The sequence below is a fragment of the Cornus florida genome, unplaced genomic scaffold, assembly GCF_030987335.1.
Source record: "Cornus florida cultivar Cherokee Brave unplaced genomic scaffold, ASM3098733v1 CherokeeBrave_3.0.0_Hap2_Chr11, whole genome shotgun sequence".
In the NCBI taxonomy this organism is placed as follows: domain Eukaryota; kingdom Viridiplantae; phylum Streptophyta; class Magnoliopsida; order Cornales; family Cornaceae; genus Cornus; species Cornus florida.
Genome location: NW_026775581.1, coordinates 117363091 through 117496552, shown reverse-complemented (window position 1 = coordinate 117496552; position 133462 = coordinate 117363091). Strand labels below are relative to the sequence as shown.

At 34.1% G+C, this 133462-nt stretch overlaps 11 protein-coding genes across 12 annotated transcripts; 7 read left to right on the top strand and 4 right to left on the bottom strand.

Annotated features, from left to right (window-relative positions):
- The first annotated feature begins 16575 nt into the window (after window positions 1-16575).
- Window positions 16576-27225, top strand: LOC132283233 (uncharacterized). Of its 2 annotated transcripts, XR_009471974.1 has the most exons (10): window positions 16576-16890; window positions 17024-17086; window positions 17222-17277; window positions 18717-18810; window positions 19011-19071; window positions 21378-21459; window positions 22280-22335; window positions 26584-26647; window positions 26810-26936; window positions 27068-27225. XR_009471974.1 is itself a non-coding variant. In XM_059785156.1 (9 exons), the coding sequence occupies exons 1-9, from the start codon at window positions 16768-16770 to the stop codon at window positions 26871-26873; spliced, it is 663 nt and encodes a 220-aa protein (XP_059641139.1). In that variant the 5' UTR covers window positions 16576-16767; the 3' UTR covers window positions 26874-27060. The 2 variants fall into 2 exon arrangements, 1 of the variants encoding a protein (XP_059641139.1); XM_059785156.1 differs by lacking the exon at window positions 27068-27225 and having other exon boundaries at window positions 26810-27060.
- A 10444-nt stretch (window positions 27226-37669) lies between these two features.
- On the top strand, window positions 37670-39572 carry LOC132281949 (protein DETOXIFICATION 53). The gene has a single exon (XM_059783595.1). The coding sequence runs from the start codon at window positions 37670-37672 to the stop codon at window positions 39077-39079; it is 1410 nt and encodes a 469-aa protein (XP_059639578.1). The 3' UTR covers window positions 39080-39572.
- Window positions 39573-41319: 1747 nt separating this feature from the next.
- On the top strand, window positions 41320-43966 carry LOC132286111 (pentatricopeptide repeat-containing protein At5g15300-like). Its single transcript, XM_059788375.1, has one exon. The coding sequence runs from the start codon at window positions 42073-42075 to the stop codon at window positions 43663-43665; it is 1593 nt and encodes a 530-aa protein (XP_059644358.1). The 5' UTR covers window positions 41320-42072; the 3' UTR covers window positions 43666-43966.
- A 1442-nt stretch (window positions 43967-45408) lies between these two features.
- Window positions 45409-57914, top strand: LOC132282377 (MACPF domain-containing protein CAD1-like). Its single transcript, XM_059784036.1, has 7 exons — window positions 45409-46014; window positions 51989-52227; window positions 52307-52481; window positions 52640-52723; window positions 55606-55789; window positions 55927-56090; window positions 56860-57914. Exons 1-7 carry the CDS (start codon window positions 45757-45759, stop codon window positions 57487-57489), a joined length of 1734 nt encoding a protein of 577 aa, XP_059640019.1. The 5' UTR covers window positions 45409-45756; the 3' UTR covers window positions 57490-57914.
- Window positions 57915-63436: 5522 nt separating this feature from the next.
- LOC132281948 (non-specific lipid-transfer protein 1-like) lies at window positions 63437-64098 on the top strand. The gene is made up of 2 exons (XM_059783594.1): window positions 63437-63788; window positions 64094-64098. Exons 1-2 carry the CDS (start codon window positions 63437-63439, stop codon window positions 64096-64098), a joined length of 357 nt encoding a protein of 118 aa, XP_059639577.1.
- Window positions 64099-71297: 7199 nt separating this feature from the next.
- Window positions 71298-75488, top strand: LOC132284468 (probable serine/threonine-protein kinase PBL1). The gene is made up of 5 exons (XM_059786577.1): window positions 71298-71503; window positions 72078-72742; window positions 73148-73405; window positions 73689-73805; window positions 74534-75488. Exons 2-5 carry the CDS (start codon window positions 72119-72121, stop codon window positions 75164-75166), a joined length of 1632 nt encoding a protein of 543 aa, XP_059642560.1. The 5' UTR covers window positions 71298-71503; window positions 72078-72118; the 3' UTR covers window positions 75167-75488.
- Window positions 75489-75961: 473 nt separating this feature from the next.
- LOC132281947 (pentatricopeptide repeat-containing protein At1g09900-like) lies at window positions 75962-77596 on the bottom strand. Its single transcript, XM_059783593.1, has one exon. The coding sequence runs from the start codon at window positions 77594-77596 to the stop codon at window positions 75962-75964; it is 1635 nt and encodes a 544-aa protein (XP_059639576.1).
- Window positions 77597-78839: 1243 nt separating this feature from the next.
- LOC132282786 (vacuolar-sorting receptor 1-like) lies at window positions 78840-88483 on the bottom strand. The gene is made up of 12 exons (XM_059784573.1): window positions 87786-88483; window positions 86229-86921; window positions 85073-85161; window positions 84886-84955; window positions 84718-84801; window positions 83819-83895; window positions 83638-83719; window positions 81482-81564; window positions 81265-81331; window positions 80165-80293; window positions 79756-79862; window positions 78840-79060 (listed from the first exon to the last, which is right to left on the bottom strand). The coding sequence occupies exons 1-12, from the start codon at window positions 88081-88083 to the stop codon at window positions 78980-78982; spliced, it is 1860 nt and encodes a 619-aa protein (XP_059640556.1). The 5' UTR covers window positions 88084-88483; the 3' UTR covers window positions 78840-78979.
- Window positions 88484-97347: 8864 nt separating this feature from the next.
- Window positions 97348-105240, bottom strand: LOC132283252 (uncharacterized). Its single transcript, XM_059785177.1, has 5 exons — window positions 104915-105240; window positions 99491-100424; window positions 98706-98801; window positions 98431-98567; window positions 97348-97788 (listed from the first exon to the last, which is right to left on the bottom strand). Exons 1-5 carry the CDS (start codon window positions 105142-105144, stop codon window positions 97605-97607), a joined length of 1581 nt encoding a protein of 526 aa, XP_059641160.1. The 5' UTR covers window positions 105145-105240; the 3' UTR covers window positions 97348-97604.
- A 2040-nt stretch (window positions 105241-107280) lies between these two features.
- On the top strand, window positions 107281-108312 carry LOC132286101 (uncharacterized). Its single transcript, XM_059788366.1, has 2 exons — window positions 107281-107498; window positions 107652-108312. Exons 1-2 carry the CDS (start codon window positions 107334-107336, stop codon window positions 108156-108158), a joined length of 672 nt encoding a protein of 223 aa, XP_059644349.1. The 5' UTR covers window positions 107281-107333; the 3' UTR covers window positions 108159-108312.
- Window positions 108313-117635: 9323 nt separating this feature from the next.
- Window positions 117636-119629, bottom strand: LOC132284269 (WRKY DNA-binding transcription factor 70-like). Its single transcript, XM_059786353.1, has 3 exons — window positions 119213-119629; window positions 118483-118587; window positions 117636-118328 (listed from the first exon to the last, which is right to left on the bottom strand). The coding sequence occupies exons 1-3, from the start codon at window positions 119551-119553 to the stop codon at window positions 117830-117832; spliced, it is 945 nt and encodes a 314-aa protein (XP_059642336.1). The 5' UTR covers window positions 119554-119629; the 3' UTR covers window positions 117636-117829.
- Between the last annotated feature and the right edge of the window lie 13833 nt (window positions 119630-133462).

The window sequence follows — 133462 nt, the reverse complement described above, 5'->3', positions numbered from 1 at the left end:
AGTAAAGGATGTTTAGATTCTTGAACGTTGCTCTTATAATCTCATTATAACCATCTATATATATATATATATTTATACTCTAATTTATAACAGAATGATTCTTTTTTCTTTTTCTTTTTTTTCTTTTTTTTTTTTTTTTTGAAGGGTAACAGATGACAAATTGAATGCTATGGTTTAACAGAATGATTCTTGTCAATAAAAAAGATGCAAACTTTTGTAGATGGATGTCATTTGATTAAATAGATTAGAGAATTCATCCATATTTGCTACAACTATTACAGATTTTTTTCCAAGTATAAATTCATTCTTAAATAATTTTATTTTATTATACAATTATTTACCATATTATGTAAATGGCATTATTGATAATGCTATCTTGGACTCCCATCTATTTAACTTATATTTAGAGTAATTAACACATTTTATTTCAGCTTTGGTATATGTCAAATTTTTTTTTCATAATTAACACTTGCTAAATTTAGCGCCTTAATATCACTTATTATTGAGCAATGTTATAGTTTTTTTTTTTTTTTTTTTTTTTTTTTTTTTAGTATTTTGGAAATATATGATTATTGATTATAAGAAGGTTATTTTGGTATTTTACAATAAGGGTTTGGAGGATATTTTGGGTCTGAATAATAATTTTTGATGCATTTGTAATTATTTTATTTGATTCAATTAAATTAAAAAATAAACTTTTAAAATAGACTATTTTGTTATTTAGGACTCCTAACTCTATTTATGTGTAGTTTTCCATATATATATATGTATATATATTTTATATTAATTGAGGCCAATTAACTAATAAAACATTATTCATTAATGATTTAGCGGTAATTAATTATATATATGAAAACTTAACCACATGTCACTTGTTGCAAATAAATACTCAGTAAAAAATATTAGATTTGAATCCGCACTCCCAAGTTCCAACCCTATTAAGGGATACCAACTTAATAATAAGTTTTTAAATTAATTTAATCATATAGTTAATCGCTTAATCAATCAATAACTGAGTAGGCATATAGCAAATTAGCAAACATGTGACATGATTTATTGTGGGGAAAAAAAAAATCAACGAACAAATTCATGTTACCTCGTTTGGAGCTAATCATTTCACCGTGCAAAGAATAATTATAATTTTCATGTGGGTCACACGGAGTTGGTACAATTGAATGAATTAAATGTGAGTCACCATCGTGTCTAGCATGTTTTGTAAGACCTAATATATATTTTTCACTGTGATATTAATTGAGGCGAATTAACTAACAGAACATTATTCATCAATGATTTAGTTAATCACATATATCAGAACTTAACCATATGCCACTTATTGCAAATAAATACTCCATAATAAATATTAGATTTGTAGCCAACCTAGCACTCCCAATGCTATACTTTTTCTTTTCTTTTCTTTATTTTTTTTCACAGCAAGAAATGTTCAAAGTTTGGAACTGATATGATACACTAATTCATTGGACTACAGAGACATATGCACTTCCATTATTATACAGTGATACCAATTTAGTAATAATTTTTAAATTAATCTAATCATATAATTAATCAAGCAATAAATGAGCAAGCACACTGCCAATTAGCAAACAAGTGACATGTTTTAACGTGAGAAAATAATAATAATAATAATAATAATAAATTCTAATGGAAAAATTCACGTGACCTCATTTGGAGATAACCATTAATTTTGACGTGGGTTGGACAACGAAATTGATAAATGCGAGTCATGATTATAGTTAGCATTTTTCTTGAAATCTAACCAAAGTCCTATATATATATGTTTTTCATTTTATTATTAATTGAGGCCAATTAACTAATAAAACATGCTTCATCGATGATTTAATTAATTATATCAAAACTTAACCATATGATACTTATTGCAAATATATACTCCGTAATAAATATTAGATTTGTATCCAATCTGGCGAAGCTTTTAAATTAATCTAATCATATAGTTAATCAAATAATAAATGAGCAAGCACGTGGTAAATTAGCAAACAGGTGACGTGATTTAATTTGAAAATTAAAATTCCAAAGAAAAAATTCAGGTGACTCCTTCTGGAGCTAACCATTCCAATATATAATAATAATTACAATATTTTTATTTGTTACGATTTTTCACAGAGACTTTGTGACTTAATATTATCTCCTCCTTAAATGAATTGTGAAGATTTGAATATCTAAAAGAATATAATAGGTGTGTGAGAGGGGAAAAAATTTTCACTCAATCTCCCTTTGTGATTTGTCTTTTCCATTATAATTGATATGTCCATAGCAAATATATGAAGTAATATGTTCTTTTGTTGCATCCCATCTTCTCCTCGCGCTAGACAAGGAAAGGCCTTGTGAGCCATAGGGATTTGTCAAGTTTCAACATAATAGTTTCACGGTTGATGTGTGTGAGGAGGGTGTAACTGTGTAAGGGTGAAATGATGGAAGCCTTATATGTAAAATGATGTAAAATTGATTGTCGAATTTTATATGGCTTGTTTAGACTATCGTTAATAGAGTCATTGAAGGCCTAAGGAGGCATGTGCCCCCTCAGCTGTCACTCAAGGTTGCGAGCAAAGAAAGTGATTTTAGAACTATAGCTGTTTACGAGCCAGGAAAGTATCCATATCTTGAATAGGAGTCAGTGTGCAAGGGAAGTCAAGGAAAGTCAACGTTGTGAGCCAGTCAAGCAAGCAAGTATCCGTCCCGTACTAATATATGTTGTAATTTTTTAAATTTTTTTCGTATAAGTGAAAAAAATTATACAGTGCCCCCTAAATTTTGTGATTTTTAAAATTATCTCTTTATTTTTATTTTTATTTTCTTTTACTCTTCAAATTCCTTAAATTTTCTTAATAGAAAAAGTCAAAATATTATTCCTCAATTGAAACTCTTTTAACTTTTTCGTATTAAAGTTATCTCATTTTTCTACTCATTAAAATTCTTCTTTTTAAAGTGTATATTTGAATAATTTTCTTCTTCTTGGTCTTTTGAAATTTACAATTGTGATATTATATATATATATACACACACACACACACATACTCCATACAATTATTTTTTGCACTGTGCCCCACCTCACTTGAAATCCTGGCTTTGTCCCTGACTGTCGAGCCAAATAAGTGTGTTGACACATTTTTTAGGATGGTTAAAGTGTGCGTTTTCGACTTGAAAGGGCAATTTTTCAAATGAACTTAAATTTTGCTAGCTCTATGTGACTTAGAGTGTATGAGGATGCGGCAAGTGGCATGGGCCGGATATGGGTCGCGGAAACAATATCGGGTCGAATGATTGAAGTAAGATCCATGCCAAAGCACCCTGGAATGGGCCGAACATGGGGGATCCACCGAGGAAGGTCAAGCCCATTACAAGACCCAGCCTAGAAGGAAGAGAGCTTTCGGATATAAGCCCAATGTAATTGGTTAACTGCAAAAGAGATCATGGCCTATAAATAGACCATGACAAGTAGAAAGTGAGAAGAGGCTAGAGAGAGAGAGAGAGAGAGAAGAAGTGAAATATTGTATCTTCAATTGGCGCCGTCTGTGGGAAACGAGGACGAAGGTCAATTCGAGCCCGATCAGTACCATATTAGTTCAATCGAGTTTGTGAATATGCAATGTGACTTCTGGAAGTTGAATCCAGATTAGTGAGATTGTAGTTTGTTCCGAGAGAATTCTTGCTTATTGTGGATTCTGAGGCATTTGCTTTGGAAGGACGCAATTGTGATTTGCTCAGTTGCAGTCAGATCCCACGAGTTTGAAGCTATAAAAGTTCAAATCTAACAAACAGCGATCACGATTCGGTAAAGTTAAGCCCAGATCTAGCGGAGTTTGCATCGGTAACGCTTAGATCTGTTTCGAAGTTCGTAATTCATGCCTTTGCTTCGATCCGGAATCATGATAGGGGGTGACAACTCTAATACGGTTGAGAACGTCCAGCAAGTGAAACTTGATGAGTTGATGAACATGATCGAAGCTCTCCGGAGAGAAAATGCAGATCTAAGGAATGAAATACAGCGTCAAGAAGCTCCAGTAATTCCACGACCACTTCCGGTAGGAGAAGAAGGTGCACGTACCGATGCGGCACATCACGGTGAAGAGGTTGAAAACAATCTAGTAGATCCTCACCGCGAGGAAATCCGGCGAGACGGTTTGCCGCCAAATCTTCGTCGTATGGATGATCGTGAAGGATCGATTCACATGGATCCACGGCGTGAGCAGATCCGGCGAAATGAAGCAATGACTTTTGATCCACATCAAGAAACGCTCAGTCGAGGTGAAGCAACAGAGTTGATTCGTCAGAAAGCTATGCCTTCATGGCGCAAGGACTTCGTTGAGGATAGATCGTTCGATCCGACCTATCGGCCTTCCATGACGACGTTCGACTATCACAGCTCAGAGAGGAGATCAGTAGACCCTAGAGCAGCCGCGGGGTTCCAGAGGGAAAATGAAGCACTCCGTTCAGCAACTCGAACGGTGGATTCACCGTTCACCGATGAGATTTTGAATGCTCCGAGTCCGAGGAAATTTTTCATGCCCGTTTTCATTCTATTCGACGGAACGACTGATCCGATCGATCATGTGTATCACATCCAGTTGAAAATGGCTCTAAACACTGAGAATGATTCTTTGATGTGCAAGTGCTTTCCTACGAGTCTGGCCGGACCAGCTCTGAATTGGTTCAAGAACCTGCCGAGGGGTTCGGTGGATAGTTTCCGAAACCTGTGCGATCGGTTCATAAGCCAATACTATGGAAACAAGCGTCCATCGAAAGATATTTCGAGCTTATTCACAATGAAGCAACATGCTGAAGAGTGTCTCTAGGCTTTCCTAACCAGGTTTAACCTTACCAAGAGCATGGTTATTGAATGTCACCCCTCAACGGCAGTTCAAGCATTCATTTTGGCTATGAATCGTGGCACCCCGTTCCACACTAGCTTGGTGGTCAACACGCCGAGGACTATGGATGAACTTAACGAAAGAGCCGATGGATTTGTGCGCTTGGAAGAAGAAGAGGCGGCAAACGCTCGGAAGACATCCGTAATATCCACGGACGAAAAGACCAAAGCAAAGATCAGGCAAAAACAGGTCCAACCGCAACGCTCCTCGTGGAAATCCGAGAAGAGGCCCAGAGAGGAAGAGCTGATCACTCCATTGAAAGTTACCCTAGCAAGACTGTACCAAGAAAATAAAGATAAGTTCCGACCTCCTTTACCAATCAGACAACCTCTCGAACAGAGGGATTAGTCTAAACACTGTGCATTTCATTCTGATTTTGGCCACCAGACTAACGAATGCAGGAACCTAAGGAGACAGGTAGAGATGCTGATAGCCAGAGGGGAGTTCGCAAGTTATATTCAAGGACCAGCGGTGGAGCAGAACCGGCCAATGGAGCATGTGAAGAAGAATCAGAAGTTGAATTCTCACAACACGCAACCAGTTCGAGTAATTAATGCAATTCACGGTCGGCCAGAACCTGCTGAGGAATCAGATGAATTGCTTCGAACACGCCTTCGTCAGGCACGGATGAAGAGAAGGATAGGCAGTGTAAACACTCTGCATCAGCAAAGCGCATCAACGCAGATAAAGTTTGACGCAGCAGACTTGTTGCGTGTTCAGATCCTTCATGAGGACCCGCTGGTCGTAAGTTTGACAGTGGCCAAATGCTTGGTGCGCAGAGTTCTAATTGACCCTGGAAGTAGTGCGAACATCATGCCAAGAGATACATTCGATCGGCTTGAGATCAAACAGGAACAGCTGAAATCCACCTGGAATCCACTAATAGGGTTTGATGGAAAGCGAGTGGAGCCCGTCGACACGGTGGAGGTAGCGGTACAAGCTGCCGAGAGGGTCTTGATGGAAACCTTTGTAGTTGTTGAAATTCATCCCTCTTACAATCTTCTGATGGGCAGAGGGTGGATCCACAGAGTTCGAGGTGTTCCTTCCACTCTGCATCAGGTAATGAAATGCCTGGCACCAGACAGAACCAAAGTGATTGACATTTATGGAGACCAAGTTGCAGCAAAAGAATGTTACTCTGTAACGATGAAACATGCCGAAAAGGGGAAAGCTCCTATTCGTTCAGTAAGTCCGAGATAGCAATTACAGGAGCCTCCCTCCAAGCAGAATGGAGAGGAGGAACTAGTAGGCCTGACTGAAGAACCCCTACTTGATGTGCAGATCGATCAGTTCCGACTAAAACGAACAACCAGAGTAGGGGAGCGACTCATTGAGGAGGAAAAACAGGGATTAGTTGATTTTTTGTCTCAAAACGCAGATGTGTTCGCATGGAGTCACCTAGACATGCCCGGGATCGATCCTTCGGTATCCTGTCATTCCTTGAATGTTAATCCCAATGCAAAACCTGTGAAACAGAAGCAGCGACGGTTTGCCCCCGAGCGCAACCAAATTATTGCCGAGGAAGTTAATAAGCTGCTTGACGCGGGGTTCGTAAGAGAAGTGCACTACCCCGACTGGCTATCGAATATGGTCGTTGTGCAAAAGAAAAATGGGAAATGGCGCATATGCATTGATTTTACCAATTTAAACAAAGCTTGTCCGAAAGATAGCTACCCGCTGCCAAAGATTAATCAGATGGTGGATGCAACTACTGGATATGAACGCTTGACCTTTTTAGATGCTTATTCGGGTTATAATCAGATCCCCACGGACCCCGCTGATGAAGAAAAAACTTCTTTCGTTACTGAACGCGGGAAGTATTGCTACAAAGTTATGCCGTTCGGACTGAAGAACGCCGGGGCAACTTACCAAAGACTTATTAGCAAGATTTTTAAGGAACAAATAGGGAAGACAGTGGAGGCTTACATTGATGATATGGTGGTCAAGAGTAAGAAGAAAGCTGATCATGTGCAGCATCTTCGAGGCGTGTTTGATGTTTTGCGGTGATATGGAATGAAGTTCAATCCGACCAAGTGCTCGTTCAGTGTAAGTTTAGGCCAATTCCTTGGGCACGTGGTTAATCTCAGAGGTATCAAGGCAAGCCCTGCCCAAGCAGATGCTCTGACTAAGAATGCCGAGCCGACGACAATCAAAGAAGTGCAAACACTTACGGGACGGATTGCTGCACTGAGCCGTTTCATTTCCAAATTGTCAGATCGATGCAAACCATTTTTTGACACAATACGGAACCACGGCAGGCAGATTTGGGGAGATGAACAACGCCTAGCGTTGACTGCTCTGAAAAAATATATGCAGAACCTTCCGGTACTGTCAGCTCCAGAGTCAAGCGAAAAGCTATTTTTGTATCTCGGAGTATCCAGCATCGCGACAAGTGGCGTTCTGATCCGCTACGCAGAAGGGAAGCAATATCCAGTGTTCTATGTTAGCAAAACAATGACTGAGGCCGAAATACGTTATTCAAAGGCAGAGCGGGTGATACTCTCGCTAGTGCATGCGAAAAGAAAGCTCAGGCATTATTTTGAATCCCATCCTATCATCGTTCTAACCACTTTCCCTATCAGAATAATCCTGCACAAATCAAATCTCTCCGGAAGAATGACGAAATGGGCCATAGAGTTAAGCTCATTTGATATCACATACGAACCTAGAACAGCAGTTAAAGGGCAGGCGGTGGTAGATTTTTTACTTGAATGTGATTCAGAAGACGTGGAGGAGGATCTTTGTAAGTGGTTATGGAAACTTTTCGTTGATAGATTCTCAAATCAGATGGGTGCTGGCATTGGGATCAAACTGCAGACGCCAGAAGGTATAGCCTTAAGCCAAGCGCTTCGGCTTGAATTCGCAGCCACGAACAATGAAGCAGAATATGAAGCGTTGCTGGCATGAATAAAGCTTGCCAAAGAACTTAAGGTCAGGAATTTGAATGTTTTCAGTGACTCACAGTTAGTCGTTCGGCAAGTGAGGGGTGAGTATGAAACCAAGGATGAAACGATAGAAGCATATCGTTCTGCTGTTATGCGGGAAGCACAGAACTTTGAAAAAATTGAATTCATTCAAATTCCGAGGGAGTATAACGAAAATGCCGACAGGCTAGCATGTAGTGCCTCGGGTTCTGGAGAAACATTGGCAAGGGTGGTTCCAGTGGGAATATTGAACCAGCCATCCATTTTCGAAGAACCTTCAGGCTCGGATCCTTGGCAAGTGAATGTTATTCCATATGAGCCAAGTTGGATTGATCCGATCATAACTTACATCCGAAATGGTACTCTGCCTGAACAAAGAAATGAGGCTAGAAAAATCAAAGCGAATGCTGCAAAGTACGCCGTAGTGTATAACCAGTTATACAGAAGATCCTTTTCCGGACCATACTTAAAGTGCGTTACCCCCACAAAGGCTCGGCAAATATTACGAGCTATTCATGAAGGTGTATGTGGAAACCACTTAGGGGGGAGATCATTAGCACACAAAGCAATGGCTCAAGGGTACTTCTGTCCAAACATGTCGCGAGATTCGGAAGAACTGTCCAGAAGGTGCGATAAGTGCCAAAGGTTCGGACCACTGATTCACCAACCGCCTGAAGACTTGCATGTAATGGCCACACCATGGTCTTTCGCACAATGGGGGATGGATGTAGTTGGTCCTCTACCAACTGCCAGAGCTCAGAACAAGTACGTGTTACTGGCTACAGACTACTTTACTAAGTGGGTGGAAGTAGAGCCGTACCCGAGCGTTACTCAAACTCATATGAGACGATTCATTTGGAGTAATATTATTTGCCGGTTTGGTGTTCCGAGGTCAATCGTTATGGATAATGGTACCAACCTTGACAGTAAGCAAGTAAGAGAGCTGTTGGAGGAGTATGGAATTAATCAAAAGCCGGAAGCAGTAAGTCACCCTCAGGCCAATGGACAAGCGAAAATTACAAACAGAACAATTTTTACTTGAATCAAGAAGAAACTAGAAGAAAGGAAAGGAAGGTGGTTAGATGAACTGCCGAACGTCCTATGGGCCTACAGAACGACCCCTAGAAGACCGACCGGAGAAAGTCCATTCACCATGGCGTATGGAACCGAGGCAGTTATACCAGTCGAGCACTTAGTTCCGACTGTACGAAGCTTAGCATGGATCTTCAGTATATAATCGTAAATTTTAATAAATATATGGATAAACCTTAAACCAAAAAAAAAAAAAAAAAAGTTGACACAAAAAATTCGATCAGGAGTGGGCCATCTCATTAATAAGCTTCAGAGGGTTACAAAAAATGAGGTGGCACATATGCCAAAGTCAGTAAATTTAAAAAAAAAAAAAAGAAAAAAAAAGAGAAAGAGGTTCTAACTAAGAGACGTTTGCCTCGTCGGCCTCTTGATGATGTTGGGCTACCTCCTCATTGTTGGTGGTGTCGCCATCCTCACGAGGTGGAGAGTCGAGGTGAATGACAGAATCGTTCTGTTGAATCCTACCCTCAACAGCGTTGGAAGAATCATTCTGCTGAGGGTTATCTTCAGCAGTAACGATAGATAGAGTCAAAGTGGACACAGGAAGAATGTCCAAAGTCAGAGCGGCAGGAGGAGCAGGAGTGATCCGAGAAGACGCAATCTCCTGACATTCATCAAATATCCCCTCGGTAGCGGTGGAGTCTGGATCGATATAAACACCAGGAGGGTCAATATCCAGATCCTTATCAACATCATCAGGAGTAGAGCCAGTCTGACCCTTATCCGGGACGCGATCAGCGTAACCCTCTCGGAACCCCTGAGCATATCTGAGGGCTCCAACTCAGAGAATCGAGCATACAGAGCTAGCATACCACCATTTACCCTGCTGATGGTATCAAGTAAAGCGTTGCGCTCGTCCAGGGCCCTCTTCTCAAAGGCCATCCGAGCGGATTGCTCGTCATTCAAAAGGCGCAGCAGTTCTTCCTTATCGGCCCTAAGGAATTCCCGTTCGGTCTGCCAGACGCTCTTTTCAAGTTGCAGAACATTCCTCTCATCCTGAAGAGAGTCAGTCTCCCACCTCAGTGAATCCCTCTATTTTTCAGTTTTACCAAGTTGAACCATCAACCCGGTCTTCTGAGTAGCTAAGCTATCGTTCTCCTTGTTCGCTGCGCTAAGGCTGTCAGAAAGCGCGCGGACCTTGGCATTCACCTGCTCAACTTGCTTTTGCATAGCCATCATCCCGTACAAGGTCTGTAGAGATATACAGGACAACTGGTTAAGCCGAGCAGATGGTTAGAAGAAAATAAGTGGCAAGAGTATGTAAAGATTTATTGACTAAGGGGTAGAAGGTACCTCCATGGCGGACAAGGGGAATCGGCTGAACACCTCCCTCTGAGATAGACCTTTGGCTACCTCGATGTCCTTGGGAGTCCACATACTTCTGTAGTAGGCCATTGCGGTCTGACCATCTTTGAACATGGTCTCGGTTGGTTTCACAGATGATCCGTCTGTTCGGATGAAGCGAGGGCTCCATAGCGCCGTTCCTGAAGCGGAGGCATGCCCAGAAGGGGTGGGGGGCCTAGCTTGAGGAGGTCTCGCCAGGGAAATCACATTCAGCCCAGAGGGCCTAACCCTCTGAGACAAGGGAACGTCATCTATGCTGAGAGCACTGTTAGGTTGATGCCTTTTTCCTCTGGCCTTTTCCCGTGCGGAAGCAGCAGTAGAGCCAGGAGGATTGTTGACAGAGGGGGCAACGTTCGGGCTGGCAGTCGCCGTGTTGGCGACCGGGTCAGCAGCCATCACGGATGGATCGGTGGAAGGAGTGGTATCAGAAAGGGTAGCAGAGGAAGATGCTGAAGCCGGTGAGGAATTTGATGCAGGGGTGGTAACAGGCCTGGGGGCAATTTTCTTCCTGCCGAAGGAAGGGATCTGAAGTTGGCTCATTGTCTTGCCGAGGACTGAGATATCGAGGAGATTGTCTGAGGTGAAAAGGTCCGAGCAAGAGGGAACGTTGGTCAGAACGTACCGCTTCAAGTAGTTATCCCTATCCCTGCACACACTGTAGCTCAAGTTATCACAAGGAATGCCTAAGGAATGGCACAAGAAAGAACAAAAACGAGGAATGCAAATCTCGCAAGGACAGTCACTCTTATGGTTTTTATATTTCTTGTAAAAAGAGACAGAGCACTCTCCGAAAGCGCTCGGGATAGGGAAATCCTCCGCAGCTGGAGAGAACCAGGCTCCCCTAACCCCAATAATGTTTTTCCTCCAACCCTTCTCAGATTTGATCTTATCCGTGCAGATGGACCTCTTCTCAATGGGGAAAAGTGGTAAAACGGTTCGTCAGTTCTGATCTTGTTGACCTTGTAACAGAGGAGGAGATCTACGAGGTCCAGATCCAGACCTCTGTCACGAATCAGGAGTAGCATAACGGATAAAATCCTAAGGAAATTGGGGTTTACTTGTAAAGGGGAAAGATTAAGCTTGTTAAAAACATAACAAAAGAAATGATGCAAAGGAAATCTAAGGAGATTGAGGTGGAGGAGTGAAAACAAGGCCTCGCCGGGAAGAAGGCCAGCACCGGTCCTAATATTCACTTCCCGGGGGCAGTTTCTAATTTCCACATCGTCAGGAAGTTGAAGTTTCATGCGAAGAACGTCTAGATCTACTGTCATGGTGAGAGTGGATGAGGATTCCGGGGAGAAAAAAGAAGTCTTCCAAAAGAAAAATGCAAATGAAACTAACCTTAGAGAGTGAAAACGGCAGAGAGTATTGCAAAGCCACTGGAAGGAAGATCTTTCGCAAAAGATCGCCGGAGAGGATTCAGTCAGCAAAAGGTGAGATGGAGACGGTAAAGAGGATCGATGGAGAATCAATGGAGCTTATAAAGACGAGATGAGCCTAAGAGCCGAGGAGTCAGGAAAGCAATGGGTTGTCTTTTTGAATCTTGAAGCGCCGACCCCTAGATCTAGCCGTCCATTCTCTCACACGATCTCCTCGAGCCGTCAAGTCATCATTAGCAGCCTCTAATAATTACCCCCTAATCAATAAGGGGTAATTAAGGGGGCAGTTGAGGATGCGGCAAGTGGCATGGGCCAGATATGGGTCGCGGAAACAATATCGGGTCGAATGATTGAAGTAGGATCCATGCCAAAGCACCCTGGAATGGGCCGAACGTGGGGGATCCACCGAGGAAGGTCAAGCCCATTGTAAGACCCAGCCCAGAAGGAAGAGAGCTTTCGGATATAAGCCCAATGTAATTGGTTAACTGCAAAAGAGGTCATGGCCTATAAATAGACCATGACGGGTAGAAAGTGAGAGGAGGCTAGAGAGAGAGAGAGGAAGTGAAATCTTGTATCTTCAGTGTAACTTTAATATGTAAGTATTTTAACATATTCCCTCACTAGTCACTTGACTCACTTGTGGTATTTTTATTTATTTTTTTTCCAACGTGTGTTCTAATTTTAATTATCAGAGTCATAAGACGATGGTGGGCTTTGAACTCAAAATTTTACGTTCTAAAAAAAAACATCATCACCACCTTATTAGCCTGATATTTAAAATTGAAACACGTGTTGAACAAAAAAAAATAATAATAAAAATAAAAATGGCCACACCTGAAAGGTAGAAGACTTACGTATCAAAGTTACACGCTAGGTCACATAGAGCCGGAGTGGAAGAATAATTTATTTTTCAGCCAAATTCCATCTTTTAGGACCTCAAAACATCATTTTTCTCTACGAGCCCTATCAAATATATCAGAATTTTTGTTTGCGGCCTAAAAGGACTTGGAATGTTCTAAATTTTAATATTTACTAGTTTTTAGTGATTAGGTTTCTCAATTTATTTTTTTTGGTAATTTTTGGAAAAGTTGATAAGCCTTTTTTTTTTAATGTTAGTTTCATCTTTATATTATGTTTCTAATGTGGTTAGTTGCCTTATAATTTAGAGTTTTATTTTCATTATAAATGTATATAGGGCACGGAACATAATAAAATATCAAAATTTTAAGCAAAAAATTGTTAACTTTGTGAATTTAAAGTTGTTAATTGTTCATTTGTATACATTCATATCTTTCGCTCCATCGTATTATTATGTGTAATTACTTTTATTTAATCTAGCAAATTAGACTAATAGATTTAGATGTTTGGCGAGTGCTGAGTGCATGAGCAACGCACCATACTTCCACGTACATGCACGATCTCTGAATTATCTTACATAAAATTTTGGTGTATTCATATATCAGAAAATTTCTCAATTCACATTTATCACTTAAAATAATTAGAGGTTTGGAAACTCATGCATCTCTTAAAAAGGTTGTGGTAGTAGTCTGGTGGTACTTTTTCACTTCTAAAATAAACAATTGAGGCTTTGATAACGTATATTACATATTTCAGAAACATTGAAATAAATCCGGAGTGGAAGAATAATTTATTTTTCAGCCAAATTCCATCTTTTAGGACCTCAAAACATCATTTTTCTCTACGAGCCCTATCAAATATATCAGAATTTTTGTTTGTGGCCTAAAAGGACTTGGAATGTTCTAAATTTTAATATTTACTAGTTTTTAGTGATTAGGTTTCTCAATTTATTTTTTTTGGTAATTTTTGGAAAAGTTGATAAGCCTTTTTTTTTTTAATGTTAGTTTCATCTTTATATTATGTTTCTAATGTGGTTAGTTGCCTTATAATTTAGAGTTTTCTTTTCATTATAAATGTATATAGGGCACGGAACATAATAAAATATCAAAATTTTAAGCAAAAAATTGTTAACTTTGTGAATTTAAAGTTGTTAATTGTTCATTTGTATACATTCATATCTTTCGCTCCATCGTATTATTATGTGTAATTACTTTTATTTAATCTAGCAAATTAGAGTAATAGATTTAGATGTTTGGCGAGTGCTGAGTGCATGAGCAACGCACCATACTTCCACGTACATGCACGATCTCTGAATTATCTTACATAAAATTTTGGTGTATTCATATATCAGAAAATTTCTCAATTCACATTTATCACTTAAAATAATTAGAGGTTTGGAAACTCATGCATCTCTTAAAAAGGTTGTGGTAGTAGTCTGGTGGTACTTTTTCACTTCTAAAATAAAAAATTGAGGCTTTGATAACGTATATTACATATTTCAGAAACATTGAAATAAATATTTTACTAAAAAACAATTAAACTAGCTATTATTTTTTGGACAAAATGGTCTAAAAATTAAAATTTACATAAAAATTTGTGTGAATGTATGAATGTTGAGACATGTGGAATAAAACATATTATATGAATAGAATTAATCCAAATAAAAGGGGCACATTACTGAAAAGATTGAAGCACTGCCAATTGGAGATAAAATGAAAGTAATTAAATCAATCAATATAGTTTACTAGCACCACCAAATGTATTTCTATTCCAAAAGTTTAAATAATAGAGATGGTAACTTAGAAATTTAAATGTTGGAATAGACAAAAGATTGTTGTTAATAGTTAGGTTGGGTTAAGCTCAGGTTGGGTTGATTCTTTTACGTTTTTACTTTGGGTAATTAAAAAATAAATAACTTAAGTGGTTTTCTCAAGTGGCCCGGTATGTCACTTGATTTTGGTGCTTGTTGAAGCATAAACATAAAGTTTAACTCTTAGGCTCCGTTTATTTGTTTGGACGTAAAATATTTTTTAGAAAATATTTTTTTATTTTTTGGTGTTTGGTTGTCGTAAAATATTTACGAAGAAAAAATATATTAAAATTTAACAAAAATAATTTATCTATCAATTTTCGACAAATTATTTTACATACCTTGCCGATGAACTCGACCTCGACCTCGACCTCGACCTCAACTTCAACTTAGATCTTTGCCAAACACCGTTAAAGTAAAAAGAAAATAATATTTTACCTGAAAAATAAAACATTTTACGTTGAAACAAACAGAGCCTTATTTGAAAACAATTTCATAGGGTGGCGTATGAGTATTGACTAATGCTGTATTTGGTAGGAATGAATGAAGAGGAGGTGGAGGGAAGATATGAAGGAAGAAACAATCTTCATTGGTTTGGCAGTGAGGATGTAAGGAGAGAAGAGAAAAGATGATGGATAAGTCATCATTCATCGTTTACAAATTTTCATTCATCCAAATATGGACGGAATACACAAAAGAAAAAAGGCAAAGCCATTACAAAAATATTTAAATTACAAAATTTTCCTTATAAATTGGCTCTCTCTTCTGTCATAACAAACAAAATAAATGATTATCTCATTATCTTCTTTTTTATCTTACCAAACAAAAATATGAAATGATACAATTTTTTTCATAAGAATGTCTCATTCATGTATTAACTTATCTATTCAGTTCAATTTTCTTCTTTCCTACTAAATAGAGCATAACAGAAAAAAAGAGTGAAAAATAAATCAATTTTTGCCACAAATTAGCGTGTTTTTATTTTTATTTTATTTTATTTTGAATGCATTTTAGGTATTCCCGTATCTAAAATGATGTTTCTATTTTTTAAAATAATATTTTTATTTTGAATACTTTTTTATTTTTATTATTTTTTAATTTTTAGAGCACATGTATAGAGCGGGAGCGGGAGCGAGAGCGGCATATCCCAAAAAATCTTAGAGCAGAGCGCCGCATTATAAATATATAAAATATTAATTTATAATAGTAAATATATGTTTTAAATAAATTTCAAGCAAATAAAAAGACAAAATAGTGAATCAAATATAAGTCCATTACAACCAATATAACCTGCTTTATAAAAATGCAAAAATTAACAAACATGACAATCAAACAAGTTGCTTTATAAAAATAAAAACATAACAGTGAACATGGCATAATAAAAAAATCAATGTTCAAAAATATTGTCTTTTATACATTTAACTGCTTTAAACTCTCAAGATAACAATTATTGTCTTTGAAATAGCAATGTACAAAAACATATGAAAAGTACATGAAATAGCAGAGAGAATATGAAATGATGGAACGAGAATAAGACTATAAGAGTGAATCAAAAGTCAATTACTAGTGAAAGAAGTTCAAGAATCACGAACCCAACACTTAATAGCTGAAAAGTTATTCATTCTTTTTTTTTTTTTTTTTTTTTTTTCCTAGTTGGTACTCATACACACATACCTCAACTGAGGTTCGAACCCTGACCTCTCTTTGAGAAATAGGAATTTGGTACTGCTAGACCACTGCCTGTTGGTCATTTATTTCTTTACTAATAAACAAGTATTATTAAATATTAACTATATTGTTATATTATTTGATTTTTACCTATAAAGGACAGAGTTTACTTAATTAAATTAAATTGATTATTTTTTTGACATAATTAACCTTATTTGGTCTATTTAAGTTAGGGGTAAAATCGAAATTTATCAAGATTCACACTAAATTCGTGAATTTATTGTCAAAAGTCATCGAATTCTTGAACAAAATAGGCGATTTTACCTTACACAATTCGTCGAATTGAACTTTAAAAATTAGCGAATTATTAAATTGAATTCGCGAATTCAAAAATATGAGAGCGTGAATATTTGGTGAATTTCCTCTCAAAACGCTAATTCGCACGGGGAGCGATAAACCGCCAAGAATTTGAACGAATTATGTGACTTAATATGGGGTCTATGGACCCGTAACATACACCTTGCTATTTGCGAATTCTTAATTTAATAGAGTATAAGAATTATTTATTTATTTATTATTATTTTTTAACGGTTTGCAACCCCTTCTGTGTTAACAAAATAGTCAAAACTACAGAGAAAGGTAGGAGCGAGCTCTGGTGTCACGGCCGAGTTTGCAAAGCATTAAACCAATAAAAACTACAGTTGTCGAATTGAGCGAGAGATTCTCTCATCGGAAGAACACATCCGAAGGCTGTCGTTAGGTATCATTATTTGGTGAAAAATCGCAGAATGGGCACAAATCGGCGAACAATCATCTCAGTGCTGTTGCTGCTGCTTTCACTGTCACCCAATTCTCTCGCTTACAGGCCCGGAGACCTCGTCCCCATGAGCAAAATGGGTCAATACCACTCTGTATGTACTCTCCATAGAACCCTTCAATTCCTCTCTCTCACTCTCTTATATATATACACACACATATTTGTACAAACCCATTTAATTATAATATTGATTTGTTGGTTTTTTGTAATTTTTCTTTCGCATCCAGTCGAGAACTGTTTGGCATGACATGATCGGTCGTCACTGCCCAATCTTTGCCGTGAATCGCGAGGTACCTTCTATGAATTTGTCAATTAGGGTTCAAATATATGGTTATTTGTTGTCTTGGATCAGACACATTTTCAAATTTATTTATTTATTAGTTTATTCTGTAATTGTTTTTGAACTTTATTGGAATGTTGTGTAGGTGTTGATTCCTATCCCGAAACCCACTGGTTTCACTGGTGCTGATCCGTATAAATTGTGAGATTCTCTGACCTCTTAATTGTTACTAGTATTATTATTATTTTTGAATAGACAAAAATTGAATTTCCCATCTAGTAAAATGAGATGCTGTCTTTGGAGTACTTAAACCTTAATGGAAAGGGTTTGATAAAAAAAATTGATCTTTTAGGGGGGTTCAATTATCAAATAAATATATAGATATCATGAGTCTCCAGTTGGGGGCAAAATATTCTGCAAATAGCTCTTATCATGTATTCGTAGGAATCAAAATTACATAGAATACATATTTTGAGGTTGTTGAACCCATGGATAAAGTTGGTCTTTTAAAATCCAAATGACCCTTGGCATATGTAGGTCTATATGTTGAGTTTTCCAAACTCATTCTTGTATAAATACAAGACACTAGGGAACATTGGATGCGATTCATTAAGTTGAAGGTGATATCCACGCCCCCCTCTAGTAAATTGCCAAAGGATTTCCTAACATAATTGGGGTGAATTGCTTCTAAAAACTGTCCGAGTTGGGGCCTTTTGTGTGAGCATGAGCTTTTTTGTTTATGATTGTTTCTCTATTTATCTCCAGTATCAAAGTCACAAATAATCCACAAGGAGACAGTGATACAGAACATATGTAGCAGTTCATATAAACCAGTTAGACAGTATTTTTATCTGATGTGAAATATGGGTTTCGAGCAGAGATAATTTTATTAATTGTTATGTATAAGTTTCATCTTAGTGTAGGTGTTAGTCATTATGTTACAAGTTATGAAGACCTCAATTTTGTTCCTGAGATTCTTTATTTATTTATTATTATTATTTTTTGGATAAAGGGATCTGGTGGTTCAAAATTTATTGCAAGCCTACAAACTGATTAAAAGAAACAAAGAAATGTACCATTGAATTTACTTGTATAGTACTTTGAAATATGATTTTATTGCTTATAGAGTGAAGGGCCATTATGGAATGCTGGTCCTTCCACTGTCAGAGGAAAGGGGGTTGGTTTGGGGAGGGTGCCAACAAATACGAGATTATTTGGCCAAAGTTGTTGTTTTCAAGCTCGAATATGTCTTCAAATATTTGACAGCTTGATTGTTATCATTTATGAAGTTATACAAATGCTTCTGTTTTTTATATTTTGTCTGTATTTATTATATATCCTACTCAATCACAATTTGCTTCAAATACTAGTATAATCATGGAATCAATGCTTTCAGTGATTGTATTTGAATCATCACACGTTCTATCTGGATTTGATCATTATGGCCAGATTAGTTATTTTTAATAATTCATTAGCTTGATTCTCTCTCATACAATTGGACACAGCCTGATTCCTTTCTCATACAAATGGATGCATAGTGGAGAATCTAAATATGTGTTATTAAAACTTGGATACATAGTGGAGCTATTCCTTAAGCTGCACAGGAAATCCATATTTAATTAAGAAAGATTCGCATGCAGATCCTTTCAGGTGGGAAGAGAAAAGTTTCTGATTCCATGGCTTCTTGTGATAAATCGAAAGAGTTCTGAGGTTCCATTGATTGATGTTCATTTGGTAAGGATTGCATTTAAGTAAAGATGTTGTTGGCTTGTTAGCACTTCCATATTTTGAACAGTTTTCAGGTTGCAACGTCGAAGCAAGACCTGCTTAATGGAATTACAAAACATTTATTGCATTACTTTTGATTGTGCTTGTGTTTAAGTACATTACACCTCTTATGTGATGGAAGTTCTCTTAATTTCCATGCGATACAGAGATACTCAGGGAGCGACTTGCATGGTGTCACTGCCAAAGTTATAGATATGCCACACCACTGTACGCATTTCTTTTTTAAGTTAACTACTTACTTTTTACTAGCATGCTAAGCAATTGGTACATTAAGTCATGCATATGGATGCTTTTATTTTTCCTCCATTTCCTTTCTACACAGTTTCAAATTTTAGGAATCACTATTAGAAATTTAAAACATGTGATGAACTATTTCATACTGTAATGATTAGAAATCATGACTTTTTCAGTGTTAAACAATGGGTCAATAGCACAAGTGGCAATGGGGCGGGTTTGGAACGGGTTACCGTAAACTCTACCCTGTCCCGTTTGCTAATACCCCGTCCTGAATCTGGGACGGGTTTAAACTTCTTTTCCTATCCCCGTTTATCACTTGCAGCAGTTAATCCGTCTTCGCTTGTTATGTCCCACTTATCAATCAGTAGTTGACAAAACCCATATATATGTATATATTTTGTAAATAAATATTGTTGTTTACCATAAAGTTGAAAACTCTAGATATATATATAGAGGAAAGAGGGGTTTGCCTAATCCTAGTACCAAATTACTGGCGCCTTCTACGGAGACATGGTCTTAGATTGGTGCTGACAATGGTATTTTGAAGTGCATGACAAGATACCGACAATTGTATCGTGAGAGAGAGAGAGATTGGGGGGGCGAGGAATAATTTTTGCACAGAGAGAGAGAGGTTCTTCTGAAATAAACAGATAATTGCATTACAAAAAGAAGGAAGAAAAAGCAAAAGATTGTAAAGCTCTGCCTTGCAAGTTGCGACTGCTGCAATGATACCCTCTTAAGCTAGATTCTCCAACATAATTGAACAAAGTTCTCCCTAAAGGCTAAATCTAAGTTACATAGGCTTAAAGTAGTATTTCTATGTTTTTTTTGCCTTATTCTCTGATTATTTTGAGGATACTTTTCTTTAGAAAGTTAGTTTGAGTTATTTTTCTGCTAGTTTTGTAGAACCTCACAATCCTCGATCCAATCTTACGATCCCAATCCTATGGATCCCTGTTGATCCTATGTGGAATCCTGATTGTGACAACCTTGATTGAGAATGCATCCAAATAACCTAATGAAATCTCAGAAAAATCATCTATTTTTCCCAAGATCTCAGCCAAGCATTTCCCCTTTATCAGAACATCAGAAAACATGTCAATAAACTTATGGTACAGTCTCTTCTCAACGAATCAGTCAAAAGTGAACATTGATGGTAGATTTGTCATGGGTCCTGTAACAGTGTCTGCCAGTGGTGTCATAGGGGCTAAGAGAGGCTTATAAATTAAAAGTTCCATGGTATACTTAGGCAAATGCTCAAGACTTGAACCAAGACCTTGAATTATCTTGTGTGCTTAGAATTCCAAAAATCATTGGCAACTGTGACTGCAAAAATCCTTGGCAATTGTGACTGCACGGGTTTGAGTCTCAAAGTTGTCACCTCATGCAAAAAAAATAACAAAGATTAGGTCTGCTTCTAACCTCCCCCTATCAGCACCTTGCATAGGTGGGATATACACACTGGGTAATGCTAAAAGGCTGGAGTTTAAATTGTCTTCTCTCTTATTGGAGAGGCTAAAGTATGCCAACTACCCCTTGGAGGTCTCATTGAAGAGGCAGAATTCTTCACAGGAAGCCTTGGGAATGCAGAAGTCAGCACACATTTAGAGAGGGAATAAATATGATGATTGCCTTACTAATGATAACAAGCAACCCAGGGAAAAAAAATGATGACCATAGTATCACTGATCGTGTCTAAGTTCTTGATGGATCTTCTGGTGGTCTTTGTCACCTCCCTACAACAGATGTGATGGAGCTACATATCCTTGCTTTTATATTTTTTGTTTATCCAATGATCTGTAAGAAGGATCCCCCTGCCCCCCTCCCAATGAATTGTAAGAAGGAAATTGAGACTAGGAGAATGTTGTTTTTAGTTTTCATTCTGACTTGTATGCCATTTGCATTTATTAACTATTGTTTAATTTGTTGTGCTTGGTGCAGAGGACCACTTTTGTTCTTTTTCATGTTCCTAAATTTTTCTTTTTGACTGGATTTATGCTATTGGAAATGTTACAGGCAAAAGAGCATTTAAAAATAAATAAAAAAAATTATTCTGAATAAACTTGAGACTGAAGTTATTGAGGAAATTTAATGTTTTAATTTTTGATAAGTAAGTTGTTGAGGAACTTTAAAGAGATATCATCATCAATTTTGCTGAATATCGCCTGAAACTTTGAAATGGTGGTGACTTTGATTTTGGTCTTCCCAAATGAATTTCTGTTTACTGATTGGACTAACAATTTGATGGGTCTGGTAAATATCTTTGTCTTGAGCAGATATTGAGATTCATCAAGACATTAGTAAACATTTTTGGGATCCACAACATTGGCCAAAACACGTGCTTGTTAGATACACATGGTTAGTGTCAACACACTGATGATACTTGAAAATATATTTTTACCATTTTTCTGATTATTAGTTGATGGGTTTGTTGGATTGTTTTTATTTTTATTTGAATATGATTATAATAAAATGATTGTATGGATTTTAGTGAATTAAAAGTCTCCATATTCTAACTGTATTTGTATTTCAGTAACAACTATATTAGTAGTTGCTGTTTATTGAGTTTTTGATTCGTAGTGTACTGCATTGACTTTGTCTCTATTTAGTTATGCTTCAGTTATCTGTAGTTCTGGATCTCTGAATCGTTGTTCATTAACTGTGATATCTATTGATTCTAACTTGGAATGTGTACTCATTTTTTGAATTTGAGACTCGGGTTGAATGTTTTGTACATTGATTTTATGTTTCCTGGACCGCTCCAATCTATTTTGTGTATAGATCATGAACCCTACGAGTTGGCAAACAACCTGGCCAAACCATCCAGAGCAGCTTTGTTCTGGATTATGATCATTTTTAGTAATATGAACATTTACTGAAAAATCTCAACCCTATATGTGGAAGGTGTAATCTGAACTTCTGCTTTCCTTCTGCATCTGCATGCATTCAAGTGGTATTTTGGAGCATTAATTAGTTACATACCTGAAATTAATAAATGCAGAACGATACCTCTTAATAACTGATGGAATTGTAATAATGAAGGGGGAGCTTGTTCTGGTCACAGTAATTTTTCATGATTTGTGCAAGTCATGATGTCTATGTTACCTTTAATAAAATTCAATTTCTAGTTCCTGTAAATACTGGACTTTACTTGACTTTTTGTTCTGTTGCGTGACAGGGAGGAGCAGTCAGATATAGATGTTGCTTCCGGATTTTATGTTTTGTTTGGATCAGGTAAAAATGTTCAGTTACAAAATAGATCAGTTATCTGTAGCAGTAGCATATATGATTTTTATGAAAATAACTAGAATCGATCATTTCAATGCATTGTGATCAAAATACTATTATTCTCATCACGTTGGATTCTAAGAGTTGTGCACACAAATGCCTGGTAGATGCACTCTTGTACGTAGTAGATTAGATCTTGAGGAGTGAATAGGTCTTCTCTTTTTGCTTTTGGTTGAGTAGGACTAAATTAATTACCAAGTTCAATTGTAGTCTAACTAGACATGCAATTGACCAAGAAAACAAACTAAAAAAATTCAAAGCAACAGTTGGTCTTTTTATAGTTCATAGTGGATTCATAAGTTCTAGATTAAATCCGATAGTTCATACTACTTTTTTTAATATCTATCGTGGTCTACCATTAATTTATTTGCATTCCCATATAATTCTCATCACTCCGTAAATTTATATCAACAAAAACTAATTAATAATGGGCTTTTCGCTTTACAAACATGCTTTCATCCACATTAATTATAATCTAACTGGGAAACCAATATAAACTATTTAATTTATATAAATTTTTTTAATGAATAATAAATAACCACATGTGACAATTCATATTCCTATTCAAATTGGAAACTATATTTATTATCCTGGAATTACAAGCCTGCCGAATTACCACAGACAATGGCGTTCTTGCCGGTTTAGGCTCCTATCTTTTAATCACTGGCAATTTCTCTCTTGTCAAACGCAATCACTACCCACGTTCTGCTTTCTTTCCAGAGTGATTATCAGCACCCTAGTTTGCTAAGGGCATGTTTGGCAACCGTTGCGGTTGCCTGTTTCATGTTGCGGGCCTGGTACTGTAGCAATAAGTTGGCCCACAACATGTTTGGTAATGCATTGCATGTTTTCTACATTAACCCATTTTGTGTCAAAAAAAGGGGCACAAAAACGAAGCAGAAAATTGGTGTCCTGTTACAAACTTTTTGACCCAGGTAATAAAAGCTCTTTCTTAAATGTTTCGGCCTATTTTCTTCCACATTTTCTCTCATCTCATCGAACCCTAGGGTCTAGCGATTTGGCCAGTCTCCATTGCTGATCGTGAAACTGCAACACTGAAGGTAATCTTGGTGGCGATGACCTCCAAACACACACAACCTCCGGTAAGTCTTCTCCCTTCGATTTGAGCTCTATTTTGTTCGGATCTATAAACCCTTTTAGAGTTTTGTATTTATAGAGCTCGAAGATGCGAAAGAGATCCATGCTTGTAGATGTTGAAACCAAGCCTCCGGGAAACAGATAGACAGATCTGTTTTGCAACCTTAGGGTCTATAAACCCTAGGATCGTGAAACTGAGATCCAAGAATGAAATCATTTTAGGGTTTACTTTGATTTCTAGATCTAATCATTTTAGTCTATAAACCCTAGAAAATTGATGTTTCTAGTTATCTGTTTTCTGTTACTTCGATTTCTAGATCTAATCAATTTTCTATTCTTTTGTTTGCAAGAACGAAATAAGACACTTCACGACTTCGATTTCTCTTGATCTTGTTCTTCTCCGGTGGAACTCTAGTCTATACTTGCCTCTCAGGTTGTTCTTTGACTCAGGTAAGGCTTGCCTCTCAGATTCTTCTTCGACCCAGTAAGGTAGCAGCTCCACTTGCCCCTCAGGTTGTTCTTCGACTCAGGTAAGGCAACCTGAGGGGCAAGTAAAGCTGCTAACTTAATGGGTCGAAGAAGAATCTGAGAGGCAAGCCTTACCTGAGCCGAAGAACAACCTGAGAGGCAAGTAGACACTGGAGTTCCATTGGAGAAGAACAAGATCAAGCGAAATTGAAGTAGTGAAGTGTCTGATTTTGTTCTTGGAAACAAAAAAGGTAGATAAATGATTAGATCTAGAAATCCAAGTTTCAGAAGGTTTATAGACTAAAGTGATTAGATCACCTAAATGATTTTGATCTTGGACCTTAGTTTTACGATCCTGGGTTGCAAAGCACATCTGTCGATATTTTTCTGGAGGTTAGTTCCACTATCTTGAAGAAAAACGACGGAAAGGACAAGTTCGAGCTTAGTTTCAAAATCTACAAGCATGGAACTCTTTCATATCTTCGAGCTCTATAAACCATAGGGTTGCAAAACACTTCTAGGATTATAGATCTAAATAAAATAGAGGTTAAATTGAAGGGAGAAGACTTACCAGGGTGTCATGTGTGTTTGGAGGTCGTCGCCGGCAAGAGTGTAAAAGCAAATGGGCCGCAACATTTCAGAAAGAGCTTTTATACCTGGTTCAGAAAGTTTTCAACAGGTCTGCTACTGTGCCAAAACAAATAGAAACATCCTTTCTGCTTCTTTTTTGGGTCACTTTTTGGACACAAATTGGGTTACTGTAGAAAACATCCAGACAGTAACCATTCAATGCATTACCAACTTGTTGCGGGCCAGCTTAACACTGCAGTACCTGGCCCGCAACATGAAACAGGCAACTGCTGCGGTTACCAACAGGCCAAAAGTATGTGTGTGTATGGAAGCTGATGACAATTTCCCATAAAAATGCGAAAGAGCTTCAAACTTATTTTTCTCTCCTATATCTCATGTAATACCTCTCTTCTATATCTTGCATTATGTTTTTGAAATCCTAAACTTTAATTTATATAGTTTTAGAAATCTGCTTTTTTGCATAAAACAAATCTCTTTAGAAATTGGAAACTGACAATTCTTGCCATAAGCCTTATGCATCTTGCATATTTTTTTGCATCAAATTCTCTACTAAGTTATGCATTGGGGTGTAAACTCTCTGTCATGTTTTGCATCCATACTTAATTTTCTTTTTTGCATAAATTTTTTGAAAGTACTTTTTAATGTGCTAATTTGAAACAAAATGTGCCTAGAGACCTAAGGCCTTTTAAAACACAAGGTTTTAGCAAAATAAAAAGTTTGCAAAAACTTAGCAGCAAAGTTAAATTCAAATCATATAAAATTTCAAATTTGGTCAATTTTTTTTAAAAATATACCTTATCCTATTTAGGGCTCGAAATGGAGCTGATCTGGAGTGGATTCATGTTATTCTAGACCTTGATTCATATATTGATGTCAGGATCCACATCCGAATCTGAATTTGAGACCGATCATATGGACATGAGCCATATCCAACATATAATTTAAACAAGATCAAAATATACTTGATCTGGACCAGGTCTCAGGTGAAACTCGATCCATTTAATCACCTAGATTAATATCCAACCCAAAACTGCGATGGATCTTTCAATGGAGATCCATATATTTCCCGTTTTGAATTCGGTTTCAAAATTAAAATCCAAAGCTGTCAAACTGGGCTTCGGATCAGATCGGATCAAATCTCGGGTCAAATCCAGTCCATTTCAAGCCCTAATCCTAATTTGTATGTAGAGTTGAAGTCATACTCAATCTTTGATTGAAGAATACTTGCTATCACCATCCAATAAACATCTGATTTGCTTCAAAATTTGTCAATCTTCGATCAGCACAACCTTGAGCATCTTCAAAGGTTATAATCATGATTTTTTACCAATGATGACTCAAAATAAAAGAATTTGACATGAAATTTGAGAACAAAAGGACACTAAGCCTAACAGGCAATTAAACAGTTATCAGACAAGCAAATCAGTCTTTAATTGACAATTTTCTGCTGTGTAGCCACTTGTTTCTTTATGATCAAAACCTAACTATTTGCTAAGATGGTTGAGTCGTTTGGTTTTTACCTTAAACTAGGGGTAAGACCTGGCTTTGACTTGCATGCTACTGCACCAACCACAAAATATGCCTTCCAAGCAGGGAAAGGGTTGATGTAGTATCTGTTTCAACAATGTTTTAACTATTACAATTTATGGTAAAAAGTAATTTGTGTGTGTATTTTGTATACTTACAAAATTAGCTCAGTAGCAGGTTCATGTCAACTTCACTGAAGGGGCTTGGGTTCCAATACCCCATAGCTGGCCCATAGGGATGGCAGGGTGTTTGAAAATAAAATAAAAAAGGTTGAATTGCAAGCATGCCTGTCCACAAGCTCACCGTTGTTGCTTTGTTGTATTGGAGCAGTAATGACTTAGGAGTCCTTAATCAAAATTGCTTTAATTTGGTCTTCTAGGCTGGGGCAGACTAGATTCCAAGTTTCTTTAGTTCTTCCACAAACCTCATGAGTTCATGATCAAACAATATACATCTTACAATCTAAGCTTTCGTCCTCAACTCTCTGATATTATTCATGCATGTATACAGGGCTTGTTTTGTCTTTTGTTCTCTCAATCTACATCTTGCAATCATCTCGGGATAAATTAGCAAGGTATAGTCTCTTCGTCTATTAGATGGTGGCTCTCTTTTGTCCTTTTACTTACTATAAGTTAAAACCAAAGAGCCAAAGATTACAAGCTACTAAATAGCTTGATACAAATGATTTTTGCACCATTTAATTTATCTAAACGTAGAATGTTGCAACTCTTTTCAGATTTATGAGGGAGACTATTGCGGAAAGCAGCATCCCTGCTGGAGGAGTAGCCAAAGTTGAATGATGGACCTATATGCAGTTACAAAATACCATCTTTTGCACAAGGCTATCAAGTTTTAAAGAAATGGTGAGATTCTTTGGAGAAACTTTGTACACAAGTAGTAAAAATTTTGTTTGTTCAAGAGGATCACAGTTCTCGGTTTTCCTTCTCTCTCTCTCTCTCTCTTTTTTTTCTTTTTTTTTTTTTTTTTGATGAAGGGACTAGGGAGTGAGAATTTGTTTTCTACATTGAATGTGAAAGGAAGATTGTATGCATTATTGTGGGACCTTTCAAAGAAGATATACCTCAAGGGTCAGGTTTCTGTAATGATCAAATATACTTATAAATGAAGACTTATATTTATATACATTAGAAATTTAGAACAAATAAATTACGAATCATTTAACAGTCTGCTAGAATCAAGGAGATGCAATAGCATGGTTATTTGTTGCTTTGAGGTTTCATGTTGAAGGACACAACCTCAAAGTCACCTAGTTTAGGTCCCCAAGCCACACATCCGAGACCCTAAGTTGATATCCTGAAAAGGTTCAATTGCCCACTCTTTTTAGTCAGGGAATTTCTGGAATAGTTGATGAGGAATAAGATTCCACTCCACCTGTGAATGTATCTATCATCTTTGTAATTTCTGACTCAATTTCTGACAGAAATCACGATTTTAAATGGCAGAGAGAGAGATGATGGTTGATCTTCTTGACCTTTATGTGTTGGTGTATTCAGGTTGGGATGCTGTGAGCCTGTGAGTATAGTTTTTTTTTTTTTTCACCCACTATGTATATATATATATGTCTACGAAGGTATGGACACGTAAAATGAGTTTTATTTATTTCTCAATTCATTTAATTCATTATTACTCAATCCATTCAATTCTTCAAAATGAAGTTGAAATTGCACGAGAGAGGATTTGGTATTGTGCACAACACAATACTTAGGTATGAGTAACGGATCGAGATCACTTTACACAGATTGTGATTCTCATAGTTAGTATGCACTTTACCGTTTTCACCTTTCCGTTCACTACATTGTGTTCGGTGCATAAAAGAGGATCCGAATTCTTAACACATACGTAGTAATTCAGGTATATCATATTTGCAAACACAATTTCAAATAATAGGTTGTGTGTCTTACCTATCAAATCAAAAAAAAGAAAAAAAAGAAAAGAAAATCCTATTGGTGTTCATAGTTCTCGCCGCACTCACATTGTAAAAAACTCGTAAAGTATGTGATCAATCAACCGATCACGAATTATAATTTTTTTTTTTTTAGTGTACCTAAATCATGCTTCAATTACAGACAAGACTCAGACTCGTAAATTTCTATAATGTACCTAAACAGTACTTTTATAGGGTGTTGAGTGTTGACTACATGACTTAGAATAGAAAGTGTTGGAGGTGGTATTAGTCCAGCGGTAAGGCATGTATTATTTGGGGCCTTTGGTTCGTGTTCAAAACCCACCAGCATCATTTTTCCTCCCCCTTTAATATCAAACTCCCTAATAGGTGTTGCCTTTGTTGAGTTGTGGTCCAAGTTCTTTTACGGTTCGGGTCAAGCTGTTATTCGATTATGACCCGAACCGGATATACAAAGGTGTTAGAGCATTTTTTTCTTTTCATATTTTTGTGCCACATTAATAATTCTGAAATAAAGATTCATAAACGATAATTGTGATTAGGGTTTGTGAGACTTGTACATCTCATTTCTTTTTTGTATACTAATATCTCTTCGTTAATCTTTATAATTACGTCAAATGTCGAAATATTAGGATTCTCTAATCAAAGTAGAACACAGATGCAGTAATAGCGACACTGGTGGGTACTGGGTAGTTGTGTTGCGCCGTAAACAAAAGAAGGTCTAGTAACGGGATGACAAGGCCTGATGCGTGACTCTGTCCAAATTAAGTTAGATTTTGGCTCAATCTTAAGTAGCAACGAAGCTAAAATTTTATTTAAACCAACTTAAAATGACAAGACCTGACTTTGGCTCAATCTTAAGTAGCAGACGGGGCTAAAATTTTATTTAAGCCAACTTAAAATGGAGAAGTCGATTAAATGAGCAACTCTTCCACTTTAAGTTTCAACATTTGTATTACAATCTTAAATAAAATATCAATTCTAATCCTAACTTGTAAATAAATATTACTTTTTGAATGATATAATTGTCCTTTTAGATTTACTCCATACTAATAATCTTTAATATTTTAAGTCTCTTTTGACAGGACAAAAAATAAAATAAAATAATTTTTTAAATAATTTTTTTTTATGAGACCAAAAAAAAATTATGTCGACCGGACCAAAAAAATAAAAAAAAGTACTAAAAGAAGAGAATTAATAAAAAAAAATTTGCTATTGAATAAATTATCTATTTTGATAAGACCCCCCTAAAAAAAGGCTTTCTTTTGACATGACCCAAAAAAAAGTTACCTCTTGAAAAAAAGTTAAATTTGTTGAATAAATATGTCTTTCCATTATACTAAAAAAAACTTTTTTGATAACCAGAAATAAAATTATTCTTTTGACATGACCCAAAAAAAAGTTACCTCTTGAAAAAAAGTTAAATTTGTTGAATAAATATGTCTTTCCATTATACTAAAAAAAAACTTTTTTGATAACCAGAAATAAAATTATTAGTATGGAATAAATTATTTTCTTTGAGGGACTTCCGAAAAAACAAAAAGAAGGGAAAAAAAATAGTAAAGAAAGTAAAGAAGGAAAAAAAAAAGTTAAGATTGTATAAAGGATAATTATAACATTATAAATTAAGGGATAGTTTATTAATGAATTCAAGGGCCTTCTCATCATTTATTTTATAAAAAAAAAAGTAAATGGAGTGAAATTGGAGAATATCGTCTCCCTATATTTAAACCATCTTACTAATTTAAAAAGAAAATAATATCTTAATTACATGTTTTCTTAAAAAGTTATAATTATAAAAGTAGACAACTAATATAAGATGAAAGGAATACTAAATATATGAGAAATGGGAGGGAGTTCTACTAATTTTAAGTAAGAGGGGGCTGACTCTGGGATATTAATGACATCCCCATTTACATAAACTAGTCAAGTTATCCGAATTTAAAATCATTATGTAATATTATATTATACACAAAATAAAAGGAAAAAGCGAGGGTAGCTTATCAATTATCATAGGGGGATAGAATAAGTAGTTTGTTTTTTTGAGATCACACTTCACGAAATATAGCAATTTTTGGTCCTGTTATATAAATTGCAATACATGTTTTTTTTGGGCAAAGGAGGGGGAGGGGGTGTATACAACATCACCAAGTATTGTATAAATTGCCATACGGCTTCATTAAATTAAAAAAATATCTCATTTCTTTGTTTTTTTCTACCTACTCAAAATGGGGGGACGAGGAGAGAGGGAGAGAAGAAATAATTAGTAATTTTCATTTTTAATCTTTCAAAAAATTTAGAATGAATATTTAATTTTTATAATTTTATATAATGAGGGTATATTGATAAAATAATGTAAAACACTCTTTTCCTTCCTTCTAACCGAAAAAAAAGAAAAAAAAAAATGTCACCCATCCATCATTTTTACTATTCATTCCATCAAATCAAACAAAAATTAAATAAAACATCTTTCCTTCGGCGTCTCCAATGCTCTCTCAAGTCCTCTCAAACTTAAAATATAAGAAATTTTGTTTTCTGATACATTATGATGTGCTATATAGTCTCTCAAAATATGAGATTTTCAAAACTTTTATCAAGTTGCTATAAGTTGAGAACTTGAGATGTTAAGTCTTTTTTTGAATTTTTGTGCAAATATGGGTTGTAAAGTCACATAGAAAAGCAATAATAATGTATTGATTAAAATAAGAAAAGTAATGATTAAAGTGTTAGTACAATTGAAGCAGAATTACTAAAATATAACATTTTAAATAAAATGTAAAATTGTTAAAATATAGCCTTTTGACACTGTAGTTCTTAAAATATAACTTTATCATGGAGAAATATCATTTTGCATTGGAGATGCTTTTAGGAAGATACCTCATCCATTCATTCTCATCTCTCATCTGTTCCATCCATTTTTATACACAAAATAAAATCATTATCTAATATTATATTATACACAAAATAAAAGGAAAAAAATGAGGGTAGCTTATCAATTATCCTAGGGGATAGAATTAATAAGTAGTTTTTTTTTTTTTTTTTTAACATCACACTTCATGAAATATAGCAATTTTTGGTAATGTTGTATAAATTGCTATACAATTTTTTGTTTTTGGCAAAGGAGGGGGAGGGGGGGTATATTAAAAAAATTACTATACCTCATTTCTTTGTATTTTTCTACCTGCTCAAAATTGGAAAAAGAGGAGAGAGAAAAAAGAAATAATTAGTAATTTTCATTTTTAACCTTCCAAAAAATTTAGAATGGATATCTAATTTTTATAATTTTTTATAATGAGGGTATATTGGTAAAATAATATAAAACCCTCTTTTCCTTCCTTTTGACAAAAAAAAAAAAAAATATATATATATATATATATATTGTCACCCATCCACTTTTTTTTTTACTATTCATTCTATCCAATCAAAATAAAAATTGAGTGAAACATCTCCCCTTCCTTATAAAAATATGGCTCATCTGTCCATCCTCATCTCATATTCGTTCCGTCCAACACATTAGGTTCTGTTAGTTTGACAAGATGTTTCCGTACTAACTCGCACATGATAAAGTTTGGGACCATGCACGTGCTCATTTTGGATGGATTCATATCTCCCAAGAATTAGAATACCTTCTGATTGGGTGAGAGGAAAAGAAAAAAAAATCATAGTTATGTTATCTTGAAAGAAAACTAACAATGTCAAATGGAACATTAATTCTCAATTCTAAAGAAGACAAAGCGTTGAAAAACCAAAACCTAACCGACCCTTCAAAATGTGTTATTTAATTAATGTGATAATATAGTTTAATATATAATTTAAATGAAACTAATCCTCGAGCAGCACAATTAAGCAGCCTAATGCTAGGGAAAATTAGTGGGAACCCATTACACATTTGTCATTTAATTATAATATTTTTACTTAAGTCACACAATTTTTTTTAATAGGTGTGGCTCTCATGTTCTGAACACGCTCTCGCTCTTACGCTCCGATCGCCCTCTCGTTCAAATTCTCACTGTTCATGACTTAATTTTGCCACTCTCCCGCTCACGTTTCCATTCTCGAATTTACTTTCGCTCCCGTTCTCGCTTTATGTGACTTAAGCCTTTACGTGAATATGTAAATTACATATTTTTATACAACTTAATATTTAGATATATATATGTTTGTGTATATATATAATAGCTATAAATTACTGCGGCTCCTGCATGTGTAGAGACAATAATTGGCCTAGTCTGGCATCTTGCATTGCTGATGCAGAGCCATAATTCATGTCTCAGGGAATATAGAATGAGATGCAAGCATTTCAAAAAGTTGACTTTATTTTTATTTTTTTATTTTTATTTTTTTATAACAAAGGGTTGACTTTTTTATTTTATTTTATTGGAATTACTTTTATTAGTATTAGTTTCGGTAAATAAAGAGTTGACTTCTTATTTTGATTTTCCTCGCACTCCCTAATCCTCCTCATTCTTTATAACCCCTAATTCATGGTAATTTATTATTATTATTATTATTTTAATTACCCTTAATTCATGGCAATTTTTTTATTATTATTATTTTTTTTTAATTTTGACTTTTATAGCAACAAACGTTTTAGAACAAATGCCTTGGACCCTCCTAAAAGTTATGAAAACCAAAAACTCGAATTGATGTTTCTTAAAGTACTTTCACTGCTTCATGACAATTGTGAATCTTTTTACTAGCTAGCTCATTGAAAGGACAATTTTAATTAATTTAATTTTGCTCCACAAAATGGTGTCTTTGTTAAAATGATAATTTAAAGTCGTGATATAATGGACGTGAGAATTAGAATCTCTTTCATATGTGTGTGTGTGTGTGTATATATATATATATCATTTCATATAATTACATGTTATATCTAAACCCACTGAAGCCTGATGTGATATAAAATACACCAATGAAGCCTTGAATTAGAGACTGTTGCAGGCAATAAAATTATAATATATATAGTCTCTTATTAGGTGTTGATAAATTTTGTATCTACCCATTTTAAGTTGCAATATTGACGAGATCCATGTACATAGCCGACAATGTGGTGAAAAATTCACAATTTGACAATGCAATTAATCTGTACGTAGTTCATTTCATTTTGTGATCAGATACTGATGAAGCAAGGACCATTTCAGATATAAAAATAATTCCTCTCTCTGTATGTGCGCGTGTGTGTATATATATATATAGACACATTAAAGTGCTATGAAGAAACCATTATTAATTATATAATGATAGTTTTTGTTGTAAGGTATAAATAATGGTCAGCTTCCAATTAATTATATATAATTTTTGTCCCAAGGTTTGAAAATTTGGATTTTCCCATGTATTGAAGTGTCATGGAGAAATCAACACGTTATATATATATATATATATATATATATATTATTCCGTTATGATGGGTAATTTTATAAAAAAAATGTATTGATATATCCATCGAATTCGGGTAAGTGAGTGAGGGTGTAAGGTCTCATTATATTATCTCATCATGAAATTACATAGCCCCATATCTCATATGTCACTCACATATTTTCTAGTATTTTGAATTCGGAAGATATATATAATAAATAAATAAAAATAACTACAAAACGGGGAAACTGGTCACAACATATATCACAAACTAGATCGATATCCACCCTACACAACATTCCAAACCATCAAATACAAGAACCCCACTTAGCATTTACCCTCCTTGGACAAGGTGTCCATCAGGTGGTTATTAAACGGGTATCTTAAAGTACATTTCTTAAAAGTTGGCAATAGAAAAAATTATTTTAGACTTTGGATTAAATGGTTTTGTTTAATTATAATGACATTGAAAAGAGTTCATTTACCAATCTACTTGAAAACTAAGGTTGATGGAAGCTAGTTTTCTTTGCAGAAAGAAAACAAAAACTCACTAATCTGTCGTCGTAATCAAAATTGGTCAGCATAAACATGAAAGGTATATATATACCGGATCATTTTCCATTTTTGGAAGTTGAAAAAAACATAGTTGATTTTTCAGGAGGGAAAAATTTACGGCTTTCTCAAGCCAAGACAAATGCTTACTTATAAGAAAGCACTGAATTAGTGGGCACATAATATATGTCATTATACTTGATGGAAAAAAGTTATTATGGAGACCTCTCATTGCAAGTTTGCCCCTTCAACTGTTGGATTTAGACGACTTTTAATTAATCTAACGGCCGAAAAAATACACTCGCCGTGAGAATACTTCGTGAACTATATATATATATGCTTTCCTCCTCGTGACTATGACACCGCATTATCAAGCTACTTTCAATAATTATTGTTAATTTTTTTTCTTTCTTTTTCATATATAAGGTAAAACAAACATGCATTTAATGGGATATATATGAACTCTCAACCTTCTTTTTTGGGAGGAGAGATTCAAATAGAGGTCAAGTAATAATTTGAAAACAAACATGCTCTTCATGGAGTACACCTTCAGAAACTGACAATTAGTTTACACCGATATTGGTCCGAATCTGTGAACCATCGCAGTACTAGTGACCCATTAGTAGAGGCATCTAGGGACGGATCTAGTAGTCTGAATTTTAAATTTTTTACTAATATACCATTTTTTTTTTCTTCTCAATATATACCCTTAAATTATTGCTAATGCTCCCTTGAAATTATTACAAAATTTCAACCTTCCCCCCCCCCCCCCCCCCCACCTAAAGTTCTAGGTCTGCCCCACAAGGCATATATTGTAGTAATTAGATGAAAAATGAATGAAAAAAAATAATGGTAATACAATGAGAAATGATATTATTGACGACTTTAATACCCTGACTTAAAACTGACAGAGATAAAGATATAGAGGTATTATAAATTTTCAACTTAAATACACATCATTATTACTCCTGTTTGTTTCCATAACTTTCCTTATCTTTTCAATTTTCCATAACCGTATCATCTTCTTTTTCGTTTTCACAGCAACTTTCATGTTACTCATATATAAGAATTTGATTGGTACAAAAATCTAAAATAAAAACTGCAATATTTTTCAATTTTTCAATGCTTTGCCATTTTTCTTTAAATTTCTCCCTTTATTTTTGTTTATGGAGTCACATAAATCATTAGTTTTGATCATTATAGTAATGAACAAATGCCTATCTAATTATATATAGGAGATGCAATCTTAAGTATCTATTCCTTAGAGAGATGCAACGTATATATAAAACACATATACAATTTGATATATATGTTGATTGGAACTTTAATCGCCAACAAAGATATTATATTTAGATAAACTTAAAAAATAAATTAGAACTTTCTAAATAATTAATTACCTTATATTTAAAATGGGTTATATTATATTTGATACATAGATAGCTACTTAGACTCAATGAATTAATAAATTTTTATTTATCCGGATAAATAGGAGTACTCCTAATACAATATATGCCCATACTTTAATATTTTAGCTTACTATATATATAAATCAAGGCCTTGGGATGTGTTATTTCATCACATTGTCTCAATGTACCAATCAAGTGTTCATATATATGGCATTTTTTTTTTGTCTTAATTGGCCAAGGAGTGTGTAGACCGCCTTCCCCATGATGACGGTAGACTTCAAACAGTAATGACATAGCTTTGAAGATATTAAGGTTTGCTTTTTTTATTCATTTGAATCTGTTATTGTATACACAATACTAATATATACACACACACATAAGTAACAACATCCTCAGATTTCATTATTGTAACTTTTTTGTATTTTTCCCTCTCTTTCTAGTTGTTCATCTCATCCCCATTCAACAACCCTCCTCTGTTTTGGTGTTTTTTGTCATCCTTCTTAGGCCCCCCTGTGTGTGTGTGTTTGTAAGAGACAACCATGTGCAGAACGAAGAAATCTCGAGTTCTCCATAGTAGTGAGTCTAATGATCATGTCTCAAAGAATGGAGCATATACTGAAGATGAATTCTTCCATAGGCTTCTCCAACGATTGCCACTGAATGAGGTCTCTCTCTATACACATACACATATATTTATTTATGTGTTTGTTATATATATATATATATATATATATATATCAATGTGTTTACTGCTAATTTCTCGGTTTACTTCACTTTTCGTTACCTAGATTCCCACATAAGTAATTTGCGATTGATTCATTTTCCAAAAAGAAATTTAATGAGTTGACTTAATCCTATACTCCTATGCAAGAAAAATTAATAATTTCTGGCATTTCATTCATCATTTTATTGTGAAGAATTAATAATTTTGGGGTTGAAAATTGTTCTTTTCATTCTTTTGAAACAAATGCATCTCATAATAGTAGTATTATTCTCTCTTTATGTCATCTTCCGTCTTTTTAAGGAAAATGGTTGGTAGGATACAGCTCTACATAAAAATGATTCTCTCTTTCACTTGTTCCTTTGATTTTTTTTTTTTTTTGGGAAAACTCTATTACTAGTATGTGATAATCACCAATATATTTAGAGCTCCATTTGATGGAAAAATATGTAGCAGTCACTATATATACTCTCTGTCAATGACAACACCTCATTTATCTTGATAATAGAAAATGGAGTGTTGTGATTAGTTGGACCGCTACTCCCGTACTCCCGTAATACTCAATAACTTCTTGATACCAACATATATATTGTATTGACTTGGGCCTAATCATGCCTTAGTACCCGATTTTCATGGCTTTTATTATTTATTTTTGGTGATATTATATATTGAGTAATGATATCAATTCGTGTATTCTTTTTAAGTGATAATATATACTCTCTCCTTACCAATTTAATTGTTTCTCTTCTGGTTCGTCCTAAAATAATTGTTCCATTTGAAAAGTTAAAAAGAAGGTAAGTAATAATTTTTTTTCAACTTTATAACATTGTTCATTCAAACTTAAAGGATAATATAGTAATTTTAAAAAGAAACAATATATTAGTTGCATGTCCTTTTAAAAAGGTTCTGCATATTACTTTTGTGCTCCCTTGTAGCCACTCACTTGACGAGGGAGTCAAACAATTGAAGCACTTGAAGCTGACGTCATGAGGACTCGCCATATAATGGGATAATAGTCATAAGTCATTCATCCCGAGTCTTTGCATGGAATCTACTAATATTGAAGTCACATTAGAAAAATATTCATATTTTTCCACTCGATCAATTCTTCCTCACAAACGAAGCTTTTATGTTTATTCTCAATTCTTTCTATTCAAGGAAAATGTAAATTCTTCACAAAAATCACCAACTTTTGAAAATGCAAATGAGACAATAGAGGATGGCGTTTGATTGGCAACATTGATTGATCAGCAATGCCTTAATTAAATCACTCTAATAAAAGCTTGCTCAATTTGTGGACTTGACAAGAATCTCAACATGCTAATTAAAAAAAGGAGTGGGTTTCTTGGAGTACTAGCTGTGGAGATATTTGGACCACTTCTTTTTGTAGCAAAAGATTCTATAGAGTTTTGCATCGACAAATTTAAATGAAATTATATTAATGCTGAATATATTAAAAAGACCAATTATGAGGTAGATCACTAACCAACTTGCAAGTCATCCAGGATTTCTGATCTTACCACATGCATAAATCATACTATATGTGATGTGACTATTTGGTTATTGACTATTTTGGTTGTATAAGTGGATTTCAAATAGTTGGAAAAAGACTTTGTCGAGTTGAGTTTGACAGATATGTTGACTTTCTGTACGGTGCAGGTAGCAGAAGAGTTAGTGTCAGTTGGGAAGATTGCATGCCCTTTGCTAATGACTTCACTGCTCATGTTTTCGAAATCAATCATTTCGATGCTGTTCTTAGGCCGAATGGGGAAAATTGAGCTAGCTGGAGGCTCTCTTGCAATTGGTTTCGCAAACATTACAGGATTCTCAGTCATGAAAGGCCTATCTGTTGGGATGGAACCAATCTGTTGCCAAGCCTATGGAGCCAAGAGATGGTCAGTTCTCAGCCAGACATACCTCAAAACTTTCCTCCTCCTCTTATTTGCATCCATTCCCATTTCAATTCTATGGCTAAACATCGAACCAGTGTTCCTATGGTTAGGTCAGGACCTCGTTATCACAAAGGTCGCGAAGGATTACCTTGTTTTTTCCATTCCTGAATTGCTAGCCCATGCTCACCTCCATCCACTGAGGACATTTCTGAGGACTCAGAGCTTAAATTCACCAGGTTCAATAGTTGCCACTTGTGCTACAATTCTCCACCTTCCCTTAAATTACCTTCTAGTGAAGTGGTTGAATTTAGGGGTGAAAGGAACCGCATTGGCTTCTTTGTGCTACGCGTTGAACATGAACATTGGCTTGTTGGCTTATCTAGTTCTGTCAAAAATAGCACTAAAACCCTGGGTTGGCACGACAATCGCCTCCACTTTTCAAGGCTGGCAGCCATTGCTAAGTCTAGCATTGCCTAGTGTGTGCTCTGTGTGCTTGGAATGGTGGTGGTACGAAATTGTGCTGTTTCTAAGTGGCTTGTTGAGCAACCCCGAGTCTTGCGTGGCAGCGACAGGCATTCTGATTCAAGCAACAGGGTTAATGTATGTGTTTCCCTATTCTCTGAGCTTAAGCATATCACAGCGCGTTGGGCACGAGTTGGGGGCTGGGCAACCGGCTCGTGCTCAATTGGCATCGTTAGTTGGGCTAATGGTAGGAGTTGGTTATGGACTTGCGGCATTTGGTTTGAGTAATGCTGTGAGAACTGTGTGGGGCAAGATGTATACTGATGACCCACAGATTAGTACCTTGATTTCATTAGCCCTTCCAATATTGGGACTTGCTGAACTCGGAAACTCCCCTCAGACAGCTGCTTGTGGTGTCCTTACAGGCTCTGCACAGCCTAAATTGGGCGTCTGTATAAATATTGCTGCCTTTTACCTCATTGGATTGCCAGTTGCTGTTCTAATGGCGTTCACGTTCAAGATTGGTTACCGGGGACTATGGTTGGGGCTAGTAGCGTCGCAGGGTTCGTGTGCGTCCATGATGGTGTACACATTGATTCAGATGGATTGGATGCACCAAGTTAAGAGGGCAGAGGACCTGACTCTGGCTGCCGGAGACAATGATGATGTGGAAACCAATCTAGTCCCCTGATCTCCATCTCCCTATATTAAGTCAGTTTTAGGGAAAAGTATACTACTTAATTGAGTGTAAATCATCATTTTTGTCAAGAAATTGCAATGTAATTTTTCACAAATGTAAGAGAAGAAAAAAAATGAAAAGAAAAAAAAAGAGAGCAGTAGTACTACTGATAAGGCTCATTAGAAGTTTTCTAAACTCACGGGAAGCAAAAGCAATCTTCTTCTTTGCACTATTAGACAGATAAATGAGTATTACAAAAAAAAAAAAAAAAGATGTATTAGAAAATAAATGGCTGCCTAATAGTGTCAAAGCAGCAAGATTAGATTATTTAGAGAAGTTTCATTAATTTAAATATATTTATACAAATTACTTTCAAAGTTTGATTTGGATTGCTTTTACGTGGCTTTGATGATTATTGACTTGCATACATTTGTTGAATCATTGAGGAACTAGGGTGCAGACAGAACTAGAAATCTGATGTTTTTATTGTACTACAAGTGAATTGCAGGTGCTTCTTTTGACTCCACTAATAAATTTCATAGCAGAAGCAGATCAAAATCCGAATCTAGTTTCCACTCTTTTGCCTGGAATCATTCAGTGAACAAGACTAGCACTGGAAGTATTCATGTGAAACTGTTCAAAATATAACCATTGTCGTGAACCAGACCGAACCAGAAAATTATGTTGGTTAGTAATTGTATTAAATGTTCATGTAGAAAAATACAGATTTTTGTTCAATATACATAGACCAAAAGTCATCTTGGTAAGTAATTGTATTAAATGTTGGAATATATGTAGATGGTTCGTTCTTGTTTTTTAAAGCCTACAGAATTAGCAAGTGATTCTCCATTTCTCCCTCTCCATTTATCTTCCTGAAGTAATTTGTGATTTTAGTCCTCTAATCTCTAATAGAATCGGGAAAAAAGAGTTGACAATTTGAAACTTTTTTTTTTTTTAAACCTCGTTTACATCCTTTAATATAATTTATCCAACAGGAAATTTATTTTTTTGGTATTTATTTATTTATTTTTATTGCGTCTCATCAAAAGAGGCTTTTTTTTTTTTTTTTGGGTCTCATCAAAAGGATAATTTATGCAAAAGTAATATATTAATTTGTGAAGATATAAATGATACGGAAAAATATATTAATTATATGGAATTTAAATGGCCATGTTGAATTTTAGTTTTTTGTTAGGTAATATAGAACAATTACGACAATAAGAACAAATATATATATATATATATATATATATGTTAATTTCTGAAGACTTAAATGGTAGTATGTAAAAATTTGTTAATTATATGAATATTAAATGGCAGAAAATATATCTAATAGTTAAGCACCTAACCGAATTTTAGTTCTTATTTTTTTTTAAATGGAATTTTTTTTTTTTTTTTTTTCATTTTTACAAAAGCATTTCAAATATGTAGATCAAGCTGGAGAAATTGTGTTTTCATCTTTTGATAAATTCATCAAAACAAATACATAACATTTATTCTGATATTAGGCATAAATTTGTAACGTTTAATATGAAGAATTTTATACTGATGTGTAAAGATTTTTGAAAAAAAACTTAATCTAAAATGCACAACATTTATTCACCATCTCCGTTCTTCAAATTCTTATAATTTTCTTTATTTTATTTTTATTTTTTTCTTAGTTGGTAAACACACACATACCTCTACTAAGTAGGGTCTAATACTGCTAGGTCACCGGCCTGTTGGTAATTTTCTTTATTTTTAAGATTTATTTATTTGAGATTCAAAAATACCAAAATTCAAAAGTAACTGCCAGTACCTTCAAGACATTAGTGCCAAAGATCCCACCTCAATTTATAAGCTAAGAATAGCACTTTATGGTTAAAATTAAAAAAAAAAAAAAAAAATAATAATTCTAATGTGTGGTATTTACTTTATTTTATGAAAATATGAGTCTTAAAGGTATATTATTATGAGCATGAAATTGAAAATCACGAAGAAATTTTCACTACATTGTGTTATTGTAATTATTATATTAAGAGGTTGATATTTACAGCCTTGCTGCTCAACGATTATAGTGCGCAAACTTTGTGAGAAACTTTTTCCTAAGTTGTCCAGTGTTGAATAACTCCTTTTTCTCTCTTGAATTCAAATGTAATGTTGATATAATGTAGTAGTTATGGATTATTTTTTCTTTCACTAAATTTGATTTTTAAAAGCAATAATAAATAAAAAGGTATTAATGAACTTTGGAGGACATGTAAGCTTTTTAAAGTCAACATTGATAGTTATTAAGATACCATAAGATATTTCAAAAAATTTAAAATTGGACTGGCAAATGTAAAGTTTTTTTTTATTTTTTTTTCAAACTCACTATTAATAGTGTGATTAAGACTGTCCTTTTTTTTATAAAAAAAAAAAAAAAAAAAACCTGGGAGGAGGAGGACATGCCCATATTTGGCTCTGTATGTGAAATATGTGACATGCTGCTTTGTTTCGAAAAAATTAAAATTTCGTGGCCAAAACTAACAAATTTATTTTAACCTTAAAAAAATATACTTACTATATAGTTTACTCAGCTTAAAAAGTTAATTATTTGATTTTTTTTTTTTTGCATGATAATTATTTGATTAGTTATCATTTAAAATTCTATCTCCTAATTTAGGAAAAGAAAAAAAAAAAAAAGAAAACAAAAAAGACTCTTATCTCCTAAATACCCTCCTCTCAATAAAAGACAATAAATTATTTTACATTGAGACTAGTCTACACTAGTTAAATGTTAAACATGAAGATGCATTAAACGGGCAGAGCATTTAGTTTATAAGAAACATTCTCTCCAAGTTGCTTCCTTTGGCACTCTGCTTGAGCACTGCGACAAAAATGGCTTTAAAGCTACTAGTATTATAGATGCATGACAATGGTTTGTTCATATTCATTGGTTTTAAGATAAAGTTATACCATCTTTGAAAGCTATAGCAATAGTTTTCTTTCAGCATTGCTATCTGAAAGCTTTCAAGACATGGAAGATGTTGAAAGTCACTGTTCCATTCATCATCTCCAAAATCCAACATCTTTCTTCTATGAATCAACTCAAACAAACCCATGCTTTAATCACCAAACTGGGTTTCTACAATCACCCTCTTGTACTCGCAAAGCTCATCACATTCTTGTCCCTATCGCCATTGGGCAGCCTCGTCTATGCTCAAGCCATGTTCGAAGAAAGTCGTATGGACAATCCTTTTATATGTAACACCATGATTAGAGCTTATACCAAGAGTGTTTTTCCAATCAGAGCTATTTATATCTACAATCACATGCACTGTTTGAACCTCGAGTTTGATCATTTTACCTATACTTTTGTGCTCAAAGCCTGTGCCAGAGTCCTGTATTGCATTGAAGAAGATAAGAAACGGGTTGGGTTTGATATTGCCTGTAAGGGGACTGAAATTCATTGCAGGGTTGTTAAGTCAGGGTTTGATAGTGACCACTTTATACAAAATTCATTGGTGTATGTGTATTCTCGATGTGGGTTATTGGATCACGCCCGTCAAGTGTTTGATGAAATGACTGACAAGTCTACCATTTCGTGGAATACCATGATATCTGCGTATGATCAGGTTGGTGATTTTTCTTCAGCAGATTTACTCCTTGAATCAATGCCCGGTAAAAATGTGGTTTCTTGGAATACATTGATAGCCCGCTATGTTAGGTTGAATAACATTGAAGCTGCAAGGAGTATATTTGAAGAAATGCCTGTTAGAGACGCGGTTTCTTGGAATTCTATGATTGCTGGTTATGTTCAGATTAAAGATTATGCTAGGGCGTTGGAGCTCTTCGGTGAAATGCAAATTAAGAATGTGGAAGCAACTGAAATAACACTGATATCTGTTTTAGGAGCATGTGCAGAAACAGGGGCACTGGAAATGGGTAGAAAGATCCACGAGTCACTGGAAGCGAAAGAATATAAAATTGAAGGGTTTTTGGGCAATGCGCTTGTAGATATGTATGCTAAGTGTGGGAATTTGAATTGGGCTTGGGAGGTGTTTAATGTGCTGAAAATGAAACCTGTAAGTTGCTGGAATGCAATGGTTGTGGGTTTGGCTATCCATGGTTACTGTGACGAAGCTTTAGAGTTGTTTTCAACAATGGAAACAAGGCGTGATGAGGTGAGGCCTAACGGCATTACATTCATTGGTGTTCTGATTGCTTGTAGACATAAGGGTTTAGTAGAAGAGGGTCGTAGTTTTTTTGGACGTATGATGGACGTGTATAATATCATGCCTAATGTAAAGCATTACGGTTGCATGGTTGATCTTTTTAGCAGATGGGGTTTTTTGAATGAAGCACATGAGCTCATCAAGACAATGCCTTTCAATCCAAACTGTGTGTTGTGGAGGACTTTGTTGGGCGCCTGTAGGATACATGGCAATGTGGAACTAGCTGAGGATTCCTTCCAACAGCTTGCCATGTTGGAGCCTGTTACAGATGGGGATTATGTACTATTGTCGAACACCTATGCCGATGCAGAGAGATGGGAAGATGTGGAACGACTGAGGAATGAAATGATTGGCGCGAGGGTTCCAAAGAAGCCTGGCTCTAGCAATATTGAGATGAAATGATCAACTAAATTGGTCTGGTCTGTAATTGATAGATAGTTTTGGTAATAATTGTTTTTTCATTTTGTGGGTAAGGTAATAATTATTGTTTTAGACTTTTTTTCTTTTTCCTTTTTCCACTGATTTGATCCAGATTCCTGTAGTTTAGTTCCCAGAATTAGGTTAACTTATCATCAGAAAACATGTACATACCATTTATGTTGAAAAATTGGTCATTGGTCATTAACTTTCAAGGAAGTCACCCAAATAGTAATATAGTTCTTGAATTTATTATATATATCGATCTAACTCAACAGCATTTTGCTTATTTATCCTCTCAAATATCTTGGCAACTGTTGAATACCTGAATATATATTTATTTATATATATATATATATATATATATATATATATATATATATATATATATAAAAGAAAGTCTCAAGGTATACTAGTGCTTGATAATTACGTGCAATCTAAACCAGGTTTCAACCAAATAGCAATATTGTTCATGTTTTTTATGTTACTGTTGTTATTGTTATTATTGTTGTGTTACAAATGTTTCTCAAGGTCTGAAATTTTTTTTTAAAAAATAAATGTTTCTCAAGGTATGTATGGCTTATTATTGCTGTCATATAATCCCAAGCAAAATAGGTGATTACTTATGCTTCTAAGGGTCTGTTTGGTTAAACACAAATTTATGATGGAAAGTAAAAGTGAAAAAAGTGAAGTGATGGAAAATAAAATCAAGTTTCTAATACATATTTTGTTAGGAGGAAAATTTTACAAGAAAAGTGTGAGAAAATATTATTTTATTAGTTTGAGAAGTATGAAATATAAAAGAAAATGATTGTACTTACCAAAATTATCCTTGTGATTTTAAATAATAAAAATAAAATAAATTTGTGTTACTCCCCTTACCCAATTAGTTATATTCATTTTAAAATACAAATAAATAAATAATGATAATAATGAAAAAATATTTAATTATTAAGAATTATAATATAAATATTTATATTAATTTTTAAATTATTTATATGTGAGAAAAGTTTTAACAGTTAATTTTAGAGGCTTACTTCAAAAGTACATGATAACATAAATATTTAAAAAGTTTTTTCCATAATTGATGTTCTAAGTTATTGTCATATACAAATATATTAGAAGTCGATATATACAAATCATCAATTGTCAAGAGGTATAATAGAAAGTCAAAATATAGAGTCACAATTTTCACGAGAAATCATTTTTCAGTGTTTTATATGAGAAATATTTGGAGAAAAATCAACAACTTGCAAAAGGAAAAAAAAAAAAAAAAAAAAAATTACTTTCTTTCTAATTTTGGGCTTCCCTGACCAAATTTTTAAAAAATTTAAAAATTTTTCTTTTCTTTTTATTTCCTTTCCTTTCCTTTCCTTTCCTAGTACTTCCATCTAACTAAAAGACACACCCAACCCAAGGAAATTGAACAAGTAACGATATTTTTGGTGATAGTAATTTGTCCTAACTCATAATAGTTAGTTACTCCGTAAATACATTGACGAGAGAATTGAATGACAAAAGCGCAAAATCAACGCATGCTTTGCTGGTCCAAGCAAACTCCCGGTGGAATAAGCAATTCTCAAAAGTCTACTAACGAGTACATCTCCGCATCGTCACCGTTGGACGATAGTGAGAGGTGTAAATACAGAATAAATCAACGGCAAATATTTCAGTCAAACGTACACCGTGTGATATCATATCACCACAACATTTCCTAGAAAAGAAGAGTAACTAATGACCCAAGAGTCAATGACCCTGTAGACAACAAACACAGTAGACTGGCAGTATAGAGAGATAGAGTGCGTACGGTAGAGAGATCTGGAGGATATGCAGAGTAGGTGGACACTTCATCGTTGAGAGAGAGAGAGTGTGTGTGATGGATTTAGGGATTTGAGATTGGTTTTCAAACTACTATGCAAGTTTGGAGTTCGTCAATGATCAAATAGTATTCAACTTTCTTTTTCGTCCAATCTGATTAACCCTAACAGGCAATCGTATCTGTGTCTTGATTATTGGGTCTGCTTTGGATAAAATCGGGATTGTAGGGCTTCAGTAGTTGTCAATTGGGCTGATGAAATGGAAGAAAATGCATCGGCATTTCATACAGCGATTAGTTCAGTAGAGTCACTGGGTAGGGGCTTCGATGTGAACTTCGATACCAGATTGCTATATTGTAAAGGAGTATCAGGGTCTAGGGTTGTTGAAATTGATGAAGAACAAACTAAGGATCTATGGCTCTATGATGGTATGGTTGTGCCCAATATTTCCAAGGACATTAGGAATTCGCAGGAACCGATTGGCCGTGATAGTTCAGGGGTCTGCAGTTTTCATGAGGTATGTCATTGTTTCCCTCTCTTCCAATCTTATTATGTAACCCTTTTTGAGTGTGTATTGAATACAGGGTTATACAGTATGTTATTTGCTCATGTGTGTGTCTTTTTCTTATGCAATCATATCCACTTGTATGAATTATTTGATGCGGCAAAGTTGATGAAATAGTTGAATTAATGTTTTTTTTTTCTTTTCAAAACTTAGTACTAAATTCAGCCGTTGTCTCATCCAAGCAACTTTACTGGCTTACGAAATCCAGCTGTAAGTCCACATGTGCAAGCTTGTTGCTGGCTAGTCAGGCTTGAACTGCACCAAGTTGGCTTGAATAGTCACACAATTCGTCCAAAGAGGCCCCGCTCTCAAGTTACGCATGCAAATTTGCGATTTGGGAGCGAATTCGCATAAAATTCGCGAATTCAATTTTTGCAATCGCGATTTTCATACTAGTTTACTTTATATAGCTAAATTTGTTAGTCACAGTGATATGGAACACCTATATTACCATATATGCATTTATTACTTACACTATTTCTCAATATAGACATTAATTACTTAAATTTCAGTATGCCGATGTATGTTGTTGCTATACTACCATATATATATATATATATTAATTATACATGTTTGAAAATATACTATTAAAAAACTTTCCAATTAGAGAATGTTACAAATAAATCACGCATCTATTAGTGACAAAAGTTAGCTTATTTATTACATATATCATTAATGGAATAAATAATCATAAATATATTTGCATATGGATTTAAATAAATAAAAATATATATGTTATGACCTAATATAATTTTATTTAAACTTAATATACAGACGCTCTCAAGACGCTCTTGCTCTCAAAAAGTTTAGACTTTGACGCTTTCTCTTTCACTCTAGCTTTTGCTCCCACACTCGCTCCCGCTTTGTGTGAGTTAGGGCTTGATAGGCTCTTAAAATGTTATGCCATTACGGTTTGGCAATTTATAGGTGTGAGCATTGAGTTTTGAGTCTATAGACATGTGTAATGGTCAAATTTGGTTGATGAACAAGCATAGTTAGGCTGGTCAATTGACCGTTGAGTAAGCTTGGCTCTTTCTTTGTTTTGAGTGTTTTTCTGGAAAAGTACAGCTAAATAAGCTCACACAACCTTATGGTTGGGTAAGGCTTGTCTCATTTAATTGCAAACAATTTTTCAATGTAAAGTTAAATATTGAAACTTAAGTTCCCAATAGGTGCATGTTTGGGATTAGTTAAATAAATAGCTTTATGGGATTTTGATCTCTCTTAACAAAATTCAGGAATAGATGTGGGAGTTGATGGAAAAATAAAGTAAGATGAATAAATCTTCAGCAGAACTCTATCTTAATTGTGTCTCCTCAATCTTCCTGGCCTTCTCTTGACTGAATGCAGCTTAATGACTTTGCAAAAACGGAAGTGCACAGAGAGACGATGTACATATATATTTTTTTATGCATGTTTGGGTTGTAATGGTTTTCTTCACCAAAAAACGGGTTTTTTGCATTAGTGTCTATATCTCTTTTGAGAACTGACAACTCATGCATATATATGTGTGTGTAAGAATATGGGGGTGGTTTGACACATCCATATCAGCTAACCACTTCCTCCACTACAGTAGTTTTTATTCCAATGGCCACTAAAACCTTTTTCAACCACATTTCTCTCATCCACGCGACTCCATCTCATTCTAAGTGGTATTGGGATGAGAAGTTCTACAATACATCGGGGATACCGTACCTCCCGGGGTCTCCCAGCTGTTGGATCATTCATCAAGTGGGCCCCACCACCACATCCAACAGTTGGGACACCCGGGGGTATAGTACCCCCGTGGAATGATTGCAGTCTAGAATTTTCCGTAATTAGGAGAAGTTCTACAATACCCCCGGGAAAAGGAATTTGACCAAATCAAGTTTGTCAACCAACTTGATTTATTGCACATCTGTAATTCCTTTCTTCACACGAATACATGTACACAAAGATAAATGTTAGTAAATAAGCAAAATAATTATAAGATTACCATAAAAAAATAACAAACAAATATAGATTTATATACATGGGGTTCAAAATTTTGACCGCCCAAAAATAAATAAAGTAAATTTGAGGGTTGTTTGACCTCTCAATAAACGAGGAATGAATTTAGGGAGGGACTGCGGGAGCAAGGAATTGCTTGTTCTAAGGAGGTTCAAAGATTTGAAGTGTGATAGAATCTGCTTATGTATTTTTTAAATTACTAATTTAGATTAATCATTGTATCACCATGGATATATTGATGAAAAATTGAAAAAGGAATTATGTTTATAATATCATTTCTCAGTGACGGAGCTAGGAATTCAATTGAGGGAGAGCAATGTTGAAGAACAATAAGATCAAATATATATATATATATTTACCCCGGGCTTAAGTTAGTTTGTATTAGCATTTAATATATCCTTATTTGAAGAAGTAAAACATATATCATATGTAAAGCATTTAAAAGTATGAACAATAAGCATATTTTCTTAAGATACCTATAGGTTAGGGTTATATTTTCATAGCTAACCAGATACTTTGAAGAGGAAATATATTGACTCAAACAAATTCACCTCGATATTGCTACTCGAAGAAAGTATTTATATAAGAATGGTATTCGAGGAACGCCAAGTTCGTGGTGTAAAGCTCTACAAAATATCAGAAGGGTAAGCTCAGGGTAATAATCAGCATAATACTCTTCCGCTAACTTGGCTCTTTAATTTAGTTTGTATTAGCATTTAGTATATCCTTATTTGTAGTTGATCTTGCAAATGGCACCGTTCATCCAATAGTCAGGCATGATGGCACATCATTTACATAGCAGATTTGGTTAGATTCGATTCTCATTGGAAACCGCAAAAAGCCTTTTTGTCAGTCCGTCAAGAACAATAAAGAGCAGAAAAGATTAGAAATCCGGATAAAGAAAACTTTTATACTAATTTAGTAACACCTCAAATTATGACGTATAGAAGAACTACAACTTCATCTATCATTTCCTCCACGCTAAATATTTATCCGGATTTCTAATCTTTACTACTCTTTATTGTTGTCGATAGACTGACAAAAAGACTTTTTGCGATTTCCAATGAGAATCGAAACTAACCAAATTTGCTATGTGAATGATGCGCCATCATGCCTGACTGTTGGATGGACTGGGCAACTGCAAAGAAGGATATATTAAATGCTAATACAAACTAAATTAAAGAGCAAAGTTAGTGGAAGATATGCTGATTATTACCCTAAGCTTACTATTATCATATTATGATATTTTGTAGAGCTTTACACCACGAACTTGGCTTTCCTCGAATACCATTCTTATATAAATACTTTCCTCGAGTTGCAATATCGAGGTGAGCTTGTTTGAGTCAGAAAATATTTCCTCTTTAGAGTATCTGGTTAGCCATGAAAACATAATCCTAACCTACTAGTATCTTAAGAAAATATGCTTATTATTCATACATTTTAAATGCTTTACATGTGATATATGTTTTACTTCTTCCCTCACACACTGTGCACAAGCATTGTGCTTAACGTGTCCCAATATTACCCTTTAGGTAAATAGGGGAAGTATTAGGCCTAGTTCGCTCAAAGAATGAGTGAACAATGAGTGGCGAAGCCGAACCAACCCCGCTCGAATCACCAACCGGTTGAAGGGTACTCTTTCCTAGGGGAGAGAGAGAGTACCTGGAGGTTTGAACATTCAAATTTCACGTCCGCCCCTACTCTATTTTGGTTAAACAATAATGAATTTAGGGAGGGACTGCGGGAGCAAGGAATTGCTTGTGCTAAGGAGGTTCAAAGATTTGGAGTGTGATAGCATCTGCTTATGTATTTTTTAAATTACTAATTTAGATATATTGATGAAAAATTGAAAAAGAAATATGTTTATAATATCATTTCTCAGTGACGGAGCCAGGAATTCAATTGAGGGAGGGCAATGTTGAAGAACAATAAGATAAAAAAATATTTTTTTTATTTTTTATTTTAATTTGAAGGTAGAATTTTTTGAACAAAATTATAAATATAAAGACATAATATTGATCAGTAATATTTTTGTTTATTACATTTAGTATTGGTTCTCTATGAGTTTTTATATTGAAGAAAATTTTAATACGTGTTAAAGAGAAAAACTATGTATATTTTAGTAGCACAACTAATTATACAAAACAAATTCAAATGTGTGCATGTGTTCTAGTGTATTTCTCATTTCCTTTTACAGTGAATACTATAAACAATTTTCCAACAAGTCTTTGTATTGGGAACTTGAAATATTTTCAGATGATTAGATTAAACCAAATAAATAAGAAAATTGTGCGCTTGCTTAACAATTTTATAACGGCATGATTTCCATGTATCATGTACAATAAGGAGAAGTAGACAAGGATTTATTTATTTTATTTTACCTTCTCAGAGGTTGTGATGGTTCATTAAAAAAAAAAAAACAAAAAAAAACTGACATATAGTCGTGTAGCATTGGAAAAGAGATGATTAAGTATGGTGATATGGAGTGTCTAGTTATCAAAGAGATTAAATTGGATGCTAAAGATTAAAAGTTGGGATAATTATTAGAATTCTAAAAGTTTATTTACACAAAATGAAACTATAATTTTTTTAAGAGGGGGCGGTTTTAGAATTTCAAAGTTCTATGTATACATAAAGAAAAAATTTAAAATTTGAGGGGGGCACTTGCCCGTCCTAGGCATGCTATCAAGGGAGGTTCAATACAAGTGGAGGCCTAAGGCAAAACTTCTGGAAGAGGATATTAATGTAGTAATATAATAATATTAATTATTTGTCCATATTAAAAAAAAATTGTTTATAAACAACAATTCTTGTTTCTTGAGATACAAAATTATTTATTTTGTTGAAAAACTTGATTGTATATTTCCTAAATTTTCATGTAATTTTTTTTTTTTGGTAATATTTTGTTTATAATTTAAGAGATTCTTATTTTTTAAAAATGGAATTATTTACCTAATCCCTTATTATATCTTCTCAGAAATTTTTATCCAAATTCACATCTTGCAAGTAAACATGTTTATAGATAAACTATAGTAAGTTTAAAATAAAAAAAATGTAAATTAAAGAAAAGTAGAACCAGGCTAATTTCTAGTGCTATTGAAAGTGTTTGAATTTATTAAATTCCTCACCTCTTTTATAACTTTAAGGAAATTTATGAATTTTTAAATGCAAGATTTTCTCACATAGGAAAGATAAAGATAATTATCAAATCCGTTTAATCACATCAAAAACATGAAGAGAAATTTAGAAGAATATGGAAAATCATGAAATTGATAGATATAATTGAACTGTAATGTAGAACAATAGAAAACGTGTGAGAATATAAAAAGTTGTGGTGGGGCCTAAGTAAAGACACCATAGATTGAGGGCCTTAGGCTACCGTCTAATTGGCCAAGTGGTTGAGCCGGCACTACCTGCTATAGTTCCGTCCCTGGTTTTTCTCTTTGGCTATAAATTGGCTAGAATCAAGTAGTTGGAAATTGGGCATCCTTTCAATCACCGCAACCATACCCCTCTCTCCACCTAAGAAATCTCAAATTGGTTTTAAGTGAGTTTGAGCTTTCTGTGGTGATGGAGCTTTGGTTTTGTCAGAAGAGTAATGTGAGTCTTAGAAGTTTCTAACTAAGGAGCATTGAATCTCTGTTTTGAGCTGTGAATATCACCTGCTATACCTGATATAGAAGATTTCAACTCAAGTTGGTCATGATTACCAATAATTGGTGAGGTTATTGCATAGGTTGTTAGACACTATATATATATTTTAAAAAAATCGAGAGATTGCAGAATAAATAAATTACTTGCCTGAAGGATGAAATGAGGACTAATCCTTGCATAGCCTTTTCTTTGCCATTTTTAAATTAAGTAGCATGTAGGGCACGCTTGATTTTTTCTAATGCACTAATTGTTCTAATATACTTTTCACTTTAAATGACCACAGATGGTGGAGTATTTCAATACAAAAGCTAATCTATCAGGCCATATTCCTATTGGTAGCTTCAATGCTGCATTCAGCTTTTCCGGTTCTAAGCATATTGATGCTGCAGCAGTAAAGACCCTTTCCATGGATGGTTTTTTCATCCCACTTGCTAAAATTCAGCTCATAAAATCTCAGTTAGTGTTGCAAGGAAATGTCAGAAGAGCAGTCCCAACATCGTGGGACCCACCTGCTTTAGCAAGGTATCAAAATATTTATAGAAAATGTTTGCTATTATAGCTTTTAATTATCTCTAATAAAAGTCTTTTTCCCCCATGACAGCTTTATTGAAAACTTCGGTACACATGTTATTACATCTGTAACTATTGGTGGCAAGGATGTGATTTACGTTAAACAGCACCGGTCATCGCCTTTGTCAGCCATGGAGTTAAAAAATTATGTTCAAGATATTGGAAATCAGAGGTTCTCCAGCATTGATAGTCATACAAGTTTTCAGGTCTATTGAAATACAGGGATAAGGCTAGTTCCATAATGTTTCTTTTTCTAATTCTTGAAAGGGAATCTTTTATGGTTTTTACTCTCTCTTATATCTTTCTTCACCCCATGATCATTTACCATCCTCTCTCTCTCTCTCTCTTCCTTGTATTTTTGCAGGGTGTTGATGCTTCTTTATTCAACAGCCAAGGGATATATCCTCAACCCACTAGTGCACCTTATCTGGCCGGGAATGGAAAAGAAGTATGTAGAAGTCTTTATCTTGTATTTTTTAAGTTCTTGGAGTTGATAGGCTTATGTCCTGGTTATATTGTCTATTTGATGAATTGTTGCTCGATACTTTTTTGGGGATTTATCAATAATCTTTTTTAATGAAATTTCAATAATAATAAAAAAGTAGAATTTTTACTTTTGTGCTTTCCTGCCCTAGTTAGAGTATAAAATCTGTGTATGGCTTACTTTAATTATCTCAACTTATGGATCTACTAAAATTCATTGTCTATGTGCAATATTTTTTGGGCACAATCATAGATTTTTTTCCCTCTACATTTAAGTATAAAAAATAAGTATAAGGGCGAGAGCTGAGGATTTGATATTCTCTCAAATATTCATGTTGAGAATCTGGAGGGCTTCCTTGTCGCAGTTCATTTAATTTGAACTACAAGAGGCAGAATGTATGGTTGGCATGTCCACTTTGTAGTTACTGGTACAGGTAATGGATTCCTGTTAGAATAATAATTCTATGTTGGCTACTTATCAAAAAAAGAAAAGAAAAAATCTATGTTGACAAATTCCAAAAGTTAAGTTTTACAGTAGGGTGTGTGAATAAAATGTAGTGGGATCTAGTTGGTGATTGGTCATGAATGCTTACTGGTGACCTTCTTAATGAAGTTGAAGGTTAAAATGAGTATTGAAAAGAATGGACTATGGAGATGAAAGCTACATCGGATTATCTTAACAAAGTGCTTCATGAGGTTCAATCACAGTAGGAAAAGTTAAGTGAGAATTTAGGAAATAGGTTGATAAAGACATAGATATGTTGGATCACCTTTGACCTAGGTTTTGGAGATGAATAAAATTCGTATATAGACCTAGGATGATTTGCACTTTTTGAAAAATGTTTTAAAGTCTTTTCAAAATAATAAATATGTTTTGAAAACCTTGGAACATGATCTGAGAGAGCTTTGAAGCAATATTTAAATAGGGGTTTTGTTCAATCAAATTCTTACTTATGTCTTATTTTATATTTCATTCCATACTTGTAGTTTTGAGATAATCTTTATATAGTCAGAAAGTAGATTCAATAAGTTTTCCAACGATATATTATTAATTTAATTTCGAGTTTGGTTGTCCACTCAATGAACCCCCGGAAAGTTAAGTCTTCTGTGCAGACTCAGAAAAATTTCCAGAATGAAAGTTGTACTGGTAGAATGTTTTATTCTACAGTTGAACTTGGTTCAGAATGGTCTTGTACTGATTGATCTTCCACTCTTATTTGTAGAACTTGCCCAGAGTCAGTTTTAACACGCTTTTTATATGATTCAAGTCCGAAGTGGATTTGAACTCAACCAAAACATGTCCAATACTTGCCTAATTGATTTCTAATCATTCTTGGACTTGAATAAGGGTTTAAAGCTTATTTAAAGAGTCTAGGGTTCACATAAATTAGAGAGAAAACACACACATAAGAGCAGAGAAGAGAAATTTTAGAAAATCCCTAGTTTTCGTTGTAGGTATCTTTAGATTTTCTTCATTACATAGTTGGGATTTGATTAGAGATCATTCATTCAACTTTGTGATTGATCTGAGAGCATGGAGCCTGATTGATTTCAATATATCAACTGAAATCATCTTCAAATTCATTCAATTTGGATTTAACGTCAAAGGAGCATTGGAACAGTAGATTGTGGAAGTGAGTCTGAGGCGTGCAGCCACTCTACTTGTGCATGTTTGAGTTGGTGACTAGGAGTAAGTCTGAGACGGTGAGCAACCTGGTCTTTGCAAAGGTGATTTGAGCATAAGTTTGAGTCAAAGTTGGTCTAACTTTTTTTCGACATAGTTGATTGCTTTGCTCTAGATTATGGTCTCATAATTTTCCCTCACTAAGGTTGTCTATCTTACTCTTTACTTTGTTTCTTTTATTGCATGTGTGTGATTAACTGGTTGATTAATTGGACTAACTTATCATTTTGGTCATTTTCAAAGTTAAAATCAATCAAAAGAACAAATAGACCTATTCACATTCCTCTAGGTTTCATAAGCTTCCGCTGGTATTACACTCAAGTGTTATCATAATTTAGCATTTGGTATCATTATTGCCTTCAATTCCATGTGATCAAAGGCAGTTTGGGGAAACCTTTAGACATTTCCAAGGGGATTTTTAGAAAGGTTTATGTTGTGCTTGGTGTTGAAAAATGTTGTGAGGGCCTATGTACAAGCTTGTTGGGCAAGTTCATGGTGACTTTAGTGTTAGCTCAAGGTTGCCTATCTCCTTGTTTTACTAGGTGAGAAAAGAGACGTTGCAACACCTAAAGATGACTGAGGCTTGGTGATGGAGATCAAGATATGACCAGCTTGCATTCACGTGTATGCTGGGAGTAGGAGAATTAGGGTTATCATTTAGTTATATTTCAGTAATCACAATTTGGGTTATCATCTATTTATATTTTCAGTATTTGCTTTCTGGTGTCAAATTTCAGGGTTTGTTTCTAATTTAGTTACTTTGTAGTGTCAAAATTTAAGTATTATTTCTATTTGTTTAGAATTTAAGGTTTTCTAATTTATTGCAATTAGGGTTCACTTTGGTTTCCTACATAAAGGTTGCATCTTGGACATTGATTAGGGCTTCACTGTGAGTGTTAGCTCCTTGCAGAGGCAGCTATTGTGTCTCAAGGAAGTTGAGCATTTTTTGCTCAATCTCTCTAACTTTTGATGCATGCGGCATTGTGTTTTTGGAGGCTGGATGGATGTATTTGCATGGGTGGTATACAAAAGAATTTGTTCATTGTCAGGATTTTGATGCCACAGGCTTGCTTGATTTTCTATTGCAAACTCACTATACATGGGTTTGTTGAACTATTATGAAGCCTTTCACTCAGAACAACTTTGAATTATTTTGGATGTAGGATGTTACAGTCATTTTCAGACGGCGGGGAGGAGATGATCTGGAACAAAGTCACATCCAGTGGGCAAGGACTGTTCGGTCCTCTCCAGATGTCATCGAGATGTCATTTTCTCCACTCACACTTCTTCTTGATGGAATCTCTGGAAAGGAGCATCTGACTCGTGCTATAGGCCTCTATCTTGAATGTAAAACATTTAACTTCATCACGTGTGACTTGGAAGCCTTATTTGTTTTTACCCCCTTTTATGCAACAGTAGCAACTACAATAACAATGGTAATTCTCGGGGCTAACTTGAAAATTATTTTGGATAAATGTGCACAGACAAACCTCAGATTGAAGAGCTGAGATATTTCCTAGAGTTCCAGATCCCTCGGATATGGGCTCCTGTACAGGGAAAGCTTCCTGGCCAGCAAAGAAAAGAACCTGTTTGCCCATCTTTGCAGTTCAGCATTATGGGGCAAAAGCTTTACATCAGCCAAGAGCAAGTATGTTTTTGTGTGTCGCAACCTATTAAATTCTGTCTATTTTATCCTGTTCAATAACTTGTGCTTTTGAAAGATGGATTTCACAATTATTTTACTTGATTCTTCTGCATAACACTGAGCTATTTTCATTTTACTGAGTTGTACAACTCAATGCATGTGTTTAGGCTTGCAGCTCTTTGTTGCAACCTTTGACGTTCAGAAAATAAAATTAGTTGGGAAAAATAGCTATACTGGGACTGCATATCATGCCAGGCACCATCAGGTGGATAGGGGTTGGCCATGGATGTGAACCATTTGAATTGGATGAGCAGTATAGCTTTAATGAAGTTAGATGTGTTTTCCTCGAGACTTGATAAAAATTTGACCATTTCAAAAAGCAGCATGTAACATCATTTTTATAATCGTGACAATGATTGATAATCATCATCCACCAGCTTGTGTGTTCAATGACATCTGTTACAAACCAAAATTACATCATGTCCGTAGGATTCACAAAAGGTCCTCTTATGAATTTGATTGGCTGAAAGGAACCTCATCATTAGGCTAAACATCTTTATTTTACATTTTTTTTGTTGCTGCCGATATTATATCACAGGGAAACTGTAATGGGTTTGGTTGGTTATTTATATTTGTGAGTGGGTTCACAATTCCACAGATGTGAGCTCAAGTTGGTTTAGGTTTTTCAAAGAAATCCATATTGGGTCAGTAAATAGTATTTTGTTATTTCCTTTATCTTACTATCTTTTGGCTTAACATGACATGAGTGCAGATATCTGTTGGACGTAAGCCTGTTACTGGTCTGCGGTTATGTCTAGAAGGATCCAAGCATAATCGGCTCTGTATTCATCTTGAACACTTATCGTCCCTTCCAAAAATCCTCCAACCATACTGGGACTCTCATGTAGCAATTGGTGCTCCCAAATGGCATGGCCCTGAAGAACAAGATAGCCGCTGGTTTGAGCCAGTGAAATGGAAGAACTTCTCTCATGTGAGCACTGCGCCAATTGAGTCTCCTGAAACCTTCATAGATGATTTCTCTGGCGTGTACATAGTCACAGGTGCTCAGCTTGGGGTCTGGGATTTTGGGTCGAGAAATGTATTGTATATGAAGCTCTTGTACTACAGGCTACCGGGCTGCACAGTAAGAAGAACGTTATGGGACCATTCCCCGAATGAGAAGTCGAGAAAGCTAATCACTACTGGAAATAATGCTGGTGACTCAAGTTCAGGATTGAGGGAAAACAATGTAGCCAACAAGTTGGCAAAGTTTGTTGATATGTCCGAGATGACTAAGGGGCCGCAAGATCCTCCAGGTCATTGGTTGGTAACGGGTGGAAAGCTTGGTGTGGAGAAAGGGAAAATTGTTTTGAGAGTGAAATACTCCTTGCTAAATTATTGAGTTTACTGGTAGGGTTTCTGATGTGCACGGCCTTGGATTTGTCAGGTAGAAGTGCTGTTTTGGATTTATATTGGGTTCTTGTTCATCTACCATGTGAACTGTTGCAGTGTGATGAACTGAGTTGAATGAGATGAGGACATGTCCTTGGTGGCCTTGGATGTATGGAATTCTTTCCAATTTTGTTGGCAATTTCTGTTTCCTTGGGAAATCTTGTGAATTTTGTAGAAATGTCATCTTCTACTTTTACCTCTTAAACTGTATATATGTCCACAGAGAATGGTACTCTGCATTTTATAATTTACCCTTTTTTTTTTTTTTTGGGACTTTAGAAGTGGTGGCTTGTAGCACAATTGTGATGTATTTTAATGATAAACGTAATAATAATAATAATAAGAATGTACTTGTAGGTTGGTGTAGACCAATAATTTGTGCTGTCAACCTTCGGTAGCACCTCTTATCTCATTCAAACCTGTAAACATAGCATTATATTTATTTAATAATTTTGTTATTATTTGTGCGAACAACATCAAGAGTGGCAGTGTTTATTCCATGTGCTCAAACTTATATCTGAATTACTTTGGGCAGGGCATCTAATTTTGCAACCATGCAAAATCTGACGTGAAGTCATGGGGTCATTTCTCTCCTGGTTACACTTTCTCAAATATGCATATTGTTGGGAATATGTATATATATATATATTGTTTTTATTAATATTAGGAGTGCATACCGACCGGTTTGGATCGGATTGGAAGTTTTTTTGAACCAAATTATTTATAACGGTTTCACTATTTTTAAAATTAGACCGAACCATAATGCCCATAGAACCAAATCGCAAAAAACTGATTTGGTTCGTTTAAGTTGATATCCTTTTCTTTTTTTTTAAAAAAAAAAAGCAAAATCTCTTATTTTTCCCTATATATAATACAAGCGTTCCCTGTTTACCATTTACGAGGTATTGGAAAAAGAAATAAAAAAATTAACTCAAAATTTCAAAAAACAAGAGAGATCAAGTACGAAATAGTTAATGTTTGAAGTCATCAATTATCATAATTATTTCTTGTCATGGCTAAAAGTATATAGACTTAGTTCACTAATCACAATGAAGTTGAAAAGAATATATATATATATATATATATATATAATATAAGTTATATAACTATTCGGTCCGAGCCGGGACGGTCTAGCAGAACCTCAAATCAGGACCGAATCGAAAAATTATGGTTTCATAATTTTATGCCCAGGACCGGACCAAACCGTAATACAATTAGCCCAAACCACCCTGTTCAGTTTGGTCCGGTTCGATTTTTTGATTTATCAAATTTTTTGAACACCCATAATTAATATCTAGGTATTTCGTAGCCCATTTGTTACAAACCCATCTCCTCAAAAGGGACTTAGAATTCTAACCAAATTTGGGCATATATCCATAGGTGTTTCCTAATTGATAAGGTTATCATTTGGTAAAACCCATCTCCTCAAAGCGACTGAGAGTTTTAACCAAATTAAAGCATATATCCATAGGTGTGTCCTAATTGGTAAGGTTATTTTTGAATTTTAACTCGTGTAAATGTAGTTTTTCTGGGAAAAAATAAAAAATAATTACAAACACCGACCGCTAAGAGAGGAGGACGATTGCGCTTAGTCGAGTGTGAACTCAAATACATGTAAAATTTATTTATTTATTTATTAGGATTAATTACATTCATATCTACTGAAGTTTGCTATATTGACAGTCATATGATAGTTAGTTCATTTTCGAACAATGACACCCCTTGTCATATTTTGAAGCCAAAAAGAACCTTAAAAGAGGTGAAATGTCTACTTTACCCTTTAATATTTTATTCATATTTTGATCTAAAATATCCAAACCATTACGTGACCAAAATACCCTTGTTGGAAAAAAATAATAATAAATAAATTAACCCATACATCGTACTTTCTCTCTCTAACCTCTCAATCTCCTCAATCGCCGCCACCACCTCCATCACCGTCTACCCAGTCCCTCTCCACTCACCGCCACCACCGCTCACCCTATATATGATTCACCTTGCTCCTGCAAATAAAGCAAAAACGGCTTCTATTATATGTATGCACATATATATATACTCACACACACATATACCCACCATCACCATGGCCACTCCCACTTCCTCCCACCGTGCCCACCTTCTATCCACCCTTACACTATCCATCATCGCCACAACCCAATCCTTCTCTCTCATCCACCACTAAAATCCACCCTATATCGATGTCGCCGGCTTTGCGCAGCACCACTGCCTCCATCCTCCTCCTCCTCGGTGTCACCGGCCGATTGCGAATTTTGTTGTCAATTCCAACAGATCTTATAGTTTTTTTACTTGGGTTGATTTCGTGTTTTCTTAGAGATCGCTACTATTTTGGGAGTCGCAGAGAAATATTGCTAATAAAAAATTTTGGGTAAGTATTGGTGGCCCAAGGCGGTACTGGTGGTGGCGGTGGAGTAATAAAGCGTATCCTATGGAATTGAAGATCACGGATGAATGTTTGTCTCCAATTTTCAGCCGTTATTATTGGATTGGGTTTTCCAATTGAGTGCTAAGATTATTGATTTCCCCGGCAACTCCGCCGTTGCCATCTTCGGCGTTCATATGCAGTACGTTCCTGGCCACGAAAGATTTTCTCACCCTTCTTCGGTTTGAAGCCCCTCTGTTGCACATGAATTAACCAAAAATAAATAAATAAAAAATAAAAAATCCAAAATCAGAACTGAAATTTAAGTTAATAAATATTTGGGATCCAATACAAAAGCAGTAGTTGATCGTTAATTAAGGTTCGGAGACAAAGTAAATGATGTTCAGTGTCTATGCAGAAATGGAAGATAATTTGACGAAAGCATAATTTGACAGTAACACTGTTGCTACTGGAATTCTAAGATAAAAAGGGTGGCTGATTTTTTTTTTTGGATTTTCTTTCTGTATCTATTATATATTTAAGTATCATTTTCTTTTTGTAGCTATATATATATATATAATGCAATTGTATGGTTTATATGTATATATAAGAGTGATATGTATACCCCCAAATGCCACTCACCATCGATTCCTTCACCTTCTTCATGTAGGGCATTTTATTATTATTATTTTTTAATCAATGGGCTTTGGATTTTGCAGAGATGATGATGTCGAAAGTTGGTGATAAGAGTCTATTGTTGGTCTTCAGATTTAATTACAGTTAATGGTTTCACTTGATATGTTTTATCTCTCTCTCTCTTTCTCTCTCTCACACGCGTATATATATTGCTTCTGGTTCTTTATTTTTGCGGGTTCTTTGAACCTAAATCAAGTTGATTTTCGGACACACAGTGTGTATATATAGAAAGAGAGTATAGAGGGTTAGTTTTGTCCATTAAAATAATTAGGAAGGTTAAAGTGGTAATTTTATTATTCAAATTAGTCAATTCAAAAATCAAAAGGTAATAGGGTCAATTTACTTTGTATAAGAGGTTATTAGGGTGGTATTGTTAACTTTATCAAATTTAAAGGATGTCATTGTTTAAAAATGGACCAATTTATATATAATTGTCATTATATTAAACCTCAGAAAATGTCATTGTAATTAATCCTATTTTTTAACTTGACAAAGAAACTGTCCAACGGCACTTACAAAAAACACCATAACACATGCAACTACAGAGTATCACCAGATGCAAGCAAATATTATATACAATTTCTTGAAGTTTCTCTTGGTCCTCTTGGACCTTATCATTTTGCAAGTGGGTCCCATTGATGGGTTGAGCGTTAATCCCTGTTGTTCAATTTGTTAAAAAATAATATAATAAAATAATATAAGGAATAAATGGCATTTCTGATGTGTTATTTAAAGAAAAGAGTAATATTGCGGCCGAAAATCAGAGCAAATTATTTGCTATGTCTTTAAACGTTGGTCCTATTAAAATTTTACTTTAATGTATCTAAAGGATATAAGATGTTGTTGAGCCTAATCATATTAATTTTGAAAATAATTTCTTTTATAGTTAAAGTATAATTAATGGATTTGGAGTGCAGTGGAGTGAGGAAGTTGGAGATCAATTCGGAGTAAGTAGAGTCCACTTTACCTGTAGTTATACTCCCATTAATCGATCTTCATCCTTTTATATTCCTATTAATCGATCTTCATCCTTTCTCTCTTGTACAAAAATATTCAATTTCTTAATGAATTGAGATATTTTCCTATACAAAGTTTTGTAGAAAAGTAATGACACAAAAAGTGATCCACTTTTGTTGTAATTTTAGTGAATAGCATATAATAAGGACTCTTTGTGGATAAATAATAAAAATGTACTTTTTGATTTGCAATAAATAGGTTCAAAATCTGGATCCATATTTATTATTATTATTATTATTTGTAGAATATTGAAATTAACCGGATCAGGAAAGAACTAGTTCAGACCAAGAAATCCTGATTTGCATAAGGATGATTTTCTATAGTCATTTCAAAATTTATAGTCGGACTTTAGAGTAATGCTACAACGGGGTCGCTCTCACAGCAGTACCCACGAGCTCTCCTCTCACAGTTGCAGATAAGAATTTTCTTGAGATTCGCAAAAGGCAAACAAACGCCGTTTGCGCTATTCCTCTCTTCCTCTGCGCTCAAACCCAGATCCAAAAGCCAGCACCATGTCTATCATTATTTCTCTCTCTATCCATTAATCTCTCTCTCTAAAACCCATCAAAGACAACAAGGAAATCACCCGTGTCCATCACCGGCGTACACAAGCATGTCGCCGAGCAAAAAGCTCGCCATGCTCACAACTTGCCTGAATGACATAGTTATATCTTATATTGCTTGCTTATTAAATCAGAACCGTTGTAAAACAACCGTTGTAGAACCGTTGATTTAAATCGGGAAAATCGTGCAATTTTATAAAACAACCATTGTAAAGCTGTGAAACCATGATTTTCAGGCGGCCCCAAATATTCCCAATTCACACAATATACAGTAAGACAACAAAAGTAATTGGGAAAGGCAAGCACAATGAATAAGAGAAGATTGTCCTCAAGAATGAAACTCCACTGACACTTTGAAGCCCTCTTTCCCTGATTCATTCACATTTTCTTTCACTGCTCAGAAATTACACGAGTACTTTTTTGCTCGGCGAGGATGGCAGTGGTTCAGTGCTCCGGTGAGCACAGAGAACGTTACGGCGACATGTTTGTTGGCCTTTTGCGAATCTCAAGAAAATCCTTATCTGACGGCTGTAAGAGGAGAGCTAGTGGGTACTGCTATGAGAGCGCCCCCCTGTAGCATTACTCTAATTAATACTCCCTCCACCCTTAAAAAACTCCCTCAACAACCTAGTAATTTTCACACCGCATTAAAATTTGAAAGTCTGATTTAAGAAACCCAGCGCAAAATGAAACGACGTAGTTTACACTGGTCTGTTTTTTTTGGCCTCTTCACAGAGATCCGCGCCCCTCCATGCGGGCAGAGGACAGCAGCGGATGGGGCTCCCCAACGTAGAGGATGCCGATGCAGATCTCCTAATGTAGGACAAACAATGGTATGTTGGGTTTTTACTGCAAAGGGCCCCAAAAAAAAAATAAAAATAAAAATAAAAATAAATGGTTGGATATTAAAATAATGATCCCTATCTTTTCAAGACACAATTTAATTCTCTAGCAGAGGTGCCATCTCTATATTAAAACCTGGCTCGCAAATCGGAATAAATTTTAAAAATCTCAATAAAATAAGGCATTAATTGAATTATAGCTCAACCACCACCTAACCCCCCACTCCTCCCTCACAAGAGTCAAAAACTTCATTTTGTGTACACGTACAAACCTCCTCTTCTCCTTCCCTATATAAACACTAGTACAATACTCCAACCTCACTACTCATACTACAAACATATATATCTATACATATTGTATTTGGCAAATAAAAAAGAGAAATATATAATCAAGCATATATGGCAATGGTAAAGGTTGGAAATGTGGTGGTGATGTGCATGGTGGTGGTTGCAGTTGCAACTTCCCTACATGCAGAAGCATCCCTATCGTGCGGTCAGGTGGAAGGGAGCATGTCCAATTGCCTTGGCTACCTCAAGAATGGTGGTACGGTTTCTCCGGCGTGCTGCGGCGGGGTCAAGTCTCTCTTGAGGATGGCTAAGTCCACAACCGACCGCCAGGACGCTTGCAGGTGCTTGCAAGATGCTGCTAAAAAAATCCCCGGTATCAATCCCGGCTTCGCTTCTTCCCTCCCCGGAAAATGTCGTGTCAACATTCCTTACAAGATCAGTCCCTCCACTGACTGCTCCAGGTACATATATATATATATATATATATATATTCTAAGCCAAAAACCCTAACTCTAGGTATAACCCTACAGAATGGAGTTTACCGTGTATATTTTTTGATAATTTCAGCATTGTCATAAAAATAGGTCTCATTTTCGACTGATGAAAATCAGGACATGCAATAAAAGGAGTTCATTTGGTTAATAGTATTTTTTAACTGTTTCATATTTCAAAAATTGCTTTCTGTTTGAATTATTGAAAAATATTTCAACAATCTAAATAAAACATAAATTATTGATAATATCTAACTTGGTTGATATTGTATTGCAGGGTGAAGTGAGGTTGATGGAAGAGCTAGTGGTTTTCCGCAGCAGGATATATATATATATATATATTACAGTGAGAATAAGATGGTTGTGGACTCTGCTGGGGTCCCACCTGTGAGAGTCTCTTGTTATTACTACTACTGCCTACTTATTAGTGTTTTTGGTGCCAATAATGTAAACGGGTATAGTCCCTTTTGATGTTTGTGTACTGATGGCTTTGTGCCTTAGTTTCTTTCAATAAAAGATTGAACCTTTTGGTGGGAAAATGAAAAAAGTTTTGTGTCTTTATGCCACATAAATTATCATAATAAAATACTACTTGCTATTCAGTATTATTATGACACGCGTTCATCTTTAATCTCATTTTATGGTTAGTGCAACACAGACATTGTAACACAACATTTAAATCTAGACTCAAAGAATAAAAAAGAGACTAAACACCCGAGAGTTCAAAATATATATATCACATTAGACGCACTCCTATGCTAGGTATAATATCATAATAATTTTTATGTGGTGAGATATAATAAGAATATATAATATGGGTGATGATGTTGACACTCCAAAATAGTATTATGCTGCTTCACCACTGTTTTTAATTCCATTAGTTTTTACCATCGTAGGTAAATCATGATTGATTACAACCACTCTCAAGAGTTTAAACACTAAACCCTAAATCCAACAATTGTAGAACTCTATAGCCTTTCAAATGTGTCATTATAATGATTCTGATAGAATTTCCATTAAACTTTCAAGCTCATAATAACTAATTGTCAAAAAAAAAAGCAAAAGTCAATAGCCAATAGAGTTAATTAACAGTTCGAAGATCGTTCAATTTTTTTACCTTCTTCCTTCCAAACAAGGCATTAACTAAGGTTCGGATCTGTAATCCTATGGACTTAAAGAAGTAATAGCATGCATCTATGTAAGATTAAAAGCATAGGAGAAAAGGCATCTATGTTGTTACGTGGTTGCGGTTTGGTCCAATTGCCCTGCCTCCTCAATTGGACCAAAATAATTTATGTTTCTGTAGTGACAAAGTGAATATTGTCATTTAAAAAATAAAAAAATAAAAACAAAAAAATTGAACATCATTAGAGTTTGGGCTATATATGATGTTAAATATGCTGCCCCATTGGCCCAGCCCAAGCCTAAGTTTCATACGGCCTATATTTCTTTTTTTCAGCCCAGCCCAAGCCTAAGTTCATATTTTTATTTATTTATTTGTAGTGGAAACAAACACACACACACTCAATCCCCCACATGTTTATGGTGGGAGGGCTTTTAGCCCAATGTTTGATCTCTTCTCTTGAGAAATAACCAAATACTATAGGAAAATGATATTATTGATGACTTTAATATTTTGATTTAAAATCGACAACGATAAAATATGACTAAAATTATTCTAAAATTTCGACTTAAATATGTATTTCTTATTTGCTTTCATAAAATACGTCTATTTTTCCTTCCATATTTTAGTTTTTCATAACTCCTTTATTTATCATTTTGGTTTTCCATTTGTGGTTGAATCAAAATTTTTTTTTTTTTCCGTTTTCACATCAAATTTCATGGTACTCAAATATAAGAATTTGATTTGTACAAAATCTATAACAAAAATTACAATGTTTTTTTTTTACAATTTTTCAATACTTAGCAATTTTTTAATTTTTTAAATTCCTCTCTTTATTTTTTATTATGAGAGTCAGATAGATTATTAGTTTTGATCATTATAACAATTAACAAATGCCTATCAAAGTAATTGATGTATATTAATAATCAAAGACACAATGTTTTACATCAAGAGTTCTTAAGCGATGCAATGTGATGTATATATACAATAGATACATAATTTGATATATAGGATGATTAAAACTTAAATTGCCAACAAAAATACTAGATTAAAATGAAATCTAAAAAGAATTACGACTTTCTAAATAATTAATTACCTTATATTTTAATATGGTACCATTATATTTTAATACGGTCATACAAACTCAGTGAAATAGTTGGTTTTTATTTGTAGGGCTAAATAGCATGACTCCATACTATAATACTTTTTTTTCCCTACTGGTTAAGTAACCGACATAAATGAATAGTAATTATAATGCGGGCCTTTGGCAAGACAGCTCACAAAAAGAAAGCCCTAAAAAAGAGCAGACGAGGGACAAGGCCCAGTACAATTAACAAAACAAATAACCGCAATTATCAACTTACAAAACTATAATACTTGATCTAAGGTTAAGGTGGTAAGTTTTTTACATCTCCCCCCATATGCCCAAAATAACTAAAATTGTAATCATTTTATACTTACTCTTATATTTTCATCCTCAAATTTTTTCTAATATTGATTTCATTCACTTAAACACAAGAAGAATGCCCAAAAAAAAAAAAAAGAGCAGACTAGGGACAAGGCCCAGTACAGCTAACAAAACAAATAATGGCAATTAACTACTTACAAAACTATAATACTTGATCTAACGTTAAGGGTTTTCTTGCATCTCCCCCCATTTGGCCAAAATACCTAAAATTGTAATCATTTTAGACTTACTCTTACATTTTCATTCTCAAAAATTTTCTAATATTGATTTCATTCACTTAAACATAATGATATTTTCTAAAGGGATAAGTGCAAAAAACCCCCTTCTACGATCAATATAGTGCAAAACAGTTCATGTGTGATATAAAACCCCCTTATATTATCAATTTAGTGCAATTACTCCCCTATTCGCATAAAAATACATTAATACTCTCTCTAATATAATTTTCTGAATTAAGTGCAAAAAACTCCCTTGATACATAGGGTTTGTGCAGAAATAGTTCATACTTTTTAAAAATGTGCATTTCAGTCCATAAAATTCAAAAAAAATATGCAAATAAGCCCATCTGACCACTTTTTGGTCAAAATTGACATAAAATAAATTTAAAAATCCTATTTTACCCTTTTATTTTCCTATTCTACCTTTCTTTTCTACGCTCCACCACCACCACTACTATGTTTATTCTGGCCATTCAATTCAACCCCATAGCCAAAGTTCAACATCGATTTGTTAAGTTAACTCCGTGTGTCATCAAACAAAGCCACATCACAAACCCAGTTGTTGGTGGCTGTTGGCGACGGTGAAGGACGGTGAGCTCGGGGACGCCGTTAATGTGTCATTGGTGATGGCAATTGATGAGAAGGGTCTGAATTTAATGATATTTGTCGTTCGATAAGGATGAGAGCTTGCCACCGGAGTGGTTGACAGTGAAAGGTTGAGGTCTCATTTTACGATGATGAGACGGCAGCCACCTCTGCCCCTTCTTCCCCCTTTATCACCTCTTCCTCCAATACATCTTCCGTAGTCGCCTTTGTCCTTTCCTCTCCCTCCATCACCTTTATTGCCACCACAACTTTTAAAGCCGTCGCCGCCTCTAGGGCCTCCGAGGCTTCTTCATTCTCCGAAGCCCCTTCCTCCTCTCCCTCCATCACCTCAGCCGCCTCTGAACCTTCTACCACCACGACCTACAAATCAATCAACCAAATACAAAGGGAAAAAAAAAAAAAAAAAAAAAAAACTAAAATGGTAATTTTAAATTGTTTAATTTTTTTAATATTATTTCCTATTGGTGAGGGTATTAATGTCTTTTTAATGTGAACATGGGGGTAATTGCACCAAGTTGATAGTATATAGAGGTTTTATACCACACAGTGACTATTTTGCACTATATTGATAGTAGATGAGGGTTTTTTTGCACTTAACCCAAGGGCAAAATAGAGTTTTTGAATTTATCTTATGTCAATTTTAACCAAAAAGTGGTCAGAGGAACTTATTTGCACCTTTTTTGAATTTTATGGATTAAAATGTACGTTTTCAAAAAATATGAACTATTTCTATATAAACTCAATTTTTTTTGCACTTAATCCTTTTCTAAATTTTATTTTGCTATGATTTCATATTTGTTTAATTTTGAAACAGAACTGATCCAAACTGTTTTTAGGTTTGGTTCCATGGATTCGATTTTGTTCTAATATTTCGAAAATCATTAGAATGGGATTGATTCAACAATTATTAAGGAACGATTGAGTTAGATTTGTAGCTACGATTGCCACATATAGGTCTGAGTATACTTTGGACCCTTGAACGAGAATGTCAAAAAAGACAAACTTGAAATTGTTAAATTCTTGGTCGTGCCAACGAAACATTCTTTCTTTGTTTTTTCTCCTTCGTAGTTGGTTTGCTCATAAGTTTCAAAACGCCTAAAGTTCCAAGATTGCAAACGAATTGGGCGGAGTCTTGATTAAGAGTATGTAGACATGATTTGACTACAGCTTACTTTGAATTTTTTTTAATTTTATTATTATTATTATTATTATTATCATTGGGTTTTAGTAGCTCACTTTGAATATGTTGATGGGTCCAATAACTAAAATGTTTTGCTATTTTTTAATCATATTTTATTAATTTTTATTAATAAATGAACATGTAACAATTTTTTTACAATACCCTTTATAAAATATGTATTCTCAAGTATTAGGGTAATTACGGTTAATATCACTCTGGGATTTCATTATCACTAGTGTACTGTCAATTACCAATATAATGATGAGAATATAAATTTATGTTACTAAAAACCGTTATTTAGTTATATTTTATCACCTTTCAAAATAGAATTTGAAAAGTTTAATCATAGAGATTTGGAGTGTGTGAGTTTCTTATTAAAAAATAATAATAATAATAATAATAATGTTTTTGTTCTTATGTATGCGCACTTAGATGTGTTGCACCTTGTATTTTTATTTTACTTTCACTCACTTAACAATTAATTGTATGATTAAGGTCCAAACTCATGTTATTGATTTAGTTGAGTAAAATTATGGTTCAGACTCATTTTACAATTAATTTTCTTAATTAAAGTTCAAATTTATTTTATCAATTTAGTTAACTAAACAGTTAGAACTGCCAAACCTTTAGTGAAAGAATAGGAATTAAATCTCCGAAATGAAAAAAAAAAAAAAAAATATGAGTGTAGATCTTTAACAAGTCATGTTCAAACTTTTGACATAAATTCAAATAAATTATTCTATGAGAGAATAACTTGAACTTTAAATCTTAACTTGAATTCAATCTCGCCTTTGAATAAATTTGAATAACTTTTTATTGATCAAATTGATATTGAAATGAATTTTTTTAATTGAATCTCATTTCAGGTTCGAGTCAAATGCTGAATGAAAATTTTCAAATTGGATCTAAATTCTAAAATGTCAGGGTCAAATAGTGGATTAAAATTAGAGTTGCATTCTCAAAATAAATAACTATTGCATTTTACTGGTACAATAAAAAAAATAATAAATAACGCTATTTTGGTAAAGTCTATGTGAGTGGGCCGAGAGTGGAGCCTGTGAAAAACCGTTAGACGACAAATGATGGTTGTGGGTCCCACAAATAATAGTCACGTGAAGTCCGTTGTTCTAACCGCCCACGCAAAAATGTTGACCGGAATATAAGAGTCAAAGATCCTTTTCAATGGGTCTCTTTGAAGTTTGACGTCGCTGGAATTATGTTGTTGTTCTTGTTAAACATTAAAGACTAGGTTAATTATTCCAACTTTGACTATGTTGGAAAAGTCAAGGTCCTCTTGTAACGAACTAGATTTACCATATTTAACCCAAAAAAAAAAAAAAAAAACTAGATTTACCATAAATTCATTGAAACTTTAAGAAAAAAGTATTTAAATTAACATATTTTATTTCAAAATAAATAAGAAAGTGTATAAATTTATAAAATAATATATTTTAATATTTATCACACAATACAATTTTTATTTAAAAAAATGTATTCCATATATAATGAAGAAAAATAAAATTTAAAGCTTGAATCTCACAAATTCAATAATTTTTTTCTTGTATATATATATATTTTTGGTTGTCACAAACAAGAATTTAAGGAAACAAAAGACAAAGATTTGAGGATTGATAGCTGCTCCTATGGGTCTTAGCAGCCTCCGCCCCAGAATATTTGTACAGATTAGTAGAATTCCTTTGTATTTGTTGCGTTTTGTTGCCGAATAGCTCCATTATGATTTATGAACTCCAAGTTAACAATGTTAAAATAAACAAAGCTTTTTACAAGTACAAAGGATACTAATTTACTAGTAAAATAATCAAATCATTATAAATTAAGTCACATAAAGCGGGAGTGGAAGCGGGAACGAATTTGAGAATGGGAGCGTGAGCGTGAGAACGACAGAATTATAAACAGGGAGAATTTGAATAAGAGAGTCAGCGGAGCATGAGATCGAGAGCGTATTCGGAATGTGAAAGCGACGCATATTAAAAAGAATTGTGTAACTTAGATTACTCTCATAAAGAATAATTTTAGTTGAGTTGCTTGCGATATATAAGTAACTTAAACATTACTTCTAGAAAAAATAAAATAACAAATATGAATAAGAAGACCATATACATAATTACGTGTACATTAAAATCCTTACATCATACAGTCATAAGTTGAACATATATAATACAGTAATGTGTTTACAACAATAAAGTTAAATGTAGGTATTACTTTTAGTTACTACCTCCTCTTATTACTTTTAGTTACTACCTCTACCACAAATTTTTTTTTTTTTTTTTTTTCCTTAATTATTAAGGAATTAGATTGTTCTCCATTTTGAAAAGAGGCCATGTACTTTTAAGTGCATCAAGACTTTTGATGCACATGTAATACCTTATTTATATATATATATATATATATATATAACACATTATATTAAAACATAACATACACAACATCAATATATCGAGAATATAATATATAACACCATATTATACATATCATGTATTATTGATGTAGAATTTTTTTGCATCTTTGAATAAAAAATTTTAAATGTAAGAATATCATACGTGTTGAATTTTGAGGTAAGGAATGAAGTGTCTCATTCAATTTATATTATATATTTTTTATAACAAATAATAATTTGTAATTTTGTATTTTTAATTGAAAATTTCTCAAATGAAAGAGTGTCATATGTGTAGAATTTTCTTATAACGAATATTACGTATCATCTAAATTATCATTTAAAAAAAATCTAATTTACGTTGTTAATTAATTAGTGATTTTGTATTTTTGATAGGAAATACGGTGGGTGTTTCGGTTGGGTTTGACCAATTTTTAATGGGGTCCGTTACTCTGAGCTCCTCTCTCTCTAGAATATTTCACCTACTTTTCCTCTTTAAAAGCTTCTCGGTACCTTTTCCTTCGCTTTCATTTAACTTCTTTGAAGGGTTCTTTGTTCATTATATCAAAATTCAACTACTACAACAGATTTCAAATTCAGAGCTTGGTGTTGGGTAATTGTTACATGCCATCAAAGTTCAAAGCTTGTCCGCAAAGAGCTCGATAACAGCTGAAGTTGCAGAGACCATTGTTGTCAGGTTTGATTGAGATAATGCTTTACCTCTTTATTGTTTGAATTCATAAATTTTGTGGGAACTTGGAATTGGGTTTTCCCTGAGATGTTCTACTTTTTCTGAAACTGTACTATTGTTTATTAAATTTTGTTGTTTGTTTTGTTTTTATCAAGTGAATTTGAGTATATAACAATCGTTATCTTCTGGATTTTTGGTGTACTTTAGGGTTTTTTTTTTTTTGGTTTTGAATTTGGGCTGATCTCTTGTCCGGATCATTGTATGATGATTCATGGTTCACTTGTCCTCCTCCTTTAGTCCTGCATTTTGGATATGTTGTTGGCCAAAAAATTAAGCTGCTATTTGAATTCTGTTTCTCTTTTGGAAGCTCTTGTTGAATTTTGAAATTTCTTTAAAAGAGAATTGCTTCAGAAATGTTATTGTGGGGTCTGAATTCGACTCTCTGAACACTCAAATGGCCCTGTGAGTTCGAATTCAGACCCTCTGAAGACTCGTATGCATTCCACTGTTCCTATGACCTAGCTTAGTTTTATGGTTTCATATGTATTGATATGCCCTTTTGCAATTTATCATTTGGCAGGAAAAGACAAAGCCTGTTTGCAGCTTAATTTTCAACATAAAATGGGTTGTTTCACAGTTCTCAAGAGTAAGAAGAAAAAATCCGAGCAGGCTAATTATATCAAACCTGTCAACCATCATGAACATACATCTGCTACACTGCCTGAACCGAAACATACCCGAACTTTGCATTCTGCACCCCCAAGTTTTATAATCAGGGAGAGATCTGTTCAGCCAATTAATAGTGTAAAGAACAGAATGCGGTTGTTGTCTGCCCCATCGAGCTTCAATTCCCCAGGACAGGATGATCTCTTATCAGTTGAATGTGAGGAACAGGAAGAGTCTAAAGGTCGCGTTGGATCAATGAAGGAACACCGAACCCCGAGTCCACAACCCCTTCCCCTTCCTTCACCACAGAGTGCTGCTGTTCTGAAGCCTATGGGAAGCTTTAATTTGGGGAATGCTAATGGCCCTCTTAAGGCTTACGGACCACAGCCGCTGCCATCTTTGGGAGCACACAGGAACTTCTCATGTGAAGAAATCACTACTGCCTGCCACAATTTCTCTCCTAAACAATGTGTGTCAGAAGGTCATTATTCCGCAATGTATAGAGCTTCCTTTGGGGACGATGCTTCTGGCTCAAAAAGGCTTGAGGCTACTGTTACTCGCCTTCAACCCTCTACCCAGGTAATATTCGATTGTTTAATTTCATTTAAATTACATGACCAAGGCTGTGTTCATTATGTTGTCCTCTGCCTGACAAGGATAGTTGACACGTTCACTCATCTAGTCTAGTTTTGATAATTGATACTATTATTTTGTTGGAGAAATGAAGTAATCTTTCTATGCATTCTCTTTGTAATGTATAATTTAATGTTGTTCTAATGCAATACAGTAAATTGAAACGTAGACCCTGCAGGACCTGCATCATAGAGTGTGCCAATTTTGATATAAAATCAACACAGCAACTTGGTTTTTTTTATTTATTTATTATTATTAGGTTGGGATTTTTGAATATTCTAAGAACTATCAGAGAAAATTCCATAACTTCTGCTGTATAATAATCTTACCATTTTTTTTTATTTCTTCCAGGGTTTGAGGGAATTCATAAATGAGGTGAATACTCTTGCATCATTGCAAAATCCCTACCTCTGTAAATTGCTTGGTTTTCATGCTTGTGAGGGATCAAAGCAAAGGATGTTGGCTTACGAAAGGCTTTTCCATGGAAGCTTAGACCAGCTTTTGTGTGGGAGTTCAGATGGCCCCTTCATTGATTGGAATGCCAGAATGAAAGTTGCTTTATGTGCAGCGCAAGGTCTCACTTTCTTGCATGAGGAAGGGCCATTCCAGGTAAAAGGACTTTATCTACTGTAATATAGTTCACATTAATGAAATTGAATTCCACAATGCAGTATGGTCCATAGTATATGTCAATCATAATTTGTTTAGCATCATAATTTGTGTTTAACATAAATTCCAACTGTCAATTTTGTGATGGGAACTTGCCCCGAAAGGGCTGAGAAATTTGAGTGGATGATCACTTGATGTTAATTTTCAACTGATGTGTTCACTAGTGAGTACATCCGTTTATATACAACAGCTGTGTTCACAAATGATTTCCTTGTATTTACAGGTGATGTTCAGTGATTTTTCAACTGCCAATATACAGATCGACAGAGATTTTAGCGCAAAGCTTTCAGGATATGGTTGCATTAACCACATTCCAGAAACAGAGATATCAAATAGTTTGGTAAGCATGGTTAAAACGATCATGTTAATATTCATTTTCATATTTCTGACTGAAATATGCTCTCTTTTCTGTTTTGGGGTATGGAAGAGCCATCGCGATTATGACTCTTTAAACTTACCTTTTGATTTGTTAATTGAGAGAACAAGAGGAGAAACTATGGATGAAAAAGGAAGAGAAAATCTAAATCAACCATAGTCAACTGATTTATGAGGTGATGGTTTTTCTTGTGTAGAGAGAAATCTCTCTCCTAAATTCCTTTTCATCTTACATTCTTTTCTTTTCTCCTCCTCATGAAGTCAGATTCTTAAAAATTTCTCCTGTTCCATGGCTCCCCTAACCAGTGTGTTAAAATGCTTCACATATGACATTTTATCGCTTAAATCTGTGATTAAATCCAAAACTTGATAAAACACTAGTCATTAACTCTCCGACTCTATTAGGTTAATTGTATTGAGATTACAAGACTATCATCTTACAATACCATCCATTTTAAGTTCAACTGTGATTATAAATTCAACCGTGATTGTTTTTTACCCTTTGCCCACAATCATTTATTCTAATATGCCTCCTATTTTTTGTTTTTAATGATCTTTTCAAGTCCTCAACACATGGTAGCACTTCGTTTGACCTAGATAATTGCCTTAGAGCGGAATGATGAAAAGCAAAAATGAGCGGACCCAAATTGTTGAGAAAAAGCTTTGCTGATTTTAGTTTATTCTTTTGTTCAGGCATTGGAAAATCAGTCATTGGAGACACTGGGGAGAGGGTTGCTCACTCCCAAGAGCAATGTTTGGAGTTTTGGGATTGTGCTTCTTGAACTGCTCACTGGCAGGAAGAATCTCGACAGCCACCATCCAAAGGAAGAAAGGAACCTAGTTAAATGGAGCCGACCTTTCCTAGCTGATGATTGTAGACTGTGGCTAATCATGGATCCTCAGCTAAAAGGCCGAATCCCACCCAAAGCAGCCCGGACAGTGGCTGACATTGCTCAAAGATGTCTTCAGCAGGATCCATCAGAAAGGCCCACAATGAGAAATGTTGTTAAGCATCTCAAAACCATACAGGACATGAAGTATTCCTGCTTGTTTCCACTGCAAGAGCCAGGAGCAGTTGCCCGGAAATATATGTCAAGATCACCGAGCCTAAATGGTGTTGTTGGTACCCTGGAGTCCAGGTCAAGTTTCTCTCCACCTACTCCAGCAACCAGACGATTGATTTATCCATCTAGGCCACTTGCAAGACCCTTGTCTCTTCCCCCTCAAACTTGTTCCTCCGCCCTTTCTTTGGTGGAAATGGATCGACAGAAAATTCGAAAATCATCATTATCAACTGTTCAAAGGGCTACTATTGAAGGATTTTAATTGTTAATAGAGAGAAATTTTTTCATTTATTATTATTTTTTAAAATTATGTTTTTTTTTGTTTTTTGTTTTTGTTCTAAATGATGTAAAGTTTAGCTGATGCAATTTTCCCACCTTCCATTCGCGAGGAATTTAATTCGTGGGATGATGTTTTTGTAGATAAATTGTTTCCTTGTGTTAGTTCCCGCAATGATCCAGTCGTATATTACTGCTGAGGAGACACTCTCTCTGTGATGAGTAATTATAGCAATTTGAGGAACAATAAAGAGAGTAATGTTGGATGTATAAAATGTGTGCATTGCTTATCCTTTTTCTTTCTTTCATTTTCTTATTTTCTTTTGTTTTTTTATCTTCCCTCCCTTTTCCTTCTTGGTCCAAAGAGGAATGACTTCCTATTCTTTTATCTTCCCTACCTTACATTTTTAAGTCTACCATTGTTCATTGAAAAAGGAACAAGTATTGGTGTATACCAGAATTGGGCAAAAACATGAGCCTATGTCAACTCAAATGCAAGAATTGTCTGTCAGGATTTGGATTTTAAAGGCTTGAAAACCTCTTCTTTTTTTCTTTTTCTTTTTTTTTTTTTGGCTTAAAATAGTTTTTCTTTTTATTTTTTTGGCTTCAACTAGTTGATCAAGTGAAATTTTCTATTAAGCCATTTCTTGCATGGTTATACCAGCAAAGCGACTGGAAATTTCATTTCTCATAAAACTTTGTATCCCCCAGCTCACAACATTTATACAAACAATAATCATGCAAGTTTTCGGATAGCAAAATTGGAATCTAAATAAACATATCAACTTTGAGCTTTTATTTCAACTGAACATTTTCTAGGCTTGTTCTGTGGAATCACACCTTGTTTCAGTGCTGCTCCATATAAATTACAAGCACCCCACAACCTTCCATGTCCATTGAAATGATCAATCAAAATGTCGAAAGAAACTCTATTGGGGATTCTTCCCCCTTCGTACATGAGAACTAAAACTGACAAAGCCTCGTTGACTTTTCCCTCCACGCATAGTGCTCGAATAACATTGTTGAAGGTGATCATTCTTGGCGCATACCCAACTCTTACCATCTCATGTAGATTGAATAGAGCCTTGTCTACCTCCTTCCTGATGCAAAAGGCTTCAATCACTAGGCCATAGGTACTAGCATAAACAACAGAAGCATCATTCCTCATTCTTTCAAGCACTTGATAAACATTCCTTGACAGATCCTCCTCTGTCCGAAATCTCCTGCATAACCCTCTCAATAGAGTGTTCATCATCCTCTCATCCACTTCAAAACCAGCTTCCACCATCTCCTCATAAACCCTCAACGCTGCCCGAGTTTCGCCCCACTTCATCAACCCATGCAACAAAGTGCTATAGCTGATATAGTCAGGCAAACAATCTCTATCCTTCATTTGCTTCAACAAAGCAGTACCCTCCAGTGGCCTCCCCTCCTTGAAGTACCCATTAAACAGAGTATTGAAAGTGACCACATTTGGTGTCAGTCCCATCTCTAGAGCTTCATCAAGCAATTCCAACGCCTCGTTTGATCGGCCCACCTTGCAGAAACCATCCATTACCGTGGTGTACGTGTAAATGTCCGGTTTCATGGTAGATTTCTTGATATTCATCAACACTTCATAAGCTTCCTCTACCCTCCCCACATAACACAACCCCTTTAGCAAACAATTGTATGTCTCAACCGTTGGTTCGCAGCAAATTTCACCCATGACTCCAAGAACATCAAAAGCATCCTGCACTCTCCCTCTTCTGCAGAATGTATTGATCAGAATAGTGAATGTTGCAACATTTGGTTGGAACCCATTATCAAACATGTGGTCTACAACCCTTTTGGCCTCAATGGGGTCATTTTTCTTGCAGTAACACCAGACCATAGTGGAATGTGTCAAACAATTTGGCACCAACTTATAGGATGATAAATTGGAGTACACATTCAAGGCAAGGTCAGGCTCATCTGCTTTGACTAAAGCCATGAGCAGATCATTGAAGTCAGATATGGTTTGAAAACCACCATCTCTGTGAATAATTTCCATAATTCTGATTCTTTGAGAGGGTGACGCTTTAATTCTTGAAACCAAATATTGGATTCGTAATCTACTGTTTTCCTTGCCAAAATTAAGGTTGTCTGGTTCTTTGATGGGCAAAGTATTGTTTTGGTGAACCAAGTTGGTCCCATTTTTATTGATCCAATTAGAAACTTTTTGGGTGCATGACCTAGCAGTCTTGTTCACAGGATTGTGAGGCCTTGATGGTGTGTTTTGTGAAGAGTTTCTAGTAGAGATTGGAAGTGTCACATGTGGAACCAACATTCGTTGATGGGTTTCACAGAAGCAAAGGCTTTTTGGTAATGGACATGGAAGTGAAGAGGTGGGAAGAGAGGAAGGTGAAGGACATGGAGATGGAGATGAAAAAGACATGAGAGGGTAGTGGAACAATGGACCACAAAGTTTTGCAGATGCATGCATGTGTGTGTGTGTGTGTGTGTGTGTGTGTGTGTATTTGAATAACTATAAGAAGAAAAAAGACGAATGATAATCACTCATTTTACTCAAAAACATATTGTAGAGAATATTGATCGGAAATTGAATGCACCAACTCTGTAACACAAAAACATATATTGTAGAGATAATTGATCCCTCTCCCTGAAAATCCCTACGTTCATGCAACATCTGACAAGCTAATTTAGAAGCATTTTTAACTGTAAAATTTTTCAGATGCTGTCAAGCCCCATACCTTTGGATCAGAATTGCTGCACTCTTGAATGGGAATTTTTGTAGAAAAAGGTTTGCATCTAGCGTTGAAAATGGAATGCACCCAACTCTGTTTTCCTCGAGTGGGTGTGGCGTTGTATTAAATTTGCCACTTTAGAAATTTGAGAGTTAATTGCCTCGAGACACGAGGTTGAATATTTTGTCAATGACTAAAATACTTAAAATATTCTCAAGATAAAATATAAATAAAAAAAATATTGATTTTTGTTTTAATGATATATTAGGAATATTTTGAGAGGGTTTTGTTTAAAAAATAAAAATAAAAATAAAAAAATTGTCAAAATAGACAATTTGCACATATTTTTAAACATTGGAATTTTATGCGCATATACTAAAAAAAAAAAAATGAGTGTTATTTTTCACATTTTTATACTGAATGGATTTTGTGCACACTGTTTCACATTTTTGGCAAGGGATTTTGTGGACACTCTAATGGTATGAATGTTGATACATTTGAAAGCACGAATAGATACAAAAACATAAAAGTAATAATTGATCAAGATACAAAAGTTTGAGATATTGAAGAAGATTAAAAAAAATGTTTGACCAGATCTCTAAACATGAATATATCTATTTTTCTTTTCTTCAATTTCTGAAAAGTTTTATCAAAAAAAAATGCATACTCTTCACTCATTCCTGTATTGCTATGGACTCAAATAAAATAAAGATATAATCTTACTCTGTTGTACCTTTTTTTAATACAACTAAAAGATTTGGCAGTTTGGTATAGGGAAGAAGTCGGGTTCACAATCAAACCTACAGATAGATCATTATCAATCGCTTGGAATGTACTTTGTTCACTCATTAGCAATTTGATTCGAAAGCAATAATAGGTAAAAAAAAAAAAAAAAAGTTATAGTTGATGTATGTTAAATTTTGAGATATTGGAGAAAGACCAACAAAAAAAAGAGAATTATTAAAGAAAATTTCCTGGGATTATTCTATACATAAATATGAGCCAAAGACTCCCATGAAACAAACACAGTTAAAATGCCAATGCAACAATGCTCAACTCATCATGTCTGGATTTTACGCGTGATTAGGATCTCCTTGATTATCCAATGGCATGTACTGCGCCATGATAGCCCGAATCTCTGAATCCATGTACCTCTGTAAAATTTGAAGCATGAGGATCAGTTTCGAAATTGAGTTCGTTAGGATGATAGAAGGATGTCAGCTATTTTAAAACTTATTTCGTCTTCTTAGTTCATTTTATATCTCACTATTTTTTCATTTTTGTGGTGGAAAGTTGGAATGAAGATAATGATCCTTTCTAGTGAAAAGTTAGCATACAAGACTATAGCAGTAGTGTTGAAGTATCTTTCTACTCCTACGCAAGAAGGTTGTTCTTTTCCATCCCACTTCAAAACAATAAGAACTCTCCCAATCCCCTTTCCGTTTCCCCTTTACTCGCAACATATTCCTTAAACCAAATGAGGTCTAAGCGGTGCTTCAATTAAATTCAAAACCCGTGTTAAATTGAGTTCATTCGGACTGCGTTTGTTATATTATTAGCATCCTCTTCTGCATCAATTAAAGAACCTTTTCATCTGTCCCTTTGATCATTGTGACAACTATAGGATGTCTCGCCTTTTTTTGTTTGTGATTTTTAGTCCCTCATTCCCTGTAACACTCTTGGCTCACATAACTTCCTTTTACATTTAACTGAAACATGACGGGATTAAAGATGATCCACAAACATATCAATTTTGACACACCTTAATTAGATAAATCAATTCCATTCCGAAGTTCTGCTATGAAAGGAACATCAAGGTGTATGATACAATAAAGCAATAAAGACATACCCGTATTCTGTACTTGTATACTGCATAACCCCCAACACTGACAGCAGCCAAACCGAGAATAATAATCCAAACAAAGCTCCAGCTTACCTTTGTACTGCCATCTTTACCTGCACCTCACCAATAGGAAATTGTAAGACGCAGAAACAAATGAAGATGACCAGTGAGGTGCAATATGAAATTCTCATAGCTACTGGTTATAGAGAAGCTCTGGAACCAAAAAAATATCACTCCAAATGTGTCAATGTGGTCCGAAATATAACTGAGACTACAACCAAGCCTTTTTTAATACAACTAAAACTTGGCAGTTGATAAATGGAAAAGTCCCAAGGAGTCCACATTTGATGGATGGGATAATTTTTCATTTCTGACCGAAGTTTTAACAAAGAAGGAAAGAAACGCTCAAACTCACCTATACATGTGTCATGTTCTCGCATGTACAATAGATTGCCACTGCAGCTGCACTCGTAACTGCCCCAGGTATTCTTGCATTTGCAGTCTGGGCATTTGCAAGCTAACTTTTCTTTGCATTCATCAATATCTACAACACAATGTAACAAGGAAAAAAGGTATGGGATACACAACAAATAAGCAATTAGTACAAGCAACATAATGTTTATCATCTACAAAGAAGCCAAAATATTAGAAAGATTCCACAGCTAATTGCTAAATTAATTATAAACACAAGTTTCATCAACAGACAAAAGCCCCATCGACCACCATATGACCATGTAAAGGTAAAGAAAAAATATGCACAAATATTTAAACAAGTTAAAAGAGAAATTCTATAGGATGGTTATTAAACCATCTATGCTATATGGAGAAAAATGTTTGCCAATGAAAAAGAAAAAAGAACAACATGCTTTTTTCTTTTTTTCTTTTTTTTCCCTGTAATTAAGAGAAACACGTTCTTGTTGTCGAGATGAGAATATTGAGATGATTTTAGTAATCAACATGTTAGGGAAATAAAAGGAGTGGCACCTATTAGTGATCAAATAAGAGAAAATAGACTAAAATGATCTAGATATAAAACATGTAAGAAAAAAGATGCACCAATAAGAAAATTAACATTAGTTAGAACTTAAATAGAGCGTCGGAGACAAAGAGGCGGATCAAAACTAACTTGGGAAGAAGTAATAAAAAAAGACTTAAAAGAATTAATTAGATATAATAGGAGACATGGCATATAATAGAAAATAATGGAAAAAGAAATTTAATTTGGAGAACCTTGTTTACATGGGAGCAAGATGATGATGATGATTTAAACAAGAAATTTTATTATTATTATCATTGTTTTTTCCTAAGTGTTTTTTCTATTTATTCAGAAAGCCCCTAAGCATTGTACCACTTAATATCCCAAAAAGTGCATCCTGCATAAATTCTTTGTGAAGGGCAGACTAACTGTCCAATGACCAGTTAGCAGCTGATGACACGGTAATATTAGGGTCCATAATCCCTGTAAAAACCCTATGATGTTTCATGGCAGAGAAACCAAGAATCTGAATAGAGTACCTTCACAAGTCTTGACTCCGTCACCCTTGAATCCTGGCGGGCACTTGCAACCTTTCGAATGCTCATCCTGGAAAGTGCAGTCAAAAACCACTTATTATTACCATTCTTTGGTGAATGGAAACTTAAACAAGATACACGAAAATATCATCATGAGAATCAATATTCTGAAGGAGAGTGGGAAAGAAGTATCTAGCACACGTAGAAGTCGGACACTTACAATGCAAGCAGAATAGGTCTTGCCATCCTGAGTCTTCCTCCAACAGCCTCCATTATTTATCTCACATCGTAAAGCTCCTGAAGCTGTTAAATAAAACGTACAGAAACATGATATATACAAAACAAAATGCTGCGTGATGTAGAAGTCATCATGTTTCTCAATTCATCAAACACACTTTAAAATACACACACACACACACACACACAAAAAAAAAAAAAAAAAAACAAAAAAACAAAAAACAACATTGGTGCCAAGCATCACATGATCAGAGGTACAGCTGCATGACACTAGTTGGACACACTTACCTGAAAACATGGGAGAATATGTGAAATATTTGATGCTTCAATTTAGTATTTATAAGAAGACAAAATAAACATTCAAGAACTCAACCATGTCTACCGCAACCCCACCACCCCCAAAGAAAAAGAAACCCAATCTTTTGATAAGCAAGAATTCATTAATGTCCTTGTATCATCATCATCATCCTTGCCTTTATTCCATATGGATGGGGTTAGCCACATGAATTATCTTTTTCCATTCTTTCCTATTATGTAACGTGTCTTCTCTTAAATTTAAGTGTTTTAAGTTGTTTTTAATTACTTCATCCCAGGTAAGCTTTGGTTGATACGTGCATCATTGGGTCTACGTTGAATATGACCATACCACCTAAGTCTACTTTCCCTAATTATAGGCCTTATACCCAATGTTCCCCTCACACGTTCATTATCTATCTTATCTCAATTCCTATCATCCTCATTTCTATACATGAATGCATTGTATTTGTGTCTTTTTCAAAAAAGCCCAACACTCCACTCTTTACAATATTATCCGACCTAATAATTGTTCTATAAAATTTTCCTTTTAATATATTTGGTATTCGTTTCTCACAAAGGATACCACCACTAGCTTGCCTCTATTTTGTCCACCCGGCTCCAATCCTACTCGCTACGTCACCATCTATCTCCCCATCTTTTTGCAATATAGATCCTAGGTAACAGAAGAGTTCTTTGGAGTAATATTGTCATCGTTTTCTACTTTATCAAATTTACATGTCATATATGTAGTTTTTGTTTTACTAATTCTTAGGCCCCTTGATTCTAATGCCTTTCTTCATATTTCTAATTTTTTTGCGAAGGCTTCCTTAGAGGTATTTATTAATACTATGTCATCCGCAAAACATACACCATGGGACGTTTTCTTGAATATCTTTTGTTATTTCGTCTAATATTATCGCAAATAGGTATGTAGTCCCACCTTTATAGGGAAGTCACTAGTTTCCCCTCATGCAGTGTAAATTCTAATCAATGTCTCACTATACATATCCTGAATAAGATTTTTAAGTCTTTTAGGTACTTGTTTTCTTTGTAAAGCCCACCAAATTATCTCCCTTGGCACTTTATCATATGCCTTCTCTAGATCTATGAAAAATATATGCAAGTCTTTTTGTTTACTCCTATATTCTCCTATAAGTTGTCTCAACTTCCCTTGCCTAGACACACCTGCACCCACATGCTACAGTGTACATGCTTTAACTTAAAGCAAGTAACATAGGTTAAGAATTAAACAGAAAAAGTCAAATGATGTAGCTAGATCTTAGAAATACATCATAAGAACAATAGTCATAATATCAGAGCCACAAACAAGTAAGATAGATAGTCGGACATTTACAACAATACTGCCACTTTAAGGTTCTACACTTCAACGGGAGTTTCAATAATTACAAATATAATGCAAGGTATTAAACTGAAAAAATCTTTTAGTCCATAAATAAATAGAATCATTTTCCCAATGAACATGTCAATTATGAAATGAGAACTTTTAATGGCCGCTAATGAAATCCATCCATGAAAACATTCGTCATCAGCCAAGAAATTATGTGCTAATAGGACTAATACAAACATGGTATAACACAAACATGTGAGTTATCAGGCACCTACTTTCAGAGTCCTAAAGCCTTCTAGGTTCAACTCTGCCGACAATAGATGCTTTTCAGAGAATATAACTGAAAATTGTATAAAACTATGCCATGACTAAGAACAAATGACTTCTTCCATTTCATTAGATTTGTAGACCTATGGAATCATGAGTATCATATCTTTCTTACAGCAAGTATCAGCATTATATCAAAACTAAAACTTCCAAATGAATAAACAAACCTTCACAATGGGTATAACCATCACCAACAAACTTTACACCTCGCACAGTAGGGCATTCACATACTCTTCCACGGAAAGTATCCTACAGCAAAATTTATGTATCAGCTATAAATGGAAGAGATCAAATCACATTAAATACAGAAGACTCCTACAAGCATTCAACTCGCAAATGGTTGTGTACCCTGCATGCAGTAATATTAGCAGCCTTATCCTGCCAGCATCCACCATTGTTTTCCAAACATTCATTTGTTTCTATCCCTGCAAAAAGAAATATGAAAAAGAAAAAAGATGAGTACCAGCTGTGCACATGTTTTACAGATCATATATATTCATATATACTACCAACCACGAAGAACAAAATGTAAAACTATAATGTATGGCCTGCAATCTCAGCTAACCTGAAATTTCAGTATGTCATTTTCGTATTTTGAATGGTTTAGATTTTGGTTGATAAATGCAGACACCGAATTTGGGCAAAAATAAAACAAGTTCATGATACATATTCATAGAGATTACAGACTTAATTTTCATTTAATACACTTGTATGCATTGAACAGGTTACAACCAACAATTACTCTTGTAAGACTTTTCACAATAATGGAAATTCAGATGAGAAAGCAAATATATAACAGTTTCCTGTCAGAAAACTTATCCTTAATTATGGCATTATTTGGATTTTGGAATCAGCAAATCTAATCATTCCGTAACAAGATGGTTGCATCAACAGTTCTAAACGAGACACAATCAAGTTTGGAAAGAAAAGATTTAAACAACAATCCAATTAAGAATTCTGTTGAAGCTCATCAAAAGCCAAACAAGAAGATTGTAACTGGTATTGAGTCAACAAGGTTACAAGCAAATTTAAAATAATAGAGCCCATGGTGGAATTCATTGTGATCATATCACCAAATGAGTTACTCTTCAGTATTCACCCATTTACTCTACCGTGAAATGATGCTACGAAACGTAACAGCACCCACTGTGGTGCGAAACAAGTAGGTCATTGTGCAAAATTAAGAAGAAAGAAGATCGTACAGAAATTGAACTTCAATAACAAAACACAAAGTTAAAAGTACTGACCTTCAGTTAAGCAAATGGCAGGTTCAGTGGTCTCCTGAAAACCTGAACAGATGGCTTTAAGAACTGCACCCCTGTCCAGCTTGCCTGAAACAAGTCAGAAATGCACTCCGAGATCAAATTCATGAAATTACATAAAAACTGAAAACCTAAATCGTAGTCGCTTCAGACCTCTATACTGTCTATTGTTTATGACAAGAGTAGGCAATATAGTCACATCCCCACGGGAACCTTTACCAATCTGAAACCAGAGTAAAGCTATTAACACAATGCAACTGCAAGGATTTCTAAGAACACAAGGAAACGACAAAAGTAGTATAAGTCAGAGTCGTATAAGTCAGTTTCTTAGGATTCATACCTGTGCTTCCTGTTCTGTTTTAAGAACTGAGTTGTCTATATCTGCATCAGTATCTCCTACGCATTTATCTATCTCCTTGATATTAATTCCTTTAAAGTTTATCACAAAAAGCAATGATGAATATTAGTCATAATATATAATTCTGAGATAGTATGCTCAAGCCCAGGTAAACTAGTAGGTATCGAACATAACGAACTTAACAGCAATAGGGAATTTATTGAAAAGCTAAAGGCACACAACTCCCACACATTTTGACCCATAAACAATAACAAACATGTTGAATCAAGATCATACCTATACAAAAATGGAATTAATAAGAAAATAAACCACTGAGGCGAGGTTTTGGGAAAATAAATTGAATGCATAATTAAGAACAAATTGGAAAATTGGTAAGTGGTTAAATAATTCTTCTTTCTTTCTTTTTTTTTTTTTTTTCTATTTTCATTTATTTATTTATTAATCTACTTAATGATTTTGGAGAGGGAGAGGGGAAGAAACAATAACATTGACATTAAACAACTGAATGGCAGCACTGTTTGGATGGCCCATTTTGAAGACTTGTGGTTACATGGATCGTGCAAGAGATTGCAAGAAACACAGAGAAGACTGATAAAAGTAAGTACATAATATGATATTCAATTTTGTGTGTGTGACCTCGCATGCGCGTGTTTGCACATGGGCATGCATGTGTTTTGTGTATTTTGTTCAGTGAAATATAAGAATGTACTAGCTTAAATGGATATGTCATGAAAGACTAAGGAAGCCAGTGGTAATGACAAGGGATTGAATTTGACAAATTTGTCCCGGAAAGATAAACAACAATCATAGTCGGCAAAAGGAACACATGCAAACAACAACTCTATAAAAATAAAATTGCATCCAGAATTTCTCGAGAATATTTAAGAATTTACAAAATCAAATCAGAAATGACCAGATTCTTCCAGAATCAGTAATTAACTCAGAGCATTTAGTAGTATACCATAAAAATAAATGCAAGTACAAAGTGAAGATTTTGTGCATTCTATGGGACTTTAATCGAATTTGGTGTGTCAGGTAACAAATTCTGAGCTAATAAATATAAATGAAATCCGGTATAAGAACCATGCATAATAAATGACAAACAGAAGCATTCAAAAAATATGAGTTGGCAACATACCAAGTGACTGGATAACTTGATTTGCACACTCCTTATTGTATTTTTTCTCTTTCATTGGGCAACGGATAGCAAAATCAGTCACGTAGTCCCACCAAAGCCATGGTCTCCCGCTTTCATTGGCCACTTTAAAAACGCAAGCTTGGCGTAAATTTTGAATAACAACATCTTTTCCCTCATACCCTCTACTGAAGTCCTGCTCAGGGTCTGGAGCACAGTACCTCCCATGGTTGATGCATTGAGACTTGCACTGCTTGCTCAAGAGAAAAGCTTCCGGACAGTACCAAGTTATATAATGAGGACTGAACTGAGTATACCCTTTCTGCTCAAGTATCTGAGCTGCTCCTTTAAAGTTCTTGACAAACTCGATCTGACTGTCACATTTAGGCCCACACTCATCATTGCTATTCGTCCAGAACTCATACTCGACCCTCTCGTCAGGATGTGGAAGAGACTCCCTCCAATCAAGGTTTATGTTAACCATCTCATTGCTAGATACAGCTTTCTTGATTTTATCCCCGAAAGTTTTGCTAATAAGCGCTGAGGGTATGGTTATGTTCTGTACATAATTAGCCTGTGCATCCTCTTCTTCTGGCATGTCCATGGTGATCAAAGGTTCAATCCTATCATCTGCAACGAGAATAGCTGCTGCTCCAGCATTCTGTGCATTCCAAGCCTTCAAGGTGAAGTAACAATCTGATAAAAGAAAGAAAAGAAATAAGAAAGCACCTTGGAGAAAATCAAACAATTTACATGCATATCAAGAACAATGTTCCATGCAAGTGTTTATTCAGGATCCAAGCAGCTTCCCAAGTCATATATCAGAGTATATACAAAACATATCAGACAATGTCAAATTTAAGGACCAATATTTGCTCTAGCATCTCACCATTAACACCCATATTAGTTACGTTTGTAATAACAGGGAAAAAAAAAAAAAAAAAGAAGAAGAAGAAGAAGAAGAAGAAGAAGACATGATCTGATGCATATAAAGACACAAAAGTAGAGGGATGTACAAGGCTATTAATTTTCAAAAAAATTACAGTTTTGCCGACAGTTCTAATGCAGACTAAGCCCAATGATTGAGACCTGGATCATAACCTTTTAAGAAATCCATTAAACTTCCATGATGAATTAATTACTCTTCAAGGACTGCAAATCGAAAGGCAAAGGCAATGATTAACTAGAACCCAGATGTCACACGCACTGGTGCCAAACATATTGTCAAAACACCAGCTTTGATACATTACACATAAAGTCATCGTTCACCATATATTTTACAACCAAATCAAATAAAAATTTACAGACTGCTTGGTTCAGTTTTCTGTTTTCACATTCAACTGAAAAAAAAAAAAAAATGTCTGTTTTTAGAAAAAAATCACACAGGCCCTTAATTGTTCTCCATTATTTTACCAAATATGAAATACATTAACAAGTAACCAAATTCAGAAAAGCAATAAAATTATACTATTGTGAACTTCTTTTCTTGGGGACAAAACAAAATTAGCAACTTAAAACTGATAAAATCTCATTCAAGGACAAGAAATTCATGAAGTTTACCCCCTCGATCGGCAAGAAGAAAGACTGGTAGGCCACCGGGCTTCGATTTGAAGGTGATATCAACATCATTGAAGTCCTTGCATGCCTTTTGATTGGCTTTTGGATAAACCACTGTACCAACCATGGTTCCTCCATATTCAGGAACCCCAAAGTTTCCAATTGCACATTCATAAACATCTTTCAAGTGATCAGGTGAAGTCACTTTCAAGCTGTTCTTCTCCACCACAAATCTGCCGAAACATGAACCAAATAGCAGAAACCAAAAACAAACCAAAAACCCAAGGTGGTTTTCCTTCATCTTCTTCCCTCACTTTTCTTCAATCAATTGATCGAAAGAAAAGGACCCAGATCAGAATATCAAACTCAATGCCTTTTCCTCGGAATACCCAATGATTTGCAACTCAGATTGACAAATATGCGATCGAAATCTCACAGATTATAATACTTTTTGTCAATTTGTTGAGAACCCAGATGGGAAATATCGGCGATCAAGCACAAAGATTACTTTTTGCTTTGTAATGTTGCCGGGTTTCTGCTGAAATTGGACAGAGGTGAAGAAAAGAGGGTTGGGGTGTTGAGAGGAAAAGAGAACGTAGAAAGAAAAAATAAATAAATAAGAGTTTTGAATTGTAAAGACGTGTTAATTTTTTTTGTTAGAGAGGAAAAAGACGTGTTATTTACGTCCTAACTGATTTGGATCTTCTCTTGTATTTATCAAATGAATCACTTCTTTTAATTGGTTTTGATTTTGGTTTTGGATCGTTATGTAGAACTGTAGAAGCAATAATAAATTCCGTGTTCGGAACCAGATCCATTATACAGAATAGCTTAGCTAAGTTTTCCTCGATGGGTCTTCGGTTCGAAACTCTGGAGATTTAATTTTAAACCATGCAGGCAATTTGTGAGTGTTGTGTCTCGTGGGTATTCAAAATTTACAAATTATTAGAAGTTAAAAAATAATAATAATTAACGTCTGTTGAAGCATTCCACTAACACTATTAATGCACTTGTATCTAATGATATTTCTTCTGTATTTAGATTTTAAATCTCTAAAAAAGTAATAAAAAAAAGTAAAATGAGTGTATTTTTACTACCGAAAAAAGTAAAAAAATATAAATAATAATCAATTTTTTTATTGACTGCGGTAGGTTAACAAAAAGAAAAGTGTAAAAAAAAAACTTACAAGTTTTACCAAGTGAACACAATACTCCTTATAGTTTAAAAGTGAGTAAATCAGTCCTTATATTTTCAAAAGTGAACAAATTGGCCTCTTACATTTCACCTCCGGCCACTTTTCATCGGATATCATTGTGCATTTGCCAAACTATCCCTTATAATTAACTTTTTTAAAATATAAAAATATATAAAAGGCAAAATATCTTAAATGCCCTCTAAAATAAACTGATACATTATATGACTCTAAATTGACCAGTGTGTAACTTCTTATTTTGGACACGTGCATGGATTATGTGAATACGGGCTTTCCTACACTTTTTTTCACAATATGTGTTCCGCTTTTTTCTCATGTGTATTTTATTATTATTATTATTATTATTATTGAAATGCTTACTCATTTTTATTCATGGTTGTATTTAGTAGAGAGCAAAAAGAGTGAACCATCCGTAGGTTCTTGTACGTGGACTATGAATTAATGTATATGCATACATGTGCCTTAATAATTTTTAGGCAAGTTTAGCAGAGCATTTTCATCCAAAAAAAAAATCATCTCCAATTTCTCTCCCTAGATTGGTCCACTGGGGGGTAAAAAAAGCTAACTTAGCATATGAGTCATATTTACCAGGCTTCCCATTTATACATACAACTTTTGTATATAACACACACACACATATATATATTGCATTATTTAATGAATTTAACTTTTACTTTATGAGTCCCAAAAAGAAAAAAATCATTCCCCCCAAAAGTTAGTTTTCCTTCAAAATGAAATGAAAACTCTCTCTCATCAAAATTAAGTATGAAATAAGCAAAACCAGACCAAACGTAAAGCAAATCCAGAACGCATTGCATAAGTAATGTTTTGCGATTAACGAGCTCTCTTTTCAAAGAAACAAAATCATACCTATTCCAGAAGAAGAACAGAAGATTTATTAGAAAGAGAGAAGAACAGAACATCGAAGACGATTTTTTTTTACGAACCAGAGGTGAACAATTCCTTTCCCGATGCAGAATAGAAGAAGTAAAAAAAAATATTTTAATTTAAATTAAAAGGCAAAGTTAAATTGTATAATAATATACTATTATACATATAAAGTATAATGTATAGATTGATATTTGTTTAATAATATATTGTATAAACTATAACGTATAAAGTGGTATTCATATATATGGTAAAACAAAAGTAAATTTATTTCTAAACTTGTTAAGTTGACGCTGACTTGGTGATGACAATGTTATCTTAAGGAGGTGAAGGTAGCAGAAGAGACAAGTGGAATTAGAAATAGGTGAAAGAAATGCACATAAACACACACACACACATATATATATAATGTTTTAATCAACTTACCTTGAACGCTGTATGCAAATGGAAAGGAGAGGGAGAAAATGAGTTTGACCAGAAAAAATGACTGTAAAACCTTTTTAGAAAAAAAAGTTATAATGGTTATATTGGAGGGTACTTTTAGTTTTAATAAAAATATATATATATCAATTATGGAACAATTTGCTCATTTTTTAAAATAATAAGGACTGATTTGCTCACTTTTAAATCACAAGAATATTGTGCTCACTTGGGCGGTCCTCGAAGATTGTTTTGCACTTTTACCATGAAGAAATTTATCCAATAATACACATCAATGTTGAATAGAGATATTCACTAATTCTACGTAGTATTATTTATTAGAAAGATCACTTCTAATTTGACTCTCTTTAAAGGACCACGGACATTAAAACAGTTAATGCTAGATGGTGATTGGTGATAGCCGTCCAGATCAATAATAAAAAATGAATAAACGTATTTTTTTTATGAAGTTTGGTTTTAAAAATAAATTTTAAAAAAATGAACAAAGGGTCGGAGTCCGTTCAAGCACCTGTAACAAAGGATCGTGTTTTATTTTAAAAATAAATAAAACTAATTATTTTTATGTTTTGTTTCTTAGTTTGAAATCCACATTTTTGTATTGAAACTATGTTATATTATTGAATAATGTTTGGGTCCAATCCAAATTGAATGAACTTCATCAAACTTATATTATTTTAAATTTTAAAGCAAGTATCTTTTGATTTCAATTTAAAAAATTGGTTAAACAAAACTTACTGATTTGTTAAGTTGAATAAATAAAAATATGTATACAAAGCTAGAAACTTACAACATTCAGGTGGTTTTTACATCGTTGCTAATGGTTAAAATACTCCGCCTTTTCTTCTTAAGTTTAAATCTCCTTTCCAATCCCCTATCTCCTGAGTCCTGACCCTCATCATGTTTAATGAAACAAGAAAAAAAATAAAAATATGATGATTAATGATTATAAATATATAAATGTAATGGACATTTAATTTTAGAGGAATTTTTAAAGTATTTATTAATTTGTTTTATTTAGATTAATTGATAAATGTAATGATTTATGAGTATTTAATTATTTATTATTTATCTTTTGATTAATTTGCCATGTGAATTTAAATATTTATTTTTTGATTAATTTGTTATTTGAATTTAAATATTTATCATTTGATTAATTGTTTTTGTGAATTAATTATTTTATTGTTTGTTTTATTAGTTTAATTAATTATTGGTGATGGGCTCGATGTATATCATTGGACCATAGAACTTGGATTAGCATAATTGGATCATGATGTTGGAGGGCCTTGATGGGCTAAACTTGGATTAGCATAATTGGATCATGATGTTGGAGGATCTTGATGGGCTGTAGTGGAACTTAAGCCCATATAGTATATTATATGTATTTTATTTTTATTTCAATTATATAATTATTATTAGGGATTGTATATAATTACTGAGGTTAGTATCATAGGCATAATCGAAAGGCAAAGGGAGAAAGAGAGAAACTGGAAGGCAAAAAGGGAGAATGGAGAGCAATCAACCTAGGGATACCGGAATTGGAGAAAAAAGATTCAGAAGGCTTGAGACGTCATTTCGTTACGAAAACCTAAGGCAAGTCACTACTCTTCTCTTCTTATTCGAATTTATAAACTCTTCACTTTAGATACCAAAATCATAGGGTGATTAGTTATAGTATAAACATAATTAATCATGAAATAAAAAAAACGGATTTAAACATATATATATATATATATATATATATACATGTATGTTTTTGTTTTTCTGGAATTGTTAACTTAGTTTTGAAAACCCTAGTTTGATTAATGGTTGTTGTTTGATGAATTTGAACCTTGTTTATGCTTTGATTAATTGTAATTGAATAATTTAAACTGTTATGTACAATTGTTAAGAAATAATTTTCAGACGATTTAAGATAGAATTCTGTATGTCTGGACAGAATTTTAAACAACAGTTCGATACATTCGTTTTTGACCAAATCATAATGTTTTCTGGGTGGAAACGATCGATTGAGAAAAACCCACTAGCTGAGGTCAAGAAAAAGGGAGAGGGACTATGCTTAGGTTAAACCGAACCACAAGGATCAGACAACGGTAACCGCAAAGCTGCCGGCACTAGAGAAGAAGGACGTTTGTTTTCAATCTTAAAACCATAAGGCAAATTCTATGTTCTATCAATCCCCTTAGTTCCTATAAATTCTATATCCTTTGCTAGACTTAAAGTTTATAAAGGACGAATTTAACCCAACTAATTGCGATGAATTCGCCTGAAATTGTTATATATGTGTGTATGTGTGTGTGTGTGTGTGCGCGCGCGCATGATGTTTGATCTTACATATTAATGTGTTAAACTTTGATTTTAGTTGCTTAGAACATGTAATTATGATGTATATAAATGAAGGAAATCGATTTGGGACTAAGACTTGATGAGGCAAAGGCAATGAATGATGATAATGTGTCCCTTGATGAGACAATGGTACTTGAAAATAATGAGATCTCACTAAATTATGGAAAACTATGGAATAGAAATGAAGTTGTTGTAAACAATATATTCTTATATGTAATTTCTCTTTATATAAATGATGAGGATCCAGAATCTTTAAACATCGAAGAATGTCAATATAGAAATGATTGGCCAAAATGAAAAGAAATAATACAGGTAGAGCTAAATTCATTAGTTAAACGTGAAGTATTTGGACCTGTAGTCCAAACACCTGAGGGTGTTTAGCCTATTAGGTGCAAATAGGTATTTTTATGAAAATGTAATTAGAAAAAATAAATTATTAGGTACAAAGCCTGACTTATAGCTCAAGATTTCTCACAGAAACTTGGTATTGATTATGAAGAGACGTACTCTGCTGTCATGGATGCAATTACATTTTGATTGTTAATTCATTTGGCAGTCATTGAAAGACTAGATATACATGTAATGGACGTGGTTATGTTTTATTTATATGGATCACTCGGTAGTGATATTTGCATGAAAATTCTTGAAGAATTTAAAATGTTAGACCACGAAGTATGTAATCGATAAAATTATAACGATCCTTATATGAATTAAAACAATCTGAGCGCATGTGGTATAATCGCCTTAGCGAGTACTTATTAAAAAAATGGTATGTGAATAATCAAATTTGTCCATGCATTTTTATCAACAAATCAAAACCTAGTTTTACTATTGTTGCAGTGTATGTCGATGATCTAAATCTTGTATAAACATCCGATGAGCTCGCAAAAACTGCTACTTATTTAAAGAAATAATTCAACATGAAAGATCTCGAAAATACAAAATTTTGTCTTGGCTTGCAGGTTGAACATTTGTCGAGCGAATTATCATCTACCTATCAACATACACGAAAGGTTCTGAAAAGTTTTTATATGGATAAAGTCCATCCATTGATTTCCCCAATGGTATATCAAAAGTGACAGGACCAAGCACATCTCATCAAAATTCTTTTATGCACATGCGTGCCAGAAAAATAGTGATATTGATATTCAGCAGATACATTCATGTGAAAATTTAGCAAACATGTTTAATAAAACAGTGCCAACTACAAAGTTGGTGCACAATATTGGGATGTGACAATTCAAGAATCTTTCGTGCTGATGAGAAGGAGCAATTTATTGAAAATGTTAAATATACCGTACTATTTTTCCTTTGCTCAGGTTTTATCCCATTGATTTTCTGGCAAAGCTTTAATGAGGTAATTCTAACCCATGTAATACTATTTTTTGACATATAAGAATATTATAATCTTTTTTCTTCGCTGTGGTTTTTTTTACTAAATTTTTCTTGGCAAGGTTTTAACAAAATATGTTCTAAATGTAGTATTGTGGATCCGATGAGTGTTATATAATATGGGGTCCACCACCCATCAAGTAACCGGTGATAATGTAAACATATAAGAGGTGTATTGACGTGGAACTATGTCATTGGTCCGATTATGTGCACTTTGCAATTGGCATGGCGATGCATATGTGGATTGATGTACAAGTGATTGGAGCAAGTAAATTGTAGGTGCCAAAATCAAAAGCGGCAACCCAAGGGGACAATCTAATCTATATATGTAATGGACATTGAAAGATTATGTATGACACCAACTATTAACTTTTCATTTCTTCCTCTCTCATTCTTCTCTGAACTTTTGAATTCTATATTGTCTCCTTTAACTCCCAAATACTAAATTTATGTTATAAGAGTCCACAAACAACCTAACTATTACAGTACTATTAATGAAGCCAAAGCTTTCCAATTTGGTTATAAAGGATATATTTTTTTCCCAAATGAGTAGAGTTTGAAAAGGGGTTGAGTTGAAAAATGTCACAAATTATAATTTTTTTTTTCTTACCCCCAACAAGATTCGAATACTCAATCTTTCTTTGAAGATAAAATTATTTTTTTCTTTAAAATTAAGTAAGAAAAGAGAGAAATCATATCATTTAGATTCTGGACTAATATTCGGTTTCAAATAATAAAATGTATTGTTTTAAAATTCAGACAAATTTGGCCGGAATTTCAGGAGATTTAAAATTACTAAAGTGAACTTTGCTGTTGGTCCAATTTTACTCACATTTTAATATTTTGAACTCAACTTCGATCCAAATGGGATTTCATTATTATTATTTTTTATATTTTAAAAAAATATGATTCCAAGCACAGAATAGTACAAAAAAGTAATCCACATGTACTTTGGGTGTGTCATTAAGCAAAACGCTCCAAAAATAATTGTAAATAGTCATGCCATAATAGGATAAATTGAGTGAATCTATTGCCATCACCATGATTGAAAATCTTGTCCAATTTCTACGTCTTGTTCTGCCCATTCATGCATAAAAAATAGTTGGGGATATATATATACATATACAGATACATATTCCTCTCTCTCTCATTACTTATACACACATGCAAGTAGGGGCGGAGTCAATTAAGGCCCAGAGGAGGCACATGCCCCCCCTCACTTTGCTCCAACCTATTATACATAGGTATATATTTTTGGTATATATATATATACTTACATGGTAATTTAAAATAGTGCCCCCCTCAAATTTTCAAATTCTTTTAATTTCCTTTTGAAATTTTTTTTTTCAAATTTCATATATTTTTCATTTTCTAATTTTTTGTTTCCTTTTTCAAAAAATTTATTTTTTCACTTATGTATAATTATGTATTTGTTTGTTTTTTTAAACTTATTTCTTTTTATCGATGACATTTGTGATTGTATTAATTAAAATATTATTAATTACTATTTTGATTCTTATATTTGTAACTATATTTTTTTTACAGCATTTATTTAACATATTATTTTACAACTATTTTTTTCTTATTTGCCTTTTCGATTTAAAAAAATTATATTGTCATATTTATTAAAATATATATTTTTTTAACAAGTGCATTGTGCCCCTATGAAATAAAATTCTAACTCTGCCCCTGCATGCAAGGAAGCTTCCTCTTACTTGTAAATCGTATCACTGTATCAATCCAAACATGATAATATAAGAGCAAACAAAACTAGAGTAAAAATTTTCTCTCTTTATTGCTCAAGTTAAAATAAGAATAATAATAATAATTAAAACTTTAAACTAAATTTTTTTCAATTCAAAATTTACAATTTAAACTTAATTTCTTTATTATATATATATATATATATATATATAATATTAGATTCAATCATTAATCTTTATTATTTTCTAGTTCTTGATATTAAATTATATTCCATTACTGAGAATGATTTGAATAAATATTGAAGTTGGAACGGCTGGTTTAGTAATGGAATTAAATGTCCTATAAAACTGGCGCCTTGTAATTTCTACCTAAAACCTCCTTGAAATGCCACTAAAATGTCATTCTATTGTTGTTCATAATTTCTTTAAATTCTAACTTTTAATTCAGTTAGTTTGACTCGTTGGTATTGTTGATTACCATCTCTCAGCATTCTGCTTGTTCTCGTCACTCATTTATAAAAGCTTACTAATATTCGAGTTTGTAGCTTGTTTTTTTTATATTAATGCGACTCTCATTTATATAGACATCTGGCCTCCTTTCTCATAGATGATTAAGATGCAATACATTTCGGGTTAAAATTTAATTTTTAGAACTGTCCACGTAAATGTAAATATATTTATAGCCTCAAATTTTCTGCAATCTTCTTGGATCTATCAATTTCTAGAATCCACGTCTTTCTACTTAACACTCCATAATTCCTTATTATTTGTAATATTTTATATTATTGAAATGAATAGTAAAAGAAAATATTATTGAAATGAAAATATAAATATGTGAGATAGAATTTTTAATGATGATTTTTTAAAATAAAAACATTGTATCTGTACCCATATCATTTCAAGTATATTAATTGAAATTTATGAAGATAATTGAACAAAATGATTGATTGTTTTTTTGTTTGCCAGATGTGAGGTCAGATGGCAAATAAAAGAAATTGTTGGGGTTATATATATTTTTTACTTTATGGAATTAAAAGCCACAAAATATTCTCTCTTTGCCATTTTTTTTTTTTTTTTTTTTTTTTGCTTTCTTTTAATCCTCTCTATCTCAATGCTTATTCAGAAACAACGTTTTTGTTTTTGTTATGTGATGTGTTCAATAGTTGATTGAAAACATGTTTGGTAGGTAAAATTTAAACAAAAACACGTTTTAGACAACAAAAACTGTACTATTCAAACGGATGTTTTGTTTTGATAAAGTACTAACCCAAAACAATAAACAAAAATTGTTGCCAAATTCCGAAGTAAGCTGGTTCTGGAATTGATGCAAAGCCGAAATTTTCTGACTCAGCATAAAATATAAATGCATAGTACAGTGCAAAGTGAGCACCCAAAAAATGTCGAAGCCTCTTGAGAAAGGATGGGAAGGAGAAGGCTCCAGCAGAACCAAGAATGAACCTTCCCAAACACATGAATTCATTACATATATTCTTAAAAAATAAATAAATAAAAAGAAAGAAATTAACACATGCGAAAAAACGGAAGATTCCTCTAGTAAATTTTATCGACTCCAAACATTATAATATAAGAGCAAACCAAAGTATAATTTACCTTCTTTTTATTTATTTATTTATTGCTTTAAGCTTAAAAGTGGTCAGAAAAGTACAGTAACAGCAGTAAGATTTACTATTCAGCTTCACACAGCTGATCCTACTATACCTTTTATACCTCTTATGTACATTCAACATAGATTCTACAACAGTGGAAAAGGCAATTTCTTAGAGAAACAAACAATACCTCAAAAAGATGTTCACCCTTTCATAGGCAAATAATGCTAATCACTTATTCTCGTTTGTCCTCTTCAAGATCTTCCCTGAGCCCAATTACATGATCTGTTGCGCCCGACACACCCTTCCTTTCCTTTCTTTCAAGCTGTGTTCCCGCATCGTTGGCCACCTTCACTCCAATTGTAAGTGAGATCGCCTCCTCATCAAAGTCATCTCCTGTCTCCCCTGAATATGCATATCTACAAGCCCCACACCAAATAATTTGTTAGCAGTAGCATAATATTGACGTCATGCCACTAGTATCAATGTTATGGCTGCAACTGCTGTGTGTGTGACACACACACTCATTAAATATAATAGCTGTAAAAATCTAGATTAAGAAGATGGTTACATAGAGTTCACAAAATATTCTTGGAGCGTAATATAACTGAAAATTTTATGAAAACGAGATCTTATTATTTCTTTTTCCTTTACCCCTAAATGATCAATTTCTTTTAAAAAGGATTTAAGAAAGTTATCCATTAGAGTATCCCAGAAAAGTAAATTGCATATACTTCTGTTGAACAAAAGGATCAGCTGATCACTATAGATTCATGTAGTGACCGGTAGACTTCTGTAAGTTTCTATTAAATGGAGTTCATGCTATCAAAAGCTATAGTCGATAAAAGGAACTCATTAGATTTCCAAGAGATAAACGATCCTAAACATATTCGTAAATTAAATTGAATCTTCAAAGTAAAAAGATCAGTTTAGTCAGACATCTCATTACAAACATCAGGCACTGCCTACATAGTGGAATAAAAACCTGTACGCCCACCAACCAGACAGTTGGTGTTCAAAGTGGTAGACAAACCTAAAGAGGGCAATGTCATAGAAAGTACCTTGTTGGGTTACGTGAAGGAGCCCATAGAACACATATCACCACCAATAGAGAGAATGCAAGCAGACACCAAAAGGCTGGAATGATCCAGGCGATTCGCCACAGCTCACTTAATGGGTCACTTGCATTGAAGTATAGCTGAAGCCAAAATGAGAGATTCCTCAAATGATCAGCATTCACAGAAACATAAAAATGAAAAGAAAAAAAAAAAAAACCCTATCTGGTACGAAAGGTCAAAATATTTTTTTCTGTGAACAAAACAAGAAAAAGTACTACCTCATAGCCAATCCAAGCAATAGAAAGCAGCACAAATATTGCAAGGGAATTGGTAAATTTTCGGTAGAGCTCAAGTTTAGCTATGCTTTTCCGCATCTGCAGTCAAAATGGATATATAAAAAAAAAAACTCAATAATTGCGCCACATAAATGAAGATGTTTTCTCTAGTAATTCATGAAGCATCTTGTCAGAGGGTGCAAAACCATTTACATATCTGCCAGAGAATATTTCTATAAGTAAAAGATTATAAATAAGCAAAAAAGTCCGAAGTAAAGTTTGACAATACTTTATACATGATCAAAATTATGCCATTCTAGCAGTAATAGAAGAATGTATCCACAATACGTTGCCGTTCAGGAGACCAGTTATATGAAAATTTAATCCTACTGAATAATCTTTAACCATGTTAATCACGGGAGTCATTGAAGAGGTGGCAGATCCATTTATTCATCTGTCTGTCCATCCACCACATACAATCATGCATGACATAGATATGTACATTTCTTCATGCACATATAAAAGTCATATGCATTTGAACGTTAGAGATGCACACACTGACCCAAAATCTTATGTCGCATTTAGTAGATAAACAGCACAAGTAATCAGCCCAACCAAATGAGTTATAAAACTTGAAAAACTGAACCTACAATTATCCTAATGTGATTTTAAATTAAATTATCTGCTTTGTACTACATATGATAGCAGAAAACAAACAGAAACGTACCAGTGTTTATAAAGAAGCTGTAATAGCACGGAAAGGAGGATCTTCTGAAAGAAAGGATTACCTGAACTTTTTCTAATGTTTTGGACAATGACAAGAATATCCACGAAATAAACCATGCATCCAAGAAAGCAACAGGTAGCACCAAATATAACTTAGTTTTTCCAGAGAAGTCATCGATGTTTCCCAAATGTTCAACGAGCTCAAGTACCTCTGAAGCAACAAAATATATCACACCAAGAACAAGTACTTTTAAGGTTACACCACCAAGGGTAGGCCTCACCACACCATAACCCATAGAAACTACCAAAACAAGCAAGCGAGACAGAGTCTTCTTAACAGCACTAATGGTTACTGCCCACAATGTGATGCTCATCGGCCTGCTTCCAGTGGCATTAAGATTTGCATATTCGAAATACCAAAGAGCCATTTCACACATTCCAAGAGCAATTACTGCTGTTATGTGGTAGTGCAACTGTATGATATCCTTCCAGAATTGGACACACCGTATAAACCAAATCAGGCCAACTATAAGGTAAGCTAAAGACACAATTCCATAAAAATTCATCAAAGGGGCCATCTTCCCAGGTAAATAACCTTCTGGGTTCCTCCACACAGTTATTCCTCGGATTACTGTGCCCTTGAGTTCTTGATCACAAAATATAAAATAAAGATAATACATTCCAGTTTTTTTTATCTCTACTGATTCAGGATTCATCTTAGCTTCCTGACCCTGTCCTTGAAAGAAGGTTTGAATGCGTTTTGGCCAGTCAGGGTTGTCTGAGTTTTTATGGATAATGACCTCTCCTAGCTTGCAGGATTTATTATGGGCAAGATCTGGGGTGCAACATATTGCATTAGATTTTATAAAAGAGCCTCCAATACTTTCCCTGTCTTTTACCTCAACTATTATTGCTTCAACCAATCCAGTCGCACTCTGCATTTCATTCTGATTATCAGCGGACTCTTTAGTCCTCACAAAGCTGACACTTTCAAACCTACAGTTTCATCAGTTCGTGCGTGTGAGATCCAGCATATATATATATAAGTTAGCATCTAGAATTCCAAAGCATGTAAGTGGAATAAGGAAATCAGAACCTACTACTGGATCAGTTCACTTCAAATTAAGACCTCCCAAGGTTGGGAAGAGGCTAAATATTATGATCATACCCATTTTTCGATCCATCAACTTCTAGAATATGAACAAATATTGGGGGGAAAAAACAGTATAGGAGATGTCCTCATGTAACTAAATTGTAAATACAGTATGCTCGTACATACACCCTTGTTCATACTAACAAAAACAGAGGTCAATTACCAAAAATTATATAAAAGAATTGTTAGGATATTGCAGCAAAGTGCCGACATAATTCCACAAAAAGTCTAAATTATGTCAATAAAGTTGTATCACTTCAGTGGATGGTTTGCTATTAACATTGTGACTGAAGATTGAAGACACAGCCAATATCTAATCAATATGGTTCTTCAAGTTTGCTTGATAATACAGCTTAGGGGAAATTAAGTGACCTAGATGCCATAGGTTTGAGGTTGGTCAATCAATAGATCAGTTTGGCCTGCACTTGACCTAATTGTTTGAATGAACTAACTTGGAAACTAACCAGGAAGTTCAATATGAAAAAATAATATGTTTTGAGCCCTGAGACAAACCTGCCTCTTCCAAAGGCCAGAGTGACACATAACAATAGGCTGGGAAAAAAAAAAAAAGTCTCTCAAGAAACATATTGTCACATAGCCCAATGACTAACTTGGGGGTTCAAGCGCAGCGCTTCTGAAGCAAGATTTTTGGAAGGAATGCATTCGATAATCTTTCATGGATGGTTCTTTGAAAAATCATATTTCTACATTTGGTGCTTGTTGGATCGATCAAGCTATGATTTAGGATCAACAAGGGCGTCCAGAGAGTGCTTAACCAATCGAGCATATCTTGGACCTGTCAAACGCACTCCAGAGACCGCTCGACCGATTGAGTGATCCTTCAAGTTGTCAAGCATGATCTTGTAAGGTAGCATTACAGATGGTAGTTAAACAAAAGAAAGAGGAAAAACACAGTATTGAGTGTTCTTGGATTCACCTAGTTAAGAATAGTTAGATGCACATATTGATCGTGTTAATATTTCTTTCAAGGAGTGTACTGCTAGATCTTGTGCTCTTCAACCACAACATAATCATATCGCAGATTACTTTCGTTGGAGACTCGGAGTGTGATCCATTGTTTAATGATGCGTGTCTTATTCATATGAAAGAAGGTGTATCATGCGAAATTAATCATTGACTTGTAGAACCTAGCGTAATACTATGACATGGACATCAACTGAGATTGTGGAGGTGAACTGGAACAATATGTGAGACTTGGACATGGATAACAACCAGGGATTAGTGACAAAATAAGAGAAAGCAAGCTTAGATGAGGATATAGATCATGATATCACTAGCAGGGTTGGAGCAGGATGGACTAAAAATAGACAGGTTAGGGTATCCTATTTGATTAAAAAGGTTAGGAGTAGCAACTATTAGAGACAAAATAAGAGAAAGCAATCTTATATGATATGAATGCACGCAACGTAGAACCGCAATACACTAGTAAGAAAAGGATGATTACTATGCATAGAAGATAACTAGATAAGAGATAGTGAGGCTGATCAAGACTGACATGGGATGAAGTAATTAGAAACGACTTTGGAAAACTAAATATATAAATATAAAAAAAGAAAAAAAAGAGGAAGACATGACACTTAATAGAATAGAATGAAAAAAAATTAAATATGCGGCCAACCCCATTCATTTGGAATTTATCATCTTGATAGGTGTAACCTTATTTCAGTGTTTTAACTTTATTCATTTATTTATTTTGATAAATCATACACATTAAGGTCTCAACGAGGACTATAACTCTTTATGGCCAGGAGACATTACCCAAACTAAAAAGTGTTGGTATCCTCTTCTCATTGATGACATGAACTCACGAAGAGAAAATTTGCCTCAGAGGTACTTCCTTACAAGGATTAACAATTAGAAGAATAATATAAATATCAACACAATTGTAGGCATGGGTTTAAATATCAGCCATTATCATTACGTGACAGCATTGTCATCTACTTTAAATCACAGCCATAATGGTAGTTATAGGCCCAACCAATGTCCAACAATGACGAAAAACTGCGTCGGTTAGGAAAAGTAAAGCGGTCTTATTAAGGGCAATGATAGGGAAGGAAAGACCAAAGAGATACACATATGATAGCATATGATTGAACTAAACTATGACCTCAGATGGAGCAGAATGACAAAACAGAATTCATATAATCGACGCAAAATAGTCGGGAAAAGAGACTTTGTTGAGTTGAGTTGAATTAAATATATAACAGCATTTCAAATTAAAAATGCTCATGTGGAATAAAGAAATTTGTCTTATCGAACACAAAGTGCAATTTGGAACTATGCAGAAGTTAGATGGAGAAAAAAAAAAAAATTTATAGCTGCTTTTATTATTCCAATATCATATTTCACGCCTTCTAATCTCTACTCATGTTCATAATCTAGATTAGAATTCAGATGCAGTTTCCATATATATTGAATAAACATTATCACTAGGGAAAAAAAAACCAAACATTATTGTGTCCCTTTTAAAATAGATCATGGTGGTTGACTGTTATCATCTCGATAACGGGAGATTGACTTGGGATGTTCAGTTTAGAAGACACTTTCAGGATTGGGAGATTGAGGAGGTTTCTCGTTTTTTGGAGGTTCTGTATCTCCAAGTGATCACAGTTGGGGATTCGGATTGTTGGCTTTGGGATCCCAATTCTCATGGTCGTTTTGAGGTTAGGTCCTTTTTTAGGTGCCTTTCGGTTTGTGCTGAAGGCCTTTTCCCCTGAAAGTCTATTTGGCGTTCTAAGGCTCCCCTTAAGGTTGCCTTCTTTGCTCGGACTTTCGTCCTGGGTAAGATTTTAACCCAGGATAATTTGAGAAGGAAGAATCAGGTGGTGGTCAATCGTTGTTATATGTGCTTGTGTGATGAGGAGACAGTTGATCACCTTCTTTTACATTGCAGCATGGCCAAAGACTGTTGGGATTTGATGCTTGGATTATTTGGGGTCCATTGGGTTACACCTTGTTCCTCTATAGGGTTGATTGAGGCTTGGAGAGGTGTTTCTGTAGGGGCTCTCGTGCAAGATGCTTGGAGGGCTACGCCTCTTTGTCTTTGGTGGTGCATTTGGCTTGAGAGAAATCGGAGATATTTTGAGGAAAAGGAGAATCCTGTTTCTATGCTTAAGTTCTCTATTATTTTCACTTGTTGGGTCTCAGGAAGAGATTATAGATCTTTAGAGGAGATTTTTGTTTTTTTGGCCTTTTTTGAAGGTTTGAGGCGCCTTTGGCCCTTGTGTTTCTTTGGGGTTCTTGTGTCTTTGTGTATGATCAACATTATTGGTCTCTATTTTTGTGTAATGAAAATAGAGCTTGAACTTATTGGTCTTCTATCAACATTAATAGAAGCATCATAAGAAATTCACATTATATTTTCTCATTCTTACTAGATGCTTCATTGCTTCTATTACTCATGGTTTGAATTTACATAACATATTCAAAAATAGTAAGAAAATAGAGCTTTTCTGTCATCTCATCACATGAAAGTAATAATTCTCAGTTTTTACCAATAAATTGAATCCAGTGGAACTCAGACCATATTAGGTGAGAAAACATGACCTAATTTTTTTGTTTTCATACCTTGGAATTAGAACTTAGACCACAGTAGTTCAAATTATAAACTTACTAAAATTCCAATTGTGGGGCACAGATTCCATGTTTCCAAAACCTAAATGTTCTATGGATTAATGGGTCTCATTCAACAAAAAAAACACACCAAAAAACACCACCAATGATAATAGAAAGGGTTAACTTGAAAAAAAAATAAAAAGAAAAAAAAAACACCTCTAACTTTCATTGTTTTGCAAATAACCCCTGATGATGCAGTAACCCCTGGACTATTTAAAAATTACAACTTACCCCAATTGAGTTGGATTAAGCTGCCGTTAACATACATCTAATTTCCCATTTTAACCCTCAAGAAATGAAAAACATCGGTTGTGAAATGCCAAAAGATCCTCATGACAAAAAATTTGGACAATATATATCATACGGAGAACCACAACAAATTTACGTTATCAGTCGATTCATGGATCTAAAAATGATACAACGTAATTTTGAGCAATAAAAAAGGTAAATAGATATTTCAGGTCGTGCAAAAATGAAAGTTCAAGGTTTTCTACAAAATTGTGCAAGTTGAGGCGGATTTTTTCAGTTTACCTTAATAGAAATTTGAAATGGATTAACACTCAATCTTGTGCAATCAATTCAGGCAATAAGTCTCATTTCACTAATGGAACCATGTTGAATCAATAACCTTGTAATTTCAAATATATATATATATATATATATATATATTGGTTGAGCTTTAGAAGGGAATATTTACCTTATGAAGGACTTGCCTTTGTTGGGTTTATCAGGAGAGATGGGGGACGAAGAGTGAACCTTGGAAGCATAGAGACCCTCACTACCGCCATGGAAGAAGAAAGCATTTGACTGAGGAATGAAGGGTTCGTTTCGATACTCGTGAATTGAGGCATCAGCAATCTGTATGATTGAGTTGCATATACACACAACCCCAAATGTAAACCCTAGCCAATATATTCCGTACTTCATCGTCTCTCTACGGAAGTGGAACAGGAGAGAGGATAAGTAATTAGTAAAGACACTGTGAGGAAGAAGAGATTGCTGGTGAAAAGTAACAACCAGAGTCAGATTATGAACGTGACGTGGAACCTTACCTTGTGAAAGATTATTCGTTTTTTTACGCTCCAAACGCTGCCGTTTTCTAGGCGCGTTCATTTGATGTGAAATCCATCCTATCGTAATAATAGAATTATTTGGAGCAGGCATATCCACCTATATAACAATCACTTTTTCATTTAATCCCCGTTTGAGTTCGAGCCACCTCTCTATCCGAACTAGCTCACTTGGAAGTTTAGTGTAACAGTGATTTTCATTCAATCCCTGTTTGAGTTCGAAAGAATTAAAAATTGAGTCTAATTTTGATATTATTTATAATAAATGAGCGTTTGCGACATATTCACCAATTAATACTCAATTATTTTTCCATTCAAATTTTATGTGGAACGAATAACTAATCCATTTTATATAAACACATAATAAATGTGCATGATGTATCGAACAAATTATATATTTTTTTCCAAAGTCTAGTTATGATTTCATAAACAACAATAGTCTTAGCCAACTTAACCTTTCAAAAAAAAAAAAAAAAAACAATAGTCTTAACCAATTGAAATGTTAAAAAATCAATCTCATCTGTTCACATAATAAATTTACTTTTGACCAATTCGTGAAGTAATGGATGGAATACCTAATCAAATCCTCTCTATCGTCACCTCCAACCTTCTCTATCGTCACCTCCAACCTCTTTCTATTAATTTATTGTAAATATATATATTTATATATAATTAAAAATAATAATAAAAGTGTTCGTGGGTTTTTTAAATTGACTGAAGTGTCAAACATTGATTAAAACGCTATAAAAGAGGATATTCTATCTTATTAATTATTAATTATTAATTAGTGATGAGTTGTGGAAAAACCTATTAGACTATTCCTTAAAAAATTAAAACAACTGTACATGTTTTGTTGTTTATGTTTGTCTAAAAAATAATTGGTGTAACCTTTATATGTTTTAAGATGCTTGTAATGTATTATATATATCCTAATATAAAAAAGTATACTATTCAAAGCAAAATTTTTATTATTGTACAAAGTAATGAACCCTACCAAAAGCTTACCTTTAAACTCAAAAAAAAAAAAAAAAAAAAAAAAAAAAGAAGCCCCTATCATATGCATAAATATTGAAGGTATTGTTGTATGTACACAAATTATGTACAAAATACGTTACAAACACAGAGTAAATTTTAAATTTTACGATATTTTGGCATAGCACCTTGCACTATTGAGTAAGCCATATACTATGTTATTGATATATATTTACTTAATAAAAATGCATCATATTAATTTGATGAGATATATTTTAATTAGGTAAACATACCAATTATATATGTCTGACTCACCTAACATGATTTAAATTTAATTATCTTTTTATTTTCAACAATAAATAAATTAATTAATAGATCGATCGATCAATCAACGGGGAGGATATTATATAAATAAAGATTTATCGTGTTCATTTTATATTCTTCGAGCCAGTCGCACAAGCACTTAAAGTTGAAATTAACCTCCTCTTGCTGGTTACTCTTCTCTTCCTCAAACAAATCCTCCTACAAGCCTTGAATTTTATTTCCTAAATCTTTGCAACAAGCCAACAATCAATTAAGTAGCTTCTTGATTTGGAACCATATATACGTGTGTGCTTGGCTTTATGAAATGTCATGGTATGCATTATCAGATAATTTAATCAATTTCCAACACTGGATTGGAAATAATAATAATAATAAATAATGAAGCTTTAACAGATATTGGATGACACCTGTAACTATATGCAAGTGGGCATCCAGTTAAACCAATTCTTAGAGTTTGGGAGGCCATTTTCATATTTAATCAGACCCCATTTCATGTCATTGTCCATTATGGATTTTCCACAATCAAATCCACCCATTATTTAAAAAAACAACACTAGTAGTGTCTACTCATGTCTTCTTCTATTCATGACCTAACAAAACTCAGTACATTACAACTCATGATGATTGTTAGGTAAGAAAAATTAATCATTGAATTAAAGAAAAACCATCCTTCATATATATATATATAGGCTTGCTTGGTTACTTCACCATCTCTTAAAGTCTCTTGCAACCCTAAAAATTCACTGAAAGATGGAAGTGATTCATTATTTGGACACCATGTTAGTCCCCTTGAGCCTCTTCCTCACAATAAGCTACCATGCCTATCTATGGCACAACCTCAAGAACAAACCTTCAATAACCACCATAGGCATGCACACCTTAAGGAGGAGAGCATGGCTTCAAGACTTGAATCAGGCAAGCCTTGTACATAAAAGGGCTAGCCCAGTGCATGAGACTCTCTCTTTTGCGGGATCTGGGGAGAGTCAGATGTACGCAACTCTTCTTGTTTTGATATATTTGTGCATAAATCTAAGTTGATTTCTATATGTTGTGAATTTTTGTATGCAGGGTGATGACAAGAAGGGTATGCTGGCTGTGCAGAGCTTGAGGAACACATTAATGGACACTATACTGACTGCTTCAATAGCAATTATCATTGTCATTTCATTGGCAGCTATAACAAACAACACCTACAGTGCGAGCCACCTATTGAGCAGCCCAATTTTCGGGTCACAGTCCGGTAGGATCGTGGTTTTGAAGTATGGTGCTGCATCACTCTTTCTGTTGATTAGCTTCTTGTGTAGCTCAATGGCTCTCGGATGCTTCATTGATGCCAATTTCTTGATCAATGCGTCGAAGGAGTTCTCGTCTCCTGGATACACAAGAACCATAGTGGAGCGAGGGTTCATGTTGTCTGTGGTAGGCAACCGGATGCTCTGCATCACAGTTCCATTGTTGTTGTGGATGTTTGGTCCTATACCGATGGCGCTGTCCTCAGGGGCATTGATTTGGGGGCTTTATGAGCTTGATTTTGCTGGGAACTTGAGGTCAAGGAACAAACAAGACCTCACATGAATGCATAACACATAAAACAAAGGATGTAAGGAAAAAAAAAAACAACAAACAAACTTTTAGTACATGAATAAGAACTTTTAGTACATGAATTGCTTCTTTATGCAGTATGTTTTCTATGGAGGTGTTATATGGAGTATTTTTTTTTTTCCTCGACTATGGTGGTATTAGCTTCTTAAATTCCCTTCCCGTCCATATGCACCACGCAAATACTGATTTCTTTTTTTATTTATTTATTTATTTTTATTTTTTTTAATTTTTTATAAAGTGATCCCATGTAAAGAAAGTAAAAATGAACATGTTTTTCCTTTTTCTTTTTCTTTTTTTTTCTTTTTTTTTAAGTTAAAAGCAATTTGCTCACTTATTTGGCCTCCACTAAAGTTCGAATTCTTAATCTTCCCTTAATAAGTAGGGACCTAGTACTACTTGGCCATTGCCTGTTGGTAGGTAAAGAACATGTTGTTTTGCTGAATCCATTAGAAACCTTCCTAGGTTGTTCTTTGATCCTTCTGAAAAGAACATGTTCATCTCTTGGAATAATTGCCGTGTGTTAAGCTTCTAGAACAGTTGTTAGGTAGTTGATTGCTGGGCTATTTGGGCCCTTCTTGTTTTGGACTTTAAATCCTCTCTTGACATATTGGGCCTCTGACCATTTTCTGTAGGCCCTTGGGGTAATAGTCCAAGCACCGGGAAAATATTATGCTCTCTTTTAATTTCATACTTACTGAAATAAATAAATAAATTTCTCTCTAGTAATTTTCTTTTCCTAATTTCACTTTCCAATTTAATTTTTTTTTAAAAATATGTTCTTTAAATTAATTGAACTCTTGGATGACCTCCACCTTATAAATGTAGTTCATAACCAACTCTTTCCCGTCGTCGGACTCATTTTACAATTTTTGACTTATCATTATTTGTAGAATCTGCTTAATTTCTATAGCTGTATAATAAAATAAAAGTTAAGCCAAAATTATTTTTCCTCTCCGGTTTTAAGATAACATTATTTATGCAATGCATAATAATTTAAAATTTAAAGACTTACAGTGTTGATATGGGAATTGTTTCAAAACCGAAGGATAGTTTAGGAAAGTGCCGAGTCCAACAAATTGAACAATATTCTTTTGGTATATTGACCATTAAAAAAGAAGTAGGTATTTTAAAATATACCGAAAAATAAAAGAGTGGCATTTATTTTAAGACTTCAGTATTGATTATTTTTTTTATTGGCATAATGCTAAGCCATAGTATTGAATACTCGGGGGTAGGACCATCCTACTAGAAGTTTAGGTTTCGAGAAATTGCTTCAATTTATAAAGGAGAAGTATTGAATACTCGGGAGGTACCTGCTAGAAAGTTGGTTTCAAGAAATTGCTTCAAATTATTAACTTTAAAGTTTTTAATAATTTAAAAAAGTTCAAGATTTTTTTTTATGGGATCCAAAAAAAATTATGTTGAATTAATTGCCTCTTTTGTCCGGACCCAAAAAAATAAAAAAATAACCATTAAAAAAATATCTATTTTGTCATGAAAAATATAAATCTCAAAAAAAAATATTTATTGAAAAAATTATATCTTTTGTCAAGATCCCAAAACAAAACAAAACAAAAAGTACCAAAAGAAGAGGATATAAAAAAATTATCTATGTTGAATAAATGAATAAATTATCTCTTTTAATAAGAACCCCCAACCTCAGAAAAAAGGGAGTTATTTTTATCGAATATATTATTTCTTTTGACGTGCCCATAAAAATTTACCAAAAAAAAAATTGTTACCTCTTTTGTCATGAATGAAAAAAGTTAACTTTGTTGAATAAATATCTCTTCATATTGTACGGAAAAAAAATTTAAAAAAAATAATAAATAAATAAATAAAATCACTATGAAATAAATTATCTCTTTTGATCGTCAAAAATAAAAATTTTAGTATGAAATAAATTATTTTCTTTGAGAGGAATTCGAAATGAAAAGGAAGAAAAAATAGTAAAGAAAATAAAGAAAGAAGTTAAAGTTGTATAAAGGGTAGTTATGACATTATACATTAGGGGATGGTGCATTAATGAATTCAATGACCTTCTTGTGCAATTGAAGAAAAGTGAAGTAATCCTCCCTATAAATATATAGAATACTCCTATATAAATCATAATTTATTATATATATATATATATACTCGTATATATTTTCATGCACCACTTTGGCCCCTAATTATAAGTTTCTGGGTCGCCCCTGGCTATGGACTAGCATTTGAAAGATGACAAATAAATTGCCATGAGCCCCCACAATGCTGTCTTAATACCAATAGGAGGCCTTGGCAAGTACCAACCAAGAAGGAAGCCTAGTATTCACCAAAACAAACAAACTCACACCCGTCTCTTCTCAACCTCCTACCAACCATAAAAGTTCATAAATAACATATTTAAGACTACCTTTCAAACTCTCTCTACTATAATTCACCTATTACATTCGGCAAGATCAATAGGGGGAACGATTTACCTACATCTAAGGGGGGTATTCTATATCAAAGTAGATTGTGGATTCTTGCTTCCCAATAAATGAAATCTAAGGTAATCAAACCTCGCGCATCGATCAAATGAAAATGAACCAACCGGCGAGAAAATGAAATTGGAAGAGTTTGCACAACCTGAGGAGGCATTTATTTACATAGATCCACTTAATCTTATGTTTCTCTTATATCATATTTATGTTTGAGGAATGTTTTAGCACAATGGTAAAAGAATAATTAGTTAGTTATTAGTTAGCATAATTTTTAAAATAAGGGGTGAAAGTGTTACGCAAAGTATACGTTAAGAGTGTTTTAGGAATGATAAAGAGTGCACTTTTGGGCGGGCGCCCCCCCCGGGGCTCCCGTTTATATGTTTTAATAATTTACACACTGAAACGGGCACTGGGCGGGGTGACCTCCCCACTCTCCCGCACTGAACCCGCGTAGGGTTTTACTACTAAATCTCATTCCCATCCAAATAATTTAAACGATATTCCAAAACCTGTTTAAACGGGACGAGTACCGCGGGGCAAATTGCCATCTCTAGGTGTTTTATGTACTTGACCCATTATATGTATGTCAAAAATAGACATAATTATGTATGAATGAAATATGAAATATTTTTTTTGTTTATAGATCAGATTATCTAACTTTTTTTCATAATAAAAATATATAGAATAGTCCTATATATATATATATATATATATATATATATATATATATATATATATATATATAATTTTTTTTGTTTCATGCACCACTTTGGCCCCCAATTATAAGTTTCTTGGTCGGCCTGGTTATGGAATAGTATTTGAAAGATGACAAATAAATTGGACATCAAATCTTCATAACTAAGATTTGGATCTTAACGAAAAAATCATTTAAAATTTTCATAATTTACTATTTTTACAACTTGTGAAAGTGCCACGAGCCCCCACAATGCTGGTCCTGGCAATAATACCAATAGGAGGCCTCGGCAAGTACCAAGTACCAACCAAGAAGGAAGCTTAGCATTAATCAGCTACAAGTTGATCCAATTGGATGATAATAATTTGACCAAAACAAACTAACTCACACTCTTTTCTTCTCAACCTCCTACCTACCACAAAAGTTCATAAATAACATATTTAAGACTACCTTTCAAACTCTCTACTATAGACCTAGTTAAAGTGTGCATTATTAATATTAATGCACCTATTACATAAATTTTATATTTCTCTTATATCGTATTTATGTTTGAGGGATGTTTTAGCACAACGTTAAAAGAACAAGTTAGCTATTAATTAGCATAATTTTTTAAATAGGGTGGTGAAAGTGTTACACAAAGTGTACATGAAGACTGTTTTTAAGAATGGTAAAGGGTGCGCTTTTGGGTGGGTGAACCCACCCCGCCCCCGCTCCCGTTTAGAAGTCTCCGCCCTGTCCCCGTTTAAACGGGATACTCTTCCACCTCATCCCTGCCCCTGTTTAACTTTCATCACCCACAAGCACCATAAAATGATAATCAATAGTTTAACATAAAATTTAAAATTACAAATATTTCATAATGACGAATGTACCAACAGACCAAAACTAAACTAGCCAAATTACATTGTTTGAAACCAAAATTTAAAAGTTTTAATAATTTACACACCTAAACGGGCGTTGGGCGGGGTGACCTCCCCACTCCCCCGCACTAAACCCGTGCGGGTTTTGCTATTAAATCCCATCTTGGCCCAAATAATTTAAATGGTCCTCCAAAACCGGTTTAAACGGGATGAGTACTGTTGGACATATTGTCATCCTTAGGTGTTTTATGTACTTGACTCATTATATGTATGTCAAAAATAGACATAATTATGCATGAATGAAATATGAAATATTTTTTTTGTTTATAGATTAGATTATCTAACTTTTTTTCATATTAAAAAAATATAGAATAGTCCAATATGAATACTAATATACTATAATTTATTATATATATATATATATATATATATAATTTTTTTTGTTTCATGCACCACTTTGGCCCCCAATTATAAGTTTCTTGGTCGGCTTGGTTATGGAATAGTATTTGAAAGATGACAAATAAATTGGACATCAAATCTTCACAACTAAGATTTGGATCTTAACGAAAAAATCTTTTAAAATTTTCATAATTTACTATTTTTACAACTTGTGAAAGTGCCATGAGCCCCCCACAATGCTGGCCTTGGCAATAATACCAATAGGAGGCCTTGGCAAGTACCAACCAAGAAGGAAGGTTAGCATTAATCAGCTACAAGTTGATCCAAGTGGTGATGATAATGATTTGACCATAACAACCATAAAAGTTCATAAATAATATATTTAAGACTACCTTTCAAACTCTCTCTACTATAGATCTAGTTAAAGTGTGCATTATTAATTAACCTATTAGATTAATCTTATGTTTCTCCTCTCCTTTTTAAATAAAATTAAGACTTTAAGTTTTAAAAATTTTTAAGAGACTCAAGAATTAAGAATGTTAAAATGATAAATTACATAAGAAAATTTAAAAGTATCTCCCCTAAGTAATCACCTTTAGAAGCGCGCGCACGTATATAATAACATATAAATATATGAACTTTTTAGGTGCTCCTATTTTGATTAAATTTTAAATTTGATGGCTTTTTCAATCACTCGTTATTTTTATATTTCATAATGTCCTATTTAAACTCTTAAAATAGAATATTAAATGTTTCCTCTGTAACAAAAGTGATGTGCGAGTTGTCTCTTTATGACGAAAAGATGTCCTTTTGATATATGGTTGTAACGTGTAAAGAAAAACTTAGATTAGTAACTCACAAAAAAGGTATATTCAACTATTAGTGTGAATGCGTCACATCATAAATTGGACTCAATTAAGTTTTTCTTGTATCTTGGATGATTATTTTCTAAAAAATGCTTTAAACATCAAAATAGATTGATGGTAACATTGTGCAATGCCAAAGAAAATGCCTCCTCAGATTCTTAAAATTTAATTGAAAGTTGAAACTCAAACACAATTGTTCCATATTTTTGTTTTTATAACTTTTTGCATATTACTTCGTAATTGTCAAAATGAATTTTTTTATAGTACCTAGGTGTGTGTGTGTATATATATATATATGTTTTAAGATAAGTCTTAGAATATGTCTTGTAATTTATGGTATCTTCTGTACACACACACACCTAGCCATTGAATAAAAAATAAAAAATAACTTTGAACTATATCATAAGTTCTAATCAAATAATCGTATCAAATTATATTTATTAAGTTATTTTCACTTGAAAAATCATTTCATCCTTTTAGCCATTGAATTATGCTTGCATAATGTACGGGTTCACGTGTCACATACATGGCGTAACTTCTTACAAATAGGTGGGTTTCCGGTCACATACGTAACCTCTTACAAATAGGTTGACTGTGACAAAAAAAATAAAAAAAGAGATTTTCTTACCGAACTATAGGGATGTAAAAAAGAAAGAATTTTTTTTTTCCATTTTTTATGTGTGGTGAGATGAAAACTTGATAGATGTTCACGGGTGTATTTTTTACTACCATTTTTTTCTCTGATAAATTTAAGAATTTGGGATTGTATAATGAAGTTTCTGCGGTCCATTATGCTTTCGTTGTTTCTAGATTTTCTTTTTCTTTATTTTATTATTTGTTATTCAATTTATTTTTTCATGTCAATAAATTGTTCTGTTTGTTACATTATATACTTTACCATTAGTCACAACTTTCGTTTTGTGTGTAATTTAAATTAAATATTGACATATGAAATAAATTTTAATGGGATTTATATTTACTAGATCATGTATTTCAATCTTGAATTTTTTTTATATAATAACTAGAACAATATCAACCTGACTTTGATTACATCACTTCTTTGGCAATTAATTTTTAATTGTTTTTGAGTAGATCTTCATGAACATGTCAACCTAAACAAGTTCACACCCCCATTGCCCATGTAATATACAAATTATGTGTTTATATATATATATATATATATATATATATAAAATCTTTTAACATAATCATTAAGACTTGATGCTTAGATATGTATACAACATGTCACAGTTGACTACATTAAAAGACACATATGTATATAATTATGTAACTATAGTTAAAGTTATTTTATATTATATTCTATTAAATTTTTTTAAATTCACTTTTTTTTAATAAAATAATTTAAATATAACTGAATAAAATAATTTCATTATCGAACCAATGCGAACATAAACGGTAAGCCCAGTGATGATGGTAAAAGCCCCCAGGGCTGTCACGATATTTGTGGGGCCCCAAGCTACAATGATTCTACCATTGGGCTTTGTCACGTAGCATAAAAAGACTGTCCTCAACGTGCTTGGAAAAATAAAGTCCTGTTGATATCACGCTTTCACACTATATACATTGATGGTGACGTATCCTTTATTTCCACAATCAAACCCCCCCCTCTCTCTCTCTCTCTATATATATATATATATCATATATATCATATATGTATATATCATAGTCATGAAATTGCTTGAAAGTTTCCATGTGGTATGTACTGTATTAGTCTTCGCCTCACACACACACACATACACACAGAAAAGTAGCAACTACCTGGACTATTCTATATTTTTTCAAGGAAGGATCCGATGGATTTTGACGTGTCTTTAATGAGTACATTTCATAGTACAGATGGATTTGAATTTTCGGTGGATTTGTGTGTGGATTAATTATCCACTAATTACATGATCTTCTAGATAAAGTGAAAACTATCAAGTTAAAAAGCATTCAAAAATTTATTTTAATTTTAGAAGATAATCACAAATTCAACCACCTTCTATGATTGTGCTATATTTCTTCCACATACAGTTGCAAGTGGATTGCATAATTGGACACGAGACTGCTCAAAACATGTGTTGGTCACATACAATAAATTTCCAAATAAAAATACACTTTTTAAAATTTCCTTTTTTATCACTTTATCATTTGAATTTTTATTTTTCAATGAATGTCTAGAAGAAATATTTTTTCCAATTGGCCCCATTTTTTAAATTTTTTTTTTTATTATATAGCTACTGATTTTCATTTTTTTTGTATAATATACTTATAAAATTTTAAAATTGCTCTAATAAAAATTACAAAAAAATTTCACTATTGCTTCCACGCTATCTTTTGTCATATTGTTGTTAAAGGTTGTCCTCGTTACATAATTTTCTAAGTTTATCCCTATTAGATAATATCATTTTTTTTTTCCCCAAAAAAATGTTTGTTCCAATCTCGATAGGAGTATATTATGTGGGGGGAAGAAAATATTTTCAACTGTCGGCCAATATTTTCAATTTGGTTAGTATTGCTCTACCAAGAATCCAATCTTATTCATGATTCATGAATAAAGGATTTGGTACAAAAGTACACACAATTGTACAAATATAGCTGCATCCTTGTTTTTTTTGCGTATTTGTAACTTTTGTTGTGCATGTCAAATATTTGTAATAGTTTTCCACAAAAATGGTGACACATGGATTTGGATTATTACCTCTTGGGCCTGAATTGATTAATGAAAAGCAAAGGACCTTTTTTCTATGCGTGTCCTCTTTGACAGCTAGTGTGACAATTTCTTGGACCACACAACATGCAATGTTACTAGCTTTTCTTAGTTCTGAATTAATTTCGTCTTTTGCATTTATAGTACATCGCATTTCATTGTTGCAATTACATTCTTACCCACCAATTTGAGTATCTTTAATGACATGGTACATGGTATGATAATTTACTAGGATGCCTATGTTGGACATGTCAATTTTATGAACTCTCTAGCCAACATTGCTTGGTAAATTACTTAGAAAAATAAATATTTTGTTTTTTCTTTTGTTTTTTGTCTACACGTGGAAAAAGGTGCTCTCACATCGATATCAGTAGTTAAAAAAATAAAAATAAAAAAGTGAAATGGGTCCTCTAATTAACCTCCTTGACGGGTCTATGTAACGATCACGGCACTAACCTATGGTTTTATTTTGGCCCCCATCACCGACCCAAGTTTGTCTATAGCAACTAGCTTCTGTCCTAGGGTTTATTTGCCGGTGGGCGCTTAAATACGGGACATTTCGTGGTCCAAATTTAACAACGGCGTTGATGTCATTTTGTGCGTAGAAATTTATGATTTTAAATGATGAAGTTTCACGAGTAAAGATTAGTGAAATTTTACAATCATAATGATAATATTTTAAAATAAATGGAGATGAATTGTGCATGATATACTACCACGAAGAAATAAAAATAAAAAATAATTTTTTTTAATATATATATATATATATATTGTGACAGCCGAAGAATTTTGATTATTTGATGGAGAGTTTCTGAGTTTGTTATTGAAAAATTGGAGGTGTAATAAAGGGTCTTTATTTTGAAAGAATGTGTGAGTAAATAAGTTATAGTACTTGGTACTGAAATGCTGTCTAATTAATTACCAAATTTTTTTTTGCGTATAACCACTATTAATTCAATTCAGTAAATTGTGGGTCTCGAAAATCTGGTGTTGTAATACAAATTATTATTAACACAAAAAGAAGTTCGTAGTTTAGTAATGTTTTTTTGCTTTATAAATTTTTAAAGTAGAAGATGAAGAGTTTAAATAATCGTAAACACTATAATTGAGTGAGTACAATGAGAATAATAATAATAATAATAATAATAATAATAGTTAAATCAAAACATGAAAGAGGTTTGTTCTGGGCGAGATTAATTTGTGCATCAACTAATTTAATAATGTTACAAATAAGGTGTAACATGTTCTGCAATGGTCACCAGAAACAATATAAGGGTCTTGGTCCTTTCCATACACATAAAGTGACATAATATCTAATATATTTTCTAGGATGTCTAAAATAATCCAATCATAAAACAAAGTCATTGATCCAAAGGTTGGGATTATCTCATCATTTTCTATATCCACATTGTACCAACCATATAAGGTGGGGTCTTTCTCGTTGTTCAATCCCATACACTTTATATTCTAAAACAAAATCCAAGTGCATTGCAGTATTGCGGTTACATACACAGACAAATCAAGAAAAGTTTACATTTATTTTTGACACACTCATTTTCTACAGTTCTAGTACTAGTTTTTCTTCTCTATTAAGAAACAACAACATTCTTTTTTACATCAAAATTAGAAACAAACTAACAAAAAGTACACAAATCAAAAATCAACCAAAATATCATCAAAATTAACAGACTCTAGATTATTCATATCAATGTCCAAACTGTGATAGCTCGCGGTGCACGAGTAGACATCGCCAAGATCAGACGCTGATGACAACCCTGGCATGGGCCCGGACGATTCCAATGTCGTCAGATCTGAAGAGAGTAGGTAATGATCAGACGGTGGTGATTGGTTGTGGTTCAAACTTGACATCTCTTCCTTTATGCTAGTACGTTCCTGTTTTATCAATGGAAAGGAAGTGAAAATTGAATCATTTGGCTTGGTGTTATGGTTGTCGTTTGATCCAAAGCTAACCAGAATTGAGGTGTCCCTAATAGTAGAATCCAAGATGATCTGAGGAGGTTTTAGTAAATTCTTGCAAGTGTGATGGCCACTGTATGTCGTCCGATACATCTGCGGTTCATCTTCCGTCAATTGAACCTGTTTGGTTGCTTGGCACCCTTGATCAAATTTGTGTGTGCACCTGTAGTAATTCCTGCACACCAAAATTAAATTAAATTTAGTTTTTTTTTTTTTTTTTCCAAATAATTAACATACATGTATATAAAACAAATATATATAGATGATATATACTGTAATAGTGTTTGGTTATTAAGCTTTTTACTACTGAAAAAAAAAAAAAAATTTACCTTGGGTGTTTGGCGTTGAGGATTACTTTCTGTCCATACTTCCTCCATGCATAGCCATCATCAACGGAAGTTGGGGCAAGTATTGTCTTTGTCTGTGAAGTCCTTCTGCATGAGAGAAACACAACCATTCGTTAACAACCTAATTTATACCATAAATGAAAGCCCAGCAAACATCATACACACACACACACAAACACATAGACACACAGGGAAGTAGACAAGGGAGTTATACATAGAAATTTCAAAAGTGAGTTTTAGCACTCATCAGCAATCAATTGATTCGAATGAATATACATGAAAGTTAGAAAAGTGATTGTAGCACTATTCATCAATCATTTCATTTGAATTGGAGAAAAAAAAATCATTTCATTTGAATAAATTAATTATACATGTGGCAAAAATAGAAAAAAAGAAAAGAAAAGAAAAGAAAAAAGAAAAAAATCAATAATACATACAGAAAAAGGTAATTTGTCCTGTGATGGTGCAGGTCAAAAATGTAAATTTTAGGATTATTCCAGCGTTTAAATGTCATTCAAGTGTAAAGATCCAATCATTGTTTATGAATGATTGGAGCTACCAGGCAGATACTAGAGATATCATTCACATGAAATTACAAAATCATCCCCAATTGCAAGTAATTAAATTAATTGAAATAGCCCCAAAAAAAAAAAAAATTTATGTTATCATAAAAATATATACTATGATAAATCAAAAGAAATAACATGTTCACCTTCTCTTGTAACATCCTCTCCGATCTTTTGCCGCAGAAGTCTTGCTGCTCTCGCCGGAATCTTCCGACTTCCGGCCATCCCAACAAGGCGAGCCCACGTGGTTATTCGAGGGAATTTGGGAAACCTCATCGGACGCACTATAATTCAATATCGAAAGCGTCTCGGTGAGAGATCCCAGTATTTTTCGGACGAGCTCCTTGGCCGGCGGCAATGACCCATCATCACTAAAGGGTTTGCTGAGCATGAGACGAAGCTGGTTGGCGAATTCGCGGCCACGAGTAAGATTTTCGATCGCCATTTTCCGATCTGCCGGAAAGTTTTCAGGCCAAGAGGAGTCCATAGTGTTCACCCTTTTAGCTCTCTACGAGCCCAAGTGAGAAAATGTGGAGCTTTTTATGTAAGAAAAAAGAGGGCTTAGTAATGTAAAACTGGAACATGCTAGGAAAATTAGAGGAAGCTTGCTAGGAAAATTCCTCAACCCCCAAGAATTATAATCCACACGCACCACCTAGCGCGTGAAGCGTTTCTATGACTTTATTCAACCATTAGTGGAGCCAATTCACTAATTCAGGTTAGGTTCATGAACCTAGTACAATGAGGACCACAATGGATGTGAACGAGAGAGGCTTTGGTGTTTGTGAGGAATGAGCAAGTGACGATAGTGTATTCACGCGCTATACAAGCGAGTGCGCATTGTCTTTGACGTAGAATATGACGTTTGCGGTTGATGTCATTCACATGGCGTCACCATCATGCCCTACTGGCACCGATAATATAATATTACAATTGGAAATTAAAATATAAAAGTTTTCAAGCTGAATTTCTTCTTTCCTTATCCTAAGTGACAAACCTAGTTGAATAGTGATATGGCTGAAATGACCCTGTCGTGTCAGTGCTTTGACAAGGAATCACTGTAATTAGCCACGAATGGAGGGGTATTTTGATTTTCAAAATATGACAACGTTTTTGGTAGTTGTATCTGCAATGCCCTTTCTTGAAGAAAATTAAGAAAATATATAAAATGCAGATTGGTTTTATTTCTTGAGTAAAATGTTTAAATATATTCATTTTTGACTAAAAAAAATACATATTTGTCATTGAACTCTATTTATTAGAATTACGATAAAAAATGATCAACTTTTGTATCATTACTTTAAAAATATTACGATAAGAATGTAACTTGTTGTATGGGGTATTAATTAATATGGTGTTGTCAAGTTTATGCAATATATGTAATACTATTATACTATATAAGGACGAGATAATAGAAAAAACATTGGCAGTTTTTAAGTTTTACTCAATTTGGTAACAAATTATGATAAATGAAGGAAAAAAATTGTCTGTGGTCCATGGTGCTTCAATCCTTATTATATAGTACAACGTTCATGCAAAAAAGAAAACACTCCGTTAAAATAAATAAATAAATAAATAAAAGAAAAGATTTCATGTGATAGTAGCTAGGAACAGTTTCATGCTTTAAAGTCACCAAGGAGATGGTCAGTAGAATCAAATTAATGGAATTGAATACCTTTAGAACAGGTGACAAGTATATATGCATATATATGTATGTAATACGACACAATCACATTAATTACCAAGTTAGGAAGTAACCTAATTATTCAGAAGGAAAAAAAAAAACCGAATTCCTTAGAGACAATCTTACAAGTTAGGTTATATTATCAAATCTTATAATATGAAAAGGGAAAGGGGTCAAGTGTAGAAAACATCTTTATATTATGTTTATAGTGTATATTGCACTTTTAGTGCGTGAAAAATATTGTAAATGTATCAAATTTGTACAAATAAGTCCTACCGACATATTTAAAGTAGAATTAGACTAAAATGTCCTTACTTTGACATTTTATAAAAAATATTAAAAAAAACATTATTTGACAAAATAACTGAAAAGACTTTGTGCAACCAATCCCCAATGAGGTAATATGTTACTAATTTGGATGCAGACGTGACTTCAAAAATAAATATACGGACACTAATTAATAACTCCTTAAAATATGTTATTAATTTCTTATGTATGGCGTAGTAAAATATCAAGCCATAAATGGTTGAAAGATTATTTTTCATAACCTAAAATTTTTTGGGTATCTTTGCAGTACCTATAAATAAATATTACGCCTCATTCAATAGGAGGAAGTAATTATATAAAAAAAAAAATGATAAATATTTAATTCACGGGCTATTTTTTTATTTTTTTCTCCTGGAGTATCCAATAGTTTTTTTCCTCTAAAGGGTTGAATTTTTCTAATAAACGCTATTCAAGTATTGTGCTTGACCAAGTGGCTTCAAAATAACAGCCAAAACTGTTTCTAAGTGTCGTTGTATTTATTTAACAAAACACAATAGTTTAAAAACACATTTTTTTTTCCCTTTCTAAGAAACAATATTTTTTAAAATAAAACATTAATTATATTATAGTAAGTCTTAGTTTTTCAAATATATAGTATATGTATACACAAGTTAATGGTGAAACTCCCAAAATATCTCCTTTATGTTTTCAATTATATATATTGCAGGCATAAATATTAATTGTCAATTCCAAAATTTTGTTCCTCCCCCATTTTGTCTTTCCTTTGGAAAAACAGTTGCCACCCCTTGACTTGGAGCAGTTATTGAATACCCCGGGGTATGATACCCGGGATAGTGAGGGCCATTGGATTATGGATGTGGTAGGGCCCACCACCACATCCAAGGGTTGCTATGCCCCTGGGTATTCAATAATTTTCCCTTCACTAAGGACTAGTAGCATGCCAATACCTTTATCTGTATGTGAGATAAATATGAACAAAAAAAAGCAAAAAGAGAGAAAGGGATTGTGTTCACACCTGTGTTGTAAATTTCAAGAAGTCCCAATAGTAGAATATTAGAGTGTTCACACTTGACGTTAATTTTCTCTGGGAGTTAACGAAGAAATTTGGTATTGTATAATTAAACTAATAAAGAGTGCACATGTTATATAGATATACTCGTATTAAATACACACTACCATTCTCAAACTGCATCTTATAGTCTAATTCTTTTAAGACATGCTCATTGTGGCGTAACCCTGAGTTGAAAATTCAAAATTTTACAAAATTTTGGCCTTACTTAATTTGTAATTCTAATAACAGTTTTATATTCTTAAAAAATTGAAAATCAGTTATAAAAAAGTCCCATCATAAATTTGATTAGCATAAATTTTTTTTGAAAAAAGTTGTGACAAAATATTATTTTGTTAATTTGGAGAGCATGAGAAAGAAAATAAAATGATTTTACTTACCGAAAATACCGTTAAATGAATATTATTTATACTTAATTATTTATTTTGCCAAAAAAATAATAAAATGTGGAATAGAATAATATGATATCATAATACAATTTTTTGCATTCTCCTCTCTTCTTATGTTAGTTTTATTTTTTATTATTTATTTATAAATGATGTAATTGGATATTATATATCTAATTACAACTTTCTCGATTGTGAAAATTAAAAGTGATGGAGTGACTTTTAACTTTCTCAAAATAATATTTGATGTTAGGTATGAAACGAATTGTGTTAACTTTATCTGCTTATGTTAGTTTTTTTTTATTATTTTATTTATAAATGATGTAATTGGATATTTTATATCTAATTACAACTTTCTCGATTGAGAAAATTAAGAGTCATGGACTGACTTTTAACTTTCTCAAAATTATATTTGATGTTAGGTATGAAACGAATTGTGTTAACTTTCTCTTCTTATGTTAGTTTTATTTTTATTTTTTATTATTTATTTATAAATGATGTAATTAGATATTATATATCTAATTACAACTTTCTCAGTTGAGAAAATTTAAAGTCATGGACTGACTTTTAACTTTCTCAAAATAATATTTGATGTTAGGTATGAAACGAATTGTGTTAAGAGTACACGAGTTTCACCAAACACTCTTTCTATCAACAAAATGTTATGTATATATATTATAACTCTTAATCATTATCAATTATATATATATATATATATATCTTACTGATTTATGACTTTTCGAAAAAAGATTGAAAAATAATAATTCAATAATGAAAGGAAAAAATAAATTGATTTTTGGATGCAAACATCAAAATACAAACAATTAAATTAGTAATACATTATTGTATAAATACCCAATTTACAGAAGAAAGAAACTCTCTTTTTCAATAATGTTCGTATAATTAAATGAAGGTAAGAAAGACAACTAACATGGGTATAATAAAAAAATAATATATAAAGTGCACAACTTTTGTGAAAAAGTGAATTTCCGTGTATTTATGCACGTAAATTTTTGAAAAAGTTTTTCAGATGTGAGAATCCTACTTTCCCTCCAACCAAACTTTCAAAAAGTTTAAATATTTTCTTTTTTTTCTCTTTTCTGGTTACTTGACGCTAACCAAACGGACCTTGAATGTTTTCCATCTATTTTGAGAGGTAGAGAATAAAACATTAGGCCACAATGCGGCAAATGATTGATATATCATGTGGATGCCTAATTTGTTTGGTTTATCACCATTTGCACTCGACTTTCGTTGAAGTCCAAGGCTCAATTATTATTTTTTCACTAATATATTTATATCTTAGAGAGATGTTTATGAGAGATTAGGTAATAGAATTTTTATTTTTTATGTTTTATGTTTTTCCAACAGAAATGTTCATTGGGGACTTGTAGATATATTTATGGATCAATCAAGATTTATGCTACAGGCCCATTTCCAGAATTTAATATGAATTGTGTCAATTTTATGGATCCTTGGTTGTACTAATGGTGTTGTTGACTTACATCTAAAGTTTCATATGAGACGACAAGCATGTTCATGCTACGCGTGACATGGCCAAAATCAAACTAACAATAATTGAATTGCGAATTATGATGTGCAAGTGCAAATAGAGTTCCGAGAGATGAATCCTGGAGTACCCAAAATCAAACTCACAATAAGTGCACAGTGACAGAATCACCACAAGAACAACGTGTGTGTATGCATCCGATAGCCCACAATGCACACAAATGCGTAAAGCTTATATGTGGGTGTGTCGTGCACTGCAATTGTGCAACAACATAATCAAGATCAGGACATCTTCAGTGTAAATAACACCCAACATCTCAAGGGACCCCGATCCCCTCCTTCACTTTTATTTCTTTGTCAATCGTCGCATTTTAAATAACATGTTATATAAGTGTTGTAGAATTGATTGTCGAAATTTTTATGGTCCTTTTTAACCGCCAGAAGCCAAACAATAGATTTTCTGGACTGAATTTGAAGTGTTCATTTTTAACCCAGCATGAGAGTTTTTTTGATTGGACCGCCCAACGAGCAAGACTCACAGTTATACCGTAATGTAACCTATTTTTAACAAAATATCATCGTTTAGAATCAAAACGAAACTTTTTCTGTTCTATAGAAAGCTTGTCGAATATTTCAGATTGTTTATCATCTGCACAAACTTTCTTTAGAAAAACAGTTGCACCCCTTGGCTAAGACTAGTATGCCACGACCTTTATCTGTATATGAGATATTTTATAAACTCTTAAATTTTTTTATTTTATTTATTTTTTGTAAACATTAAACTAGGCTCCATTTGAATTTTAATGATTTGAAAAGAATAAATTTAAATTTAATTATTTGAGGAATAGTTTAAATTAAGATTTGTTAATTTTGATTTAATGAAAAAAAAAGGATTTGATATTTAATTTTTAACAATATGCATAAATTGAATTGAAAGTAGGTGCATAACAGTTTGGTAAGATCCGATTTGTGAGTATTATTTTCATCAGTGACGGTGTTGGTGTGTAACTTAAAAATGAAACAAAAAAACAGAAAGAGAGAGAAAGAGATGGGTGTTCACACCTGTGTTGTAGATTCCAAGAAGTCCCAATAGTTATTGGAGTGTTCACACTTGGCATTAATTTTCTCAGGGAGTCAACGAAGCAATTTGGTATTGTATAATTATACTAATAAAGAGTGCACATGTTGAATACACAATATTTGATACCGCTATTCAGTGCTTAACACAACACACACGATAAGCGAATTAGCATGTTGATAATACCAAAATTTTAAGCAATACAAACTTCGTTTAACGTTTATTGACGGTAGGTGATTTTATATTTTTATAATATTTTATTAATGACAATGTTACCTTCAAATATTATAATTTTAGTTTCTCCACCATTTGTTCTACCCGAAATTAAACATATTGATTCTACTTTTGAAATTAAATATATTGATGGACTTTCTATTTCCATTTTGCATTTCTTTCTATTTCCACTTTGCATTTCTATTCCCTTCCAATGGATTTTTACTTTTAGTTTAATTTCTAAAATATTTCATTATATTTACTTCTCAAATAATGTAAATATAAATAATATTCAACAAAATATAAATAAATAAATAAATATATATATATATATACACTGCATAGTTCACTCAAATTTATAATCAACAATCATACAATGAAACCCTCTTATGATGCAAATCTACTGTATAAATAAAAATCGAATGATTTATGCGTTATTATATATACTACGGTATGTTTATGTTTTAATATAGTATCTTTTATAATAATATTATGGGGTTAAGTGCAAAAAATCCCCCTCTACTATCGATATAGTGCGTATCAGTTCCTGTGTGGTAAAAAATCTCCCTATACTATCAATTTGGTGCGAATAGGTCCCTGATGGTGTAAAATGACGATAATACCCTCACTTCAATTGAATAAATTAATGATTATAAATACAGGCCATATAAAATGACCCTTTTGTCCAAATTTTGTATAAAATGGGGTTTATTTGACAGAAGGATAAAATAAACCTCAAATTGTATAAAATAGAGATAACCTAAACCTGAATATAATTAAATCTAAAACCAAACATGCTCTTTCATATTTTAAAATATAAATAAATTTGTCATATATATATATATATATATATATATGCACACCATATATCATTAGCCCCCCCCCCCCCCCCCCGCCCCCCCTCTCTGCAACTGCAAACTACAAGAATCAAAAGTTCAAAACCCATATATTTTAGTTTATCTATCTGTCTGCAAGAATCAAAAGTTCAAAACTCATATCGGCATATCATTTCAGATTGTTCAAAAAAATCAAAACCCATATCTTTTAGTTTCCATCGCCCGCTGTTCCAGTTTGGGTTCGCCGTTTTTTTTTTTTTTTTTTTTGGTCTAAATCAACTAATCAATTTGGGTTCTAGTTCGGGTTCATCGTCGGAACATCTTGGTCTGTCCTATTCTCTGACGATGATGTAGCAATGTGGTTTGTTAGAGGTATGTGATTTTAACTAGGGTTTTTGTAACACCCCCACATTTTCCACGCATAAGTTGATCAGGCTTATACACGAAAAACGAGGGATATCAAAAACAATTGGCAATATACAAGCATGGAATACAAAATGATGGAAATAAAAGAATTTAGACAGGAAAGAAACATTAAATAATACAACATCCATCCATCCTTTATTTAATACAGTACTTCATTACAACTTGGAAATCCTACGTCAGGGATCCCTAAATATAACCCTGAGAGTTCAACGTCAAAAGTAAATAAAAACTGAAACTGAAGTATTACATAAAACTTCTACCCTGCACTGGATCGTAAGAGTAGATGAGTTCGGATGATGGTCCCACACTGCTAACCTCAGCCTTGAAACGGATACTGACCGTATCCTGAAATAACAACAATGGTGGGTCAACCCCACGAGCAAGTCCTCTCTACTATGACCCAAATCAGAGAATCAAATAAATTAATCATTATGAATCGGATGAGTACTATATCTGTATACATCCTACGGGAACTATCCGATGTATAACATGACCTCAACCAGAATAGACGGTGATCACTTAGACTCACACTAGGTGGTCAAGTGTCGCCTTTCCCTACCCGGGAAATCAGCTATTATACATGGTGCACGGTACTGACAACACCGACTATAACGAACTACACAGTGATAACACCTCGCAAAGTACTGATGAATATACTGAGCATATAATTTAGGCAACACATGCCAACAATATTAAGAAATATACCGAGAATGTCAATTTAGGCAACACATGCCAATAATATTAATAAATATACCGAGTATGTCAATTAGGCAACACATGCCAATAATATTAAACCACATACCCCGACAGCCACACATCTGTCTATCGCAACGAATGCATAAGGTATAAATGAGTCTAAACTTATTAGCCAGCTCATATGGTTCTATATGGCAACACATCCATATAATATAAATGCGACATAATTAAACAGTCCATTTATTTCCTGAAATGCACACAGCATAATAATCATGGTTTATATATCAATTAACAGTATAAACATCCTATAAGATATCATGGATAATTTATCTGACTAAAACCATGGCCTTATTTAATTTAACAGTAATGTTTGATACCATTAAATACGATAATAACACTATTTATATTTAACAATGTCGTTAAATAAATCACATTAGTATCCGTACTGCGAACGAGCCAATAAATGCTTAGAAAAGATTAATCGGCCATAAGAATAAGTAACGGGTGTTAAAATAATAATTTCGTGGCCCGTTAAACCCGTAATTACCAACACAGTACCTAAAAATCCAAGTTTAAGGTTCTGGAATTTACAAAACCGGCCCTAGGGGTATTCTGGTAACTTCCAGCAGCTGTAGGGACCCCACACGCGCCCTCACGCGCCTCCCAGAGCCTCCCCACGCGCAGCCAAGCTTTCCCCACTCTCCCACGCGCCTCCACGCGCGTCTGGCAATTGCCACGCGCCCGCACGCGCTCCCACGCGCGTCTGGAGAGTCCCACGCGCGCGCACGCGCTGCCACGCGCGCACTAAGGGTGCCTTGCTGACGCGGCGTCCTCCGGTTGGTTGGCTGCATCAGTTTTCCTGCATGCGCGCCACACCGGATCAATCCACCTGCATCTCCTCCATCCAACGTTCCCTGATCCGGGTGTACCGCGGTATCATGGACCGCGATGCACCGGATCAATCAGACTCCATTAATGGCCAGGATGCGCGCGTACACCCTCCTATGGTGCGCCGCGTCGCACCGGATCACTCCGGTCGTCTCCCCCACTGCCGGCGACCGGAAAACTCGCCGGAAGGTCGCCGGAAATTGCAGAAAATGCCCGAAAAAATCTAGAAAATTCTAGAAAAATCCCTAAAGTCTTATTTAATTATTTTTAGCCATTATTAATTTCATAGGACATTAAATAAATATATACCATCCTATATAATTAAAATTCCATTAATTTAATAAAATAAAATTAATTATTTATTAACCTCCTAACCTTATCTCTATGCATAAAAATAAGCTAAACAATTAATTTATTAATTCAAAGGGGAAAAGTAGATAGTAACTTGCCTTTTTGGATTTAAAATAAATCCGCCGGTCTGCGCGTAGTCGGGTAAAATTGCCTACACCGGTCCAAGCTTCTTTCTCTTTCTCTTTTCCTTTCACTCTTATAAAATAGCTCTCTAGAATTTATACTTTGCTTCTAACTCCCTTTTATTTTCTTCTAAGGCAAGCTAGTTAATTTATATACAAAATATATAATATAAATATTACAAATATCTTATTTTTTCATCAACTAACCATCCTCCCAACCATAAGGCTTCAATTCCAACCATAACCATTGATGCAATCCTATCTTAATCTCTAATTTCATCATGACATTGGTATAATACTATTATTATTATTCTTATAACTATTATTATTATTATAACTAATATTATTATTAATAAACTTTTATTATTATTATTATTATATTATTATTATTATTATTATTATTAAACTAATATAATTATTATTATTGTTATTACAAAATAATATATTATATCATCATAATACTTTATAACACAAATATAATACTCTAATTAACTAATATTGCTTAATTAAACATAATCAACACATAAAAGTAATTAAAATAATACATGCACAATTAAATGAATAAATTTACTATTTTAACATACACAATTAATTTACATGCACAATTAAATGAAGTTAATAAAATAATGTAGTATGCACAAATAAATAAAATTAATTAACCTAACACAAAATTAATTTAAATACATTCTTTAAAATTACGGGGTATTACATTCTCCCCCCCTTATAAAGGAATTTCGTCCCCGAAATTCACTACATACCTGTATTAAAAAGTTCTGGATACTTGGCACGGATAATATCTTCCCGTTCCCAAGTAGACTCTGTAGCACTATGATGGCTCCACTGTACACGTACTAATGGAATAGTCTTCGTGCGCAGTATCTGATTCCTACGATCGAGAATACAGTAAGGTTGTTCCCAATAGGTTGCATCGGGTTGCAACTCAATCTCACCCACATCAATGTGTTGGTATCGATCTTCATCCCGTAGAAATTTTCGCAGCATAGATACATGAAAAACATTATGTACCCTATGAAGATTATCTGGTAGAGCCAGACGATAAGCTACTGCCCCAATCCGATCTGTAATCATAAAAGGACCCACAAACCGAGGCGATAACTTACCCTTTGACCCAAACCGCATTACTCCCTTCATAGGAGAAACCTTAAGCAAAACCTGATCACCAACCTTAAACTCCAAAGCACGAGTTCGACGGTCAACATAACTTTTCTGTCTGCTTTGAGCTGTACGCATCCGATCCCTAATGATAGCGATCTTTTCTGACGTGTCCTTAATAAATTCAGGACCCAGAAAGTTGTTCTCACCAACTCCAAGCCAACAGACAGGAGACCTACACGGTCTGCCGTACAAAGCCTCAAATGGTGCCATACCAATAGTTTTCTGATAACTATTGTTATAAGCAAACTCTGAAAGCGGCAAATATTCCTCCCAATTGCCCTTAAAATCAAGAACACATGCCCGCAACATGTCTTCTAAAATCTGATTAACTCACTCCGTCTGTCCATCTGTTTGAGGATGATAAGCAGTGCTAAGATATAGTTCTGTACCCAAAGCCTGCTGAAAGCTCCTCCAAAATCCTGATACAAACTTCGGATCTCTATCTGATACGATGGACAATGGTACACCATGAAGTTTCACCATTTCTGCAATATACAGCTTAGCATACTGTTCTGACGTAAAGTTTGACCGAACAGGCAGAAAGTGAGCGGACTTGGTCAATCTATCAACAATGACCCAAATAGAGTTGTGATTATGCTGTGAAGTAGGTAATCCCTCTATGAAGTCCATGGAAATACTCTCCCATTTCCACTCTGGTATGGGAAGTGGCTGTAACGATCCTGGCGGTCTCTGATGATCAATCTTAATCATCTGACAGGTGCTACATTTAGAGACAAAGATAGCTATATCTCTTTTCATGCCGGCCCACCAAAACTGGCGTTTCATGTCCTGATACATCTTATCTCCCCCTGGATGTACCGAGAACTGAGAAGTGTGTCTCTCTCATCACAACATTTCTCAAATTGTCAGCTAAAGGCACAATTAAACGTCCCTTGTACCTCAATCCTCCATCAGTCCCCATAGAATAAAAAGGAACATCTCCGGAGGCTAACTCCGAAACCCGATCAATACACTGTTGATCTGAGAGTTGCGCTTGAATGACCTGATGAATGATAGAAGGAGTTACTACCACACATGCCATAAAAGCGTCTGCTAACTCATCAACCGTCTTCAAAGCATCCCACTCTGTTGTAAACAAAGCTGAAAGGCTGACATAGGGTCGGCGGCTGAGTGCGTCTGCTACAACATTCGCTTTCCCTGGATGATACTGTATAGAGAAATGATAGTCTTTCACGAACTCCAACCATCTGCGCTGTCTCATATTCAGTTCCCTCTATGTGAACAAATACTGTAGACTCTTATGATCGCTAAACAATCGAAAAGTCTCCCCCAAAAGATAATGTCTCCAAATACGCAAGGCAAAAACCACTGCGGCGAGCTCTAGGTCGTGAGTCGGGTAATTAAGCTCATGAGGCTTAAGCTTCCTAGACCCATAAGAAACTGGTCGCTCTTCTTGCATCAACACACAACCCAAGCCCTTCAGAGAAGCGTCGGTAAATACCAAATACTCGATTCCACTCTGAGGTGTGGCTAAGACAGGTGCAGAAGTTAACTTGCTCTTCAATTCAGCAAAAGCAACCTGACAAGAATCATCCCATACAAATGGTACATTCTTCTTGGTCAGATGAGTAAGTGGACCCGCAATTTTGGAAAATCCCTGGATGAACCTGCGATAATACCACGCCAATCCCAGAAAACTGCGAATCTCTGTCGGTGAGGTAGGCTGTCCCCACTCTCTAACGGCCGCAACCTTGGCTGGATCTACTGCTAACCCTTCTTCTGACACTACATGACCTAGAAATTTGACCTCTTTCTGCCAAAATTCACACTTCTCAAACTTCGCAAACAACTGATGTTCTCGAAGTGTCTGCAATACTGTGCGTAAATGTCTGGCATGGTCCTTCTCCGACTTAGAGTAAACCAGAATATCATCAATGAAAACAATGACAAACTGATCTAAGTATTCTCTGAATACTCTATTCATCAAGTCCATAAAGACAGCTGGAGCGTTCGTTAAACCGAAAGGCATAACACGAAACTCATAAGATCCGTACCTTGTGAGGAATGCTGTCTTTGGAACATCTTGTTCTCTGACTCGTAGCTGATGATAACCAGACCTCAAATCGATCTTTGAGAAGTAAGTAGCTCCCTTCAACTGATCAAACAGGTCATCAATTCTGGGCAACGGGTACTTGTTGCGAACAGTGACCTTGTTCAGTTCTCTGTAATCAATACAAAGACGAAGAGATCCATCCTTCTTCTTGACAAACAGTACTGGTGCTCCCCATGGTGAAGTACTCCTGCGAATAAATCCCTGGCTGAGCAACTGTTGAATTTGATCTTTCAACTCTCGCATCTCCACTGGTGCCATTCGGTACGGCGCCTTAGCAATAGGCGTAGTGCCTGGAGCTAAATCAATAACGAAATCTATCTCTCGACTCGGTGGCAAGCCTGGAATTTCCTGGAATACATCCTGGAATTCCTGTACTACCGGGATGCTGTCAAGAGATACCGCAGTCGCTTCCTGTGAGTCCTCCTCAAGAATGAATAAATAAGTGCTAGGCCCTCTATCAGGTTGTGGTACAACAAGAAGATACATCTCCTGTCCTGGTATAGAAAATACAATAGACTTTTCGTAACAGTTAACCTGAGCATGGTACTGAGATAACCAGTCCATCCCAAGTATAACATCATACGAATGCATATCTAACACTAATAAATTTGCAACAAATCGAAGTCGGCCCATATCTATAAGGATATCACCGCTATACTCTCGTAAAATTGCGCCAACTCCCAATGGTGTATAAATATTAAGAGGTTGGTCACATAACTGAGTCGTCATACCAGATAAGATAACAAAAGATCTAGACACAAAAGAATGTGATGCACCAGTGTCAAACAGTATACGAGCAGTTCGACCATGTATAGAAAACATACCCTCAATAGCCTGAGGAGCCTGCGCATTATGTGGCATGAAGTTATAAACTCTGCCATGATGCAATTGCTGTGGAGGTTGTCCCGGAGGAAATGGTGGTGCTGGAAGTGCCGGAAAATTCTGAACTTGCCCACGTGGCATCGGTGGGGCCGGTAGAGGTAACGGCTGATTAGGTCTCGGCTGCCCATACTGTCCCTACTTAGCTTTGGGACACATCTTGGCCGGATGCCCAATCTCTCTACAGTGATAACAACGTCCCATAAAAGGACCTGCCTGCCTCCTCTGTTGACTTCCCGACCACTGTTCCTGTCCGGTCTGAGGTATCCCACCTTGTCTACCCTGATTAGGGACTCCATCCCTCTGCACATCTAGGTTTCCTTTGTTTTTCTTCCAAGGTTGATGTCCTTGAAATCTGCCCCGATCATTGGACTTGGCACCACTGCTGCTTCCTTTCTCCCCTGTCTGGTAGTCTCGGTTAGTCCGCTTATCTCCCTTGGACTTCCGGTAATCACTCCTCATCTGGCAGTGCTGTAAGGCGGCATTAACCACCTGGATATAAGTAGTATATGCCGGACTACCTAAGATCACCACTTTAATCGGCCATATCAACCCCTTCACAAAGCGGTCTGGCTTCTTTTCTTCTGTATTGACCTCCTCTGGTGCAAATAATGACAGATTAATGAACTTCTGTTCATACTCAGCCACAGTCATATCTTCCTGTTGCAGATCCAGAAATTCAGTCTTCATCGCGGATCTTACTGACATAGGAAAATACTTG

Excerpts from the sequence above, each read along its gene's own strand:
- LOC132283233 (XM_059785156.1), top strand. The coding sequence starts at position 16,768 with ATGGGCACAAATCGGCGAACAATCATCTCAGTGCTGTTGCTGCTGCTT. Across the intron at positions 16,891-17,023 it reads AAATGGGTCAATACCACTCT|TCGAGAACTGTTTGGCATGA; the intron begins GTATGTACTCTC and ends TTTCGCATCCAG. Across the intron at positions 19,072-21,377 it reads TATAGATATGCCACACCACT|ATATTGAGATTCATCAAGAC; the intron begins GTACGCATTTCT and ends TGTCTTGAGCAG.
- LOC132286111 (XM_059788375.1), top strand. The coding sequence starts at position 42,073 with ATGTTGAAAGTCACTGTTCCATTCATCATCTCCAAAATCCAACATCTT.
- LOC132283252 (XM_059785177.1), bottom strand. The coding sequence starts at position 105,144 with ATGAAGTACGGAATATATTGGCTAGGGTTTACATTTGGGGTTGTGTGT. Across the intron at positions 100,425-104,914 it reads AAAGGCAAGTCCTTCATAAG|GTTTGAAAGTGTCAGCTTTG; the intron begins GTAAATATTCCC and ends ATGAAACTGTAG. Across the intron at positions 98,802-99,490 it reads AAACATTAGAAAAAGTTCAG|ATGCGGAAAAGCATAGCTAA; the intron begins GTAATCCTTTCT and ends TTTTGACTGCAG.
- LOC132281949 (XM_059783595.1), top strand. The coding sequence starts at position 37,670 with ATGTTGACTTTCTGTACGGTGCAGGTAGCAGAAGAGTTAGTGTCAGTT.
- LOC132282786 (XM_059784573.1), bottom strand. The coding sequence starts at position 88,083 with ATGAAGGAAAACCACCTTGGGTTTTTGGTTTGTTTTTGGTTTCTGCTA. Across the intron at positions 81,565-83,637 it reads TGGTTATACCCATTGTGAAG|CTTCAGGAGCTTTACGATGT; the intron begins GTTTGTTTATTC and ends TTTATTTAACAG. Across the intron at positions 79,863-80,164 it reads AGAACATGACACATGTATAG|GTAAAGATGGCAGTACAAAG; the intron begins GTGAGTTTGAGC and ends GGTGAGGTGCAG.
- LOC132281947 (XM_059783593.1), bottom strand. The coding sequence starts at position 77,596 with ATGTCTTTTTCATCTCCATCTCCATGTCCTTCACCTTCCTCTCTTCCC.
- LOC132284468 (XM_059786577.1), top strand. The coding sequence starts at position 72,119 with ATGGGTTGTTTCACAGTTCTCAAGAGTAAGAAGAAAAAATCCGAGCAG. Across the intron at positions 72,743-73,147 it reads GCCTTCAACCCTCTACCCAG|GGTTTGAGGGAATTCATAAA; the intron begins GTAATATTCGAT and ends TATTTCTTCCAG. Across the intron at positions 73,806-74,533 it reads CAGAGATATCAAATAGTTTG|GCATTGGAAAATCAGTCATT; the intron begins GTAAGCATGGTT and ends TCTTTTGTTCAG.
- LOC132281948 (XM_059783594.1), top strand. The coding sequence starts at position 63,437 with ATGGCAATGGTAAAGGTTGGAAATGTGGTGGTGATGTGCATGGTGGTG.
- LOC132284269 (XM_059786353.1), bottom strand. The coding sequence starts at position 119,553 with ATGGACTCCTCTTGGCCTGAAAACTTTCCGGCAGATCGGAAAATGGCG. Across the intron at positions 118,588-119,212 it reads AGAGGATGTTACAAGAGAAG|AAGGACTTCACAGACAAAGA; the intron begins GTGAACATGTTA and ends TCTCTCATGCAG. Across the intron at positions 118,329-118,482 it reads CTCAACGCCAAACACCCAAG|GAATTACTACAGGTGCACAC; the intron begins GTAAATTTTTTT and ends TTTGGTGTGCAG.
- LOC132282377 (XM_059784036.1), top strand. The coding sequence starts at position 45,757 with ATGGAAGAAAATGCATCGGCATTTCATACAGCGATTAGTTCAGTAGAG. Across the intron at positions 52,724-55,605 it reads TGGCCGGGAATGGAAAAGAA|GATGTTACAGTCATTTTCAG; the intron begins GTATGTAGAAGT and ends TTTTGGATGTAG. Across the intron at positions 55,790-55,926 it reads TATAGGCCTCTATCTTGAAT|ACAAACCTCAGATTGAAGAG; the intron begins GTAAAACATTTA and ends AAATGTGCACAG.
- LOC132286101 (XM_059788366.1), top strand. The coding sequence starts at position 107,334 with ATGGAAGTGATTCATTATTTGGACACCATGTTAGTCCCCTTGAGCCTC. Across the intron at positions 107,499-107,651 it reads GGCTTCAAGACTTGAATCAG|GGTGATGACAAGAAGGGTAT; the intron begins GCAAGCCTTGTA and ends TTTTGTATGCAG.